Below are 115811 nucleotides of genomic sequence, written 5' to 3' on the forward strand. Positions count from 1 at the left end.
AGAAACTCTTCCTAACATTTGCAACAGGCTCCTTTACTACTTACATGATGCTAGGAGGAGTCTCAAAGGAGTCTGAAGAGCAGAATGGGAACTGAAGACCTTGGTTGCAGAAAGCCAGTCACAGAACAAAGGGTGATACCTACAGAGGAAACCACTTTCCCCTCACTCCTTGTACAGGCACAAAGGCAATATAGAGGAATCATTTACAGGTCAAGGGGATGACCTCAAAATTGGCTGTACAGGTGACTTGTGACAACTGATGGACAGTTACAGCTTCCTCTGGAGATTAAGAAAAGGAGAGGGTGCATTATGGAAGATCTCCACGTTTCCTGGCTTTTGTAGATGGAAAAAGAGACTGCTTTCTGAACATTTAACAGATTTCTTGCCTGGTTTTCCCTTTTGTGACTGAAAAAAAAACTTTTTTTTTTTTTAAAGTGTATCCTCCTGTGGATCTCTGCTTAGGCATTGTGAGGCCAGAATCTGAAACTATACAAACAGCTCTAACCTGGACATATGCATTGTTCAGTAGTTTGGAAGAAGGGTGTCCCTGGAGAGTAAGTAGATTGAAGTTGAGATAAATGTATTGGGATTGGGAGCACAAGAGTTCATTATCTATCTGTGGAAAACAAAGAAATGAATTTTCCCCTGGATTGATCTTGGACCCTGGAGTTCAGAACATTTGCCATTTCAGACTGGAAGCTTCCCTAAAATACCCGTGTGTGCTAAGTCTCTTCAGACTCTTTGCAACCACATGCATTGTAGCCGGCCAGGCTCCTCTGTCTCTGGGCTTCTCCAGGCAAGAATACTGGAGTCGGGTAGCCATGCCTTCCTCCAGAGGATCGGATCAAACCCGTGTCTCTTATGACTCCTGCATTGGCAAGCGTTCTTTACCACTAGTGCCCCCTGGGAAGCCCCTTAGAATACCCAGAAAAGCACTATTTCCCTTTATAGATTTATGCTGAGGTGACTGCCATCTTTTCCTCATTTATCATTTGTTTGTAGTTAAACAACTTTTATGTAAGCTCCAGAGTTTGAGGGTCTCTGATGGAAAAAGTGACCACCAGTGCATCAAGTTGTTAACCACTGGCAGTGAAGTCTAGTGAAATATTTTAGTGAAATCTTCTTCAGCCTCCTGCAACCTGGGTTAGGAAGGAGCTAGAATAAAAGAACAACAAAAGAACTTGAGTGATTAACTTTCTGACAAGGAATCAGGTGGTCTGTCCATTAGGTCAACACGGACCGCCATTTGCTGATACTTTCAGATTCCATACAAGTGGGAATTGGATGGTTGGGAAAACTGCCACTTGCTTTTTATAACATTTTGGTGGTGGCAACTGCTGAGAATGCTTAGAGAGATTCGGTCAATAACAGAGCTAACAATGGGTAACCTTAGTGAACGGGCATGATTCCTTCCTGTGTAAGGTTAAGAAAGAATTGCCATAGCCAAGAAGATTGAGTGTGACAAAGATATTTCAGGCAGCAAGAGGTCTTAGGGTACGTTGGCAAGAAGAATATATGAAAATGTGGGTACTGGGGATGGAACCCAGTGTCTCATGCATGCTAAGCACTGAGCCATACCCTCAGGTCCTCACTGAGTTCTCAGAAGATTTTTCATACCTTTTAGTGACCAGCATTGCATCTAAAGACCAAGTTATCAAACACAAAACAACCTTAAGTTCAATTCCGCTATTTCTAAACTCCTTAGCTTTCTCCTCTGTCAGGCATAGTTGTTCCAGGAGAAAGAAACCTTAATAATAGAAAGAAAGGCACTGTTTCTGATTTGCAGTCAGCTTGTGAGGAACTTGCCTCAAAGTTGGATTCCCATCAGATTAGATTGCCTGAATTGCACTTCCATTCTACCACTTGGGTGAGTCCTGGGACAGAACATTCTCCTGCAATGTTTTGAATATTATTCTCTGTATTCTTTTGACTCTTGGATACATTACATACTTCAAAAAATAAAATAAAATTTACTTAAGTGCATGTGAAAATACTCCAAAATTGAGTATGAATAGAAAAAAATCTAACTGTATTTCAAAAGGATAATATAACCTCATTCAAGAGAAAAATAGAGAACACATTCAAGTAAATGTTTTACACAGTACTTTATCTCAATTGAAAAGACAAGAAAAAAAAGCAAACAAATCATAACCTCTATGTAGAAGGGTTATTGTTTGTAGTGTTAAGGGTATGTCAATTCTGATATTTTGTATGAATTTTACTTTTATTTGCTATGTGTGAATTTACCTTTGCGTGATTGGGGAAATTAATACATATATTGTTGAAATTCAGGGCTTTCACTATGGGGTGAAGGAGGTAACAAGTAACTGTTGGCACTGGATAGAAGGTGTATATGTGTGTGTGCATGCAAGTATGTATGTGCATCTGTCATTTTCCCTCTAGATCTGTCTAATAGGGCTAGGAAAGCTAATATCTCAGTATGAATAAGTAATGCTAGCCCAATATCTTGATTTTTGAATATTGATCCCCACTAAAAGGAAACAGAGCTACCAGTAGGATTCACAGAGAATCTCTAGGACTGGACCAGAGATAGTATAATATGTACCTAAGATGCCTTTCCATACTATAATATGCTGTGGCTGCTGCTAAGTCATTTTAGTAGTGTCCGACTCTGTGTGACCCCAAAGACGGCAGCCCGCCAGGCTCCCCCATCCCTGGGATTCTCCAGGCAAGAACACTGGAGTGGGTTGCCATTTCCTTCTCCAATGCAGGAAAGTGAAAAGTGAAAGTGAAGTCGCTCAGTCGTGTCCGACTGTTCTCGACCCTATGGACTGCAGCCTACCAGGCTCCCCCGTCCATGGGATTTTCCAGGCAAGAGTACTGGAGTGGGGTGCCATTGCCTTCTCCATACTATAATATAAGTGCTCAAAAATCATGAGGATAATTCAAAAGGATCCAGAAACCAACATGAAGGGCCTCTCACTGGTCAGATCGGGGGCACTTTGAGATGAATAATGACAATAAATGATTATAATCTTTGGATACTTAAATGAATAAATATGGAAGGGAGTTTTTTCCTTACAGTGGTATGCCAACTAATAAATGCAGGGGAAATAATGAAGTTTTAAAATCACCATTTACACGGAGAAGGAACCACTCTAGTTATTATTACCTGAGAAATCTCATGAACAGAGGAGACTGCCAGGCTACAGTTCATGGGGTCACAAGAGTTGGACATGACTTAGCAACTAAACAACAAAAACATTTGTGATATGTCTGGCTTTCCTACTGTTATGGATTGTCATATCACTGTGGTTGGAAAAAAAAGTTAGAGTAATTTCAATTATATTAAATTTGTTAAGACTTGTTTTGTGACCTAACACATTATCTATCATGGTGAGCATTCCATGTATGCTTGAGAAGAATGTGTATTTCAGGGGTATTGGATGAAATGTTCTGCATATGTCTATTAGGTTCATCTGATCTGATGTGTAGTTTAAGTCCAATATTTCCTTATTGATCTTAAAATGAGGAGATTACTTTGGATTATACAGCTAGGCCCAATGTACTCACAAGTGTCTTTAAAAGAGAGGGACAGAGGGATTTCACATACAGAGAGGAGAAGGCAGTGTGACCACGGTGGCAGAGACTGAAGTAAGGCTGCCACAAGCTAAGGAATGCCATCAGGCACCAGAAGTTGAAAGAGGCAAGATTGGACACACACACCCCCAGAGCCTTGGGAGGGATCACCACTCTGCCAATACCCTGATGTCTGTCTAGTGATACTAACTTTGGATTTCTGGCCTCCAGAAGGGTAAAAGAACAAATTACTATCGTTTTAAGCCGCCAGGTTTATGCTAACTTGTTATGGCCTCTGTAGGTTACTAATAGACTTGTACTCTGCCAGCTACCTTGAGAGGTTTTGAGGGTCATGAAGTTTAAAGAGTGCACCACTGAAACGAATGTCTTAGGTTCTTGTGAGCAGGCAATGAATAAAGGAAGAAAATACAACTCAAGCCACAGCTGGAGGTGCCGGGGATTGAACCCGGGGCCTCGTACATGCGAAGCACGCGCTCTACCACTGAGCTACACCCCCTCACTGAGTCACTGTCTGTGAGGGTTCTTCAGGAAATAGCTCACCACATTCTGTGGGCCTCTCCCCAGCTGGTGTTTGTTGTTTTAGCAGTATTATGCATTGCAGCAGGATTTATGACTTCTTTAAGACAAAGGAAATAAGGGAGTTGTGAAGGATACTGATTCTTTCTTTAGCAAATAAAACTTGAAGTGGAACAAAAAATACTGAAAATGTGTCAGAAAATTGACCGAGTTTTCCTTAGATAAAACACTTCTTGCTATTTGATGTTTGCTTTACAGGAATGTTAAGGACAAGATTTTAATGGGAAAACCCCAGGTGAAAATAAAGATCACCATCAATTCTTTCAGCGATTCTTTCCCAACACTCTATTCATTTTTATTACATCCCGAAGGCAACTAAGAAGGTTCATAAAATGGTCTTGGAGAATAGTGCTCAAGGTATGAATTAAACGGGCAGATTCAAGGATGGAAAGAAGTGTGGAATTTTAAAAGCAAGTTAGTAGGTGGTAGTAAGACACAGGTTGGAGAGAACTACTGGGTTTACAGAGCAAGAAACAAAGTAGGAGGCACATAAAAAAGAGCCCCATCATTCAAGAAATAGGAAGAAAGGCAAAAAAAAAGTTAGTTGTTCTTTTGCGTCTTTGGCAGTGAAAGTGAGGAGTCCTAAAAACTGGCGATTCGTTTCATATATGATATTATACATGTTTCAATGCCATTCTCCCAAATCATCCCACCCTCTCCCTTTCCCACAGAGTCCAAAAGACTGTTCTATACATCTGTGTCTCTTTTGCTGTCTCGCTACAGGGTTATCGTTACCATCTTTATAAATTCCATATATATGCATTAGTATACTGTATTGGTGTTTTTCTTTCTGGCTTACTTCACTCTGTATAACAGGCTCAAGATCATGATGATGTGATCACTAATCTAGAGCCAGACATCTAGGAATGTGAAGTCAAGTGGGCCTTAGAAAGCATCACTACGAACAAAGCTAGTGGAGGTGATGGAATTCCAGTGGAGCTATTTCAAATCCTGAAAGATGATCTGTGAAAGTGCTGCACTCAATATGCCAGCAAATTTGGAAAACTCAGCAGTGGCCACAGGACTGGAAAAGGTCAGTTTTCATTCCAATTCCAAAGAAAGGCAATGCCAAAGAATGCTCAAACTACTGCACAATTGCACTCATCTCACATGCTAGTAAAGTAATGCTCAAAATTCTCCAAGCCAGGCTTCAGCAATACATGAACCGTGAACTCCCTGATGTTCAAGCTGGTTTTAGAAAAGGCAGAGGAACCAGAGATCAAACTGCCAACATCTGCTGGATCATCAAAAAAGCTAGAGAGTTCCAGAAAAACCTCTATTTCTGCTTTATTGACTATGCCAAAGCCTTTGACTGTGTGGATCACAATAAACTGTGGAAAATTCTGAAAGAGATGGAAATACCAGACCAGCTAACCTGCCTCTTCAGAAACCTATATGTAGGTCAGGAAGCAACAGTTAGGACTGGACATGGAACAACAGACTCGTTCCAAATAGGAAAAGGAGTATGTCAAGGCTGTATATTGTCACCCTGCTTATTTAACTTATATGCAGAGTACATCATGAGAAACGCTGGACTGGAAGAAACACAAGCTGGAATCAAGATTGCCAGGAGAAATATCAATAACTTCAGATATGCAGATGACACCACCCTCATAGCAGAAAGTGAAGAGGAACTAAAAAGCCTCTTGATGAAAGTGAAAGAGGAGAGCGAAAAAGTTGGCTTAAAGCTCAACATTCAGAAAATGAAGATCATGGCATCTGGTCCCATGACTTCATGGGAAATAGATGGGGAAACAGTGGAAACAGTGTCAGACTTTATTTTTTGGGGCTCCAAAATCACTGCAGATGGTGATTGCAGCCATGAAATTAAAAGACGCTTACTCCTTGGAAGAAAAGTTATGACCAACCCAGACAGTATATTCAAAAGCAGAGACATTACTTTGCTGACTAAGGTCCATCTAGTCAAGTCTATGGTTTTTCCTGTGGTCATGTATGGATGTGAGAGTTGGACTGTGAAGAAGGCTGAGTGCTGAAGAATTGATGCTTTTAAAGTGTGGTGTTGGAGAAGACTCTTGAGAGTCCCTTGGACTGCAAGGAGATCCAAGCAGTCCATTCTGAAGGAGATCAACCCTGGGATTTCTTTGGAAGGAATGATGCTAAAGCTGAAGTTCCAGTACTTTGGCCACTTCATGCAAAGAGTTGACTCATTGGAAAAGACTCTGATGCTGGGAGGGATTGGGAGCAGGAGGAGAAGGGGACGACCGAGGATGAGTTGGCTGAATGGCATCATGGACTCGATGGACGTGAGTCTGAGTGAACTCCGGGAGCTGGTGATGGACAGGGAGGCCTGGCGTGCTGCGATTCATGGGGTCGCAAAGAGTCAGACACGACTGAGCGACTGAACTGAACTGAACTTCATCCACCTCATTAGAACTGATTCAAATGTATTCTTTTTAATGTCTGAGTAATACTCCAACTGGACCAGGCTGTGCACCCTGCATTAACCACATGTTACTTTTATTGTATTGGCATATAATCTTTAAAATTTCTACCCTATATTTCCTATGGTTTTCTCATACTAAGTTCCTGACTTTTCCACTCAATCCTCTTCTCCCTTGGAGAAGTTTACGATTGGAAAGGGGGAAAAATTCCATTTGGACCTAAGCCCTAATATAATAAATAAAACCAATGGTGAAAATTCATGATATTCTTTTACATGTTTAGTCTATTTGCCTTTTGCAACTTGATGAATTCCTGTGCTTCAGTTCAGTTCAGATGCTCAGTCGTATCTGACTCTTTGTGACCCCATGGACTGCAGCACGCCAAGCTTCCCTGTCTATCACCAACTCCTGGAGCTTGCTCAAACTCATGACCATCAAGTTTGTGATGCCATTCAACCATCTCATCCTCTGTCATCCCCTTCTCTTCCTGCCTTCAATCTTTTCCAGCATCAGGGCCTTTCCCAATGAGTCAGTTCTTTGCATCGGGTAGTCAAGTATTGGAGTTTCAGCTTCAGCATCAGTCCTTCCAATGAATATTCAGGACTGATTTCCTTTAGGAGTGGCTGGTTGGATCTCCTTGCAGTCCAAGGGAACTCTCAAGAGTCTTCTCCAACGACACGGTTCAAAAGCATCAATTCTTCAGCGCTCAGTTTTCTTTATAGTCCAACTCTGACATCCATCCATGACTATCGGAAAAACCATAGCTTTGACTAGATGGACCTTTGTTGGCAAAATAATGTTTTTGCTTTTTAATAAGCTGTTTAGGTTGGTCATAACTTTTCTTCCAAGGAGCAAGTGTCTTTTAATTTCATGGCTGCAGTCACCATCTACAGTGATTTTGGAGCCCCCCAAAATAAAGTCTGTCATTGGTTCCACCGTTTCCCCGTCTATTTGCCATTAAGTGATGGGACCAGATGCCATGATCTTAGTGTTCTGAATGTTGAGCTTTGAGCCAACTTTTTCACTTTCCTCTTTCACTTTCAAGAGGCTCTTTAGTTCTTTGATTTCTTTCATAAGGGTGGCATCATCTGCATATCTGAGGTTACTGACATTTCTCCCAGCAATCTTGATTCCAGCTTGTGTTTCATCCAGTCCAGCATTTCTCATAATGTACTCTGCATATAAGTTAAATATGCAGGGTGACAATATACAGCCTTGACGTACTCCTTTTCCTATTTGGAACTGTCTGTTGTTCCACGTCCAGTTCCAACTGTTGCTTCTTGACCTGCATACAGATTTCTCAGGAAGCAGGAAAGGTGGTCTGGTATTCCTATCTCTTGAAGAACTCTCCACAGTTTTTTGTGATTCACACAGTCCTATGTTTGGAGCATGTGAATACATTTCTCTTAACGCAGTAGATACAAGTGGCCAAAAGACATCATAAAATTGTACTTTGAAAACAAAAAGATAGAAAATATGTCAACAAGATAGAAAATGACCTATTACTCCTATTAAACAAAGTCTGGCTCCTGAGTGCTAGCTCTTACTCTTTCTTTGAAGAGGTAAATCCTAAAATGAAGACATTTAACTTGGAAAATATTTTATCCTACTTAAAATGTTGATAAAATCAAAACTACAATGAGATATCACTTCACACCAACCAGAATGGCTATCCTAAAAGAATCCAGAAGCAATATATACTGGAGAGGGTGTGGAAAGAAGGGAATCCGCCTACACTGTTGATGGGAATGTTAACTGGTACAGCAGCCATTATGAAGCAAAATATGGAGATTCCTTAAAAAACTAAAAATAGAGTTATCATATGACCCTGCAATCTCACTCTTGGGTCTATATCCAGATAAAAACATGATCTAAAAGAATACATGCACCTCAGTGTTCATTGCAGCACTGTTTACAGTAACAGAAGCAACCTAAATGTCTATCAATAGAGAAATGGATAAAAAAGATGTGGTACATATATTCAGTGGACATATATACATATATACAATTCAGCCATTAAAAATGAAATAATACCACTTGCAGCAACATGGATGGACCTAGAGATTGTCAAACGGAGTGAAGTAAGTCAAACAGAGAAGGAGAAATATCGTATGACATCCCCTACATGTGGAATCTAAAAAACAACGGATACAAATGAACTTACAAAACAGAAAGAGACTCACAGACTTAGAGAACAAATTTATGGTTGCCAGCGGGTCAGGATGAGGAAAAGGGATACTTAGGGACTTTTGATGGAGATGTATACACTGTTATATTTAAAATGTATAAGCTACAAGGACCAATTGAATAGCATATGGAACTCTGCTCAATGTTATGTGCAGCCTGGACAGGAGGGGAGTTTGGGGGAGAATGGATACATGTATATGTATGACTGAATTCCTTCAATGTCCACCTGAAACTATCACAACATTGTAAATAGGCTACAACCCAATACAAAATAAAAAGTTTTGTTTTAAAGTTGCTGAGCAGCAAGAAAGATATGAGCTTCCTAGTTCTTATTGGAAGTTAGCACCATCTTGACTGCAAAACCTGCAAAACATTTTATTTAAAAGAAACTTGACATCTCATTCACTTACGTATACTGATTTAAAAAATACTGGTAAATATCATATTACCACGAGAGGGGAAACAGTGTCAATTATAAGAATACAAAACTGGTTCAACAATAGAAATACATTTTTGCAATTGTTTTTACTACATTAGAATAGGAAGTTGGAAAATTATTAATAAAATAAGCCATATATTTATAATATATAATAATTTTAACCCACACTGGAGCACTCAAACCAGTGACTCTCAAATTTTAACGTGCAGAGGAAACACTTAGGGATCCTGTCGAAATGTTGGTTCTAATTCAGTAAGTCTGAGGGGGAACTGACATCTTGCATTCTAACAAGCTACCACCAGCTGCTTTAGTCCAAGGACCCAGAGTCTGGAAAATTTCTTTCCGATAGAGGGCGCAACAGTCTCAGATAAAATTACTTCTGTAACAACTAAATTATCTAGTTAAGTCGTATTCTCCGGTAAGAGTAAAAACAGACCAAAACTGGAAATTAATCTCTGACGTTTGAGATCTTCAGCCCAAGGTACTTCCCAATGGGGTTATTGATGCCTAAGTGTGACTTCTTCACATCCACTGATGAAAATAAATTTCTCAATTTCCAAGTTAGGAACGCTGTCTCTTGCTCAATCTGCAGAATAATCATGGCCAACACGGCTCAGAGAACAAAACAGACTAAAAAAAAAAAAATTGGCTTGAGATCGTGTGTTTTTCTTCTGTTAAATTCTGCCATCTTTGTCTCTTCTTTCCTGCTATTTAAATATTAATAAAACGGCAAAGTGAAACCAAAGGCAAAAAGGCTCGTCAATTTGGTGACAGGCTTTCTGTTCGGAATCTCGAGCTGCTGAATGAGCCCAGGCTTTGTCTTTTCGTTTCATCTTTTCCTTCTTACGCAGCCACCCTGACTATTGCCAAACCGGAGGAGTAGAAAAAGAACACTAACACTAGCAGCAAATAGGTTTACTTTCTTTTTGAGCAAGAGAAAGAGTTCAAAAGTGGAGGTGCCGGGGATTGAACCCGGGGCCTCGTGCATGCTAAGCACGCGCTCTACCACTGAGCTACACCCCCTACGCGATGCCAAACCCTCGGGAATATATTCAAGACAGAGCACAGTTTTGGGTCAGTTTTACAACAATTAACATTAAGCTAAAGTCTAGTGTGTCAAATTTCACTTATTTCCCAAAACCTTAAAACTAGAACTTAAATACAGGTCCTGTATTATGCTTTGCTAAAAGAAGAGTAGATTGCATTCTAGACGGAGAGCCCCCGTTGGTGGTCCTGGGAACTTTTTGCTTCTTTCTGTCTGGAATCACTTCTCTGCCGCAGTTAGAAGAGCTTGATGAAATATTTTTTCTCCTTTCTTCACTTACTCTTTCCTAGGTGGAAAGCAACCAAATTAGCTCCAGAAGAGAGAAGATGGAAGGACAAATGGAGTGCCGTTTGTTTCGGCCGCCGAGAGAGGGGGTTCCTTGGCTACGATCGCACCCCTCTGGGGGTAGAATACAAGGCCATTTAAGGTTAATGTGACGCGCCGACTGAACTGAACTGAACTGAATGTGATGCGCGTTAACCCTCGGTTAAAAACTCTTCGCACTGCTGAACTAGTTCACTCACCACAGCCTTCGCACAGGCTCTGAGCCTCTCGCGTCCAGCCCCATAAACCAACAGAGCCTCAGTTAACCTTGGGAAAGTTGCTTAAAAGGGCAAAAGACACAATAAGGTACTGAGGTAAATACTTCTCCAGTCAGAGATGAAAAGGATGTTGATAACAATAGCAAATAATGAACTCAGTTCATTATGAGCTTTATTCATGTTAGAAATGAACAAAATAAGCCAAAAAGAAGGAAGGGTTGATAAAGACGAACGAGAAAATGAGGGTTTTTTTTTTTAAGTAGAACTAGTTAAAGAAAAAAAACTGGATATTTGAAAAGTCGACAAAGCTCTAACCATCATAATCAAGAAAAGGAAAAAAAAAGTGCAGACACACAAAATTAGAACTGATGGGAGGAAATATCTATCAAATAACTATCAAACAGAAAAACTTTTTAAAAATCATAAAGACACAACTCAGCAAATGACTTGAAAACTTTAGATGAAGTGGATTTTATAAAAGCACTGTAACTTAGCATATTAAAAAGCAGAGACATTACTTTGCCAACAAAGGTCCGTCTAGTCAAGACTATGGTTTTTCCGGTGGTCATGTATGGATGTGAGAGTTGGACTGTGAAGAAAGCTGAGTGCCGAAGAATTGATGCTTTTGAACTGTGGTGTTGGAGAGGACTCTTGAGAGTCCCTTGGCCTGCAAGGAGATCCAACCAGTCCATTCTAAAGGAGATCAGTCCTGGGTGTTCATTGGTAGGAATGATGCTAAAGCTGAAACTCCAATACTTTGGCCACCTCATACGAAGAGTTGACTCATTGGAAAAGACTGATGCTGGGAGGGATTGGGGGCAGGAGGAGAAGGGGATGACAGAGGATGAGATGGCTGGATGGCATCACCGACTCGATGGACATGAGTTTGAGTAAACTCCAGGAGATGGTGATGGACAGGGTGGCCTGGCATGCTGTGATTCATGGGGTCGCAAAGAGCCGGACATGACTGAGCGACTAAACTGAACTGATACCCAAATTACGTCTTGTAGAGACAGAAAGTCTAAACATGTCATTACTATAGAAAAACAGTTGAACAGGCAACTCCCCAAAAAGGGAACCAAGCACAAATACTTTCACAAAGAAAGTTTACCAATATCAGAAAATCATGATGCTACTTAAAATTTTCAAAGCATGGAGAAAGAAGGAGCTCTTCCAGTTCATTTTATAACATGAGTACAATGTTCATCGCAAACTTTTTCAGTTTGCACAGAAAATGAAAAAAATAGTCTAATTTCACATAATACAGAATGTCCTGCTAAGTCACTTCAGTCGTGTTCGACTCTGTGCGACCCCATCGGGCTCCCCAGTCCCTGGGATTCTCCAGGCAAGAACACTGGAGTGGGTTGCCACTGCCTTCTCCAATGCATGAAAGTGAAAAGTGAAAGTGAAGTCGCTCAGTCGTGTCCAACCCTCAGCGACCCCATGGACTACAGCCTACCAGGCTCCTCCGTCCATGGGATTTTCCAGGCAGGAGTACTGGAGTGGGGTGCCGTTGCCTTCTCCCTACAGAATGTCCAAGTGGGGTTAATTCCAGAAATGCAAAGATCACTCATTTTCAAGGAAGACATTAACAAAGATTCTCTCCTCTACCAATCTCTACTAAGGATTCCCTGAACTCTTTTCCAAATAGAACTTGAATTTTGGATTTCTGTTTTCTTCTCTGTGTTGTTTGTTCACTTTTAGCAAGAATCCTGTTAGGCTGGTTTGGCTAGAATCTTCTATTTGCCTATCTGGTTACCCTTTATATCTAATTGTGTTCCTCATCCTCTACCATCCCCTAGGTAATGTCTGATCATCTTGGACTGCTTTCAGCAGGAATCTTGTTTGGTTGGTTTAGCCAGAATTCTGCCTTACCTCAGATGTTTCCTCTTAGTAATTTTCTATCCACTGACCCTCAACCCACCCTCCCCTTCTCCTTAGCTATAAATTCCCACTTCCCTACGCTGTATTTGAAATTGATTCTAATTCTGTACTGAGGCCTTTCCCCCTATCACAATATTCCTGAATGAAATCATTTTTACCTCTTATCTACCATCCAGCTCTGGTTTATTTTTGACAATATTAATATAATCCATCAAATTAATAAAAGCAAGGAGAAAAACCATACATGATCATCTCCATAGTTGCACAATAGGCACTGACAAAAGCCAACATATATTCAACACTATAGAGGATTGAATAATGTCTGGCAAAAATTCATGTCCACTCGGAACCTGAAAATGTGACCTTATTTATAAATAGTGTCTTTAAAGATATAATTGGTTTAAAAGACATCATATTGGATTAGGGTGAGTTCCTAAATCCAATGACTGATGTCCTTACAAGAAGAGAACATGCAGAGACCGAGATACAGAGGGATCAAGGACGTATGACGATGGAGGCCGAGATTAGAGTGATGCAGCTACAATCCAAGGATAGCCAGGAGCCACCAGAAACTAAGAGGAGGCATTATTTGAAAAGAGATACAGATGTAAGGCAAATCTGGTTAATTAAAAACTCAGAAATAAATTAAAAAAAAAAAACCCACACAACTCAGAAGCATGGCAGCAGGAAGAACTCCATGAATGTGCTCATCAGAGAATTTTGGAAATTTTATAAATTATCTGGAAATGGTTCTAAGGGCATATGTCATATTGAGAAAGGTTAATTCAAGAAAATGTACTAAAGTTCAGTAATAACAATGAGAATCTTTGTCATTTGAATCACAACCTACTCCCTCCCTCTGTCTTCCCAGCCAGGCTGACAGAAACTCTACTCCAAACTATACAGCCAAGGAAACAAAATTCCCCCTCCCCCAACCCATGGCACCCCACTCCAGTACTCTTGCCTGGAGAATCCCATGGACGGAGGAGCCTGGTGGGCTGCAGTCCATGGGGTCACTAAGAGTCGGACACGACTGAGCGACTTCATTTTCACTTTTCACTTTCATGCATTGGAGAAGGCAATGGCAACCCACTCCAGTGTTCTTGCCTGGAGAATCCCAGGGCCGGGGGAGCCTGGTGGGCTGCCGTGTATGGGGTCGCACAGAGTTGGACACGACTGAAGCGACGCAGCAGCAGCAGCAGCAGTATCTTTCCTCCATTTCTAATCATACCCTCAGCTCCTTCTTGCAAAGACTAAGTTCTGGGAAAGTGCAGCTAAGAGGTGAGGGCTTTCATCTTTCCACTCATGGAAAATGGATTCTATTTTATTGTGGGGCCCCTTCGTCCCCATCATGAGACGGAGGTTCCAGGACAGGAGAGAGCTGCCAAGAAGACCTAAGGCTGTTGCCTCTTGCCCAGCACCCAGCTACTAAAACAGGAATGTTACTCAGAAAGAAGTATGCTACTGTCTGCCCCCAGCTGAAAAGCTAAAGGGAATCCTTCAAGTTGAAGCAAGAAGCTGATCAGCAGCAATACAAAACTGAACAAAAATATACAACGCCTTGGTAAAGGAAAACAGACAGATAAATATAGAATCCTGTAAAATTGTAATGTAGGTGTATAAGTCATCTTTAAATCTGGTATAGAATTTAAAAGGCATAAAACTTAATTATGACTCTAAGTTAATGATTACACCATATAAAAGATATTTTGTGTCATCAATAACAAAGTAAGAGATGGCAAAGATTATTATAACTTTTAGATGTTTTATGTAATTGCATTGATAACCACAAACAGCTATAGAATATACACAAAGGGAAATGAGAAGGAAATTAAAGCATGTCTATCTCAATCAGTTGCAGCAGCTATAACAGAATCCTCATGTATTCTAAAATAAGCCCCCTCATTCTAATAAATATTGAAGCTATTGAAAATCAGGAATTAGAAGTCAAAATAATTTGGTTGAGGAGAGAGAGAAATTATTGATGCCATGTGCTGTTTTCAGCATGAGGTAGCTGTTTTCAACCAAGAAAGAAAAAAGAGAGAGAGACAGAAAATATTCATAGGTGGTAAGAGTTCTGTTGCCTTTTAAATTTTCTGGTTAAAAACTGAAAGGAGATTCTGATTTAAATCCCAAGAGGTCCTCTTGAGGCTTTTGCCCTGAAGCATGATTTAAAGTGGGGAACTGCTTTTCACACACTAGGTCCCTCTCACTACACTGTCGCAGAGACCAAGCAGTCATATTTACTTAGAACCGATGGTTCTTCTCACGTTGGCACAGTTGTTTGTCTCAGCAGTTTTTGTAAGCTCTGAAAAGACATGGATCATGTGAGCAAGAACCTACCAATGTGGAAATTCTAAAAAAGAATCCAAAAAAGATGCAGACCAGAGGAGGCAGTTGTCTAGGCTAACTGCTAAGCTTTTCAGAGGCAGGAGGTCTGGCGAGGTCAGATATGTGTGTATTCAAAAGCTGATGAGGCAGACTGAGATCACCAGAGTTATCTGTTGATATGACTATATTAATGAGTCTCCTAAGATCCCTCTGTCAGGTAGAGAAAGGGGGCTTATATCCCTACTTCCACATGCTGACTAATGTTCCCCCGAGACAACTCTGATTTGTTGATGATCTATATCTTCAAAAATTCAAGGTATACTGTGCTGGAGACATAGCAACTTCTTAACACTCTGTAAAGGAAGGTACCCCTTTGCCAATATCTACTCAGATGACTGCATTAATAGTTCTAAAGTGAGGATCTTTACTAAAGATTTAGGAGGTAACATCTATACTGAGAGTACATATAATCTCGCCTTTTGTGATTTTGGAATGCTATAATATAGAAACATGGAGATTTTTATTTGTCTTGGCAATCTCAATTAAAAATTGGAAAATATTGGGAGTTCCCTGGCTGCCTAGTGGTTAGGATTCTAGACTTTCACTGCCATGGCCTGAATTCAATCCCTGGTCAAGGAACTGAAAGAAGGCATGGCCGTCTCCTCAAGAAACGAAAATGCTAATGATTTTTTAGAGGAAAAACAGTTCAGTTATGAATAGTGACTGGAGAAGAAAATGGCAACCCACTCCAGTACTCTTGGCTGGAAAATCTCGTGGCTGGAGGAGCGTGGTAGGCTATAGTCCATGGGGTTGCAAAGAGTCGGACACGACTGAGGGAATTCATTTCACTTCACTTCACTTCATGAATACTGAATCCTACTCTAAAGGCAGAATTTTGAAGCTAAAGAAAAATGCCAAGAAACATGATTTTAAGAATCTAGAAGGACATATTAAAAAACAACAATCTACCATTACAGGGAAGTTTTGGCCATCTCAGAACGCATACATAGGAACGGATTTTGGTGTTCCCAAGATGACCATTTGGTGGCACCTAAGTCATTCTCCAGAACTTTGATGCTTTACATCATGTACAGGAAAGCATTTACAACGGCAAGGACAAATTCCTCCATTCTCCAAAGTTATTATTAGGAATACCTACCAAGAAGCTCTTTAGGTAGCTGAATCTTTGCTATCTGTATTTATCATACCTCCCCTCCCAAAAAAGAAAAAAAAATAACTGAAGTTATGGCAAGGCTTCAGTCCTTTATCTCAAAGACACTTTGGATATTTACAAATAAATTTCATTCAGTTGTCCAAATGTTTAAAAAATTAAATATGTTTCACATTCTACTTTGTCAGGTAAAAAGGGCAGAACTTATTTAACACAGTAAGAACTCTATCTAGATATGAAGCTTATATTATAATTTAAAAGTTACTCAGGAACAATAAGTTAAAGAAGCGCATATAAAATATAAAAACAGAAGGAGGGAGCGGGGAAAGAAGGGGAGGCTGTAATGGGGAAAGAGTGGTAGGGAAAAACAAAGGAAAGCTTTCCTTCCTCTCCTCAAATCTATTCCTTGACCCAGCAACAGCCAAGAAAACGAAGGGATCTAAAGAAAATTTCCTGTGGACTTCACATTTGCTCTTATTTTTTCTGCTTTCTGTGTTTCTTGCTCTTAGATGATACTGCGAAATGTAACTATTGTAATTGGACTTGTTAATTTGGTACCTCGCTTGTTTTTCGGTTTCCGCAGTCCTGTGCGGCTTGGTACTCCCTCAGCCTCTTTAATCGTGTCTTTGCCAGCTGACTCAGCTACCCAAGGTGGTGTTAAGGCCCTAGGGCAAAAATGGGTCCATATTAAAAATAAAATAGTTCTTGTTTTTTGTGTGACTTAAAAGACCTGAAAGAGAACAAAAGAACCAGAAAACACGACAGGTGGTGGACGTTCTTAAGAAACGAGGATGCGTCTATTGCTGTTAGAACCCAAAACACAAGAAAACTGGAGGTGCCGGGGATTGAACCCGGGGCCTCGTGCATGCTAAGCACGCGCTCTACCACTGAGCTACACCCCCTCCCGCCGCAGTGTTTTCAGAATTATTCCTATGACCCATCGATACATCTTCCGCAAAAGAAACTTTACTTCACGAAATTCAATTTTTGAACTTTCCTTACTGAATACTGTCTTGTAACTAGGCTATAAGAACGAAAACTAAATATTATACCGAAAGTGCCGTCTGGTCCTGAGCTCTCTCACTACGGGTCACCCTCTCGGACACCAGCTCGACGGCCATGCCTGTGGCGAAGGGGGAGCTCCTGACTGGCCGCCCCCAGGGGGAGGTCTGGGATAAGACCTCTGCTTAAATACGTTGCCAGAAAACCGAAAGTATAATGCCGGAGGATAAAAAGAAGCCCTAAGCGGAGCCATAGGGATTTAGGTCCAGGTAGGAGAGAAGACTGGGAAGCAATCGTGACAGACCCGCTTCGGTCGCTTCCCTCATTCAGGTAAGCTCCCGCGTCAAGACTCAGAGTCGGGAACACGCACGGTGGCTGCGTCTCCCGAGCTTTCAACCTCGGGTCTCGAGAACCACCGAGACGTGCGCGTGGAAGAGGAGAGAAAGAAACCGAGCAGCCTTAGAGCGCCCCCTGTCGGAACGGAACGGTACCCAGAAGGAAGGCGTTTTAAGGCGTAGGCTTGATCGCAAAATGATTTAACTGTATAAACCCTTCAGGCTCCTGCAGTAGTTAGACCCCTTGGCCTCCGAGGGGCAACCCTCAGGCGCTTCTCGCCGTTCTCTGACCCTGGGTACCAGGGTCAACCCAGAAATAAGTATTGGGAGCAAATCCTAATTCATTCCAGCTAAGCTTTCTTCTGATTCTCACTCCTGTGGACTCTTGGAGACCTGAAATCACCACCGCCCTTTCGGCTCCTCCCCAACTCCGGATCTGGCCGTCCTGGCGGATCCGACCCGGCCGAGCCCCAGAGGACTTGCGGGGGTCATTGGATTTTGGTGTTCAGTCGCTCAGTCGTGCCCGACACTTTGCGACCCAGTGGACTGCAGCACACCAGGTTTACCCCTGTCCTTCATCTCTCGGAGCTTGCGCAAACGCCTGTCCATTGAGTCTGTGATGCCATCCAATCATCTCTTCCCCTTCTGCCTTTGGATATACAATGCTTGGGCCACAGGCGACTCTCAGAGAGGCTAAAGGGACATACGAATGCTTTTTAGACAACACTGTGGAGGGGGGAGGGGATTGTCGGGGGGATCCATAAAGATGGAAAATCACCTGGAGGAACTGAATAAAACTATGGATTGCTGGGCCCCACTCTCTAGATGCTGAGTGCTCTCAGAATCTTGGGTTCTTAAGTTATTCAACTGAACGGGAACCTCCTACACTGTTGGTGGGAATGTAAGTCGGTGCAGCCACTATGGAAAACAGTATGTTGGTTCCTCAAAAAACTAAAAGAGTTGCCATTTGATCCAGCAATTCCACTTCTGAGCATATACCCAGACAAAACTGCATTTCAAAAAGATACATGCAACCCCTAGGTTCATTGCATCCCTATTTACAATAGCCAAGACATGGAAGCATTCTAAATGCCCATGGACAGATGAATGGATAAAGAAGATATGGTGCATGTATACAACGGAATATATCTCAGCCATAAAAAAGAAGCAAAGAAGGAGGAAAAACAAAAAAACAAAAGCAAACAAAACAAAAACAAACAAACAAAAGAAACAAAGAATGCCATTTGCAGCGGCATGGATGGACCTAGAGGTTATCATGTTAAGTGAAGTAAGACAGTGAAAGACACATATCATATGATATTACCTATATATAGAAACTAAAATATGACAAACAAACTTATCCATGAAACAGAAACAGACTCACAGAAATAGAGAAGAGACTTGTGGGAGAGGGGGGAAGGGATTGAGAGTTTGAGATTTGCACATGCAGATTTGGAGAAGAAAATAGCAACCCACTCCAGTATTCTTGGCTGGAAAATTCCATGGACAGATGAGCCTGACTACAATCCATGGTGTCTCAAGAGTTGGACATGACTTAGCAACTAAACCACCACCACCAGGTGCAGACTGTTCTATAGAGAATGGGTAAACATCAAGGTCCTACTGTACAGCACAGGAAACTATATGTTCTGTAGTAAGCCATAATGGAGAAGAATATAAAAAAGAATGTATATATATATATATATATATATACATATATATGTGTGTGTATATATATGTATGTATAAATGAATCATTTTGCTGTACAGGAGAAATTAGCATTGTAAGTCAACTATATACTTCAATAAACTTTTAAAAATTATAAGTGTCCCTCAATTGAATCTGATAAACAAACTTAAACAAACTAGTTTGGGAACAACTGGACCTGAAACTCTAGGAACAGAAACTGACATGAACTAGGATCCTGAAAAAGTTAATACAGGAGGAGGAGAAAACAAGAAGGGAAAAGAGGGCACCCACGAGCAGGAGACAGAAAGGTGGGAAGAAGACTGCTGAGGAGTGAGTCTTTCAAAGCTATGGTAAACAAAACAGTATGGTAAGGTACTGGCATAAAAAAAGACACACAGGACCTTCCCTGGTGGTTCAGTGGTTAAGACTCCAAGCTTCCTGGGCAGGGAGGGGAGAAGGGAGGGGGAAGGTGGCATAGCTGATCTGGGAACTAAAGATTCCTGGTGGGGTGCACCAAAAAGATAGAATTCAGTTGCTTTTAATATTAAGGGCTTCCCTAGCTCAATGGTGGGAGAAGGCAATGGCACCCCACTCCAGTACTCTTGCCTGGAAAATCTCATGGGCGGAGGAGCCTGGTAGGCTGCAGTCCATGGCTGAGCGACTTCACTTTCACTTTTCACTTTCGTGCATTGGGGAAGGAAATGGCAACCCACTCCAGTGTTCTTGCCTGGGGAATCCCAGGAACAGGGGAGCCTGGTGAGCTGCCATCTATGGGGTTGCACAGAGTCGGACATGACTGAAGTGACTTACCAGCAGTAGCAGCAGTAGCTCAGTGGTAACGATCTGCCTGCAGTACAGGAGACCCAGGTTTGATCCCTGGGCTGGGAAGTTCTCTGTAGAAAGGAACGGAGACCCACTCCAGTATTCTTGCCTGGAGAACTCCATGGAGAGAGGAGCCTGGTAGGCTACTGTCTATGGGGTCTTGAAGAGTTGGACAGGACTGAGTGACTAACGCTATGATAAAATATCTAAATTTTAAAAATGAATTAAAAACTTGAACAATGAAGAGGAGGAAGGAATAAAAAGTACCTCCCAAAAGGTACAAAATTGAGTTCAGTTCAGTTCACTTTAGTCATGCAGTTGTGTCCGACATTTTGAGACCCCATGAATCACAGCACGCCAAGCCTCCCTGTCCATCACCAACTCCCGGAGTTCACTCAAACTCATGTCCATCGAGTTGGTGATGCCATCCAGCCATCTCATCCTCTGTCGTCCCCTTCTTCTCCTGTCCCCAATCCCTCCCAGCATCAGAGTCTTTTCCAGTGAGTCAACCCTTTGCATGAGGTGGCCAAAGTACTGGAGTTTCAGCTTCAGCATCAGTCCTTCCAATGAACACCCAGGACTGGTCTCTTTAAGAATGGACTGGTTGGATCTCCTTGCAGTCCAAGGGACTCTCAAGAGTCCTCTCCAACACCACAGTTCAAAAGCATCAGTTCTTCGGCACTCAGCTTTCTTCACAGTCCAACTCTCACATCCATACATGACCACTGGAAAAACCATAGCCTTGACTAGACAGACCTTTGTTGGCAAAGTAATATGAGTTAGGGGAGATCAGTTTTTGCTTGCAAATGAAATGGATGCCAAGATGAAAATCCAAGAGAATCCACTAAGGAGTTTAGACTTCAAAAGTTTGTTTTCTCCTCTGGGATATAGTCACCTGTTTCCAAAGAGTGCAACTTGTGCAAAACTCATTTCCAGCTAGCACCAATAGTTTGCCTTTAAATTTCTAAATTTGTTTGTTAGAAGGTATTAAGATTCCTTCAGTCTATATTTTCACTCCTGACCAAACGATTATTAATAAGATCATAAACTCTAAAATGTTCTTTTCTTGAAATCATGTGTCAGAATGGTTTCATTTCTGCAGTATCGTCCATAACAGAACTGAAAATGGCAGGTCTGTAGCTTGTTGAGCTTTACATCTGCCTCCATTTCCTTTTTACCTCTCTGAAATGTAAACTCTAAAGTTATAAACTCTAAAGTTCTTTTTATGCAGCGCAAATACTGTGATTCCTATATATGATTGGGGGAAGAAAAATCTGTTAAGCAGTCAAAGTAGTGGAGGCAAAGGAGAGGGACAGAGTTGATTTACAGAGAATGTGTGAAGATGAAATTTGGGGGCAAATAAACCTGACCATTATCTAGATTTCTGAGAAAAGAAGATGCATTCCTTCTTCCCGTTTCAGTTCAGTTCAGTCCAGTCAGTAGAAAAGCCCCCCACCCAGCCCTGTCTACATAAGTTTTGTACTTTACGTGAGAAGGGCCTATTACAGTTGGCCGCGTGGCCTAATGGATAAGGCGTCTGATTCCGGATCAGAAGATTGAGGGTTCGAGTCCCTTCGTGGTCGCTTCTTTTTCTATTTGCTGGTCTGAGTCCCTGCCAGGTTGGAGAGGCTTAAAATCTGATTTGCTTCCTCTCCCCTCTTGATGCTGTTGCCCGGCTGTGAGTGAGTTCAAACAATTAATCGATCAATGCGTTCTTATTTAACAATTATATATTGGAGGCCTGATGTTCGACGAGTGCTTTAGGCATGAAGGAGGAGGGAGTAGCACGTGTCCTCAAGGAGCTTACTTTCTACCGAACCCGACAAATGAAATAAACACAGAAACAAAATAACTAAAACTTGTTTCATGTCCTATGAAATAAATAATTTATAGGCTGAAATAAAAAATTAGGGATGGGGGCTTCTTTAGACAGAATTTTATTATTCCTGGCTTAAGGGATAATACTGCTAACTTGCTGAGAATATGAAGGCACTTGGTCTTTACAAAGCTGAAATACTGAACTTTTGAGGGGGCAGGGATCACTTAAAAAATCAACTAAATGGGGAAATGACCAGCTAAATTTCTGGGAACAAATATCTGACTAGGATTTCTATAATTGTAGCTCTGAATGGTTTGAAATAGATGTTCTCCAGATTTTCATTAGCTACCATAAACATAATTGCCTCTACCTCCTCCCTTTAGAAAAGCATAAAGGCAGAAGCCACCAAAGACTTTCATTCCAGCTGAACTGTCCTCTGGAGCAACTTCTGTGTAGTCATGAGACCTCTAGTTTTTAGCAAGAGCGCAAATGCCAGAAATGGAACTGAACAGCAGGGAGGGTCTTCAAATAATTTGAAAACAGAACTATGGTATGATCCAGCAAACTCCACTTGTGGGTATATATTCAAAAGATTTGAAAATAGAGTCTCAAAGAGATATTTGCACCCATGTTCACAGCAGCATTATTCACAATAGCCAAAAGGTAGAATGAACCTAAATATCCTTAGAAGGATAAATTGATGAATAAAATGTGGTATATACCACGTAATATTATTGTCTTAAATAAAAGAAAGAAATAGACCTTGAGGACATTATTCAAAGTGAAATAAGCCAGTCACAAAAAGACAAATACCGTATGATTCCATTGACACAAGTGTTCAGTTCAATTCAGTCACTCAGTTGTGTCCGACTCTTTGTGACCCCATGTACTGCAGCACACCAGGGTTCCCTGTCCGTCACCAACTCCCTGAGTTCACTCAAACTCATGTTCATCAAGTTGGTGATGCCATCCAACCATCTCATCCTCTGTCATCCCCTTCTCCCGCCTTCAATCTTTCCCAGCATCAGGGTCTTTCCAAATGAGTCAGTTTTTCACATCAGGTGGTCAGAGTATTGGAGTTTCAGCTTCAGCATCAGTCCTTCCAATGAATATTCAGGACTGCTTTGCTTTAGGATAGACTGGTTGGATCTGCTTGCAGTCCAAGGGACTCTCAAGAGTCTTCTCCAACACCATAGTTCAAAAGCATCGATTCTTCAGTGCTCAGCTTTCTTTATAGTCCAACTCTCACATCCATATGTGACTACTGAAAAAACCATAGCTTTGACCAGACGGACCTTTCTTGGCTAAGTAATGTTTCTGCTTTTTAAAAAGCTGTCTAGATTGGTCATAATTGTTTTTTCCAAGGAGCAAGTGTCTTTTAATTTCATGGCTGCAATCACCCATCTGCAGTGATTTTGGAGCCCCCCAAAATAAAAGTCTGCCACTGTTTCCACTGTTTCCCTGTCTATATGCCATGAAGTGACGGGACCAGATGCCATGATCTTAGTTTTCTGAATGTTGAGTTTTAGGCCAACTTTTTCACTCTCCTCTTTCACTGTCATCAAGAAGCTCTTTAGTTCTCCAAAGATATATAGTCCAGATATACGTGTTTGAAGGAAGCAGCAGGTCACCATTACCCCTTACAGAATTAGGAAAACAATATTATCCTTTAAGGAATTACACCGCTGGCATAGTCAAGCAGACATTCCTATCTTTGTACAGGTGCACATTGTACATTAAAGAGGGTCCTGTCAGACAGGGATTATGTTATGTTCAAATTTTCTTGTGCAGCCCTAAAAACTTAAATCCTATTCCATCATAGAGTATATGAAATAATCAAATTCATAGAAACAAATAGAATGGTGATTACCATTTTATGGGAGGGAAGTAAAAATGACAGTTGTTTAACGGGTACAGAATTTCAATTTTGCAAGATAAGCGTTCTAGAGATCTGTTCCACAGCAATATGAATATTCCTAAAACTACTGAACAGTACATTTACAATGGTTAAGACTTTTTTTTACAATAAATAAATATTTGTTAAAAAACCAGTTGGCTATAAATGTATGGGATGATTTCTGGATTCTCAATTGCATTATATGTTCGTCTTTATGCCATTACCATATCATGTTGGTTAGTATAGCTTTATACTAAGTTTTGAATTGAGGAAGTCTGAGTTCACCTTTGTTCTTCTTTTTCAAGATTTTTATACGTTCATATTGCAATTTGGTATGAATTTGAAGATTGGCCTTTTCTTTTCTGTAAAAAAAAGTTTTTGGAATTTTGATAGAAATGAAATTGAATCTGTAGATCACTTTGGATAGTATTAACATCTTAACAGTATTAAGTCTTCCTATTTAGGAACTTGGAATCTCTTTCCACTTATTTGACTCTTCTTTAATTTCTGTCATCAATGTTTTGTAGATTTCAGTGTACAAGTCGCTCATTTCATTGGTTAGATCCATTCGTGGGTATTTTATTCCTTATGTGCTATTATAATTGAAGTTGCTTTCATAATTTTCTTTTTGGTTTGTTTATTGCTGATATAGAAACACAACTGACTTTGTATGTTGATCTTATACTCTGCAACTTTGCTGAAATCATCTATCAGTTGTAGAAGTTTTCTTGTGATCATGTCATGATATTGCCATCTGTAAACAGAAACAGTATTACTTCTATACTTTCCATTTGAATGACTTTGATTATTTTTCTTGTCTAATTGCTTGAGAATGATGTTAGCTGTAGTTTTTTCTATAAATGTTCTTTATCATATTGAAGAAGGGCATGATATTTTAAGTGGTGAAATACAGTTTGCTTCTCACCTCATGTTCCATGAAATGGAGATATCTGTAATAAAAATGTATGAAGTTGGGTTAAAACAGGAATATGGTCATTTCAAGTGCTACCTTTTTATATCATTTATAAGAAATTAAAGGATACTAGAGCTGATGAGTTAACTGACTTCTCTAGTAAATTTCATAGAGAAATCAGACTTGTACTATGGCTTTCCTAGGAACCCTCTGATGGTAGACCACACTCATCTCATTTACAGTCAGATCTCCATATCTGCAGGTTCTGCAGCCATGGATTATAACAACTCCATATCAAAAATGATCAGAAAAAATATTCCAGAAAGCTCCAAACAGAAAAACTTGAATTTACCATGCACCACCAACTATTTACATAGCATTTATGCTGTATTAGGTATTTAATCAAGAGATGATTTAAAAGTATAAAAGAGAATATGTGTAGGCTATAAGCAAATAACTATGCCACTTTATATGAGACTCAAGTATCCATGGATTTTGGCATCTGCTGGAGGCCCTGGAACACCATGGATACAAAGAGACAACTGTATATCCACTCATCAATAGGCTTGTGTTGTAGTGGTTATAGTTTGGTCACATTTGGACCTGCTTTCTATATTGGGTATTCCACATTTTTTTAAAGTATCTTTTTAAATTTCAGCTGGAGTTATCCATAATGTAGTTGAATTTTTAACTTCACTTTAAAAACCTTAGACTTGCTTTATGCTAGTCATTATTGGTTCGGTTGATCATATGAAATCAGTTACTAGGATGAAGTTTATCATTCTAATAGCTTAGTCAAACCTTCACTTATTGATACTTTAACTTTTAATTTCTTGTCAAATTATGGAATGCTTCACAAATTTGCGTGTCATCCTTGAGCAAGAGCCATGCGACTCATTTCCAACTTTAGTATGTGTGCTGCCAAGGCGAGCACTATTCTGCATTATTTATTCACGTTTTAAAAGCCAAACAAGTCAGGCACTCATTCCTGCAAACAATTTTTAGCTAGTATGCAATCATGTGTTTTATAACTTTTTGGACATAATGAGCATCTTTTTCTGAAACAGAAAGCAGGGAATCAGGAGTAATATAAACAACTATTTTTACAAGGGAAGTCTCAGAGTAAGTGAATACTTCCAATATTTCACCTATCTTCTGAGTTTCAAAGTTTTCAAATAGCTACAGGCTTTAATTTTCAAATAAACCAGCTTTCTTTTCACCCACCTAGTCTCTTACATTTTGACTATTTCAGGATAAAAATCAGTGATCAAACAAGTAGAGTCATGTGTAGTCATAATGACAGAAATACATTATCATGCATATATGAATCTTCAATAGCTGGCATTAGTCTTGGGATCTGGGATATGTGTATTCTTCTCCTGAGAGATAAGGAAATCCTGGAATATGGTGTTCCTGAGCAGAATCAGTCATTTGACTGGAATATAAGCAGCATAGGGTATAAATTTATTTTACTCATTAAAAAAAATTAAATTTTAATTTTAATTCTATCCTATTCCATTTTATTTTTATACTTTTACTGCCATGGCTCCAGAACTGCATTCCTTGGTACATAAAAAGCACTCATGATATACTCGTTGGAAGAATGGTGATTAAAAATACCCTAAATGTCTAGGGGGAAAAAAAAGTGGATAAATGTGTACCGCTTTGCAACATTTCATTCTAAGGAAAAAGATTGTGTTTACACGGAAAGAGCCCAAGATACATTAGGTTTAAAAAAAAAGTCAGAGAATGGTATACTTCCTATGACTGCATTTCTGTAAAAACAAAATATTTATATATTATATATACATGAATTCAGAGAAAATAGGAGTGTACAAAATATAATAAAATATTGTTGGTGGTTAGATTTGGAGGAGGAGGAAGGTATAACCTTCATATTTTATTCAGGAGTTAAAACGGCACTCAATTTTGACTAGGAAACAAAACAATAATTATTAGATGCCAGCGAGGGTGTGATTGTGCCTAATTTACAAAGGAAATGTTTGAGAACTAATTCATGACTTTTGAACACGGAGAGACCATGTTCAATATAAAATAAATAGATCTGTATTAAAATCCATAAATTTATATTTATATGATTTATAGATCCATAAAATCCATAAATCTTATTATCCTTCAATTTCTTATAAATAATATAGATCCATAGATCTATATTAAAATCAATAAAAATCCAATAGATCTATATTAAACATCCATATAAAATATCTTTGCAGGCAGGAGTGTGCAGTGGTAAAGAATCCTCCTGCCACTGTAGGAAACTCAAGTGACGCGGATTCCACCCCTGGGTGGGGGAGATCCCCTAGAATAGCAACCTGCTCCAGTATTCTTGCCTGGAAAACACTATGGATACAAGGAGACTGGAGGGCTGCAGTCCATGGGGTCCCAAAGAGCTGGACACGCCTGAAATACTGAGCACACACACGAGCACTAACGTGAGCCACAGCTGAGTGGGCTTGGCAGGGAGTGCCGCAGGAAGTATTCAGGGAAGGGCCTCAGTCTGGGAAGAAGCGGAGGAGCAGCCAAGAGAAGCAGGCGGGGCACCGGACCACGCCCACTTTCCTTCTCCAACACCAAGGGGAAGGGAACTATCTTGAGTCCCAAATCTCGCTATTTTAACATTTCCTCGCGCTGTCTCAGAAAAACCAACCTCTTGTTCTCTCCCGTCGTTATTAATCGTTCGCCCCAAATCTCGTGACTTCCAAAAATATCGCGATGTTTCAGCTTTTACTATTTTCGTTAGCAGCCCCTGTGAGAAATTTAAGTCCGTTTTTAACACTATGTGTTGGTAAATTGTATATGCATATTGCTCTTCTCAACATATTTTATTTTAGAAATTAGAGGATGGGAAAAAAAAGGGTGTGTCAGAAGTGGGATTCGAACCCACGCCTCCATACGGAGACCAGAATCCCCACGGCGGGGAAGCTTTAGCTTGAGTCTGGCGCCTTAGACCACTCGGCCATCCTGACACCTCGGGAAAAACACAAAGATTTTGCACTAAAATAGATACAAAGATCAGCGTCTCTGTGACGTATAGTCTAGGAAGATGTTAACTTCCGGATCGAGACTAAAAGGCCACCCATGGCTTGAAAAGGAAAACAGCTTATGTTTCTGGAGGGAAGGAAAGAAAGAACCGAACGACGTTTAGCCCAAGTCGCTTGGTAGGTTTCCCAGCCTCTCATCTTTACCGAAACCTTGAGCGTGGTTTTTGCCCCAGGCTTATTTTTGAAGACAGTGAGGAACAACAAAAATCCAACAAAAGCCCCAGATATTATGGCATAGACCATTTTATTGTCTCTGATTCCTTTTCGTCCCCAGATCTGCCTTGCCACTGGAGAAGTGTTTGTTTTGGGCTCCGAAAGTGACGGCCGAGGAACAGCCTTGGAAAGTCCTCGTAGGGCGACAACTCCCGCCGATGGAAGACTTGATGAGACAAGTTTCTACGCAAGAGTTTGACCTATTCCAGGTCCAGAGAAACTCAGTGACACGCTTGCTCCCGACCTTCCTGGTCACTGTCAGATATTCCTGATTGAAAGTCTCTGTGGCGTCCATTGCCAGGTAGCAGATAAAATGGCGATTTTTAAAAGGGATGGCTGGGTGAAAATAAGCGGAACGTGCCACACTTCCTGACAGACTTTTGCAGCTCTTTCTCAGCTTTGTGCGAAGTAATATGAGCTTTGAGTCTGGAAGGTCACATATTTTAATGAAACCTTGAAGGGTAAACAGTAAGAAATTATTCTTCCAACTAGGCTGAAAACTAAATATTTTCAGATGTCCATAATTATTACCTTAAATTCTACAAGTGGAATCACTAGATCTTTATCCAGTTTAACTTTATATTGGCGTATAGTTGACTTACAATGTTTTGTTAGTTTCAGGTGTACAACTCAGTGATTCAGTTACATATATACATATATCCATTCTTAAAGTTTATCCAGTTTTAAAAGCTTTTAAAACACATTGCCCACCTACCTCCCCAAAATTCTGAAGCAATTTAGAGTCATGTCCATGGTTTTTCAGGCAAGAATACTGAAAAGTGAAGTCTCTCAGTCGTGTCTGACTCTTTGCGACCCCATGGACTCTAGCCTACCAGGCTTCTCCGTCCATGGGATTTCCCAGGCAAGAGTACTGGAGTGGGTTGCCAGTGGGCTGCAATTTCCTTCTCCAGAGAATCTTCTCGACCCAGGGATCGAACGAACCCTAGTCTTCCACATTGCAGAAGATAACCCAAAGATGACCAACAGAATACTATGATTAAACGGTTAACAACAAAACATTTTGCTGGGTGACACAGTTTTATTAGTGAGGTTCAGTATTCATGTTTCAAGGATTTTTAGATTCTTCTCTAAATTGCTTACCCAACCTTTGAGGTGTTCATCCTTCCTTGATTTGTAAAATTCATTTTATGAAAAATAAACCCATCTGATAATCTTTATTTACAAAGAACCCAAGAAGAAATTTCTTTTACTAACAAGAATCCTATTAAGTCCCTTAAACAGTACTTTCCATGTATAGAAACTATAGATACAAAACTCTAGTTTTATAGTGAGCTGTAAATTTTACAAGGTTCTCATGTCAATCTTTAAAAACCAAGCTGTGGCCCACATTTCATGTCCTTATAATGTTACCATGCTAACATTTACTTTTATTCCTGGTCATTTTTTAGTTCCATCTCTTTCTTCCTTTATGGAATATTAAACTCCTGATATTTTGATTTTATGCGTTAAATGATTTGAAGTACTTTCCAGAATAGGTAAGGTATAATTAAATATGTAAACAATTTTACAATTTATTAACAATATTTATTGTGCAACAGGACTTCCCAGAGGCTAGTGTACATTTTTTTAAAACAACTGAATGATTTTGAAAGGCCTCAAAATTTAAAAGGGTGAGGCTTCCCTAGTGGTCTAGTAGTTAAGACTGTGCTTCTACTGTGTAGGACACAGCTTCCATCCCTGACAGGGTAACTAAGATCCCACATGCCTCGGGGCTCTACAAAAAACAGATTTGAGAGTGGAGGGAACTAAAAAAAGATGACTGTGTTTGTTTATACCAATTTAAATAACAGGATTTAATTTCCAACCTTGAAATTAATCTCTTGACTTTTATGTGGAAATGTACTTGGGGCAATACTGTCATATTTAAGTATTATTTGCACAATGTGAAATCTAAGCTATTAATGCTTTATAAATATTCTAGCAAAGTCAGTTCCGCTAGAATAATCTACACTGGTTTGACTGAACTTTCTCATTATTCTTTACAAAGACCTCACAAAGAAATTACTGGGTTAAAGGAGGCGCAAGAGTGTAGTGATTTAATTGCATAATCAAGTCAAAATTTATTGCAGGACCATGTTAATTTGTAGTAACCTCTCAACCTCAAGAAAAAGTGCACTAAGGAAGAAATGCAGATCTAGGCTTTCAGTTTCTCCTGACCACCATGGTCGGCACTGTGGTCTCCTGAAAGCACACAGTGTTTCACTTACCCACAAATGGTCTTTTGCCTCATCCCACTATTTCATGTTATTTTTTTCTCTTCTTAATTGACTTTATTAATTTTTCCAAGGACAGAGTCAGGTTCTCTTGTATTCTCAACAGTCAAGTTCATCTGGGGCACCTAACACTGTTTAACTTGTGTTTTGAATCAATGAATTGTTGTCATGCATTTGTGAAAAAGCAACCCACAAATCACTGGTACACTAAGGATCTTTCTAGTTTTATTTTGCTGGGAGATGTGCGATTTCCATCCATACTTTGGTCACGATCCCTGATGAAGATGTTAACAAATGGATCTATTTACTATATGCTAGCTCTTGCTCTTACTTTCTTAGTGCTTTTAAGTGTTGCCTTTAAGGCAACTGTCACGTGCATCCTCTCATCTTGTCAGCTGCATATCCTAGATGGCAGTTTCCTTTCATTCTCTGAAACTTCCCTTCTAGGCCTTGTCTACTCTTGGGGAAGATGCTCTTCTGTACCCACCAGATCAGTATCAGAGAAAACAAGAGCAGCTGAAGACAAACACAGTTTTCCTGAGGCAACAACAACAAAAAAAAGAATGAGTGGTTGAAGTATGAATATGTAATTAACAACTTCAGATATTCTGAGGAAAGGACCAGAGAGGAACCAGAAGAACTGGAACCCATGTTTGCCTAAAGGGGTCCATATTGTGACCTGATGAATTCAAATGCTTACCTTCCTGCAGATCGTCTGCAAAGTTCATTTAACTTCATTCAAAATGACAGGTTAAAAAAATTTGTTTTTAATACCTCTAAACCCACCACCTATAAGAATCATAGGATAAACAGTACAAAGCACATCAATGCACACCCTCCTTCTCTACCCTGTCCTCCACATGGCCCACTGGTAACCACAAACCTTTTGTCCATATCATAGAAAGGGTACTGTAAAGTATACAGTCTTTTTGAGACTTTTTTCCATTCAGCATTGTTAGTAAGATTCAGTCTTGTAGTATATCCCAGTTCAAATTGGAAGTAGCTTTGCTGAATCCAAAGAGGTTGCTTACCACTGCTCCAGCTGCTGCTGTTAATAAAAATTCATTAAGATGCTGCTCCTATTAGTACTGAGTCTACTGGAGATAAAGCAGACCCCGTGTGAGACCTTTTGTTAGCCTGGAGACAGCTCCAATCAGTCGAGGAGCAAGGACCAGGGAGTCTTTCCTAGGGGCACATTTTCTTGGGACTGGTACCAAGCAAGGTGCCCTCTTTATGGGCTCTTATTCTTCCTCCTTGTCCCAGTGGACTATATTAAGTAAAACTGAAATGCGATTCTGACTGGGTCTATTCACCCAGTTTTCCAGTTGCGAATTCTTGAATCTAGAGTAGACAGACTTACTGTTAAAGGCTGGTATCCCAGGTCAACAGACTGGCACCCCAAGGCCTCAGTCTCTACCTTTCCATGCAGAAAAGCATAATCCATAGATATTGTGAGGCAGGATATGATGTATGTGGACATGTATTTCACCTTGGTCTGAATCCTGGCCCTGTTGCTTCCAAACTGTACACCTTGGATAAATCACTACCCTCTCTATGCTTCAATTTTCTTGTGTAAAATAAAGGCAACAGTATCTACTTTATCTTGTAGGGTTGTTAAGAGCATTAAATAAGCCATTGTACACAAAGCACTTCATACTATGTGCTGAGCATTGCTCTATATCTGTGTAGTAGTATTTTATATACATAATATATATATGTTCAGTTCAGTTCAGTTCAGTCGTTCAGTCGTGTCTCTTTGTGACCCCATGAATCGCAGCACGCCAGGCCTCTCTGTCTATCGCCAACTCCTGGAGTTCACTCAGACTCACGTCCATCGAGTCAGTGATGCCATCCAGCCATCTCATCCTCTGTCGTGTTAGCACATGTATTTATATCTATTGAGACTTCAGCAAAAGCTAACCTAGCCTCATGGAAGCCCCTCTCTGAAGCTCCTGGTTATTTCTCTTAAAACCTTTTGAATAAATAAATGAATCAGGACACATCACCAATGCATGATCTTCAGCCATGAACCACAATGTTGGGTACAAGACTAAGACCATAAAATCTTGTCGTTTTGAGGTCATGTCCAAAAGCAAAAAAGATCAAAAACCTCCTGGAAAAGAGCTGTCCTCTCAGCGTATTTTTCCTCCTTAGAATGTGGTGCCCTCCATGACCCTAAGGGCTTAGGCTGCTGCTTCTGAGGTGGGAAGCAAGCTCTGGGTGCTCTGATCTATACCAAGCATTGCTGCATACCCCACTGTCAGTTATAATAAGCACTTGAGAGAACACTTTTCCAGAGAAGTGACAGGATTAGCCAATACAAAGCTGTAGGCTATGAAAGTCCAACACTACTTTCCAAGCACCAGTAGAAAGCAGTGACATGGTACTGTTTTTATCATCCAGTTGAAAGTAAAATATTGACCAGAATGAGATTCTCAAACCATAGAGGTTAATGGTGTTGATTTCCTCCAGTATCTATGAACCCAGTCCTACCAAGACCCAGAAAATAACAACAGTGTAAACAACATCCATACTCACTTTATTTTTAAACAGAGGAGCATGTACCCAAAGAAAGAGAAGACTAAGAACCATCATGGGGGCTTGCGCTAAGTGATCTGCCTTGGCTTTCTGACCTCAGAATGCCTTGTGATCCAATGGCCATAGGGATGGAATAGCCCCTTGATGGTACACACATCAGAAAGGTAAACTCCCTCTTCCCTTGAAATAGAAGGGAGAAATGGAGACAAGTCAATGAATCCCCTGGAATATTGCCCCAGAATCCTTGCAGGGATAGGGTATGACTGACCATCAGTCCACAAATGGAAGTGGGAAGGGAGGTAGGAACAATGAGTGGTGCTGAGCAGAAAATAATTCCGGATGATGTGCATCCAGGACCAGGATACACTTCATTAGAATGAAGGGAGCTGACAAAGCCCTCAAAAAGAGAGGCAAAGAGCACATTGATTAGAACATTATCTCCTAACAGAGGTGGGGCTATTTCCCACCATTACTGTAAAATAACTGTAACTAATCAAAACACATACAGGCCTCTTTAATGGAGTTAATAAAACTACAGCAGATTGGGAATCAGGGGTAGAGGTACTAATCCCAAAGGAAAAACTGGGACAAAGGGATCCATGCTGACAGGACTTTATAGTCCAGCTGTGGGTTCTCAGAAAGAAACCCTGGTTCAGAAATGACAGCAAATACCCATGATCACTATATGGGGCTGAGCCCAGGTGTAAGAATCTTGAATGGCTCTCCTAACCCAAGATTATCCATATTCTTTATCCCCTCCAGTAATGTATAAGACCAAGAAGTGTGGAACACTGGAGGTGGACATCTGGTTTTTATTTCTGGGCAATCTCGATAACTTATTACATCTCACAATTTTCATGGGAAGGGGGGGATGGCAGAGAACACAGACATCCTGTCTTGCACTGCAGGGCACGGAAAGTGGTAAGAACATCCAGCTGTGATGGGCAGGAAGTGGCAAGGCAACAAGATGCCTCATGCCTGGGGTGGGAGTACAGCCAGCAGCCCTTCTGGCCTGAGTTCACCTCCTCAAGGGGAGGTCTCCATGGAATGACCATGATTCCCAACATGGCCAGAAAACCCATCGATGCCACTCATGGGGCAGATGATCAGAGGAGCTGCGCTCTTCCCTCCAGAGTAACTCAGACTGAAGTAGGGCCGGACAGGCCCACAGAAGGTAGCATGAGAGAAAGTAAAGGTGTGACACCTCTCTGTCACGTTGTAGAAGGAGACCTCGCCAGCATCATAGTCCAAGAAAATCCCCACCCGTTGGAGAGGGGTCCGCAGGGGGAGGGCAGTCATTGGGGAGGTGAGAGCCCAGTATTCTTTCCCATACCACAAGGACACTGCCCAGAATCCATTCTGGGGGGCTGAGGTTACCCCACCTTTTCTGCAAACTGAGTCTTCACAGACACCTATGGTCCACTTGGCTTTATCTCCCACCTCTACCTCCCAATAGTGTCTCCCAGCGATGAAGCATGGAGAGCCCAAGACACAGGGAAACAGATTGAACCGCTCAGGGTTGTCGGGCAGGTCCTGCTGGAGGTAACTGTACCGCACTTGCCGCAGGTTATCAGAGAGGATCAGGCTGGGGTAGGCTGTGTCTGGGTCCAGAGTCACATCCACTGCAGAGAAATACAGGGGCAGAGGAGGATTAGCCAAGCACCAGAACAGCCCACTCTGAACACTCGGCTTTTCTATCCCTGAGAAGAGAGTAAGAGCTCTCCAGCAAAGACACATTCATTTTATACATTTAAGTCCACCCTGAAGCTGACATTCCCAAAATTACTGTTTGGATTAGGTAGTTATCTCATTTAGCTAGGATATATTGGAAGTACTGAAATTTTTACCTTGCTTTTCCACATTTTAAACCACAATATCCGTTATAAGCTGAATTTAAGGTTTTCTTATGTGTATGTCCAACCCCTTAATCCGAAAGCCACAGGGTCCAGAAATTTACAGTATTTAGACAGAGAGGGTGTGGTGTAGCACTCTACAACCAATACTAACAGATCTGCTGTGAAACATATGGATATTCACATTATGTCAGATAAACACACTAAATAGTGCCACATGCATCTGACAATCGTGGTGGTTTCCAGTTTTAAAATCACTGACATATTCTCTCACTTGTTCTTCTTATCTTGTTCAGAAGGAAGATTCCCTAACATTATCTCTCTGAACCATAGTTCAGGTAGGCTGACTGTCTCCCACCAAAGGCTCATGACAACTGGTGGAGGTGACCAAGAACCTCAGAGGCATGGTTCATGGTTCAACAATGTGTTCACAACAGTTCCCATTTATTCCCTCATGTCATGGGTAGACCTCGTACCTCCAACCAGACATTTAGCTCCAAGGGTAGGTCAGTGCCTTATGCTCTTTGGTTCCCTCTACTGTACCCTGTGCAATATTAGGAAATGTAAGACATAAGCAACATATTCAATCTTGAAAGAATTAAATATGGATCACAACCAGGGGACATTAATGAAAGAAGACCCATTGTTTGTAGAGTCCCTCTGTTCATGATGAAGGAGGAAATGGCAACTTGTTCCAGTATTCTTGCCTGGAGAATCCCATGGATGGAAGAGCCCAGTGAGCCCCAGTCCATGGGGTCACAGAGGTGGACACGACTGAGCAACTAACACACGTGCTGTTTGTCCATGAAGAAGATCCCATGAAATAGAAGGTGGTCATGTGAATACAAACCTCAGATGAGTTTGAGATCATAGATTTACCCAGTCTGTGAACCTCAGGTGAAGGTGATTGTCAAGGGGACGGAGAGTTTCAACTCTAGATCTCAGACAGAGAAGGGATGACTCCAGATTTTTCCTAGACTTTCCCTAGCTCTCAGAATAAGAGGCAAGCTCAATCTTTTCGGAAGGATGCTTTTGTAAACCACACACTGCCCAAGGCTGGGTGGGCACAGCAGTGGACTGGTGTACTAGCAGCGGCAGTGCGCTAATTTTTGGAAACTGTAGTTTCAACTCTATAATCCTTCCTAGCATCTGAATTCAATTTCCTCCTCTTTCAAAGGTCCATGGGTTCAGATTTGAGGCCTTTTAGGAAGCAAATATTACAAACACATAGAAATAACAAATTTTTTGTGATTATTATCATTTTTTAAAAAATAAATGTAACCTAAAGGATTCAAATTAAGGCACTTTCCAAAATCATTCACAATAGTAGTGAATGTTAGTGAATAGTAGTAGTTAGGTTGATAAGGATTTTTACTCCTTTTTCCAAATGGTTTTGTCTCCTATCACCCACCTGAGTATAACTGGGCCTCTCTCAATTCTGAAAAAAAAACAGAAGAGAAAAGAAGTTATGGAAGTTATCTGAATATTTCTAGGAAGTATCCAACAGAAGGAGATTTAGGAGTCATCATAAAGCAATGGTTTCCATTAGAACTCCTGCTGTCAGTCCTGCATTAATTTTTTCATATAGCGTTAAGACTCCATCTTCCAGCCAAGAGGTCAAAGGGAAGAGGGGCTGGGAACTTTGAGCATAAAGATAACACAAGCTCGACACTGGAAGCATATGGGGTCAAACTGAGGCAAGATTCAGGATTCCACTCCTCAGTGGGTCAGCTGGCTCTGCAGGGAGAGACATGGTTCTAAGTCCACATCATACATAACTCTTGGATTCATAAGCTACCTGTTCTAGGGGATGTGTGGTTCAAGTGACACCAAGCTTGCCCCTGCCAAGCTGGGGCAAACTATACCATTTGCAGCAAAATGCATTTACAGTTGACAAAGCATTTTCACAGGTATGTTCTCAATGGACTGCTTAAGTGCAGGAGAAGAGCAGGAAAAATAAAGGAGAGTCAGATCAAGGAATGTCATGTCTGAGCTAACCACTTGTGGTATTAAGTGGAGTTTCTCCTTGTTCTGCTTGTGAGCATTCCCTAAATCCATGTTGCCAGATGTGAAAAACGTATGTATCTGAAAAGATGCCATGCAAATAAAGGTTTAGCACATACAGGAAATTATAAAAATTATGCAGATTTGTAATTTATAGTAAATATGAAGTGATTATGTACATATAAGGGTTTCAGATTCTATCAAGCTGCCTAGGAATTTCAGCATTTTGTACACAGCCATATGGGCTAAGGCTTCCCTGGCAGCTCAGTGGTAAAGAATCCACCTGCAATGCAGGAGCTGCAGGTTCAGTCCCTGGGTCGGGAGGATCCCCTGGAGGAGGGCACAGCAACCCACTCTTGTCCTGAGAACCCCAGGGACAGAGGAGCCTGGCAGGCAACAGTCCATTGGATCACAAAGAGTCAGATATGACTGAAGTGACTTAGCACGCACGCATATGTGTTATATGCTTATAAGTTACTATGAGCAGAAGATGTTATATTTGAAGAGTGCCCCTTAAATACCTAGAACACTTTATTTAACAAATATACATGAAGGTTCCCTTCTAGAACACGTCAGAAATTGTAAGTAAACCTAATCCTTCCAGCCTTGTGAGGTAAGAGCTACCAGAATGATAGCTTATCATTCTGTGTAGAATGTAGAATGCTTATCAGGTGGCAGAGGTGGGCCCAGGACCCAGGCAGCCAGACTCCTGAACCCCTGTTCCTACCCAGGTTCCTGTCCTCGAGGTGCTGCCTCAACCAGCGATGCTCAATTCTTCCTCCTCCCGGTCAGTACCAGTACCCATATGCAGCAGAAACTCGATAAATTATAACTACAAATATTAGCTCAAATGGAATATAGCTAGAATAGTTTCTCTTGATTCTCTTTCTCAATTAAAAATAATTTTAAAATAATCAAATTAATTCTGCATTAATTGTTGGATTGTATATTTTCCTCTTCCATTAATGTAGATTGAAAAATAAGTGTATTTAGTTAAAAGACTTCAAATTGAAACAAGAGGCTATTAATTGAAAAAATTAACAAAGCCAAAAGAAAGATGTGACATATCAGGGAATCCGGCCATTTCCCATTTTCCCATACTCTGGTGCGGATGTTTATCTTTCCAGGAAACTTCAACATCAACAGTCCATTAAGTAGATAAATTTACCTTGGATTTTCTCCATATCTGACTGCATTTTTTCTATGGGGAGAAAAGAAGATATTCAGTTTGCATTCCATTATCTAGCTGGAAAACACTTCCTCTCAGGCAATACAGTTATTCAGAGCATAAACCCTCAGAGATCCCTCTTCTCACATTACCTGTGAACTGCTTCAGACTCTCAGTCAAGAACAGACACTTCTGAGCAAAAATGTGGATTTTCTCTTGCAGATCTGGAGGTGTGATCCAGGGTTCAGGAATCCTGATTCTTTCAGCCCTAAGTTTAAAAAAATCCATGAGTGAATCTCTCACCCCCACCCCCACCCCAAACTTCTTTCAGGGTCTAGGACAAAGCCTGGGCTAAACTGGCCAGTCAGTGGATTGGTGGACAGTCTTTAATAGCAGCCAGTAGAGCCCTTTTCCTATTCTCTTCCTAGACTGTGATCCTCTGGACCAGAATAGGCGAGTCCTCTTACCTTCATATTCTCCCACAGCATTAGCTTCTGGCTTTTCAAATGGCATATGCCCTCAGAAAGATTCACTGAATTAAACTGAATATAAGCGAGACCTTGCCAGAAAGCACTAAGATTCCATGATCAAGTCCTTGGTATTCATGGTGGGCAATGACCCATAACCCTCAGGTTCCCAAATATGGCAAGAATGACATTTTCAGACAGATGGGTACTCTCTGGACAATATCCAGTTACCCATCAACCCCCTCAAAGGGTCTGTGGCAAACACTGACTGCTAATCATATGCCCAATATCCCTTCTCTCACCTTCCAAATTTTACTGGGTTCATGCCTGCCTAGTCTGAATGTGACCATGTGACTAAGCTCTGGCCAATGAGAGCTAAGAAGTATCTTGCACTAATTTGAGAAGTCTGCTTAAAAAGGAATGCAATGTGACTTATCTCTTTCCTGCTGGTTAGCATTCTAGGAAGTTTCTTGGGCTGTAATAATGAGGAGCATAGCTTATGTATGGCAGAAGAGTAAATAGAAACAAACCTGAGAGTCTGATGATAAACACTGGAGCCACCAAACCAGCCCTGGGCTAGCTATCTGCACATTTCTTTAACGGTGGCAAAATGTTTTAGTTATATTTAAGTCAAGTCAAAGATTAAGTCAAAAAATTTTCAGAGTCAAACCCAAACTTAACGTTCACAGATGCTAGAACCTAAAGGATCTATCTCTGTGTTAGTTCAGAACTAGACTGACATCAAAAAGTAAAAGCAGCAAGTGAGGGCAGTATTTGTTAGGGCCACTTGGCAGGGACTAGTGCAAGTTCTAGCTCAATACCATCCCATGTCAGCAGCCCTCAAAAAGCTCAGCTCTATCAATAATTCTATTCACAGGGCCCTTCTAGCCCATCTCCTCTTCAAATGCTCTCACACAATCAAGCTGCACTTCCTCTGAAGGGTTTTCACCCTTCAGGGTTTTACTTAGCTTCAAAGTTCAGTTTCCTCAGTCAGGCTTTACCCCAGAAGGCATTCCTACAACAAACATAATATTCCCCAAGGTCTATCCCATCTGTCCTTGCCATCCAACACTGAAAACACAATTTAACTGTGGCTTCTTGCCCAATCTGGGCTTTTCCTGCTTGGTAATGTTCCAACTCCCAGGGAGCTCTTCCTCACTGTCCATCTGATGATACAGTAGAGAAATAATAAAAACAAGAGCCAGAATCCAGGTAACTCATGACTTATCTCTGAGCTGGTCAAACTTTTCTTAGCCTGTATTTTCCCCATTACAGAAAAAAGAGAGCCAGAAACAAAGACAGAGATAACAAAAGAGAAAGGATTCTGAAACAAAAACTATAAAATACCCTTGCACTTTGCCCGAGGCCCTGTGAGTCTCCACCCTCTCCACAGAAGTGTCCTCATAAACTACCAGCACCCTCCCAAGTGGGCCCCCTACTTCACTCCTCACCCTCTTATTTGTCAATAATTCCTTAGTTTTACTGAGAAGAGCTGCAGTCCATCTAGTTCTTTGCACACTAGTGACTCAGTTCAGGGACAGACAGGATATGTCTCAAATTTGGTAAGATGTCCTCAGGCTCTGGGCTCCTTCCAGAGTTTCTAAGTATGAGGGAAAGTCTACTCAGGCTTGATTTAGCACTGGGGAAAGAGAAAACTGTACCTGCTCAATGTGTCCCCGATGTCCTATAAGAGAAAGGAAAATGAAAACCATGAGAAATCATTTATAATGTCAGTTTTCTCTCATAGATGTTTGTTAGAAACTGAGCTGCAGGCTGGCCCTCCTGGGAGAAACCAGGGAGACAAGGAGCACACACTGTGTAAAACCTGGGCAGAAGAAACTGGGATACACACTATTTGCTATTCCAGCACCTTCCTGCATTCCCTTCCTGCACCCTGGTCAAAGATCTCAAGGTTTCAAATTTACTAACTCAAGCATCTCACTCTTGGACCACAACTGCCTACCTGCCTGCCCAGCTTGCTTTCTTCGACCTATTATTGTGTGTGCACACGCGATAAGTTGCTTCAGTTGTGTCCGACTCTTTGCGACCCTATGGACTGTAGCCTGCCAGGCTCCCCTGTCCATGGAATTCTCCAGGCAAGAGTACTGGAGTGGGTTGCCATTTCCTCCTCCAGGGGATCTTCCCAACCCAGGGATCAAACCCATGTCTCCTGAACAGGCAGGCTGATTCTTTACCGCTGAGCTACCAGGGAAGACCCCGATATTGCCTTAATACAGGCTAATTATTTTAAAAATATCTCTCCACTTGGGTTTCCCAGGTATTGTCCCATGATTAAATTCAAGCTTACATTGTGTCTCCTTCTAAAGACACTTGCTATTTACTTTCCCTTTATAGGTGGTATGTTATAGCTACTATTTTTCCTTTTGTAATTAAAAAGTAATCTCAAAGTGACACTTTGAAATTAACATTCCAGCCCTTATTGAACTCCCCCTCGGATTTAGCCTCTGTAGATAATTATTGTCTAAATTACCTTTCACCATGATAGCTGCCAAATGATCATTTTCTTGCCTCAAAACTCCTTGTACATTACTTAGTCGACAGTCTACTGCAAGGAAGACTTTCCCCTAATTTATTATTAGTGTGGAACCATCAATTCCTACTTTATTCAATGGGTTATAACTCATCACTATTCTTAACTATTTCGGTGCTCAAAATATCTGAGACTTGGTCAGAGAATCTGTCATTTTTTCCTCTCTCTTCTCATCTCATTCTCCCCATTATTATCTGGTTTATCATTCCAGTGTTTACCTTGCAAATACCTACAGATACATGTATTTTCTAATTATCTCTTCTTTCTTACACAAAAAGCATAATCTATATTTTGCACTTTGAATTTTTTCACTTCCCAATACATTATAGAAACTCCTCTATATCAGTTATATCATAGGTATCTTCCTTTTTCTTTTTTTATAGTTGCATAACATTCCTCTGTGTGTGTGTGTACATACGTTAAAATACAGTTAGACAACAGTGGCCATCTTGCCCTGTTCCTGACCTTAGTGGGAATGTTCTCCTTCTCCACGTTAAGATTCAGTTTACTTTTCAAATGACTTCTACCATGACCACTCTCCCCCATGGAGTCCACAACTTGCCCTCTTCTTTCTCTACTTTTCTTTATCATCCAGTTTTGATTTCATGGTCCATGTGTTCAGAAATATTCTCACAAATACCTTAAAAAAATAAGCAAACCCATGGTTGCCACTGGGTAGAAAGGGATGAGGAGTGACTGTTTAATGGGTACGAGGTCTCCTTCTGAGATGATGAATGTGTTCTGGAATTATACAGCTGTGATGGTTGCATAACATTAAGTTTACTAAATGTACCAAGTTGTACACTTTGAAATGGTTAAAACAGTTAATTTATGTTATGTATATTTTATCATAATCAAAAAGCCAGAACAGGGGGAGTTCCCTGACCGGTTCAGTGGTTAGGATTTTGTGCTTTCACTGCCATGGGCCCAGGTTCAATCCCTGGTCAAGGAACTAAGATCCTACAAATAGTGTGGCAAGGCCAAAAACAAACAAAAAAACCCCTCACATCTTGCAAAGTCCTAACCCTGGATGAACCCAACTACCAGCTTTCCCTAGGCCTGGAACCAGAACAGTCACAATCATAGAAAGCAAAGCCGGGACGGGAAAAAGTCACCCACCTGGACGGACAAATTCTGATATAAACTGACGTTCACTGACCAAGTAACTCGACTATGTCTTGCGAACCAATTTGCTTTCCCATACTCTGAAACAGTAATTTCAGAACTTTCCCACAATCCTCAAACTCATTATTTTCTCTAACCCCTGCTCAATGGCAGCCAAAGAGGATAGAAGCCAAGACGTTTTTGCTACCAATCCTCATAACCTGCTGCATCTACCTGTCCCCACCCTCCTTTCTTCTTATACAACAGAGGATATTTCAAAGCTAAGTCCCTCCTACACGCTTCAGTTACCCTTCCTTCTGCCTTCTCAGAAACAGCACATCAGAGATGAGTTCATCCTTAGAGCTTCAGTAAATTTTCTTCACCTGAATCTTTACAACAGATGCTCCTCTCCACATTTTTTTTTAAAGATATGTTTAACTGGTTTCTTTAAGCATCCTCTTCCCATAAAGCCCCACAATTCTACCTCATCTCCAAGTATTTTCTTTTTACCTCTTTCTCAGCCTTATTTATTGAAATAGTCATTTACTCTCGCAGCTTCCATTCACTCGGTCACTACAACTTCTCCTCACGTGGCTCCTGCCCAGACTGCTCCACTCGGGCAGCTCTACAAAAGTTTATCAAGGATGGTCATGTTTTTAAACCAAATGGCTCTCAGCCTTCATATTATTTCACCTCAACTGCATTAGACTCTGTTGTCCACTCCCTCCTTCCAGAAACATTCTTCCTCCCTGATCACATATTGCCTGTCTGGTAAACTATTCCCCCTGCAAGCTCTTCCTTCTCTAACAATTAAATATTGGTGTTCATTAAGCTCAAGATTAAGCCATCTCTTTTTAACGTGAAGTAAGAGTTGGTGAACTTTTTCTAAGAAAAAGGCCATACAGTCTCTGGCACAACTACTCAACTCCGGTGCAACAGAGAATACAAAACAAATAAATGGGCTATGTTCTAATAATAGTGTATGGACAATGAAGCTTGAATTTTATGCAATTTCACATATCACAAAATAACAAACATTCTTCTGATTTTTCTTCCCCAACTATTCAAAACTAAAAAGCACAATGAGCTCGCAGGACACACAAACACAGGTGGTGGCCCATAGTTTCTTGACCCTAAACCCATCAGCCCTTTTTTAATGGCAACACTGATGATACTTGTTTGTTCACTTCTTTATCATATGATCTCGACATCAGAATTTAAATTTCAGGAGAGCTTATTTATCCACTTAATTCCAGTGCTTGACCCAGAACAGAAAATTCATATGCATTGAATGAACAAACAACAGACAATCAGCTCATTTCCTGTGGTCTTGCTGGGCTGGGTCTACTGCAGCTTTATCACTCATACAACCAAGATTAAATCCCAAGACTGCTTGGGCTGACCACTTCTTGTGGTACTTGTTATTTTGTGGCTGTCATAGTGCGCACATACATGTTACAATTATAGGATACTGGGATGAGGAGAATCTTTAAATGACATGTGGGCCAAATTCCTCATTACATGAGTAACTGAGTTCACTGAGGCCCAGAGAGGTCAAGAGCCTTGCCTGTGATCAGACCACTTATCAGTGCAGGACAGGCTTGAGCAGGACAGGTCTTCCTTTTGACCTTTCCACGACACGGTGCAACTGACTGACCCAAGCTGTGCCAACCAGGGCCTCTACTGTACATTTCCCTTCTAACATGCCCTTGCTACAGAGTTTCAACAAGGGAGTAGGGGGCCCTGGATACTGCTTGGCAGAGGACTTTCAGTCTTACCTGCAGGAGCTCCCTGGTGGGTTGCTGCTGCTTCTCTTCCAGCTGGGCAATCAGGTTGCTGAGGTGGGAGATGTTGCAAGAGAACTGAGTGATGGCACCATTGATACTGTTGTAGATGGCCAAGTCTAGCTCCTCGAGACGGGCCAAAAGGCGATACTCATGCTCCTTCAAGGAGTGATATAGCTGCTCAAACTCCCAAACAATCTTCTCCCTCTCCATCTGGGTCAGGCTCTGTGTAGACCACAGGGAAGGGCAGTGAAGAGAGGAAAGGCTGCTTCTAGAGCCCTTCACATTTCTCCCCTGTCTATCTACCCCAAGACCTCATTATTTCATCCCAGTATACAAGCATCTTGTTCACTCACTTATTCTTTTCCAATGTTTATTGACTGGATATACAATGGCAGAGAACTGAATTACCCCAGTGATAACCAAGGCAGTCTGAAAAAACAAACAAAAAAACCCACAGTCTCTGCTCTCAAGGAACTCAGTCAAGTGAGAGTCAGGTTCATGTGATACATGTCATCATGGCTAGTTAAGCACAAGGAGGGTGACAGCATTCAGCAGAAGCTGATACAGTTCTCAGAAGCAGTGTTCACAAAGAGTCTTGAAGGATGACTAGAAGTTCACTTTATGGTCAAAGAACAGGAGAGCTTTCCAGGCAGAAGAAATGCCATGGACCAAAGAGTGGAAAGGCAAATGATGGAGTCTGGCTGGAGCACATGAGTGCTTGTGAAGACGGCAGATAAAGTAAAAGATGAGAAGCCTGGTAGGACTTCACTGCAAGTGGGAGCCATGAAAGACTGTCAGAGAAGTCACATGATCAGATGGGTGCCCTGTGAAGGATGGTTTGGAACATACAAGCAAAACTTCTACAACAACCCTCACATAATAACCTTGATTAGTTTCCTTAAACCTTTCACATGTAATCCATTCTCTCTATCTGGCCTTCTGTCTCACTGGCTTTGAGCATAATTCTCTACTGGCACAGTTTGTTTGCCAAAGGTTATCTGTCCTTCCTTCTCCACCACTTGTCCCACTGACAGACTCCACAAAAGCTTATTTCAGAATAAAGGGTCAGCAAACTCCCGTGTTTACTCCCTTGGAGTAAAAGTTTATTGGGAAACAGATCCATTCATTTAAATGGTGTCTTTAGCTGCTTTTGAGCTATGACAAGGGAGCTGACTGGTTGTGCTAGAGGTATAGGCCACAAAGCCCAAAATATTTACTCTCTAGTCCTTTACAGAAAGGTAAGGGACTATTTTTTCCAGAACAACCACCCTCTCCCCCAAATATCCCTACCACAAAGGCCTTGGGAAACTAGGAGAAGGGAACAAAGAGAAAAGTTCAGAATAGAATCATTGCCAAGAAAAAGAACATTCCAACAAGACGCAACAGTCAAGTTTATGGAAAGCCACTGCCAGCATCTGTCTGCAGAACAATACAAAAGGCTGCTAACCAATGCTCAAGAATTTCACCAGGATCAACCCTGATCTGCACAAAGCTAGCAGATTAAACTTTTGCTAGGTCAGATCTCCAGGGGTTTAAAGTTGACTATTCCATCCTTTTCCCCCCAAATGTGGGAATCCCTTGGTTCTCTAGGTGAATTCCTAACTGCCATGTAAGGTTGTTCCACCCGTACCTGTAAGTTCTGGGTAATCTGACTGCACAAGGTTAAGGAAGTTTACAAGTCTTACAATATAAGAGAGTGACCAGCAGAACCGATATTATCTACGAATTCTCAGGAACCTCACCAAGAGTTCAGCTCGCGCCTGCTCTCCCTGTGCCCTTCGCCTCTTCTTTAAGTCTTTCACTCTTTTTAGGTGGTCCAGCTGGTTCTGGATTTGCTCCTGAAAAAGCAAAAACAGGTGTACAGTTCAAGATAAGGCAGGCCTTAGCAGTGTGACTCTTAATCACCTGTGTAACCCACATTCATGATGCCAAGTTCTTGGTGAGAGCCTGTCCTTGGATCACACTGCCATCACCGTGGCACCACACCTCTCCTTTGGTAGTTTGTATCTTAAATGGTGGGTCACCTACCTGCCTTTGGAAGGATACCGCATGGCTTAGTGGAAAGGTGAATAAACTAGAAGGCTTTAGTTGTCGAGCTTTCAGGGACAGGTACGGAGAGAAAAGGACTTAACTTCTCCTATTTTCCCCTGGTGTGACATGAACCAACACCACCTTCTCAACCTAATAGTGTTCAGTGTGAATAAAATGGTATTTTTGAAAGCACCATAAATGTTCAGTGAATAATTTTGCATGAACATACTCACATTTACACATGTACATAATTATGTGGATGTTCTCTGCAGTCCTCAGACACAGATTATGTGCACACCTTGAATGTTGTCTTACAACTATTTTACATTTAATACTTTATTTCCATGCTATTGTTGAGCTGTACAAATCTGTTGGTGCACAAGGGGATCCACACAGCATTTTATTTCACTCAGTCTTCATTAAGTCTTATCTCCTATGAGTCGCACAGTGGTTAAATGACTTAGGCAGTAAGAAACTTGTTCTTTTCCGGGAGGTTCTAGAAGAGGACGGAGCACAGGGAAGTGCTGGGGGAAAGGAGAGGTGATGGGCATCTATTTGATGTGAATACAGCCGGGCAACGTCCGACTGTGTTTTGTCTGAGATCATCTAGGAGCCAACAGGAATGCGAGCGTCTCTGAAGCTTGTCGCTGCGTACGTGGTTTTACAGATATCTTATATACAGTCAAGAGGGGTCTCCAAGGGCCGTCATGTATAATGTGCCCATGAGAGCACATTAAACACAGAGGCACATACGCAATGAGGGTGGGGAGACTTCTGGCTTCATCACCAGCTACAGGTTTTCCTCCCAAATCTGAGTGCCGAGGCTCTGGAGCGGACGGAGGAAATGACGGCTGTGAACCACACGTCCGGCTCAGCCATTTTCTAGGCGGAAAAAAGGAAGCCCCTTTGGCTCTCTCCTCCCTTTGTCCGACTCGCGCTCCGGCCCCTCCCCGGCCCGCGCGCCCGGCCCTCACCTTGAAGCCCTCCACCGCCTCCTCGAGCGGAAGCACGCTGTGGCCGCGGTGCTCGCGGGAGCGGTCGCACACCACGCAGATGGGCATCTGGTCCTCCTCGCAGTACAGCTTCAGGGGTTCGCGGTGTTTCTCGCACACGCCCATCTCGCCTCCGGGCCCCGACGGCCGCTCGGTGCGCAACTGCTTCACCAGCTGGGTCACGTTGGCCAGGTGCCGGTTGGGCCGCATGTGCCGCTGCGGGAAGGTCTCCCGGCACTGCGGGCACGACACATTGGTCTCCGCCGCGCCCCAGCAGCGGGCGAGGCAGGCGCAACAGATGTTGTGGCCGCAGTCTAGCATCATGGGCTCCACAAAGTACTGCAGGCACACGGGGCAAGTGGTCTCCTGCTGTAAGCACTCGGCCACGCTCCCGGAGGCCATGGCGCGGGCCCGCGGGGGCGAACGGGCATGGGCCCCGGTGCCCAGCCCAGCGCGGAGCCCAACTCGATTGCGCTCCCTCCCGTCCGCTGTTTCTGGGCGGTGCGGAAAGGCCAGCCGGGCTGACGGAGGGCGACGCCTCCCGGGCCGATCCCAGACGCGCCCGCGCACTGGAACCGCGGGGTGGCCGGGCCGCTCCCTGAGCCGCTGCGCCGGGCGGAGGGAGTATGGGGATACCGCGGCCCCACCGAGCCCAGCGACTACGTGAAGGGACAGCAAGATCGCCGCCGATCGGACTCCCGGAGCCGGGCGCTCAAAACGCGCAGGACAACGTGGCCGCGTCGGAGCCGATCCCAGCGGCCGCGCAGACCCCGCCCCTGCGCGAGCGGAAGGGGCGGCCCGGGGGCGGGGCCTGGGCCGGACCTCCTTCGTGAGGCTGGAAATTGCGGCCTCAGGCCTGGACGGGTTCTTTCGCAGGGAACCCGGGAGGCCTCGCCGCCAGGGCGGGGGCGGAACGCGCGGGCGGAAGCTCCTTGGGTACGGGTCCTAGAGGCAGGCGGTGTCCACGGGGGGGGGGGCGGGGTCAGGATAACCCCTGCCTGCACGCTCCGGGCGCCCCCGCCGAGCCTTGGGCCTTGGGCCTGGATCCCGGGTCTTTTGTTGGGTTTCTTCTCTGGTGCTCAGGCCTCTGCCGCGGCGAGAGAAAGCTGGCTTTGTGTTGGTGTGGGAAGAAGAGACATCTGGCTTCCCCGGCAGGCCAGAGGGCTGGGAGTAGCCGACTCAGCCCCACCCAGTCTGTGAGGAACTTTATCAAACAACCCCATTGACGGGCGCTCGCAGTTGTGTTTCGTGAAAGAAAGGCTTAATTATTAGATGAAAACATTTCTGTGACAGAAACAGGCAAGCCCAGTTCTGCTACTTCCTACTGTGCCTAAGCAAAGTGGTCTACCATTCTGAGCTTCAGTTTCCTGTCTGGTGAAACGGGAGTAATTATACCCCAGCTCCGTACAACTTTTTAACCCTAAGGAGGTTTACCATTAAAATAATAAAATACCCACTGCCTAGAACTACTAAATAGAACTTAAACATGCTTGCTCATTAATAAAATACCTAGTGCCTAGAGCTGTACTGAATAGAACTAAACAGGCCTGCTCCTTCCCGAAGTATAGGGGGAATGATAATCCTGTGAGTAACACAGGCTGTTTTCATTATCCAACAAACTTACAAAATTTTTGCGTTGTTCGCCCATCCCTACTTTGGTGTTTCCTGTTTTCCTTTGCTATTTTCTCGATATTGTCCTTCATCCTCTAAATTTAATTGAATTTGGACAGCCTTGCCTGTGTTTATTTTAATTTCCATTATTATATTTTGCACTAAGTGATTTCAACAATGTCAGTTTACAAATCTTTTTTAAATGAGTTAGTAACTGGTTGAATGTGACCTATTCCACCAGTTTCCTTGTTTATACTCTTTTTCTGTAACCTATTTACACAATGTTTCAAAGAAACAGATCAGATACTTCAGTAACTCTGTGAGGACAGAAACGTCTCTCCAGACCTCCTGGATTGCTGTTATGCCTTGTATGTAATTATGTGAAAGGATTTCAATATTTATTGGATTATTAGACTAAAAATTAACTTAATGACTCCAGGGTCACATTCTGTGCATACTTCTTATCTTTATCACAGTTGTTCAGTTGCTAAGTCATGTCTGACTCTTCAATGCCATGGACTTCAGCACACCTAGTTTCCCTTTCCTTCAGTATCTCCTGGAGTTTGCTCAAATTCATGTGCACTGAGTCGGTGATGCCATTCAGCCATCACATCCTCTGTTGCCCCCTTCTCCTGCCCTCAATCTTGCCCAGCATCAGGTCTCTTCCAGTGAGTCAGCTCTTCACATCAAATGGCCGAAACATTGGAGCTTCAGGTTCATCATCAGTCTTTCCAGTGAATATTCAGGATTGATTTCCTTGCTGTCCAAGGGACTCTCAAGAGTCTTCCCCAGCACCACAATTCAAAAGCATCAGTTCTTCCTGTAGTTCAGTTCAGTTGCTCAGTTGTGTCCGACTCTCTGCAACCCCATGGACTGCAGCATGCCAATCCTCCCTGTCCATCACCAACTCCCGGAGTTTAGTCACTCATGTCCATTGAGTTGGGTAAGAGCATTAATAAGTAAACTATTGGGAGGGTATTGGCAAACTGTAAGAGAATCTGATTTGGAATGTTTAGGAGTGAATACGTGGAAGAAAATTTGGACAGACAGTACTGATAAATTTGGTTAGATAAAGTCATGAAAACAAAGCAATGGTGATAACATTGCTTGTGGAGGACAGACCCTGTATCCGGGGGGAGGTTCCACTGATGCTTTGCGAACACAGGAATGACAAATTGATGGTGCAGGTCATAGTAAGGCAATACCAACTAGGAGGACCCATCTAGAGACTAAAGCAATAGTGACACAAGAGGACATTAGTAGAATAAGAGCTGATAAGGAACAGGGGAATGGGCAGGTAGGCTAGAAAAGAATCAGGATACGCAGTGCCATTCTCCTCAGGTATTTCTAAGGAAAATGAAGGTCAAACAGGCAAGGAGGAGAGAGGCATCGTAAGACAGAGCAATAAAGAGGTGTGTAGTAGTGAAGTTTGCAGGAAATAGAGGAGAGTAAGACATTTGATAAAGGAGAGGGATTTGGGGGTAGAGGATGAATTGGAAGATTGGGATTGACATATATACACCATTGATTCTATGTGAAAAATAGATAATTAGTGAGAACCTACTGTATAGCATGGGGAACTCTGCTCAATACTCTGTGGTGACCTAAATGGAAAGAAAATCAAAAAAAGAGGATATATGTACATGTACAGCTGATTCACTTTGGTATACAGTAGAAACTAACAACATTGTAAAGCAACTATACTCCAATAAAAACTTAGAAAAAGAAAGAGGGATTTGCTTGCACTTTGGAAAGCGATAGAAGTTCTCCTTTTCAACAAGTGTGGCTTTGTGGTTTTCTGACCATCTCCCAGCAACCCCACCAAAAGAGAACCCACAGGGCAAACTCTCAGAATGGACTACTATGGAACTAAAGGAGGACTGAGAATAGGGGCGGGGCGGGGGGGGGGGGGGCATTTAAGAAATTTTTAAAGAATAATTGATTTGTACCAATTCTTCCTCTTATTCTTCCAGGTTGATGGGGAAGGAGAGATGACTTTTTCATTTAATACGTACCTATTAAGAAGTTATTATATATTGCACTCTGTTCATTAAAGCACAAAATCTTTCTAACTCCTGCAAGGTGATGCTAGTATCATAATCTTCATTTTATGGCTGGGGAAATTGTTAACTTGTCTAAGGTCACAGAGTCAGTGAATGACAGAACCAGGACTGGAATCTGGGTAGACCAGCTCTAGAGAGTAAGTTCTAACCATAATAGTATGTGTCCTCTCTAGCTGTCCCAGGTATCTGCTAGACAATTAAAAAAAAATCCAATACCAGTATTGCTGTCATTTAGTTCTTTTAACAACATTCCCTGGTGTAGGTTATTGCTTTTAACAACCAGTGTGAAGGGTCCTAGATTAAAGAGCAATCTAAGACAAGATATAGGATAGGAGAATTCAAAGCATACTCAGGCAATGCTGATACTGAAAAATGTGATTCCTTTAGTCATTTTATTTTACTTTTTTTTTTGCCATGCCCTGATGTGCAGCTTGTGGGATCTTGGTTCCCAGACCTGGGATTGAAAACATCAAGTCCTAACCACTGGACCACCATGGAATTCTCTAAATATGACTTCTTTTTGAATTGGCAATTAGCTTCCCCAAATTTAACTGTCTTCCATTTCCTGAGGATAAAATCTTTGGAGACACTGGGGAAGAAAGCTAATCTGACCCACTTTTTCAAACATCAAGACTTTGGGGGATTTCACTGAAAGACTGGTAAATACCCTCTGCTTCCTGCCCTTATTAAGCTCACAGGCCACTGGGGCTAGGTGGGGGCAGGGATGGTTAGCGACCTCCAAGAGGGTCACCATCAGTTTCTTTCCTCTCCATATGGATAGTGACATTGTATCATTGAGAGTTGCAGTTCTATTCTTCTCTTGAATCTGGACTTGCCTAGAATGCTCTGACCCACAGAGTATAGCAGAATGACTCTACATGATGCTGGGCTTGGCCTACAGAGGACTGACATCCTCTGTCTTGGACTCTTAAGAGTCTTCAGCTACCTTGGAAGATGTTTGTATTAGTCTGCTCTGGCTTCTGTAACAAAACATCAGCCTGTGTGGTTCAAACAACAGAAATTAATTTTTTCAGTATATTTTCTGGAGCGTGTAAGTCCAAGGTCAAGATGTGAGCAAGGGCGATTTCTCCTAAGGTCCCTCTCCTTGGCTTGCAAGCAGTCACCTTCTGGTTCTCACACAGCCTTTCCTCTGTTGTCACTTTTCTAATGGTGTGTTTTGTTGTTTTTTGATTGGGTTAAGTGGCTTTATTAGAGAAAGCCAGGATTACAAAGGACTTAAGAGTTAGCCTTGGGGCCTTTCTTCTTGCCAAAGGTGGGCACAATATTGACAAAGCTCTGGTTATACTGCATATACTTCTTGGTCCAGCCCATCTTCTTTTTCTCCTGTTTGACCACTTTGGGATTCTAACCCAGCATCAGCCAGGGACCACGGAGTTCACCTCTAAGCATTTGGCTGGCTACTTGTTGGGTGCTCAGAGCCTCCACCCCACACTGGCCCAGGGTAGCCTCATCCTCTAGGAGCATCCCTGCCAGGGGGCACAGCTTGAGTGATGTCCTTGAGGGAGGTTACACGAACTTAGATGGGTGACCGTCTCCTGGCCTGCCAATGCAGAAGATGCAAATTCTTGCCTGGAAGATCTGGACAGAGGAGGCTGGCTGGCTGGTCCATGCGGCCACAAAGAGTCAGATATGACTTAGAGACTAAACAACCACAACTCCTGGCCTGTCACCTCCAGTGTGTGTAGCTATTGGCCGAGGACAAAGAACTGTGAGTCGGTGACTAAACCGTGGCTACTGCTGCTACCATGAAGATGGAGCCGAGAAAGAGCTTTCTGTACCAAAGTTTTTAGGTTTGATGGATTCCAGTTTATCAACCTATTTTTTTTCTTTTTGGTTACTACTTCCTGTTTTTGGTTACTGTTTTCTGAAACTCACATCCACATCCAGTCTTCATGCTCAAGGTCTGTAAAAGCCACTCACCTTGCCTCTTTCTGATCTATACTAACCCACCAGTTTTCTCCCCATGTCTACACGGGCTCCATCGCTACTTCCCCGTTGAATTCCCGCCAGTTCGGTTGGTTTGCCAGGAACCTTCTCGCGAATAGAGCCTGCACTCTGCATCCTTTCTGGGAATGAGTAAAGGGAGTTCGCTCCTGTCCAGTCGGGGATCGGTCCCGGGTCATTAGGATCTTCGAGTTTAAACATCCTGGGGTTACAGGGAAGGGCAGAGGGAAGGAGAGGGAAGAAACGTCAAACCGTACCCGGGATTCAGAGGTTCAGTCAAAGTTGCTGACTCTACTGAGAAAGAAGGTTTAGTTAACTTACAAGGATTCCCATTTTTTCCGGAGAAACAAACTACAAAAGAATTTAACAGCTCGTGAGGAATGCACGTCCAGCGAATCTGAAGGTTTTATTTGTTTACCGAGAATAGTCAACCTGTCAGGATGGCCGAGTGGTCTAAGGCGCCAGACTCAAGCTCAAACAAGCTTCCTCTGACAGAGGTTTCTGGTCCCCGAATGGGGGCGTGGGTTCGAATCCCACTTCTGACAGACTTTTTTCTCAACACTTTCTCAGCCATTGCATTCGTTCTTCTTTCTACTTTCCCCCCTTTCAGCCCTAACGACTGACCCCTAATGAGGTCCAACCCTTTTCTTTTCCGTTGCTACTTATCATGGATCTCGTTTTTCTCTGTGCTCCGATTTGTCATGAAAGGCGGTTTTCACCGAACGCTCATTAACCTAGAGGCGTCCTGGCAGAAAAAGGAGCCTGACGGAACGGAAAGACATGTACACAGACTCGGTGATTACAGACTGTCCTGAGCTCGCGGGCTATTGGGATCGTAGTCTCACGCCCTTTCTCACTGGCCGAACCTATCAAAAATTAAAAGTGCAGACACTGAAAGTAGCTTGGTTCACTCTGGTAAGGGATTGGAACGTGAAAAATAAAGAAATAAGGAAGGTTCCACCGAGATTTGAACTCGGATCGCTGGATTCAGAGTCCAGAGTGCTAACCATTACACCATGGAACCACTCTTGTTATTAACCTGCTACACTGTCCATCTGATATCTCTTTGTGCTTTTTTTCCCCTCTCCTTTTCCATTGAGGTATAGTTGATTTATAATGTTCGTTTCAGGTACACAGTGTAGTGATCCAAAATCTTTATAGACTGTACTTCATTTAAAATTATTCTATCACTGTGCTTTTTATTTATTTTTACCAACAGAGATGTATAAAAAACGATTTAAAATGAAATGTGCCACTTTAACCGAAAGCTCTGCTCTTCTTCCTAATTGATTTTTTCTTCTTTTTTAATTTATGGAGGCTTTTTTTTTCTATTTTTTTTTTTTAAGAGAGGGATGGAAAATCTGCCACTTTTAAGCCGGAGGGCGATGGAGAAGCCAAACTCAAGAGTGGGAGGTTGTGGGAGGTTGTTTTCCCTGAGCCTTCTTCCCATATTTCTTTCCCTTGATGTCTGGGAAGGGCAGGATCCTGATCTGAGGAAGTGGTTACCTCTGGCGGTTTTGATTTTGCTTTTATTTCCGACACATGCCAAAAGCAAAGTGGATTTCCATCTTGCCCTTCAAAAGGGAAAAAAGAAAAATTAACACATATATTTTTTCTCTACAGCTTCGCTTTTCATTCTAGCATAACTGCAAATGCCTCCAGAGCAACCTCAAAGTTCCTTGGTGCTTCCTGCTTAGGTGTAATTATGTGTTTGCCATTTTAAAATCTGTCCTTTCACTCTGAGATGCCTTAAGTACAGGACAGGTTCTCATTTCTCTTTGACACCCGATGGTTCTGGTCCATAGTATTAATAGAAACTTAATCTATAGCTTGTTGCATGCTGCTGCTGCTACTGCTAAATCGCTTCAGTCGTGTCCGACTCTGTGCGACCCCATAGATGGCAGCCCAGCAGGCTCCTCTGTTCCTGGGATTCTCCAGGCAAGAATACTGGAGTGGGTTGCTGTTTCCTTCTCCAATGCATGCATGCATGCTAAGTCACTTCAGTCATGTCTGACTCTGTGAGACCCTATGGACAGCAGCCCACCAGGCTCCTCCGTCCACAGAATTCTCTAGGCAAGAATACTGGAGTGGGTTGCCATTTCTTTCTCCGCTTGCTGCATGAACACATAGATTAAAGGATGAATCAATGAATGCATGCATGAATTAAAGAAGGAGTGAATAAATAGCCCGAGTCGGAGTGTCTTTTTCCTTCTCTCCATAGGCTAAATCTGACAAGTCTAAAGGACATGATTGTGGCTTTTTGCCAAGTGGAGGGTTCCTTTCCAGGTTCTAGCTACCAGGTACGATATTCCAGTAGCCATAGGGTCCCACAAACGTATCCTGGAGTGTGGATGGCCAAGAGAGGACATCATAGTGCTGGGCATGGTCATTTATTTCTCTAAATTTTCATTTTATTGACATAACATGATTATCTAGTAATTTTTAAGAACAACATATAATAAAGAGATCATACATGTAGCATCACTGGAAAAAATACTCAGTATAAATTACTACTTTCAGTTCAGTTCAGTCGCTCAGTCGTGTCCAACTCTTTGCGACCCCATGAATCGCAGCACGCCAGGCCTCCCTGTCCATCACCAACTCCTGGAGTTCACTCAGACTCACATCCATCGAGTCAGTGATGCCATCCAGCCATCTCATCCTCTGTTGTCCCCTTCTCCTCCTGTCCCCAATCCCTCCCAGCATCAGAGTCTTTTCCAATGAGTCAACTCTTCGCGTGAGGTGGCCTACTTTAGTCAGTCTAAATATTATTTACTGACCCTACATTCTTTATGGACCTCTGGTAATCTCCCAAGAATGAATGGGAATGCTTATGAATTCCTGAGTCATTTTTCTGCCATTCATCCTTTTGCTGGATTTACAATCGAGCAAGTTGCCTGTCACAAAACAGGTGCTCAGTAAATATGGATTGAAGTGAATATATTTTGGGGGAGATGGAGAGGGCAACTGGAGAAGGAAATGGCAATGCACTCCAGTATTCTTGCCTGGAGAATCCCAGAGACAGAGGAGCCTAGTGGGCTGCTGTCTATGGGGTCGCACAAAGTTGGACACAACTGAAGCGACTTGGCAGCAGCAGCAGAGAGGGCAACAGTGAAATTCAAAGACTTTGGCCAGGTCACTTATACAGTTTTCCTAAGTTCTTCCCTCCATGAACATCAACTCTCTATTCTATTGTATCCGTTGGTTTTAAAGTTAAACCAGAACCTCAAAAGCCCGCTCTTTAGTGATAGCCTTTAAATTGTCCTCTGAGGCTAGACAAGGCAAAAAGGGGGCATAAAATCATTGTTTTTTCAACCTTAGCACATTTTTTATCTCAGGGAAGGATAGTTGTTATGGAGCTGGAAGATAGGGCATCTGGCCATGCTGCTGCTGCTAAGTCGCTTCAGTCGTGTTCGACTCTGTGTGACCCCATAGAGGGCAGCCCACCAGGCTCCCCCGTCCCTGGCATTCTCCAGGCAAGAACACTGGAGTGGGTTGCCATTTCCTTCTCCAATGCATGAAAGTGGAAAGTGAAAGTGAAGTCGCTCAGTCATGTACGACTCTTAGCGACCCCATGGACTGCAGCCCACCAGGCTCCTCCGTCCATGGGATTTTCCAGGCAAGAGTACTGGAGCGGGGTGCCATCGCCTTCTCTGATCTGGCCATGGGTTGGTTTATTTATTCATGAGTTTGGAGTTCAGAAGATTGTTATTTTCCTTTGGAATCATCCATGGTTGGTTCACAAGGTGAATGTGAACCTCATATTGCAAGGTGAATGTCAACAAAGACCACTGAGGGGAACGTTTAGGGGAAGAAATGACTGGGTCTGACAATCCAGAAACAATCTGTTCCCTCAAAATCTGAGCAAGAATGGTTTACACTTACCTGGTAGCAGAGCTGAATCCAAAAAGAGCAAGTCAGTGTGGCTAAATCAGTGGTCAAGAACCAAGTTCAGCTGGAGTGTCCTGTAGAAATGGGGCTTTAGAACACATGACCCTACCTCAAACTGAAGATCTCAAGGTCTTCCTGGTGCCTCAGCTCTATATACCTTACTCACTTCACAAATTAGGAAGATAATCTTTCATCTATTTATTTATTCATTACTACTTACCAGAAATATCTGTTTAGTTTTCATGATGTGGAGAAGTGAGAGAAAGATGATTCTATATCTGACAAAGCTTATGATGCATAGAGAAAGGCAGACAATTACACAAAATTTTCCAATTCCAAAAGTTATGGTAAATGCTAAAATAAGTGATAGATAGAGTGATAACAGAGCATGGCCAATGCAAAACAACAGGAATACGCCATTAGTGTCAGGTAGCAATGAGGAAAACCTGCCAGAGGAAGGGATGGCTGAGCTCAGCCCTGCTACAAGCTCCCCAGCTTGTTCTATTTCTCCTTTGCCGTATTTATCAGACTGGGCTTAAAATTTTTTTTAATTTACAGACTTGTGAATTCACCTATTGGACTTATGAAATAAATATCCACTCAGTCTAACAACTCAAACAAATGTCTAAAGTACAATTTATAATCTCCCTGTCCTCTAACACTGTTACCACTGGAAACAATTTGAAGTATGTCCTTCCATACATTGTCTATACATTGTCCTAATGTTCTTTGTTTTGGTAACTATACATTACAATGTAATTCATAGTTCCATTGTTGGATTCTTTATCAGTGGAAATTGTGCCTTCTTATTGCTTGTCTTCTCTCCTAGGCACCAGGGCAGGCACTTCCTTCTTTGTTCCCATCCAGGTGCTCAGTGCCTAATTTTAACTCTGGAGAGAGATCAAGGGAGGCTTCCAGGAGACAGCAACTACCTAGCTGAAGGGTGAGAAACTTTGAAGGCAGAGGGAATTGCTTGGAGCAGAGACTGAGGGCGCCCAACAGAAGACGCAGAGACACCTGCTGAGTGGGGAAAGCGCCTCTATTTAATGTGAGGTGAAGGGAAGCTGAATATAAGAAGAGCTGCCACACCTCAGATCAGCATAAATAGGATTTAAAATGTGAAATGAGAAGGCTGCAGGGATGCTGAGAACTGCGGCCGGGCAGGACCTGTCTCCAGTTACAAATGGATTCAGGGAGACTGACCGTCGTTCATCAGTCCACCATTTATGGAATAATGCATCCATAATAAGCACTACTGCATTTACGGGGCCTAAGTAAGTACTTAGCAGGTGGTACACAGTAGGATCTGATTTTTTTCTTTTCCTTTTTTACATAAAAGTATGAATTACAGAAAGTCTGTTATGTGTTCTATACTCCTGGGTGGTGAAAATACGAGGGAGTAAATACCATGCCCAGTAGATGCTCAGTAACTTTTTGTTCCTTGGAATAATCAGTTGAAGGCTTATCATGAGGTGGACACTGTTTCGGGGGCAGTGCCTATAGGTGTCATCTCTGGTCTCTGGGAAAACGGATGTTGTAGGAGGAGAGGAACCTACCTGAAGTTGGAGCCTGTGAGAACTGTTGTGTGCGTTGGACTTGGAATGCATAGACCCGCTTGAGGTGCAAAAGTACCTTGGCAGCGGTGGGATTCGAACCCACGCCCCCGAAGAGACTGGAGCCTTAATCCAGCGCCTTAGACCGCTCGGCCACGCTACCCCTCACGAGCCCGGCTTTAACGTGCATATCATCTGACCCAAATTGCGACCCGTTTCAGGTCCTTTTCCTCTCTCTCGCCCCGCCAGGCCCTCGCCACTCGGCACTGTCCCCGGGGCCCTTCCTCCAGCGTTCCCCTCCCCACTCCCACCACAGCCCGAGAACCCCCTGACCCCGGACACTTTACTTTCTCATGGCTCCCAGGTTCATCTTGAATGGTGACGCCGCAGGTGGCGCGGGAAGAGGCACCTGCCCCATCTGTCACCAATGTAGGAAAAAAGAGTCACGCAGACTGAGAGTTCCAGTGGATGCTGTGGGCTCCAGATCCACTTGGACTCCGGAGCAAGCCCCCGGACTATAGGAGTGAGCAAGTCCGGGAGTTTGGTTTGAGCCTGGAGAAAGGCTGACAAAAAAAAAACGAGGAAAGAATCTCGAGGGTCCCGCCTCACCCACCCTCCTTCATCATCTCAAGAGACCAAACTCCTCCACGGAACCTCATGAGGGAGGCAGAGAGTGCAGCCCTTGCTACTGAAGTCCTGTTTGCTTTTCAGAAGGTAGCGCATCTCCACAATCTGCAAAGTCCAGATTCAGTTGCCCTGTCTTCGCAGGACAGTTTTCACGGGAAACGAGCTGGGCTGGCAGTCAGGCCCTTACCCTTGTTCTGCGTGGCTCTGGCTTCCAAACTTTGGATATTTTAGACGCGAATTAAACCACAGTTCCATCTTCTTTTGAGGCATTGTGATTCCGATAATTTTTTTTCTTGCAATAAAGTTGGTAGACCTTTTGTTGAAAGGGGCGGTACAGTTGCCTCCTTAGCGCAGTAGGCAGCGCGTCAGTCTCATAATCTGAAGGTCCTGAGTTCGAACCTCAGAGGGGGCAACGTGTAGTTTTAGTTTTTTGTTTGTTTTCTTCTCCTTCCGTAGGTCTTAAAAAACAAAACAAAACAAAACACAAAACAAAAACGAGGAAATTTGCTTTGATGAAACCGAACGGGTAATTTTCTTTTACAGAACCGTGTAATATTCAGACACAAAATAGTAATTTCAGTAAGATTACTCCAAAATTCTTGTTCCAGCTGTAGACCTTGACTGATAACATAGGGGCTAAGGGATACCACACTGTATGCAACAGAAGATGCTCCTGATCTCATGGAGTTTATTTGCTATGTTTGAGTGGGACAGGACAGACAAGACAAATCTGGATTTTTAACAGCAGCCTCAGGAGATCTGATCTGAATGCAATCAGCTGAACACGTTTTTGGAATCCTTCAGCACATATGCAGTTATCTCATGTTGACAATCGTGGAGAAGGTCACTTCCTTTCAATATTCTGATCACTCAGAGCTTGCCTGCTGCTGCTGGTGGCAGAAACCTCAGGTATTCACAAGGCAGATCAAAATCAGAGCAAACACTCCATGCTTTCCAGAGAATTCGCAGAAGATTCCAAGCGCCCTTTCCTATTCTCTTATTTCTGCCTCTCCCAGTAAATTGCTTTTTAGGGCAATGAGTTACAGAGAGAAATGATTTTGACACTGCTTCCTCTCTAGGTCCCAAGGAAGAGTCTGGGCCCAAGTGCTCCCAGTACTGCCATTCCCCAGCACTGCCACACAGTCAGTCAGTAGGCCAAGTCTATCATCTCTTGTCCCATGCCGCCACATTCTTTATGTGAAACCAGCATGCTCTATTTGAAATTATCTCTGACCATGTTGTTCCTCCCTGCTTAAAATCCCCAATGACTTTATATTGTTGCAAGAATGAAATCTGTATGATGCATTCCTAGCCATAACCTCTGAGCCTGTCAGTCTCTGTTCTGTCTCTCTCTTTCTGTTCAACTTGCCCCCACTTTTCTCAATACTGTCCCAAGAAGAGATCTGCACATAAGTACAACAGGCCTTCATTAAGTTCTCAAAGTGTTCTGCTCTTTGCACTTCCTGGAATGTGGGAGCCACATTTTTGTCTAGTTTATTACTATAAACTTTACAGTACAAAGCCTTTGACTCTTAGTTTAAACATCGTGGTCTGGGAAAATTCTTCTCTGACCCCCTGGAAGAGGTCACCTCCCCTTATAATCAACCCACTGTCTTGGAGATCTGGGGACAGGGGGCACTTTATTGTGCAGACTTTTAATTTCCTACCTCTATCCTTTATCCTAACTTAAGTCTAGTAATGTTTTTCTTTTTATCTTATTACAGTGAAATTGTGTAGACCACCTCAAATCTATTTTGAATAGTGGCATGAATAAATACATAATTGGAAATGTACCTCCTATCATCATGTTAAATGCAACCTTTGAGGAAGAAATTTCTGTTGCAGGATTTGAGGGAGGAAAGTGGATGAGAGATTAAGTAATTTGTCTAAGGCAGCATGACCAAACGATTAAATATGATATTCTAATTTATGTAGTTTACAATAAAAATAATAATGATAATAACACTTACATTTCACCTAACCATTAGCAAATCCCAGACACTATTCCAAGAGTTTACTTGTATTGAAAGGAAAATGAAGTCGCTCAGTTGTGTCTGACTCTTTGCAACCCCATGAACTGTAGCCCACCAGGCTCCTCCATCCATGGAATTTTCTAGGCAAGAGTACTGGAGTGGGTTGTTCATTTAATTTGGAAACTCAGGTCATGAGATTATATGTTTGTTTCTCTACACATCTCAGTAACCTGTACTTTTTCTTAAGCACATTTATCACAGTAATCAAACATTTATTATGTAATTCGTCATTTACAAGGCTGACACTTCTAAACAGTAAACTCCACTAGGGCAGAGGTGGTGGCCTTCCACTCTATAAGCCGAGGGCAAAGCTGTTTGCTCAAAATAAGTTCTTAAAGCCTACTTATTGAGGGCTTTTTTTTTGGTGCTAGGCATTCTTAAGGGCTAGGGGGAGACTTGGAGCTCAAATTTTGAAGATGAAGGACAAGATGGTCCAGGTGATATCTCTAGTTTTATACAACATTTAGAAAAAGTTGGTTACTATCTCTCAGGTATGAGAATTATTTTTTTTCTCATGACCTGGGGACAGAAGTAGTTGTGAGCCCTATTCAAGGTTGCAAAGATAGACTTAGGAATAAAGATAAAGGAATATAAACAAAATTAAACTTTGTACTTTAAAGTCCGTGTACTTTACTTTTTCCACGTTAGGATATTTAGGAAACAAGCCACCACTAAGGGAGCCCGGATAGCTCAGTCGGTAGAGCATCAGACTTTTAATCTGAGGGTCCAGGGTTCAAGTCCCTGTTCGGGCGCTTTCCTAGGCTTTTGGTATCCAGCTCTGACTCCACCTCCGAGTGTATTTCTGCGGAGGAAAAGTGTAAGTGACTCAAGCAAACGCTGAGCTGAATATATGGGATGACTACATCAGAACGGTCGCAGCTAACATTTAAGAAGAATCTTAGTACCATGGCCTTGTACCAGAACAAAAAAATTTCCTAAAAGTGAAGTAAGAGTTGGTTGATAATGGATGGTTGAGAAGGCATTTCTGGACTGCAAAGCTCCGTAAGGGTAAAAAGAATATCTACCTGATAATGTGGCCCTATTTAGAAAAATATCATACTAGGATCAGAATTCTATTGTTTTGAGGGGCTTGGCTTAACTATTTCGGTGGTGAGTGCACAGGACCATCCTTGCCTGATATCATAGTCATTAACATTTTTTTTCCAAGTGTGGGTTTATTTCAAAATTATGAAGATTTATATATTATTTTTATTACATACAATAAAGCAGTTTAGCTGACAGTAAAAGCTTTCACATTTAAAGTTTTTATTTTAAAAACGTATTTTAAAAATGTAGACCCTTAAAAACCACCAAAAAAGCTGAATATATCTTGCAGTGTAGGTTTATCCTTAAATATTCACATCTCAAATGCTGTTTAGAAAAAAGATTTAAAAACAGGTTAAAAATCATTTACACTTGGCAATGATTAAAATCTCATCGTCTCTGGCAGAGCATTTTAATGGCACATAATGAATTTACTGTCACAAGCATTTAACAGTTTAATGGGTACGTAGTTTTACCAGTAAACAAAATGGGCTTAGATGGTCGGTGCAGTTGTTCTGGAGTGATCACTGTATCAGGAAAAGGACACCACACCAGAAACAGAACATCAACTTTTAAAAGGTCTTTTCAAATAGTTTCCTTCTTTTCAAACAGCTTTCCACTCAGGAGAGAAGAACAGCACTTAATTACTGCATCCCTTGCGTATGGGATGCATGACAGACTATACCAGGTCATCGGGAGGAACTGCAATATGCAGAATAACACGGCCAGTCCCTTCTTATGCCACCAAAGGGCAGCGCACAGGGTGAGCACGAAACACAGAAGCATAATAATTGTTGCAAGCAATCTCGTTGTTTCAAACATTTTCTTCAGTTGTTTCACGGATCCCATTAAAAAGTATGTACTGGCTAATGCAGCAATATTTCCAAAGGTATAAAACACTGCAAAAAGCTTTATGCCTCCAGGGAGCCACAGCAATCCAGCTCCAAGGATGGAGAAGAAGATGCCACTGACGAAGCATATGGCAAACCACTTCAGCCTGGTGTTGAAACTAAGCGTCGAGGTATCAAGCACCTGTGCGGTCAGGCCCTGCTCCTCATCGTCCTGGCCACTTAGGACCTGCCGCAGCTTCTCCACGGCCGTGGCCGTGGTGCCCGGCCCGCCCCTCTCTCGGCCCCTAGTCATTAATAATTTATACTTCCATTACTCTGATTACAGGTGCATAGAACAATCTTCAAATATTGGTTGCTTTCCACTATAGAGTTTATTTTACATGAGAAAGAATATGCTGATCAAACATCAATATGGCTATAATATGTTTATACTCTGGCTTGGAATTTCTCTAATGTTTGGCTATTGTGATCAGTCCTGCAAGTCTGAAGAAATCAGTGAATTAAAAAATAGCTTCTAATTCTATAAAGGAGAGGAACAGATTCAGAATAGTGGTGGCTCCAGTGAGAATCAAGATTCTCTAAGGAACTGCCTAACAGCCAGACAATCCAGTCTTTTGTCCTCTCTGCAATCCTTAACTGCATTGCTTAAACTGTAGCAGATATAGGCTCCTGGAATCAGAGACTGAGGCTCAAGAGGACATGGTCAAAATGTTCCCCAGGATACAGCTTTTCCATTCTGCACCAGAATGAACTGTTAAGAGAACTACACTGAAATATAGATTGTCTGAGGTCCGGATAGTTAGCAGGAGAAGCCTAAGTATTGTGCTCTCTTTTTCCAGCACAGACTAGGCCAGAGAACTGTAGGATGAATTTCAGTAGGTAGGGCTTCTTGCGGGGATTATTGCAAAAATCCAAATTTGATGTGTTGATTGCCTGGAGTCGCAAAGAGTCAGACACGACTGAGCGACTGAACTGAACTGAATTGAATATAGTGATAGAGAATGTTGGAAATGCTCTCGGGGTCTCAGGAATAAGACACACAGTCAAAAATCGCTCAGCAAGGCAGTTTACTTCTGCAGAAGGGAGTCCTACAGACTAAGGTCTGGAGGCAAACACACTGAGTCCACTCGGTTTTTATCCCAAAGATGTAGTTTCCCTCCTTTTGCTCCTCATAGGTTGAGGAGCAGAGTTAAAATCTTTCCTGGAGGTCACCTAAGTTTTTATTGGACAATTGGTCTCCATGAGGGCCACGAATAGCACTTGTTAAGTTCCTGATTGGAGGATTTATATTAACTCCTTTCCCCATTCTTTTAGTTCTTTGCGCATGTCCAGGATAAAGCCGGTAAAATTAGCCTGCCAAAATGTTCTTATGAGTAAGGAGAATCAAGAAGTGAAAAGAACAGAGGATTGGCAACAAGCCTCCATTTTAGGAATCTTATGCACAAGCTGGCTATATACCTTTGTGTTCAACTATTCTAAGAATGAATCACTTCTTTATTTTTTATAACTTCTCCTTTGACAGAAAAAAACCTTTCTTACAGGGAATGTGGCAAACACACACACACACCTACAAACAAAAACAGCAACATTTAATATGCTAATTAATTCACTGGCTTATTTGACAAGTGTTTATTGCAGAAGGGAAAGGCTACCCACTCCAGTGTTCTGGCCTAGAGAATTCCATGGACTATACAGTCCATGGGGTTGCAAAGAGTTGAGCATGGCTGAGCGACTTTCACTTTTATTGTTTGTCAGATACTGTGCTAGGCACTGGAAATACAAGAGTGGATGAAACACACTTTCTTATAAGGACACCAGCCACTGAATTTAAGGTACTCCCCCCACCCCCAATTCAGTATGACCTCATGTTAGTTTAACTAATTACATGTGCATGCATGTGTGCTAAGTTGCTTCAGTCATGTCCAACTCTGTGCGACCCTATGGACTGTAGGCCACCAGGCTTCTCTGTATTCTCTCCAGTCAAGATTACTGGAGTGGGTTGCTCTGCCCTCCTCCAGGGAATCTTCCTGATCAGGGATCCAGCCCTCCTTTCTTAGGTCTCTGGTGTTGACAGGCGGGTTCTCTACCACTAGCGCCACCTGGCAAGCCCGATTACATCAGGCAAGCCCAATACAACTGCAAAGACTCTAATTGCAATAAGGTCCTTTTCGGGGGTTTTGGGTGGGGATGGTTTTGTGGACCACTATACCATGGGCTTCCTGGTGGCTCAGTGGTAATGAATCCGCCTGCCATTGTAGGAGAGGCAGGTTGGATTCCTGGGTCAGGGAGATCTCCTGGATAAGGAAATGGTAACCCAGTCCAGTATTCTTGCCTGGGAAATTCCATGGACAGAGCCTGGCAGGGTACAGGCCATGAGGTCACAAAAGAGTAAGACATGATTTATCTACTAAAGAACAACAACAATTTACTGTAGTACAGGTGGGAAACCAGTTAGAACCAGATTAGATAGGGAGGCCAGGGCAAGGAGACGGCATATATATTTGAAGAGGAAACAACTTACTGAGAAAACTGAATATCAGATTTTAATATATCTGTACATTGTTTTTTTTTTTTTTCAATAAATTAGAGTGCACCAATAGGATACTGCTTCAAGAAGGACTAGTAATCAGAGGAATTTTGAGGTTGTCCATTGGAAAGAAATGAAGAAAACAAGTCACTACACATAAAGAGGCACATGTCTGCATATTTTTGTACCTACCAATTGGGAGGAAGATAAAGTTTAATCTTAACCTCTTCGAGGGCACTTTCAGCTCAATGGCCAGGAAGCAGACTTTGACGAGAGGCTGTAACTTTTTGACGCCTGAGGGAAAAAAGCTAGCTGCCCCCTCTGAGGTTCGAACTCAGGACCTTCAGATTATGAGACTGACGCGCTGCCTACTGCGCTAAGGAGGCAGGTGGCAACGTTTGCTCATTAAATATCTTTAACACTGGATTTTACTTTGCTTAAACTTTGGTCTTGCTGTACATTTCCCTCACTTAAATTTGGAAATGCAAAGCTGTTCTGCACAAGTGCAATAGCTTCTACAACCTGAGTCAGGTGAGGATTGTCGCTGTTGATCTCGCTTGTTCTGAACTGATGACCTCCACTTCTCACAACCGAAAAAAAATTTCCTTAACGTCTTGCCCAGAAACCTGCACTAAAACTACACTGGCGTCCATCCCTGTGGTCTCTAGAGAAAAGGAAGACTGCCCACTTCCTTTCTCATGATCCTTCTTTCCTTCAGTACTCGATTCTTCTGCATCCGTATTTTGAACACTTTTAAGTGTTCACTGTCTTAAATAACAAAACACTTCCTTTGACTCGGCGCCTCGGTCTCAAGCCGTCGCTTTATTTCGTTTGCTCCTTCGCAGGCAAATTTCCCAGAAAGCGGTTTGTCCTCATTTTTAAACACCTCCCCCAGTCCCATCAGTTTTTCAACGGACTACAATCTTCCCCGACCACTGCTCCGTCCAGAGGAAGCCCGTCCGGACTATGTGGCACTTGATAGTTCAAAGAGTAAGGTGTCCTTGCTGCAAACTCGTGGGAATCTGATGGTATAAGAGTTGTAGTTACAGAAACAAGAATAGGTGAAAAGCCTGGTTTACTTACTGTATTGGAGAAGGAAATGGCAACCCACTCGAGTATTCTTGCCTGGGGACAGAGAAGCCTGACGGGCTACAGGCCATGGGGTCGCACAGAGATGGACACTACCGACGACTAACACTTTCACTTGGTTTGCAGGGAAAGTCTCGGGAAAGCCCCACCTCCCGGGAAATCTCTTCCCCAGTTGAGAAAAGTCAGTGTTTTCGGGGTTCAGAGATGGGCTACGGACGGTTGGGGAAAGGACAAAAAATCCTATTGCAACTTTATAGCGCCGGGGTTCCCCACCCCGGAAGGCTGAAAAGAACATTGATTTACCGTCAAATGGATGCCGCACGTCTTTCTCAGCTTCTGTAGTTGCAGTCGCATTTTCCCCCTGGCCGCTGATAAGGGCAATCGTAATTTCTCGTTCGCAACAATGGGCGGTCCATTGTTGCATCCCTCTGAGTGCTGTGGCTTAAATAGGCAAAATAAGCGATCCGTAGTCGTGGGCGTCAACAGTTTGGCTGTGCCTGTAGATTAACTGTTGTGCTTTTTGTCCAAATAGTGTTAGCTTTGTGTTTAACATTGTGGATATTATGACCATGTTTTCTAAGAGTCTAGATAATGAAAGTGGGAACAAACGAACTCCCGTGGGAATTCTAGCATGACCCAGATCACTGAAAAAGTCTAAATGACGGATTGAAGAACACATATAACTGGATTAGGGAGGTAAGTTACCGAAGCAACTGCACAGTATGCAGAAAAGGATTTGGATTTGGGCATGGTGAAAAAGGAGGTGTGAAAGTACATGGGGAGACTGAATCTCCCAAATCTGGGTTTAGACGGGCAAGAACTTTCCAATCAGGTTTTCTTGTCTCCAAATGACACCAGTGCTCATTCAGAAATAGAGTTGGGTATAACACTTGAAAAGTCTGATTCAGAGGTTGCAATGGTACCCCACTCCAGTACTCTTGCCTGGAGAATCCCAGGGAGGAGGGAGCCTGGTGGGCTGCCGTCTATGGGGTCGCACAGAGTCGGACACGACTGAAGCGACTTAGCAGAGGTTGCAACCAGGAGGCAAACAAAAAGGTAAATTTCGATACCATGTATTGGTCTCTTGCAACATGGAGCTGATTCTGTCTGATGAGCTTGCTGTCTACAATATAACAACCTCAAGTGATGTGTCAAAATACGGTGACCAAAAACTGTTTCCCTAGCTCCTAGGACTTCACGTGAAACATAGTGTCGAATATCGTCTTCTTGATTTGTATGTAGATTTAAGAAAACCGCTACATACTTAAATGATTGTTGATATCTTGTTTAACTACAAACTAGGTCTTGTTCATCTATCTGCACAATTTGCAGAGGTGCAAATGTGAATTTTGGCAAATTCTATTTAGCCTTACCGAAGAATATGAAAAAGGTCTTATCTGCTAAATGTCCTGCACTCCGTGTGCATATAGCATTGCTTTAAAAGACTGTGGCTTGTTTACTCATGATGTTGAGGTTTTCACGGTTTATTGAAGTTTATACTCAGTTTTATTTTCTTCAAAATGTGCAGAAGCACTTACTGAGATTTTTAACCTCATACAAATGCAATGAGATAAAGTCTTTGGGCCTCCAACGTGGCTGTCATTGTTGCTGGCCATAGAAAATATGCTAAAATTTGGCCTGCTATAAAATCTTTATTTTCAAAGAATGGGATAAGAAGAATGTACTTCTCTAATTTGGAAATGCTTTAAGGATGGGAATGGAAAAAAGTACTACAGTAAAACAGAAATGTATATGCTCTTTCTCCAGTATTGTTTGATGTTATGTTGATCGTGACAAAACTCATACACTGAAAAAATGATTCATTTTGTGGGAAATACGACTACTTAAGAATGAAATAATAATAATACCAGAAAGGGGCAGCCAAATAGCAAGAAAAACAGAATTTTCTTATTTGCTAAAAGTACTGCTACTGCTGCTAAGTCACTTCAGTCGTGTCCGACTCTGTGCGACCCCACAGATGGCAGCCCACCAGGCTCCCCCGTCCCTGGGATTCTCCAGGCAAGAACACTGGAGTGGGTCGCCATTTCCTTCTCCAATGCATGAAAGTGAAAAGTGAAAGTGAAGTTGCTCAGTTGTGTCTGACTCTTAGCAACCCCATGGACTGCAGCCTACCAGGCTCCTCCATCCATGGGATTTTCCAGGCAAGAGTACTGGAGTGGGGTGCCATCACCTTCTCCTACAATATAACTTATTAGAATCCAAGTTTTATTTCACACATTTTAAGTACTGCTATGATTATTTATTAAGATTAAAAGAACTGGAGAAGCAGCAGGTGTGGGGATGGGTAGGAAATCAAGAGACCTTTGAACATACCAAGTTTGTGATGCCTTTTGAACATCCAGTGGAAATGTCAGTCATGTAAAAGGATCTGCTTAATGGAGAGACGGGGTTGAAAATTGAAGTTTGGGAATCATCAGGGTGTAGGTGGTGTTTAAAGTCAGGTGATCAGGTGAGCTCATGAAGGGAGAAGATAAAGGCGGGGAATACATGAGGACTCAGTAGGGACTTTAGAGAACTCCATAATTTAGAGACTGGGAAGAGGAGGAAATAGAGAAGGACCTTTGAGGTAAAGTTCAAGTCTGTGGTATTGAAAATAAGGCTCACACTGTGTCCTCATTATCTACTAAAATGTAACAAAGAGTTCCAAAACACAGTGGCTTGTGGTATGCAGAATAATGGCCATTCTAAAGGCATTCTCTAATCCCTACAACCTGTACATGTTATCTTCCATGGTAAGAGGTACTTTTCAGATGTGATTCAGGACCATGAGATGGGGAGATGATCCCAATCACGAGTCCTTAGAAGTGGGGTGGGGGAAAAGAAGAGTAGGTAAAGAGATATGATTTTGAGAAGGACTTCGACCCATCATTCATGGCTTTGAAGAGCCAAGGAAGGCAGCAGCCCTTAGAAGCTGGGCGTGTCCATTAGCTTACAGGCAGCAGACAACAGAGACTTCAGTCCTACCACTGCAAAAAACAAACTCTGTGAAACAGGAATCAGATTCTCCCCTTGAGCCTCCAGAAGGGAATGCAGGCTGCCAATACCTTACGCTCACTTCTTCTTCTTTTTTAATTGTTTTATTTTATTATTGGAGACACAGTATGTGGGATCTTAGTTCCCCAATCAGGTGTTGAATCCATGCTCCCTTCATTGGGAGCTCAGAGTCTTAGCCACTGGACCACAGCGAAGTCCCCAAATGTATCACTTCTGACCTGCAAAATTCTAAGACAATAAATTTGTGTTGTTTCAAGCCACTACATTTGCTGTGATAGCAGTAGAAAACCACTTTATTATCTCTCTTGATTCTGTTGGTTGACTGGGTTCATCTGGGCAACTCTGTTCCATGTGATGTCAGCAGGAACTTCGATCCTCTGAAGACTTGATTGGGCTGAGTTGTTCAAGATGGACAGCTCATGTGATGGGTGTTGGCAGTTGGTGTTTACGATCTGCTAGGAGTTTCGTTGAGACTGTTGCCCAGAGTGCCTGACTGTGGCCTTTCCATGTGGCTGGGTTCTGAAAAGGAGCTTCTCAGGTTGAGCATTTCAAGAAACCTCATCAGAAGCTGCTGGGGTTCTTATGACTCAGATGGGCCTAGAATGGGCAAAATGTCATTTCAGTGAAATTCTACTAGGTCAGCCAAGATTCATTGTGAAAATGTGCTACACAAAGGTGTGATTACTGAGAGACCTGCTACATTGGGGTCAGTTTTGGGAGACTAACTACCACATAAGCTAATTTTTTTTTTCATCTGCAACATCATCTTAGTCTTACTCTCTGGCCTGTACATTGTTGATGCTCTGCTCAGGTCTACTTGAACTTGGAACTAGGGATTTTGACACCTTTTCAGCTTTGTACCTGTCCGACTCTTTGTGAGCCCATGGACTATACAGTCCATGGGATTTTCCAGGCCAGAACACTGACCTTGCAGAAAGGCAATGGCACCCCACTCCAGTACTCCTGCCTGGAAAATCCCATGGACAGAGGAGCCTGTAAGGCTGCAGCCATGGGGTTGCTAAGAGTCAGACACAACTGAGCAACTTCACTTTCACTTTTCACTTTCATGCATTGGAGAAGGAAATGGCAACCCACTCCAGGGTTCTTGCCTGGAGAATCCCAGGGACAGGGGAGCCTGGTGGGCTGCCGTCTATGGGGTTGCACAGAGTCAGACACGACTGAAGTGACTTAGCAGCAGCAGCAGAACACTGACCTGTATAGTCCATGGGGTCGCAAAGAGTGGGACACGACTGAGCAACTTTCATCATTTCATCATCAGCTCTGTACCTGTTGATGCTTCATGAAAAGAATCCTTCCATGCCCTATGGATCTGACATAATTCCAACATGTGTGATTTTCCACCACATCACCAAGCAGTTCTTTACACCAGCTGGGTGTCCTACAATTCAACTCAGTTCTAACACTATCTACCCAGAGATAATGTCAGATTTTATCAATTAGGAGCTGGGTTCCACAAGACTGCCCTCCACTTCAGATGCCAATCATGAGTCCAGGTTGTCAGCTGTGCATATGATCAACTGATTATAGATGAGAGTTTTTAAAAACTCCTCTTTGAGTTTGATTAATTTGCTAGGTAAAAGAACTCAGAGAAACATTTTATGTATGAGTTTCAGTTCAGTTGCTAACTCATGTCCGACTCTTTGCGACCTCATGGACTGCAGAACCCCAGGCCTCCCTGTCCATCACCAACTCCAAGGCAAACCATTCCAGTGTTCTTGCCTGGAGAATCCCATGGACAGAGGAGCCTGGTAGGCTACAGTCCACGGGGTTGCAAAAAGTCAGACACGACTAAGCGACTTCACTTTCACTTTTCATGTCCATCAAGTCGGTGATGCCATCCAGCCATCTCATCCTCTGTCGTCCCTTTCTCCTCCCACCTTCAATCTTTCCTAGCATCAGGGTCTTTTCAAATGAGTCAATTCTTCACATCAGTTAGCCAAAGTATTGGAGTTTCAGCTTCAGCATCAGTCCTTCCAATGAATATTCAGAACTGATTTCCTTTAGGATGGACTGGTTGGATCTCCTTGCAGTCCAAGGGACTCTCAAGAGTCTTTTCCAACACCACAGTTCAAAAGCATCAGTTCTTCAGAGCTCAGCTTTCTTTGTAGCCCAACTCTCACATCCATCCATGACTACTGAAAAACCATAGCTTTGACTAGATGGACCTTTGTTGGCAAAATAATGTCTCTGCTTTTTAATATGCTGTCTAGGTCGGTCTAACTTTTCTTTCTTTTAATTTCATGACTGCAGTCACCATCTGCAGTGATTTTGGAGCCCCCCAAAATAAAGTCTATCACTGTTTCCACTGCATCTGTCTGCCAAGAAGTGATGGGACCAGATGCCATGATCTTAGTTTTCTGAATGTTGAGCTTGTATGAGTTTACTGACTTATTATAAGGGGCTATCACTCTGGAATAATTAGAAGGGAGAGTTGCAAAGGGCAAGGTATGGGTAAAGGGAACATGGAACTTCCATTCCTTCTCTGAGCTGGTCACAGTCCTCACATTTCCAGCCCCAAACTCTTCAAACCCTGTCCTTTTTTCTTTTTTTTTTAATTTTTAAAAATGATGCTTCATTATATAGGCTCTGTTATTAAATCATAGGCCACCAGTAATTTAACTCACTCAATGGACATGAGTTTTAGCAAGCTCCAGGAGCTGGTGATGGACAGGAAAGCCTGGCATGCTGCAGTCCATGCACAAAGAGTCAGACACGACTGAGCAACTGAACTGAACTGAACTAGCCCCTCTCCTCTCCCTGGAGGTGAAGGTGGGACAGAGAGTTTCAACCCTTCAATCAGATTAGTTTCTTTAGCCATCTGACCCCTCCAAGTTAGTTGTTCCAAAATTCCCTCATTAATATAACAAAAGGCACCTTTATGGCTCTCATCAATTAGGAAAGTCCTAGGGTTTCAGAAACTGTGTGTTCTGTGAGGAAGACCCAATAATATTTATTATAAATCTTAAAAAAATTTTTTTTTATTTTTACTTTATTTTACTTTACAATACTGTTATTATAAATCTTGATCTCACCTTCCCTACCTGCCTAATCGTAGCTCATCTTTAAGACACATTTCAGCTATCATCTCCTCCAGTAAATCCTCCCCATCTTTAGGTTAGGTGCCTGGATTGATGATGTCCTCTACACAAAATCCTGCCCTTACATCTATGGAAGAATACAATTTTTAATTCTCGCTGATTTTTTTTTTTTTTTTAATCAGGCCACAAGCTCCTCAGAAGAGTGCATTTTGTGCTCTCTGATTCCCCAGATGGACAGCACAAAGAGGGGTCTCAGTAAATGTTGGCTGACAGAGCAGTAATTGAACAGTTCTCTACATTTATTATTATTTCTGTAAAAAATCTGCCTGCAATCCAGGAGGTCTGGGTTCGATCACTGGGTCAGGAAGATCCCCTGGGGAAGGAAATGGCAACCCCCTCCAGTATTCTTGCCTGGAGAAATCCGTGGACAGAGGAGCCTGGCGGGCTACAGTCCATGGGGTCTCAGAGTCAGACACGATTAAGCAACTAACACATACTGCATTTATTTATTACTTACCGCAAAGCAGCAAACAAATGCATCCAAGATGCTACTGTACATATGTCAAGGTTTCAACCAGGCAAAAAATTATGCATGCAGGAGGGCGGGAACTAAAAAGGGTGCGGGGTGGGGTGTAGTGGGATGGATGCCTACGATCGTTTGGGAGGGCACAACAGTGGGTATCTTTTATTTTTCTCTATAATGTTCTAATATAACGTTGTCACTGTTAAATAAGTGTAGAACCATCCGGTTCCAAAGCGTCAACAACTTTGTCATTTGCCGCACGGGCCGCTGATTGGCCACACCTGGGAGTTTCTTAGAAATGAAGAATCTCAGGGCTCACCCCCAGATCCACAGCATTACAACCTGCATTTTGGCGAGATCCCTCTGTGAGTTTGTACGCGCATTGAAATTTGCGAAGAAAGCTGAACGCTCATCCTCTGATAAATTTACGGCCGTTTATGCGAAGATTCCCCGGACAACACAATAATAAGAAGCGTATTCACATCTCTGCCCTTGCTTTCTGCGTCTCTTGAGCCCTTTCTAGCAATCTTGAGGAGGTAGCGGGCTGGGAACAGGGGAGTCGCCCCTCAGGTCCCGCCGCGCATCACTGCAGGGTAGCCGGCCGCAGCCTCCAGGCCCGCGGCGCCTCGTTTCCCCGCGCCGGGCTCGGTGGCGCGCGCCTGTAATCCCAGCTTCTTGGGAGGCTGAGGCCGGCGGATCGTGGGTGCCCGGGGGTTCGGGACTCCGGCGCTGTGTAGAGCGGGCGTCCGCACTGGGCCCGGCACCAACATGGGGCTCCCGGGGGAGCCCGGGGGTACCAGGTTGTCTAAGGAGGGGGGGACCCGGCCCAGGCCGGACACGGAGCAGGTCAAACTCCCCGTGCTGGGCGGCGGTGGGACCGCGCCTGCGAGCCGTGCCTGGAGTTCTGCCCGGACATCCAACGAGACCCGGTCTCTTTTGTTCACCTTCCCTTTACAGGATTCTGTCTTAAAAAAAAAAGAATCATTTTTTCCTCAGCATTATTCTCGCACAGGGCCAACCACCTGACTTCAGGGCGGTGCGCATACTGCTGTTAAAAGATAAACTGAGGCATTTTAAATTAAGAAAAAAGATTTTATTTGAGCAAAAATCGATGCCAATGGAGCAGCATCCAACCTAGCGGATAGGAAGGAGCTCCGAGGAGCTGTATAAAATGGAAGGCTCTAGTAGACAGAAGTGAGCAGGAACAAGGAAGTTATATTAGGGAAAGAAGATGATTAGTAATTGCTGAATTTCTTTCCTTTAGGGGATGGCAGGAGCTAGATTATCTAATACTGATCAGGTAATTCCTGATTGACTGGTTTTACATTACATTTCCAGGTGGGCAAAAATGCTAATTAAGTCTGGGCTTGGTGACAACGAGGCTTAGCATAAATGACTCCATTTTGGGCCTGCCTTTTTTTTTTTTTTTAACACTACCTGTTTGCTTTATCTTTAGATGTTGCACGCAGGGGTAGGGTGGTACAGTCAGGCATACTGGAAGAAACTCTTCTTAATGACTTATTATCCTGGGGATTTCTCCACTCTGCAATCGGCCTTCCCCAAAACAGTAAGGCTATATTGCATTTTGTAAATACTACTTCATTATATTGCATTACGTGACAAGTGTATAATCCAAGACAGATGTGCAACAGGTCTGAACTTAAGGAACTTCTCACTCAAAAACCTGTACACAAAAGTTCTTCCTCGACTGGACAGAAGACCTGAAGAGACATTTCACCAAAGCAGATATATAGATGGCAAATACACACACGAAAAAGTTTTCAACATCATTAGCCACTAGGGAAGTGCAAATTACAACCACAATGAGTTGTTACTAGATACCTATCAGAAGAGCTACAATAAAACTAGTAACAACGCCAAAGGTTGATGAGGCTATATATGTTGCTGATAGGAATGTAAAATGGTGCAGCCACTCTGGGAAACACTTTGTCAGTTTCTTTAAAAACTAAATATGCAAGTACCATGCTACCCAACAGTTGCACTGCTGAACATACATCCCAGAGAAATGATGACTGATGTTTACATAAAAACTATCCACAAGTGTTTACAGTATATTTATTCATACTGGTAGAAACCTGGAAACAACCCAAATGTCCTTCAGTGGAGAATGTTCAAACTGGTGAATAATATACAGAATACTATTCAGTAATAAGAAGGAATGAACCATGAAAGATTCAACAACTTGGATGAATCTTCAGAAAATTACAGTGAGTGCAAAAGCCAGTCCCAATAGATTATATTGTATATATGGTTCTATTTATATAACATTCTTGAAATTGCAAAGTTGTAGAAATGGAAAGCAGAGTAGTGGTTGCCAGATGTTGGGGTGGGGGAAATAAGAGGTCAGCAGCTATAAAAGGGCAACCTGAGTACCCTAGTGGTGATGGAAATGTTCTGTATCTTGACTTTATCAATATCAATACCCTGCTCCTGATATTGCATTATAATTTTCCAATGTGTCACCATTGGGGGCAACTCAGTAAAGCATACATGAGATCTTTCTTCATTATTTCTTATAACTGAATGTGAACTTACAATCATCTAAAAGTTAAAAATGAATTTTAAAAAGACAGAGGTCAGGCCACTGAGAAGTAGCCATTTCTAAAAAGAGTCCTTAGAAGTTTGGGAGAGGGAAGATGGAAACAGAGCAGCCAGAGAGTACAGAGGAGAAAATGTCCAAGGAAGTCTGTGTCATGAAGGAAGAGTTGTCAATAGTTTGCATTCTGCACAAAATTAAGTTTAGGGGGAAAAAAGCCAAAGCATTAGAAATTTGAGTGGCTGATGGTAATGCTTTCTTAGGATTGGAAGGCAGACATAAGCTGATGAGCAATTAAGGCAAGGAAGCTGAGACAAATACTGTTCCTGACACAAGTTTGGTGGTGAGTGGAAGGAAAGCCTCTGGGGAAGAAGCCTGAGGGCAAGACAGGAGGGCATGTGCTCTCTTCCTCTTGTCTAAGATGAGGATTAGGCATTTTGTAGTCTGAAGAGAGGCAGGTAAGAGGGAGAGAGATCAAAGACCCAAGGGTAGAATGGAATTTAGGAGAAGGTTGTCAAAAGCTCAGCTGGAGTATTAATTAACCTTGTAAATGAGGGAAAAATTTTCCTCTGAGTAGGAAGAGGTTGGAATATGTGAAGAACCAGAAAATTAGGAGATAGGGGAAGAGGAAACCACAGGAGTATCATGACTCTTCTTTCTTTCAAGGCTCTGGCTCAGTTTACCACATACCCTGCCCCGCACTCTCTTCCAGCCAGGAGCCGCCTCTTCAATTCAACTCAGATGACTTCATTTTCTAGGAAACTTTCTTCAGTTCTCCTGCCTTGCCTCTCTCTCTCTTCAGAATTGCATAGGAGTCCACTTATTCAATAAATTTTTACTGAGGGAAAATGACGTCGAGAAAAACGTAATTGATATTCCTCATATTAAACTTCCCTTTTTCATGTCTACCTGGGATATGGTCTCCTTTGCACTAGAACCTGGCAAAGAATAAGATTAGGAGGAAAGGGGGAATCATTAAGTAGAAATGAACGGGAGAAAGTGGAGTCCCCCTGACTTTGGCTTACGGTTGCTGGAGTAATTCCGTGGGGATGAAGAAGGTGTAGGTTTGAAGAAAGAGGAGCATAGCATAAATGGAACAGAATCCGAAACAAGAAAGAAGATATACACTAAATATTACAAAAAAGAAGTGGTTTTCCTTTAGCACATTTGGAACTACTTCCATTTAGAGAAATGTAGAAGTCCATCCTTGGAGAAGGAAATGGCAACCCACTCCAGTGTTCTTGCCTGGAGAATCCCAGGGACGGAGGAGCCTGATGGCCTGCCGTCTATGGGATCGCACGGAGTCGGACACGACTGAAGCGACTTAGCAGCAGCAGCAGCAGCAGCAGAAGTCCATCCTTAGGTTTCTCCGACTGAAATAATCGTCTTTTTGCACAATCCCCTTGTGTCTTCCTTTACGAATTTGAGAAAAAAAAAAAAAGTCGCCTATTTTTTTGGTTCTGTGTGTATTTTGTTTACGTTAGTACATTCAGTATTTTAATAAACATTAAAATGATTCGTTTGCCTGCCGAAACCCGGGATCGAACCAGGGACCTTTAGATCTTCAGTTTAACGCTCTCCCAACTGAGCTATTTCGGCTCCGCCCACACAGCTTTAAAATAATGTGTAATGACTTTATTCCCTGCCCTTTTAGTCACTACTTATTAAGAATTTGATAAGCATTACGATAAGCACTTTGAGGAAGCCAAAGATAAAATTTAAAAGGACTTTCATCTTCTAATGGCTCACCAATTTATAAAGAGAAAGAGAAGACAATTACAAATTAATGTTTTAAGAACTGCTGTAATGACTTCGTTAAATCTACAATTTATTTCTGAGTAAATCCACAGGTCTGGCGCAGGGAAAGAGACTCTATGAAGCTACATGCCCCGATTTCTTCTTCTTCGGCGTTGCCACATCTTCCTCTTTTCCATATTTTATTGGTTGGTGCGGACGGGAAGTGAAGTCGCTCGGTCGTGTCCGACTCTGCGACCCCATGGACTGTAGCCTATTAGGCTTCTCTGTCCATGGGATTTTCCAGGCAAGAGTGCTGGAGTGGACTGCCATTGGACGGGAGGTCCTGGTAAAAACGAAAGTGATCCTGTTACAGTGCCACTTCGTACCTACGAAGCATTAGCCTCGTAGGTTTTTCTTAACAGCTTTCTACCACCTTCCCTGGTGGTCTAGTGGTTAGGATTCGGCGCTCTCACCGCCGCGGCCCGGGTTCGATTCCCGGTCAGGGAATGGGTAGTCTGCTTTTGTTTTTATGCTACCAGTGTTCCCGCATAGGGAAAATTTTAGAAGTGTATGCAAGCTAACTTTTAATTTTCATATGAAACATTTTCGGTTTAGAAGCCCTGCAATGGTTTTGATATTCCAAGCTCAAAATGACAAATGATGTAAATTTCAATGGTTTACAAAAAATGAGTAAATGAGTTAGTTACTTGTCATTGATCAAAAAGCTGTCCACTACTCCTAAATGCCTCCAAATTTTAATTTATTCGATTGGATGATCCAGTGAGAGGGAAATTTTGGAGGCAATTGATTAGCTTTAGGAGTTGATCGAGATTAGCACAACATAATGAAAAAACAGTTACGAATGAAGATGAAAGAAATCGAGAAGCTATTTTCTGGACGTTTGTCTTCACTGGTTGTGGGAGAGTTTCTGAATCCGGGAGAGCAGCTGGAATTTTGAAAAGCACTCTCTCTAGTGGATTTTCTAGTTTCACTGCTTTGGGAGGAGGGAGATCGCCCGAGAATTACTGGCAGGGTAATTGAATCTTAGGCCTAGGCGAGCTCCAGACTGCCTGATCTCCCCAGCGTCTCCACCTCTCTTTAGCTACGAATTTGCAAACTGTCTGGGGTTTGCTAAGAAAGAAAGTAGGGGAAGGCTAGATCATTAAAGGAAAACTATCAAAAACTAAGAAACAGGCAAAGTATTGAGCATGTCTGAATGCGCACCTGAGAAATTTATTGATAACTACTTGAGGGAAAGCAGATCCTGTTAATTTCCTGACTTCTGACAGTTTCATGCCTTTGTGATAACTAGCTTTTGTCTGACAGTACTGGGGCACGAATATTTGTTACTTGGTTTGTCTAAATAACAGGCACAGGTGTATTGCTTATTATTTCCTTCTCATTTCTTATAAAAGTTCAGTGCGCATTTGAACTTTTCACAAGTTTCCAGATACAAATCATGGTGTCCTTGATCTTAAAAAATTCCCAGATTTCAAAACCTCTTTGAGCTGGGACGCTCCTTTGTTATTTTGCCAACAGTCTTCTATGTTAATACATTTTAACGCCTATGTAATATCAATTTATGTAAGAAATTTTATTTTTCTCCAAGCATAAAAGTAGTAGTTTGTCGAATTTCTGTATATTGAAGCTGTTGTGTTTTTTTGATGTTTCACAGGGAATCAACCTATAGGCCTGATGGCAAACACCTCTTGAACAATATCTTCTTTTAATGATGTCATATTTTGTCTCCTTTCTACGTAGCAAGAATCTTTCGCTTCATTTCTTTTTAATATCTGTTTTTTAGAGAGGAACTGTGTAGAACCCTTAAATGTGTTTAATGATTTTCTAAATATTAATTTTTCCACATAAACTTAATTGGATTAGAGACAAAGGACTCTTCTTTGAAAGCTACCTGAATTTTCTTCTTCTGCGTGGAGATCATTTCTCCTTCACTTCTTTCTCTCTGCTTCCATATCTCACTCCTTCATAAATCTCTGTCTTCCCTTCAGGAGAGGGCCTGTTGGAGAAAGGGGTTGCAGGTTCAGTTTTGACCCTGGCCCCCCTCCACCCAAACTTTCCCTATTACACTTCTCACCAGGTCTGTTTCACTCCAACATACATTCCTCAGTGCATTCATAAATTCTTCCAACTATGCTAAGTTAGCTCTTCCAACTAAATGTGAAAGCAGCCCTCCTGCATTTACAACCCTGAGTTATAATTACCTGATGAATGTTTGCCTTCCCTGGTAGTTCTGAGGGTGAGGATAGCACTGGCCAAATGTTTCTACTGAATACTCAGTGTACAGCTTAGTGCCCAGGTGCCCAGGAACAATACTTGTTGAATGAATGAGTGGGCTCTTGATGCCCAATCTTTGATATAGTCAGTTTATCTCAATTTATTTCTTCAATTTTCTTTTTTCCCCTTGTTAGTTTACCATGTAGGAATGCAAACCTCAGAAAGAGAAAACTGGTCTCTGAATTGATGCCTTTGATGGATCAAGATGATGCTGATGAAGTATTAAACTAGTTAGTACCTAGCAGGAGGATATCATTGCTCTTTGTCTTTGAGGGTTAAACGTCACAAAGTGGTCAGTTCAGTTCAGTTCAGTTCAGTCGCTCAGTCGTGTCTGACTCTTTGCGACCCCATGAATCGCGCAGCATGCCAGGCCTCCCTGTCCATCACCAACTCCCGGAGTTCACTCAGATTCACGTCCATTGAGTCAGTGATGCCATCCAGCCATCTCATCCTCTGTCGTCCCCTCCTCCTCCTGTCCCCAATTCCCCCCAGCATCAGAGTCTTTTCCAATGAGTCAGTTTCCATCAAATTATGTCCATACTGCCATTCAGAACTGATGGGAGTACATATTAATAGTACTGATAGTGGAGGGGAGTCTACTGGTGTTGTGAGGGACCGACAGGGAGAACCAGGGAGAGGGCTCGAAATGACACAGCAGATGAAAAAAGAGGCTCCTAACTTGGGATATATGGAGAAACAAGGGAAAGAAGCTTTAGGAAGAGTAGGGGGTGACTATGTTGCTTTTGCTCTATTGAGAATCCTTTTTCTTAGTGATTTTCCTAATGTAATCTCCGTAGAAAATAACACCTGGTAATTGCTAAAGTATTGCAGCTAAGGATAATGCATGCATGCATCCTAAGTCACTTCAGTCGTGTCTGACTCTTTGCGACACCAAGGACTGTAGCCCACCAGGCTACTCCTCTGTCTATGGGATTCTCCAGGCATGAATACTGGAGTGGGTTGCCATGACCTTCTCTAGGGGATCTTCCCGTTTCAGGGATGGAACCCGCGTCTCTTTATAGTTTTTATTCAAACCTTGGCGTTTCAAAATGAACCGCCCAATGCCTTTGGTCCTGGGGGCATTTCTGCAGAGACCGCGTTAGTCCTGAGAACTGGGCTCTCTGCTCCTTTCGTCGGGTTGTCTTTTCCCCCTAGCGTTCCCTCATCCAAAACCATTCCTGGACTGGCAGCTGTGTCGCGGCTGCGCGGAACATCACCGTCCACCGCGGACCTGCAACCCACACGACCACCTGCAGCTCTTTCCTCCAGGGTTGGTTACAAACGGGAGGGCGGCTCAGATCCCCTGGTTTCCTTTCCCGCTACTCTCAACTGTGGGGAAATAAGGTATCAGGGATCAGGCTGGGTGGTGGTTGAACGCCAGGCAGAAATTCTATGGCAATATTGGTGAGGAGAACGCCAGATAAGTGTCCTAGGAGGGGAACGTGACGGAACCGAAAAGGGAAGACTGTCACTCAGTGAAAATGAGGGAAGGCCACCACCCGGAAGAGGTAGCGTGGCCGAGCGGTCTAAGGCGCTGGATTAAGGCTCCAGTCTCTTCGGGGGCGTGGGTTCGAATCCCACCGCTGCCAGGGCTGTTTTCTTTATTGTGAGATGTTAGAGGACTTTTCTTCATGCCCGAAGTGGGCAGTTCTAATATCCTACAAAGCCAGTGCTTATCTCCCCCCGTTTTACCCAAGGGCCAGAACAATGCTCAAGGGAAAACATGCGCTCAAATAATCTATTAGTCTATACATTGTTGTTCAGTCTATCTATTTGAGCTGCCAGTATATTTTCTGCATCATTCTAGGCCCCGAGGATACAACAATAACACAAACAAAAAGTGCTTTTATGCATACAATCCTTATTACAAACAAATGACTGGATGTTAGATTCCTGGGAATGCCCTGCAATTCAATATAGATCCTTTCAGTGCTTCCGAGGAAATAATTTATACTCAAAATAGTCACTATCCTTTCTCCACTTCTCTCAGCTCACTTACTTCGTGTCCTCTAATTTGGAAATACTTATAGGATGGGAATGGAGAAAAGTATCAAAATCGTCTTTTTTTGGCTCCTTGTTTGAAAAATCTTTTCTTGACCTGAGGGCATACAAACATTTTCTGAAATTTACAACTATATAGCAGAGTTGTCTATCCTAATTTCCCTGGAAGAGGAAATGACAACCCACTCTACAATTTTTGTTTGGCAAATCCCATGGACAGAGGAGCCTGGTGGGCTACAGTCCCTGGGGTCTAAAAAGAGTCAGACACAACTGAGTGACTGAGCATTCACCCCACTTTGCTGCTGCTGCTGCTAAGCCGCTTCAGTCGTGTCCGACTCTGTGCGACCCCATAGACCGCAGCCCACCAGGCTCCCCCATCCCTGGGATTCTCCAGGCAAGAACACTGGAGTGGGTTGCCATTTCCTTCTCCAATGCATGAAAGTGAAAAGTGAAAGTGAAGCCGCTCAGTCGAGTCCGACTCTTAGCAACCCCATGGACTGCAGCCTACCAGGCTCCTCCATCCATGGGATTTTCCAGGCAAGAGTACTGGAGTGGGGTGCCATCACCTTCTCTGTCACCCCACTTTAGGATTCTTTGAAAATGTGCTGACTTTTCCACAGGTAAAATATCCGAAACTTCTTCTGCGTTTTTTCATGATGTTCATTTTCAGTGTTAAAGAAATATCAAAAGATTCCTGGAGTTTGAGCTAGTAATTTGGGGATTTTTACTGCAGGACTGAGAGTCAATTGGGAATTTTAAAGGCAATTGTACACCTGAAGTGAACAAAATATTGTAAATCAACTATATACTTCAATGAAAACAAATAAAGCCAGGTGTCACGATCATAGGACTATTTTAGGGAGATAATGGTCACGTTGAAGATGGACTCATGAGGATGAAGTCTACTCTATTTGGGCTCAATACAAAGGTTGCTCAACTTTCACAATGGGATGTCAGGCTTGCCACCTCCTTCAGTTAACCGGTATTTGAAAGATATGACTCTGCAGTCAATAACACAAAACAGCAACACTCTAGGATTGTCCAGAATTTAAACTGGAATGGAAACTTTGCCAGATTTTGTTAGAAGATGGATTAAAGAAGCGACATGAAAGGATGCACTTGAGGGTTCTCATGATGGGCTAAGGACTTTTGAGTCCAAAATCTAAATGCACATCATAATTTGGAGGTAAAATAAACATCCTGAACATGTATATACATTTTACAAAAGCATATATGCTGTTGTAATTAATGAAACCTCAGATTTCTGGAGAACATGACAACATTTTGCCATCAAGCATTAAAGTACAACTACTTGTAGTATGTGTATGCATGAGGGACAGGGTGTTGGTGAAAAGTTTTCATCATCAAATAAGGGGTCTTCATACTCAAAAAAGACTGGAAAAGCACTATGAATCCTCCAGACACATCCTGAACTCTGTTCTTAAGTCACATGTTTCATCCGAAAGCCACAAATACAGAATTTCATCTTCCATAGAAACAATTTTAGAGTTAGAGCCTAAATGTTTTCATCTCAGTTTTCTTCAACAAACTATATAAGAAGTGCCTATATAAGGAACATGCTCTAATATACTGTAGACACTGAACCTAAAGACCAATGTTTAATCTGTCTATTGTGTAATAAGCCATGTAATTCCCTTTGCAATTTGCTACTAGAAAATTGTATATCTTGGACTCTTTGTCCAATTAGATAAGGTGTAACCATTTCCCAAAATGTTTTCTGTGAAACAAGAGGGCATGAAGGTGTTCCTCCAAACAGGATTCTTTTCGTCCTTCCCTTTGGGAAAGTAATGCTTCTTACAGTTCCTTTAAGATTTAGAAACGACATCAGTATATTATAAACCCTGAGAAGTCTTTAAGGGAAGAAAAATCCCCACCTAGCCAGCATTTCTTAAACTTGTTAGTTTTAAAAAAACATTAGCTTGTAAAACACCTTTGACAAATACTGGTAACCCACTGCTCATCTCTTTCTTGACCAGTCAGGGAACTCAGAACAAAATTTAATTCTGAATTATGGTCATTATGTTAACTGACACACACTTGCATCCTCTTCTAGGATTTTCAATTTCTATCTTAGTAGCCTTATTGAATGTGGTGGTTTAGTTGCTCAGTCATGTCTGACACTTGCAATCCCACAGACTGTAGCCCACCAGGCTCCTCTGTCCATGGGATTTTCCAGGCAAGAATGCTGGAGTGGGTTGCCATTTCCTTAGCCTTATTGCATGTGTGTATTTAATTCTGTCTGCAGTAATAACCTGTAACATTTGAAAGAGAAAGGATAGATGTTAAGAGACACTGAAAGACTTGAAAAGATACATTTATTAATCCTTGTGAAAGACTATTTCATATGTCATGCAGATAGATAAAACAAGTATTTAAGAAATCAACACCTTGAAGACCTTTTAGTACATTTATAACAAAGTGGGACAGGCTTCATGCTCCTTCCATACGTAAACTTCCACTTGAGCTGTGTACACTTGATTTCTCTGTGTGTACTCAGTCACATCCAACTCTTTGCAACCCCATGGACTGTAGTCTACCAGGCTCCTCTGTCAATGGAATTTTCCAAGCAAGAATACTGGAGTGGGTTGCCATGTTGTGCTCCAGGGGATCTCCCTGACCCAGGAACTGAACCTGCATCTCTTGCATCTCCTGCATTGGCAGGTGGATTATTTACCACTGTGACACCTAGGAAGCTCACACTTGACTTCTACTTATTTGTAATTAAAAAAATCTGCCATTGCCTTGTCTTCCTTCTCTGCTGAATCTCAGAAATTCTGAATCTATATAGAAGAGTACCATTTAAGTTTTAAGTTAAAATTTGCTGGCACTTCCCTAGTGATCCAGTCGTTAAGGCTCCTTACTTCCACTTAGGGGAACGGGGTTGGTTCTTGGTCAGGGAACTGAGAACTGTGGCCAAAAAATATAAAAAAACTTACTAAAAGTGATCAATGTTTATTAATCAAAAAAATGTTCTGTGCTAAACTGAGGTATAGCCTCACATTCAAGAAATGTGGTACAGGATTACAGAAATTGCTCAGAGAAGTCTGAGCATTCAGCAGGCATTTGTTTAGAATTTACCAGTTACAGGATCTGTGACAGGTTTCTTAATTTTTTTATGCCTCAATTTCCTCATCCCACAGGGACATTGTATGATTAAATGATTTAAAACGGCAAAGGATAGTGCCTGGCATGTGTAGGGCACTAGTATGTAGTATTACAGTACTATTATTGATAGACAAAACCTTGGAAGTGAATGTGCTCACCGAAGAAACACTAAACGGGAAGGTCAAGGACAAAGGCTTGGGAGATCTCACAATTAGAGGGGTCAGAGAACCAGGAAGAACCAACACAGGAGACAAGAGGGATCAGTATAAGAAGTAGAAGGAGAAATGAGAAAAGTGTAAACACCAGAATCACTACTCTCAGGTGTTGGTGGTCAAAATATTGATGAATGAAAAGGTCTGAGAACCAGTTACTGGAGAGGGAGATTTCCCACTCTCCCCAAGTTTGTGGATTTCCCACACTCTGTGTTTCCTTTTCTTATGTCTAGTAAGATTTGAACTCACTCTGAAAGCTTTTCCACACTCCTCACATACATAAGGTTTCTCTCCAGTATGAACTCGCTTGTGTCCAATCAGGGCTGAGCTCTGACGGAAAGACGTGCCACACTCATGGCAGGTAAATGGCTTCTCACCCGTGTGGATTCTTTCATGCTGTCTCAGGACTGAGCTCTGATGAAAGACCTTTCCACACACCTCACACCTGTAAGGTTTCTCTCCAGTGTGGATTCTTTGATGATTGGTCAAGTTTGATTTCCCACTGAAAGCTCGGCCACACTCTGAACATTTATAAGGTTTCTCTCCAGTGTGGATTCTTTGATGGATGGTAAGGCAGTGTTGATCTTGGAAAGTTTTTCCACAATCCCCACATCGATGGGGCTTATCCCCGGTGTGTCCTCGTTCATGAGCCCGGCATTGACAGTTATGATGAAAGGCTTTCCCACACTCCTTACACTTGTAAGGCTTCTCTTTGGTGTGGATTCTTCTATGTTTGGTGAGCTCTGCTTCGTTGCTGAAGGCTTTTCCACACCGAGGGCACCCACAATGTTTCTCCTGAGTGTGGAGTCTTCTGTGTTTGCTTAGGTCTGAGCTCCAGCTGAAGGCCCTCCCACACTCGTCGCACTCATAAGGTCGCTCCCCAGTGTGGACTCTTGTGTGTTTGATGAGGTCTGAGCGCCCGCTGAAAGCCTTCCCGCACTCTTCACATGCATAGGGTTTCTCCCCAGTGTGGCTCCTGCTGTGGATGATGAGGGAATGCTTAAACTGAAAGGCCTTCCCACAGTCACTACATTCGTAAGGCTTCTCTCCTGTGTGGATGATCTGATGCATCCTGAGACAGTACCTGGTCTTGAAGGCCTTCCCACAGTCACTGCATGGGTGTGGCTTCTCCCCACTGTGGGTTTTTTTATGTCGGCAAAGAGCAGATCTACTACTGAAGGCCTTCCCACACTGGGTACAGTTAAAGGGTTTCTCCCCTGTGTGGATTATCTGGTGCATGAAAAGTTGATTTTTGGTCTTGAATGCTTTCCCACACTCATTACACACATAGGGTTTCTCGCCAGAGTGAATTCGCTCATGGAGAATTAAGTCAGAATGCCAATTGAAATTTTTGCCACATCGGGTACATTCATGCTGTTTCTTTTCTGTAAGAACTCCATACAGAATACATTCTGAGTTTGGACTGAAGTGTTTTATAAGTCCCTTCTGGTTCTTTCCTTTCCTGAAAGTCACTTTCTCACAGCTTTCTTTCTCTTCTCTCCGTTTCTCCCTCACAGGCATTTCCCATTGATTCTCTAATTTGACATCTTGTACACAAACTTCTCCAGCCTCTGGATCCTGGGAAACAACTTTTAGGAGACTTTTAAATTTCACCCAGCATACTTCTCCATTTTTAAAAACCTCCTGTTCTGATCTTGCCTTCTCACTCTCAGGCCATGTCTTGGCAGCTGATACTTAAACAAGAAAATAAAAATGTCAGATGTCCAGAGGAAAGGAGATAAGTGAGTTGGAACAGGGGAAGCAATGGTAAGTTGTTGGAAGAGTAAATGACTTTCTCACGCTAGAAGAATTGCTAACATTATGGCAAAGGTCAAAGGAGGCTGAAACACTGAAAAGTATGAAGATATTCAAAACTGAGTAAACCTGACATAAATCCTTCCAAAGTCTACTCATGTTCTAGAATCTCCTAGTTTCGCAAATGATAACTTCATACACCTAAGCCCCTAAACAGGAAACTGGAAATCATTTTCAACTCATTCTAATACTCACTAACATTTTACAAATGTTACCAGTGAAGTGAGCTGCAGAGGTGGTGCTCAAGTGCCAGTGTAGCCCCCTTTGTAAGGATGTGTCTGCTTTGTTCCTGACAGCGTACCTTGGAGAGGCATATTTCTGTGGTGTACCTCTGCCCACTTGGGTAGGACAGGTTAGATCTGGGGAAGACCTGATCCAAACCAGGCCAGATTCTCTCCTCATGAACTGTGGAATCATGATATGAAAGCAGGTAAGGCCCGGCTCTGAAGATGGCTAGATCTTTAGCACTTAAATTTGAGTGGTGTTGGGATATGGGTGTTGTATAGGGGATGGAAAGCTCTGTCACTGGGACTGACAAGCAGAGATTGATCTGCCAAGAAAGAAGAATGGAGCAGACCCACAGAATAGCAGAGAAGACAGCTGGAGAGCAGGGCCTGATGGCATTCCAGCCCTTCTTAAGTCTCCTGTATACTTGCTCTTAAGTTCCATGACACCCTGAATAATAAGTATATTTGTTTTCTTTTGCTTAAGCTAGCTTGAGTTAATTTTTACTATTGGCAACCAGAGTCCAAATCTATCTCTTTTTATCTCCTAACTCTATCCCTTCTTCATTGCTATTTCTAGTGCATTCTCACTAGCTAACTTCAATACCCCTCAAAAGTCCTTTAGTCTGCTTCCTCTCTAATCCATCTTGTACACTGCCTCTAGATTATTCCTTCTAAAAATCAAATCTAATCACATCACTTTTTAGCCTAAAACACTTCAATGGTGCTCCATAGTTAACCAGACAGGAAGTAAAATGTACAGTCAAGAGCCCCAGCTCACTGTCCTAGTTCTGACACCCAACAACTGTGCCAACTTGGGAGGATGATGTAACTTCTTTCTGTGACCCATTGTTTTTATCAATAAAATGGGATCTAGGTTACCCATGATAATGAAATGAGTCAATGTGTGTAAAGCACCTGCAACACTGAACTAAGTACTTAATCATCTTACCTGTTAGTATAAGAATAAAGTTCAAGATCTGTAGTTTACCAAAAACTCATTCAGTCATGATGTTGCCCCTGTCCACTGCTCCTGTAGTGTCTCCACTGGCTACTGTAAGTCCTTTGCTCTGGTCATACTGAACTATTCACAGTTCACATTCTTATTCCCCTCTGCCTAGAAGGACTCTCCCCTCCTTCAATGAGGTGACCTCACTTATTCCACATAACTTAGTTCAGTTATCATTCCTCCTGCAGTCTTTTGGTCCCCAGGTCAGATTTAGGTGTTTTTCCTCTCTGTTTATGTATACCAGGTGCTTATCCTTATCTATATATCTCAGTAACTCCCATCATACTGGACTGTATAATTACTTCTTTACCCATCTGCCTTCCCCAGTAGAAAACAAGCTTCTTGAAGTCAGGTCCCATATCTTATCTGACTGTCTATCTGTAGAATGTTATGTAATATCTGGCACATAACAGTTGCCCAATTATGCTTTTTAGATGGAAGGTAGGATGGAAGAGTAGGTATTTGGATAGGGAAAGCTGGAGTTGCCCTGTAAGCAAAGGACAATTTTTTTTGAATGATAAATGTAGAAAATAGTTTAAATGAAGAGCTGGTAATATTTAATGACTCACTACATAAGAGGTTCAGGGAATGGAAAGAGAAGTAAGAAAGAGGTAGAACCAGATATAGAAATAGGGAGAGCTTAATGAAGAGACAGCCTTGGAGGGAGAGATGAGTTTGACTTTAGATATGTTGCTTCCTAGATGACAATGCAATATTCAAATAAAAATCAGGAGTTAGAAACATGAGACTGCTGCCCAGGAAAGAGGTAAAAGTTAGCACTGTCAGTGTGGCAGTCATCCTACTTCACAATAAGAGAGAATAGAAAAAGACAAGGGTCAAAGGCTCAGGACTCCGAAAGAGGGAAGGTCCTGAAAAAACAAACAAACAAACAAAACCCCCTAAAATCCAGAGGCAGAAAAGCAATGTTCCCTGAGCATTGCAGTAAATGATACACAGAGGGCAGATAAACTGTCAGAGCCTTTTTGTAAGAACTCGCAAAAATTCTATTAGATATGTTGCAAAGAGCCAATTAGATAATGACAGAATAGTTACCCAAATAATATGTTTTCTCTGCCTTTAAGATTTCCTAAATGGATTTCCTCTGGGCCCTTGAGGATGGATGGCCCACCACTAAGAAGATTCTATAACCATTTTGTCACATGGAACACACAAGGGGACAAACAGCTTCTCTAGCACTCACCTGGATAGGAGCAGCTCAGGAACTCCCAGTCCTGTTGATCCTGAACATAGGACTCTGCACCTTGCTCCAGACAGGAGATCAAAGGAGGTTTAGCAAATGAAAATCCTGGTTGTACAGAAGGAAGAAGGAATAAGTGTGTATAGCAACAAAGAACTGTCCTAACATTTATCTTGATCCCTCTGTTTGCATGTGAAAATAGGAAAGAAATGTTTATTTGGGCAGAGAAAAGGGTTTATTCAGGGGTCTGGTAACCTGTAAATGAAACAGGTTGAAGGACTTTCTCAGAAGTCAATACTCAGAAAGGCAAAGAAAGTTTCTGGAAAACTGCCGGTTGGTTATATTTTCCCTGTTCTTTTTAGTAGAACGGGAGTTTGTAGGGGAAGGCTAATCTGCTTTCAGTCACTAGGAAGGAGTTCATGACTAGGCGATGGATACAGAGCATTTAATGGAAAATGAGAGGCTTGAGGAGGCAAGAATCTAGGGAGAACAGAAGCTAAGGATTTTTGTTCTATTCAGAGAGAGTTTCACTTCAGAGAATCAGAAAACAGCAAGTAAGTTAGCCAGGAAATTATCTTGCCATGTAAACAGGGATAACTCAAAACTAATTTGGGAGGAAGATGCTGATGATAAAGAACAAGGGCTCTGATTTTCAATATGAGACCCCATACACATCAACAAAGCAATGAAAAGAAAAAAGAAGGGAGAAAGTACTAACCCAAGTACAGGGAAGGTTCTTACCGAGTGACACCATGTTCCCATAATTTTCCAACATCACATCTTTATAGAGGTGCCTTTGAGAGTGGGTCAGACACTGCCACTCCTCATGACTGAAGTTCACAGCTACATCCTCAAATGTCACTGACTCCTGAAATAACATGCGCCTGCTGTTGTGGGAGGAAGTTTCATAGTTCCCTCAGGAAACAGAGGCAGAAGAAAAGAATTTGTAGGGAGAAGTGAAAGGCTGTTACTGTTTGGTGTGTATCTGGGGACGAGGTGAAAAGGAACGTAGGCTTTCAGCAGCCAAAAATAACGAAAGAACAAACAATCCACAAATGGTCTGTCATCCGAAAAAGCATCCCTTATGAGAGGGAGCACCTGGGAGTGAGGACAAGGCCACATTTAAGAGACAGTGATATATTTTCAGGAAGGAAGGAAGGGGCCTTAGCTCACCTGAGGCTGGCTCATCACTGTATGTTTTGCTCCTGGCAGGTTTCCTTGGCTTCCATCTCTGGCTAAGGCAGGGCACTGAGGAAATGGTAGAGCTGAGAGAAGGGATATAAGTCTAGAGTCAATTCAGCACAGTGTTCATGAAGCCTACTTTCATCCTCTCCTCCCCCAGCCTAGAAGCTTATGAAGCTCTGATCTAGGGGGTAAGTTGACTGAGTTACAGTATCCTCTTTCTCCGATATTCCTCTAGTCTCAGTTTCCAGTGTGAGGTATCATGACCTGGCTAGCAGCCAAGCCAACTGTAAGTGCACTCTTCTTTCCTCTCACCTATTAAATCCTTTACTCTGTCTCCCTTAATCCTAGAAGACCTAAAAGGCCCAAATCACTGACTACCAGCTTAATATGATAGCTTGGCTTCCTGTATTTGAATGTTGCAGTAATTTTGTCCAGAAAGACTTGGGGTGGAGGTGGAGGGGAAAAAAGGAGAGGTATGGATCAGAAATATCCACGGAGGGACTTCCTTGGTGGTCCAGACACAAATTTGATCCTTGGTCAGGGGTCTAAGATCCCACTTGCCACAGAGTAACTAACCCTGGGCACTGCAACTATCAGGTGAAAGACCCTGCATCCGCAATTAAGACCCAATGCAGCCAAATAAATATTTTTTTTAAAGGAAATATAGGTAAATATATATAAAAAGGGATAGGTCCAAAGCTTAGTTCTTTATGTAACTTACTAGTTGGTCTACTTCCACTTAGTTCACTAGAAAAATTTTTTCTCTCGTTCTTATTAGAGAAAATCACTTTCCCCCTTTGATTCTGAGTCCTGTTAATTCCCTAGTATTAAGCAATTCAGCTCCCCGCCCTCAACTGCCCTCCCAGTATAGTATAACACACACCACTTTTTAAAATGCAAAAGAAACTTTTTCAGAGTGTACAAATGACCAGGTATGATCCATATGGTTTGGGAAAAAAGTACAGTTTCACATGACAGGTTAATGGGGCCCTGTTTTATTCCTTGCAGGCCAACCTGGCCTTTCTGTAGCTTCAGTGTTTATGATGGTTTATCTTTCTTGATAGTTATCAACATACTCCCTAGTCTAAGACCATTCCTTTCTGGTTTGAAGTCACCTATTGGTAAGACTCTAGGGTTATCCCTTGGCCTCAGGACCCCAAAACTCTCACTTCAATTTCACCAAAACCTCAATTTAGGAAAAAACTGGCTTCTTTCTTCAGAAATATGTCAAGAAGATTCTTCTTTGGTCTATGTCACCCTTAGCTTTTGATCAAAACAGGTCTGTGTTCAATCATTGTGGATTCCACACAGTTTCCCCACTATCTCCTCTGAAAGTCTGTTACTTTATAACTCTTTGTCTCAAAAAGTTGGTTGGTTGGGAAACCAACCACCTGGCAGGCACAGAGCTCACAGCAGATACACGCTTTGTTCCGAAATGTTCCATAACAGTTCTTTTCCTTATAATATCAATAAACTTTAACCTCCCAATTTTTTTTTCAATCACCATTTTATAATGAAGATTTTCAAATATACAGAAAACTTGAAAGAACTGTATAGGAAACATCCATATACTCACCACTGACATTCTACTATTAACATTTTGCAATTTTTGCTTTATCATATATCTGTCCATCTAACTATCTATGAGTTCATTTTATTTTTTGTTGCATTTCAAAGTAAGTTGAAGACATCAGCATACATCACCCCTAACATTATGACACATATCATTAACTAAAGTTGAATATTTGTTTACATTCTTATTTTTAAAGTAAAATTTATATACAGTAAGATGTATAAATCTTAAATTTTTGACAAAGCATACCCTTATTTAACTCAAACTCTCCTCCATATGCATCCCAGTTGGATTTTTACCATATCTTCTTCATAAATTACAAAAGTTTTGTTACTTTGTAGTGCCTTTTTTCCCTAAGTGTTCCTTACATTAAAAACTATTTTAAAGTGTGGTAAAAAATATAAAAGGAAATTTACCATTTTAACTATTTCTAAGTATTTCAATAGTGTTAAAATATTCACAATGAGGGGTGGAGGATGAATATGTGGAACAGAATTTTTAGGGCATCAAAATAGTCTGCATGCTACTTTAATAGCAGATATACAGTATTATTCATTTGTAGAAACCCATATAACTGTATAGCACAAAGCATGAATCCTAATATAAACTGTTGCTGCTGCTGCTAAGTCACTTCAGTCATGTCCAATTCTGTGCGACCCCACAGACGGCAGCCTCTGTCCCTGGGATTCTCCAGGCAAGAATACTGGAGTGGGTTGCCAAAGGGAGTTTAGAGTTTAGTTAATAATTATGTGTCAATATTGGCTCAACGCTTATAACAAATGTACCACACTAAAATCATAAGAATGCGCAAACTACCGCACAATTGCACTCATCTCACATGCTAGTAAAGTAATGCTCAAAATTCTCCAAGCCAGGCTTCAGCAATACATGAACCGTGAACTCCCGGATGTTCAAGCTGGTTTTAGAATAGGCAGAGGAACCAGAGATCAAATTGCCAACATCCAATGGATCATGGAAAAAGCAAGAGAGTTCCAGAAAAACATCTATTTGTGCTTTATTGACTATGCCAAAGCCTTTGACTGTGTGGATCACTATAAACTGTGGAAAATTCTGAAAGAGATGGGAATACCAGACCACCTGACCTGCCTCTTGAGAAACCTATATGCAGGTCAGGAAGCAACAGTTAGAACTGGACATGGGACAACAGACTGGTTCCAAATAGGAAAAGGAGGACGTCAAGGCTGTATATTGTCACCCTGCTTATTTAACTTCTATGCAGAGTACATCATGAGAAACACTGGGCTGGAAGAAACACAAGCTGGAATCAAGATTGCCGGGAGAGGTATCAATAACCTCAGATACGCAAATGACACCACCCTTATGGCAGAAAGTGAAGAAGAACTAAAGAGCCTCTTGATGAAAGTGAAAATGGAGTATGAAAAAGTTGACTTAAAGCTCAAAATTCAGAAAACTACAGATATTATCCAGGATGAGATTAACTTATTTACATATTATGCTAAATAATTGTAAACTTTATGGCCCTAAAAATCACTTATAGGAAGATAATTCAATATCTTTTGAGAAAAAAAGGACTGGAATACTTAGGTCCGATGTGAACCATAAAATTATATATATTTTTAAACTTTAAAAAAATGAAATAAAATTGACAACCAAGTTAAGCAATATCCATTATTTTCTACCTCTTAAAGTTGTGATAAATATGTTCTACAGTATTAATTTTTCCTTTATGATTACTTTACAGTAGAAGTTTCAAGATTTCTCTTCTGGAAGTTCCAATAATATGCTTAGAAATTCATTTTGCCTTTTTTTTTTTCTTTGCATGTAATATGTATCATCCTAAAAGCCTATTTTAGGAGTGTCCAGGTGCCTAGTCCTCTGTCTAATAGCCTCTAACAGCCTCTGTCTATACAAACCACTAGTGCCACCTGGCACTAGTGGTAAAGAACCCGCCTGCCAATGCTGGTTAGGTGTAAGAGATGCTGGTTCCATCCCTGGGTAGGGAAGATCCCCTGGAGAAGGGACTGGCAATCCACTCCAGTATTCTTGCCTGGAGAATCCCCTGGACAGAGGAGCCTGGCGGGCTACAGTTCATAGGGTCACACAGAATCAGACACAACTGAAGAGACTTAGCACAGCATATGAATCTTATCCACTTTTCTCTTCATATATGCCACCGAAGAGCATTTCTAAAGCCCAGTCCCACATTTCCCCTTCTTTATTTTTCCCAAAGTTTCACAACAAAACCTTTGCTCCTTCTTTTGCCATGGCTTTTTCTTCTATTTCTCAGTTATACCTATACTATAATGTAAAAATCTCAGGGTTAACAGATCTACAGAAATAAAATGACATACAATCAAAATTTACATGTTAGTAAAACTGTGGTTGGGGAGGCATTACCAAATTATACAAGTTTAACATGTGCAAATATACATATACACATATGTAAGCTACTTGTCAAATATATATCTAGTTGAACATATAATAAGTGGATGAATACATTCACTATCTTCCATAAACTGCTTTGAAGAATCTTTTCTTATGAATTTTTATTTTTTTCCAAATTTGATTTAAGATGAGGGCAGAAACAGAATACTTTAGTTCCTGTCAATACCAGGCCAAGCCTAGCATAGAAATACTAGATTTTTCTATAAATACTCAATAATGAGCATATTTCCAGGCCCCAGGAGCATCTCTCACCTAGTCTGTGTTCCTGCCCCATTTTTAGCTGCCATAACTCCTGCCACAATACCCTGTGTACATTACCTCTTTCCTGTAGGAACATGCTATCAGGGATGCAAAGCTGATTTGGTGATCCTGGACTTTCATCTGATACCACGATCTATTGCAAGGAATAGAAAACATTTGGAGAAGTTATGGAGGGACAGAAAATTTATGGGAAGCTGCATATTGGTTGGTTATGCAACCAATTATAAAGTTCTATTCATGGAAGTCAACTCTCCAAACTACCAAAAGGGGTGAGAAAAACATGGGCTCAGTCTCTGATATACCTTATGAAAAACAGAAATGGCATCCAATTATTCTATAACTTAAAAACATCACCATGTAATCCAGAAAAAGTATTTTGAAGGAGAAAACTTCCTCACAGTCAATCCAAGCCCACCACACTTCCAACGCTTTCCTCCTTTCCTGGACTCACTTCTTCCTCCTTGTGATATACTGCAGATTCTCCTCTTTTTACCTGCTGCATGTCTTTTTTCCAGTCTTCTTTCTTTCTTTTCTTTTCCAGTCTTCTAACACTGTCCCAGTTTCTTCTCTGCTGGTTGGATCCAGCTTCTAAAGTCAATCCTGGCTTTGCCCAGATAACCAGTTTTGAAGTGGCTCCAGTGGATACCAGCCTCCTTTCAGGGATACAAGCCTTGGTGAGATCAGTCAAAAGACTGCTCCTGACCCATAGGACAGCTGCTTTTTGGTTTGATGTATCAATACTGCCCTAGATGTGGGGTTCATCAGCAGTAACAAGCTAGTGGTGATCCCATACCTTGTTTTCCTGTATATTTGATGAAGGGAAGAGAGAATAGAGGGATGTGACCAAAGTGAAAAGAAGGAATCACTGAGAATCTGGATTATCTATGAGAGATTAGGGAGACGAGGAACAAACTGAAGACGATAATATATCCAGAGTACAACTTCTCCTGCCACCATCTTGGCCCAAGCCACCATTGCCTGCCTTGACCTGTATTGTGTTAGCCATCAAACTGGTCTCCTGCTTCTGTCCTTGTCTTTTGTCTTCTACTTGTCTTTTCTCAATACAATAAAGTGGGCCATTTAAAACTTAAGTTGGATTATTTCACCTCTCTGCTCAAAAGCCCTCAATGCGTCTATCTTACTCAAAATAAGGAGTAGCATATAAGGCCCTAAAGAATCTCATTGCATCGTCTCTGTTCATTCAAAATAAAAGCTAAAGTCCTTACAGTGGCATATACGTCTACAGGGTTGCTATTACCTCTCCTACTATTCTTCCCCCCCTCCCCCCCCCGCCCCCAACCCCATTCAACCCCCTTCAGTCCCACAGATCTTTCTCTTCCTTTTTAGGCACGGTTCCATTTTACGGACTTTGCGCTGGCTGTTCCCGCTACCTCAAGCTATCCTCAAGATGAATAATCTTGCCTCCTTCAACCGTTTGCTTGCATGTAATCCTCCCTAGGAAACCTACTCCAGGTGCCCTATTTAAAATTACAGCCTAGCCCCTCCTTTCCAATCACGACATGCCTTGCTTTCCTATACAGCACTTTCCAACAGGTGCATAAATTAATTATATACTTTCCATTGTTTATTGTAGGTGTTCCTTTCACTATAATGTAAGCTCGTAGGCTTTTGAGAGCACGGACTTTTTGTCTATTTTGTTCACTGATATATTCCCAACGTTTAAAACAGTGCCTGCACCAGCAATCGCTCAGCTAGAAACTGGCCAAATGAAAGAACGCACGAATGGATGCTGGGGAGGAAAATAAATGCGAAAAAAAAAAAAGAAAAAAAGTAAGGGGCCGCTGAGAGCAAGAAGAGCGCGAGGGAGGCGGAGGAAAAAGCCCTGGTGGGGCAGGAATCCGCGGCGGACTCCAGATCCCGGGGAACCTGGCCCCAAAGCCCCGCCCCACCCCTGCCCGCCGTTCCGGGCCCCTGGGAGGAGGTGTATTAAGATTTAAGTGAAGTAGGTGGCGGTGTCGGCCTCCTCCAGCCGCCCCTCGGCGGTTTCGGAGACCCCAGTGGCAGCTTGGAAGCCCGTCAGCTACTGTCCCATCCCACGTTGGCTGGAGACACAGACCTTCCTGCCGATATTCTCCTCTAGAAATGACAGAATAAAGGAATCTATTCTAGCTCCACTTCCTAGTCCTGCAATAATCATTTCCGGTGACTTTCTAGGAAATCATCAACTCGCTGGTAGAGGAGTTCCCTAGAAACCCTCCGCAACCGCAGCCCCAAACGTGTTATTTCTTTTTTTACGTTCTTCAGAATGCATCTGTTAAAATAGAACCACAATGTCATTATCCCACCTATCAAAATTAAAATAACTCCCGGGTACCATCTAATACTGAGTCCATTTTGAATTTCCCAAATAGATAAAATATGCTGCTTTTTTTGAATCAAGATCTAAAGTCTATGTAATTTATTTGGTTATTTGTCTTAACTCTTTTAAAATTTAGATCTAGAATAGTTCCTCCATCTTTCACTTTCTCCCCCATCGTACACATTTGGTCATTTGTCCTGAATATTCCGCATGCTGGCTTGGTCTAAGTCCATCCCCATTTTATCTGTTTCTCTAGCCTTGTATTTGTTAACTAGATGTTAGCTCTAAAGGTTTAGAGTTTGGTTTACCTTTATGGGTAAGCATTATTTTTACGTGGTGCTACCTACTTCCTTTTACTTTACATCAGGAGGCATATAAAGTCAGATAATTTCACTCTCTGTGATGCTGAGATTGATCAGTGAATCAGCACTTGCTAGTTGGATCCTTTCAGGTGAAGTTCATCAACCTTTCATCTGGTGGTTTCATCCACTGATGATCTTTGCCTGAATCAAGTATTTTATTGCAAAACCGGGATTTTCTAATTCAGTATTTTTTTCCCGCACATTTATGATTTGGAATTCCTTTTGAAAGAAGGATTCTGTCTCCTTAACCTATCAATTCAGGGTTGTTTGGTTATTCTGAAATGTGAGTTCTAACAGAAAAGACAGAATAAATGTTTACCTTTTCTATTTAATTGCCAGTTTTCAGGGTAAACAGCCGTGCCCTAGGTGCCATGGCCGCTGTTATTATACATTAACCATTCTTCAAAATAACCATCAATGAGCACTGCCTTCCAGTATTCATACTTTTGTGTAGCTTCTTCCCATATTATACCAGGGTTGGTTTGTGTGACTGATTGAGTATGGCAGAAATGATGCTATGTTACTTCTAATATTAGGTAATAAAAGAAACTGTGGTGTCCATCTTGGTGTCTCTTTTTCTCCCATAGTCTCAGATCACACACTGGGGAAAGCCAGCTGCCATACATTAAGGAGAGACCCAGGTGGTGAGGAACTAAAGCTTTCCAACAGCCACATGAGTGAGTTTAGAAGTGGAACTGTCAGCTCTCTGCCAAGCCTTCAGATGACTGCAGCCTGTGTCAACAAGTCGGCTGCAACCTTAAGACAGAACCAGAACCAATCTTTATGCTGCTCTCAAGTTCCTGACCTGTAGAAACTGTGTGAGATAGTATTTGCTGTTTGACTCTAAATTTGGGGGTAGTTTATTATGCAGTAATTGGTAACTAATATTTCTTATTGTTTTCTCTTTTTGAGCATCATTAACTCACAGATTAAAAAAAAACATTCAAGGAGGTTTTTTTTTTTTTCTTTTTCTTCAAAGGAGTCATTTAAAAAAATTATTTATTGGAGGCTAATTACTTTACAATATTGTGTTGGTTTTGCCATACATTAACATGGATCTGCTCTGGGTGTACATGTGTTCCCCATCCTGAACTCTCCTCCCACTTCCCTCCCCATCCCATCCCTCTGGGTCATCCCAGCGCATCAGCCCTGAGCACCCTGTATCATGCATTGAACCTGGACTGGTGATCTGTTTCACATATGATAATATACATGTTTCAAAGCCATTCTCACAAACCACCCCACCCTCGCCCTCTCCCAGAGTCCAAAAGACTGTTCTATACATTGGTGTCTCTTTTGTTGTCCTGCATACAGGGTTATCGTTACCATCTTTCTAAATTCCATATATATGTGTTAGTATACTGCATTGGTGTTTTTCTTTCTGGCTTACTTCACTCTGTATAATAGGCTCCAGTTTCATCCACCTCATTAGAACTGATTCAAATGTATTCTTTTTGATGGCTGAGTAATACTCCATTGTGTATGTGTACCACAGCTTTCTTATCCATTCATCTGCTGATGGACATCTAGGTTGTTTCCGTGTCCTGGCTATTATAAACAGTGCTGTGATGAACATTGGGGAACACGTGTCTCTTTCACTTCTGGTTTCCTCAGTGTGTATGCCCAGCTGTGGGATTGATGGGTCATATGGCAGTTCTATTTCCAGTTTTTAAAGGAATCTTCATACTGTTCTCCATAGTGGCTGTACTAGTTTGCATTCCCACCGACAGTGTAAGAGGGTTCCCTTTTCTCTACACCCTCTCCAGCATTTATTGCTTGTAAACTTTTGGATCGCAGCCATTCTGATTGGGTGAAATTTGCATTTCTCTGATAATGAGTGATTTTGAGCATCTTTTCATGTGTTTGTTAGCCATCTGTATGTCTCTTTGGAGAAATATCTGTTTAGTTCTTTGGCCCATTTTTTGATTGGGTCGTTTATTTTTCTGGAATTGAGCTGCAGGAGTTGCTTGTATATTTTTGAGATTAGTTGTTTGTCAGTTGCTTCATTTGCTATTATTTTCCCCCATTCAGAAGGCTGTCTTTTCACCTTGCTTATAGTTTCCTTTGTTGTGCAGAAGCTTTTAATTAGGTCCCATTTGTTTATTTTTGCTTTTATTTCCAATATTCTGGGAGGTGGGTCATAGAGGATCCTGCTGTGATTTATGTCGGAGAGTGTTTTGCCTATGTCTTCCTCTAGGAGTTTTATAGTTTCAGGTCTTACGTTTAGATCTTTAATCCATTTTGAGTTTCTTTTTGTCAAATGAGTCTTAATTGCAGTCATTATTATTTTTTCTTTTTGATGTTTAAGTGATTCCATCTTTTGCCAGTGGGAGTACCTTTATTTTATTTCATCTAACTCTGAATCTTTGATAGTTTTTTTTTTTTTTTTAAGTTCTGGCAGGACAAGATATTTCAGGATCATTTTCTATATCTCCTTCTCCAGACCTGGAATTAGCCATTTCTCCAAGGAGTCTTGGTTCCTTTCAGTGGGATGAGTGATTGCATAGCTTTGTGAATGGTTATAACTTCTTTTACAGCTTATCAAAATCAAATAAAATTAACTTCATTATGAGATTGAATTCAGGCTAAATTACTTGGTAACCGGATACATGAGAACCTAAGCAAGGTCCATGTTTCCCAAATGAGACAATATACGAAAATCACTTAACACGTTACCTGGCATCAAATTTCATGATTCAAATAATAGAACTGCAAGTCTGAAAGAGACCCTAGTTTTGACCAAGTACAATTCATTCATTCACTCTTGAGAAACTTGAGGCCCAAGAGATTAAAATTCTGCCTAAAATTATAAAGAGGATAAAATTAGAAAAGAAACTAATGACTCCAGAGTCCTGGATCTCATGCTGGGGCTATTTTGATAAAAAAACAGTCTTCCAGACCTATTGGGGCTTCTATCTATTCAAAAATAAAGGAGATTTGAAAGCACTTGGCACATTAGTTATAAAACAATGTTATGGAAAGTTCATCAGTCTTATGTTTTGAAGACCTGATTCCTGGCTCTGCCACTGACTAGCTTGATATTTTGGGAAAGTCATTTAACTGCTTCGCATCTCAGTTGCTGCATGTGTAAAACTATAATAAATTCTTTAATCTCAGCTCATTGTAAGGATAGGGTTTCCCTGGTGGCTCAGTGGTAAAGAATCCACCTACCAGTGCAGGAGATGCTGGTTCATACATGGAGAAGGAAATGGCAACCAATTCCAGTATTCTTGCCTGGAAAATCCCATGGACAGAGGAGCCTGGTGTTGAATAACTAAACAACAACAACACTGTGAGAATGAAAATACAATATATTATATATGAAAGTGCATAGCTCATAATTGCTAAATAATGATCATCATATTAAAAATTTTATTCAATTCTCCAATTTAATACAAATGTATCCTTCCCCTCTAAAGGAAATTTGGCTTTGATTAGACTGATCCCTAAGTACCTAATTCTGAAATTGAGTTCAGGGAATACTGCACAAAGGCATTGAGCAAGAGTCTGAAGGAAAGATGCAATACATAGTCACTCACTGTCAGGGGACATTCAGCATTAAGGAATCCACACGTTGTTTTCTTCTTCTGTGTGCTCTTTCTCAAGGGCCCTCTGTTTCTTATCAGTTCCTGGAAAACAGGAACAGGCAGAGTTGCATGCAGTTCTCAGGACTGAGGTCATGAGACAGAGCACATGCGTGGATTCCCTTCAATGCCCTTTTACTTTAATGTAATCTATTCAGTCACCTCCCTATTACTCAGGATATGGATTGTCTTCTGGCCCTGTGATGATTGTTCTTCGCCTAGTTTTGTTTTTACTCAACTTTATTTTTGCTGCCTAAAGCTTGCTTGTATGGATATATATAAAGCACACGCTGCTACAAATAAAATACCCTTGTTTCACTTGAGACTCGGGTCCCTTGCGTCCTTCTTTTTGTCAACTCCAGTCCCTGGGTCCTGGTCTATGAAGACCGTGACAAGTGGCCCCCAAACAGGGACCTGGTGAACGCCCTTGGCAGGCGGACGGAGTGACTGTTAGGACCTACAGAGGTCAATAAGTGCAGGGTTATGGGACAAATGGCTGGAAAGCCCCACCACTTTTCTACTTGACTTCACCATTTATTTAAGGTTCATGTCAACGAATAGAGGCTTGTCTCCAAACGGTGGTTGAACGTATTCCCTGGTTCCCCGATGAAGGCAATTTCGATTTCAATGGACAATGTCGTTTCATGATGTGGCCCGAGATCGTGCCAATTCTAGTGCTCGAGCTGGCACTCCCTAAAACCAAATTACTTTTGAAATGTTAACCGGTACAGGGCAATTTGATGTGGTGAAAGCTCAAATACAATGCCCTTCTTTGTTGCATGAGAAATTGAAAGAAGTTGCCCTTGAAGCTTGGGATCGAATTACTCCTCAAGGGGAACCTAAAGGTAGCTACACTAAGATATTACAAGGGCCTAATGAAGCCTATGCTGATTTTTTAGCTAGACTGGAAGTTGCTATTTCCCGTAGTGTAGTCAGACAGAAATGAGGAGCCTATCTGGACAGAGCAATGGCCCCATACAAAAGCCCCTTAGAGGCTACTAAGGAACTTATAGATACGTAATTGAAATTAAAACACATTGAGGAATCTTATTCCCCTTGGAATTCTCCCATTTTTGGAATGAAAAAGAAATCTGGCAAATGGTGTCTCTTAACAGACCTTAGAAAAGTTAATGCTTCTATGAAACCTATGGGTGCATTGCAACCAGGAATTCCATCACCTACCACTATTCCTCAAAACTGGCATATTATTATTACAGATTTACAAGATTGCTTTTTTACTATACCCTTACACCCTCTAGACTGAGAGAGATTTGCTTTCTCTCTTCCTTATCCTAATCATATCGGGCCTCATAAATGGTATCAATGGACGGTGTTGCTTCAAGGAATGATGAATTCTCCCACCATGTGTCAATATTATGTAGCCAAAGCCCTTGAACCTGTGAGAAGACAATTTCCTAACTTTCTTGTTATTCATTATATGGATGATATATTGTTTTCAGCTCCATCTGTTTTAGAAACTCAACAGATGTTTGACATAGCTCAATGATGCTTAAAAGACTCTGGATTAATCATTGCCCCTGAAAAGATTCAAACCTCTACACCTTACCATTACCTAGGATCTATTGTTAATAGACAACATATTACTCCCCAACTAACATAGATTCATGTTGATAAATTATCAACCTTGAATGATTTTCAAAAACTTTTAGGCGATATAAACTGGATTAGACCCTCTTTAAACATTGCAAGTTATCAACTGACTAATCTATTTAATGCTTTGAAAGGAGATCCCAATTTAAATAGCCCTTGTTCACTTTCACAAGAGGCATGAAAGAAAATCTGTTTAGTACAAAATAAATTGCAAAAGCAGTTTCTTACTCATATTAGACTTCAATTACCTCTAGAGTTGTTTATACTCCCCTTTCTCCATTCTCCCACAGGACTTCTTGCCCAAGAAGAATATCCAATAGAATGGATATATACTCACTTTAGAGGGACAAGGTCACTTACACCCTATCTTGATTTGATCGCTCTAATCATTATCAATGGAAGAAATAGAGCTAAGACTTTAATTGGCTCCAATCCTCATAAAATTGTAATACCTATTAATAAATCGCAATTTGAGAACATATTACAAACTTCCACCAATTTCCAAATAGCCTTCTAGGAATATTCTGGAGAAATTTCATTTCATTATCCCTCTAACAAACTCTGGAATTTCTTCAAAAATACTGAATTTATAATCTCTCACATTGTTACATCACAACCTATACCTCAAGCTGATGTTTTCTATATAGATGGGACTAAAAATGCCAAAGCCTCATTCTGGTCTCTCAAAGAATATAAAGTCTTTTATACTAAATTTCATTCTGCTCAACAAAATGAATTATATGCTCTTATTCAGGTTATTCACCTATATCCTTACCCTATTAATATAGTTTCTGACTCCTTATATTCAGTTTTTATATTAAGAAATATAAAAACCTCTACTATAAATTCCAATCAACCTATTATTCAACAACTTTTTATTGAACTACAGTCTCTTATTAGGAGCCACACTTCCCCCATTTATATTACCCAGATTGGAACACATTTCTGCCTTCCTAGCCCCTGACTCATGGTAATGAACAAGCTGGTAAACTTGTCTCTTTTGCTACTCCTGTCATGCTCTATTGCACAATAATGCTGGCTCCTTACACCAAATTTGAAAAATTCCATACCGTCATGCCAAGAAAATCAATAATTGCTTTACTTGTAGACTCCTACATCTTCGACCCATTGCACAAGGTATCAATCCTTGAGGATTACAACCCAATGAACTATGACAAATGGATGTAACTCATTGCCCTGAACTTTCTCCATTTTCTTTCTTACATGTCTGTATCGACACAAATTCTTCTTTTATCTGGGCCACACCTCTTCGAGGTGAGGCTACACAGCACGTTATAACTCACCTATTAGCTTGTTTTGAAGTAAAGGGAACTCCTAGTTCTATAAAAACAGACAATGGCCCTGCCTATGTTTCTAGGCAATTCAAACATTTTTTACAATCATTTTCTATTAAACATATTACAGGTATTCCTTATAATTCATAAATACAGGACATAGTTGAACGAGCACATCACACACTGAAACTACAAATAAAAAAATTAAAAAGGGGGAATACACAGGAACACTTCTATCTTTCTTATCCAGAGCAGATTTTACTAGATTCCAATGCAATATATTCTTTAATCCTATAACTACTGTTAACACAGCTTTATTTGTTTAAAATTTTTTAAACTTATCGCAGGGAGATATCTTGAGAAGAGCAGAAAAACATTTCGAGGAATTTAAGGACACCTCTCTTCCTCTGCCCATTTGGTATCAAGACGGGCTAACTAAACAATGGAAATCTGGAAAATTAATCTTACAGGGAAAGGGGTATGCTTGCATTTCTGTAGATGGATCCAACAAAATCAATTGGCTCCCTCTTCGGAAGATTCTCCCAGGGGAGCCTCCAGCATGCAAAATAGAAACAAAAACAAAAACAAAAACAAAAAACAACAAACCGACAAAATCCCCAGGAAGAAGAAATTTCAATACAGGCAATGGAGGCTCTAAAAATCTCCAAGAAGCATGCCCTCGATGTCATCAACCTCATGATCTCCCTACTTGGGGACAGATAAAAACCCTTACATAGCATCCCACTCCAGTACTCTTGCCTGGAAAATCCCATGGATGGAGGAGCCTGGTGGGCTACAGTCCATGGGGTCGCACAGAGTCAGATACGACTGAGCGACTTCACTTTTCACTTTCATGTACTGGAGAAGGAAATGGCAACTCACTCCAGTGTTCTTGCCTGGAGAATCCCAGGGATGGGGGAGCCTGGTGGGCTGCTGTCTATGGGGTGGACATGACTGAAATGACTTAGCAGCAGTAGCAGCAGCAAATCAAGCTGAAAATCTGGTTTCTCAACAGGGAATGCCTCAGAATCCAGAAAATATTTTTGTTACTATGCTTGCTTTTGCTTCCTCTGCTCAAGCTGATTTGATTAATCATACATATTGGGCCTATATACCTAACCCCCCTTCATTGCAGGTTGTAGAATGGACAGATAAAGGACCGGTCGTATCCACCACTGACTGAGAACATATGCCTCCTCCTTGGAGCTTGGAGGGGCCCTCTCATCCTGAGGAAGAAGGAAGACTAATTAATATTTCTCTAGGTTATGAAATCCTTCCTTTATGCATGGGTCCAACAGAATTATGTATTAATGTTAGTTGACAAATGTGGGCTTTTGTCCTGCCTCCAAAAGAGAAATTTCATACATTGCTTGGACTGTTTACTGCCCTATCTCTCTATGAGAACCGTGTCAACACTACTAAAACTCTAGGAAAAGGACAAAAGTCATTATGCAAGGGGTTTACTTATAAGAACTTTAAATATACTGCTATTTACTAGGATAGATGTCAAGCTAAATCAGGGAAATTAATGTTTGTGGCCGATTACACCATTGTCGATTGGGGACCCCATGATATGTGGTTATCTAACTGCTCAGATGATATTAACAGCACTATATGTGATTATGCTACTCAAGCAGCATGCAAGGTTACCAAAACTATGATGGAACATTTCCATGACAAAGGACTTCTTGGCTGGCTTGATGGTGGAATGGCACCTCCTCACCCTCAAATCATCCTCAATAAATGGATTGGGCCTGAACAATGGGACATCTAGAAACTTGCTGCGGGCACCAAAGAACTTGGAACTTGGACTGGATACTTCACAGGGACCAGTCGTAGTCATAGTGACTATTCCTTTCATTATAATCTTTCATATTTCACACAGGCTTATGTTCCCCTTCCTTTTGTTGTAGCCATATGGAACTTAAAGTTCAATAAGTTCTGTAACTTCTATAGATTGAAAACTATATACTTGTCTTAACTTCTCTATTTCTATAGAAAATGAATCCCTTTTGATTCTTTGATCTCGACGTAATCTGTGGTTGCCACTAGATCTCCAACGACCCTGGGAGGAGGGTCCCATGGCAGGACTTGCCTCCCAGTTACTCACTAAATTACTCCAGTGATCTAAACGATTCATTGGGTGGCTAATTCTTGGCATTTTGGGATTAATAGCCATTGGCACTACTGCCACTGTAGCAGGCATCACTTTATGAACTTCAATTTAAGCACAAAACTTTATTCAAAATTGGACCAAAGATGCTCATACTATGTGGGCCACACAGGCTCAGATAGGTGAAAAAGTTCAAGATAAAATACAGGAACTGAGAACAGCCATCCAATGGGTCAGAGATCAATTAGTAGATTTGCAAAAACAAGTATTACTAAAATGTGATTGGAATTCTACTTAATTTTGTATCACTCCTTTTCGGTTCAACTATAGTGCTTACAGTTGGGAACAAATCAGATTTCACTTGCAAGACAAACATGATAATGCTTCCTTAAATGTACAATTATTACAAAAAAAAATCTTTAGAGTCTTCTCTAAGAGTCTGCCCTCTTCCAACAATTTGGAAACTTTAGCTGAACAACTAGCTGATCAATTATCTGGGCTAGACCCTCGAGGATGGTTCCAAAGCATTACTCATAGTACTGGGTCTGGAACTGTAACATTGATAATTGTCCTGGTAATTATATTTGTAATATACCAATGCCTTTTAACTAAAATTGTTCAAACTATATAAACTCAGTTGGTCAAGGCCTTTTTCACAAAAATAATAAAAAAGGGGGAATTGTCAGGGGACATTCAACTTTAAGGAATCCACATGTTCCAGAGTCCAGCTCCAGTAGACAGGGGATCAGCCTGAAGGGATGAGAGGTGTCACTGGGAAATGATGTAGCCTCTGACTCAAGGTATGGGACTACATGTTTATTTTAAGCATCAGGTTCTCTTTTATACTTTTTCAAAAGCATTAGGTTAGAGGTTTGACATTTTCAGTTCCCCCTCACCCAGATTATTGTCTCATTGTTGCCCTTCAAACAGAGTTCCTGCTTCAGCGATTCTCTCAGAATCGTATTTACTTGTGATTACATTATAACTCATGCTAATGTCTGGGCTGCATACCACATTCCTCAGTTTATTTCTTATCTTTCTAAATCCTGCTTGCCCCTAGTATCCTAAGCTCACTATCTCCTAAAAAGTCTTCTAAATATTCTTAATTATTCCTAAACCCTAAACTCAGCAAACTTCCTTTGCCATAAACATTTCCCTCACAAACAAGTCTCAGATAACAATCCTTCCCATGGCCACAAGCTGTGGCCTATGTGCTCATCCTGGGACATTATTTGTAAAAATCCTTGAACAAATGTCAATGGTTACCTTATAGATTATTTTCTGGGCCCACAACTGCAGAAGGCTTTGTGCTTTCTCATGCTTCTCTCAAGAACAATAAGCACCCTAATATTCTTTCTAGGCAACTCAACCGAAGGAAGGAAGAAACAAGTCAGAATCACAAAAGCTAACTCCTTCATCCTGGGTCTGTGCCTGCAGAATGAAGAGAGGGGGCTGGGGCCGTGCCTCCGTTTTGTCAGTAATGCCTAACGTGGCTCCTGACACACGTGTTGTTTTCTTCTTTTGCATGCTGTTTCTCAAGGGCCCTCTGTTTCTTATCAGTTCCTGGAAAACAGGAATGAGCAGAGCTGCATGCAGTTCTCAGGACTGAGGTCATGAGACAGAGTGCATGCATGGATTCCCTTCAATGACCTTTTACTTTAATGTAATCTATTCAGTCACGTCCCTATTACTCAGGATATGGATTGTCTTCTGGCCCCTGTGACAATTGTTATTCACCTAGTGTCACGGTCTTTGTAGGCTGGGACCTGGGGACTGGAGCTGACGAGAAGAAGGATGTAGGGGAACCAAGTCTTGAGTGACACAAGGGTGCTTTATTTGCAGAAAAGCATCTTTATATATCTTCATACAAGGCAGCTTTAGGCAGTAAAAAAATTGAGCAAAAACATAGCCAAGCAAATAACAACCTTCAAAGGGCCAGAAAGCATTCCATATCCTGAGTAAGAGGGGCATAACTGAGTAGACTTCCTTGGTGGCTCAGACGGTAAAATGTCTGCCTATGATGTGGGAGATGCAGGTTTGATCCCTGGGTGGCGAAGATACCCTGGAGAAGGAAATGGCAACCCACTCCAGTACTCTTGCCTGGAAAATCCCATGGATGGAGGATCCTGGTAGGTTATGGTTCATGGGGTCACAAAGAGTCGGACACGACTGAGCCACTTCACTTTCACTTTCAAGGTCACTGAAGGGAGTCACTGAAAGGAATCCAAGCAGGTGCCCTTTCTCATGATCTCAGTCCTAAGAACTGCATGCAGCTCTGCTCATTCCTGTTTTCCAGGAACTGATAAGGAATAGAGAGTCCTTGAGAGACGGCACACAAAAGAAAAGAATAACATATCAGATCCCTTAAAGCTGAATATTTCCTGACAGCCTAGTTTTGTTTCTGCTCAACTTTATTTTTGCTGCTAAAGCTTTCTTGTATGGAGATATATAAAGCACACGCTGCTACAAATAAAGCATCCTTGTTTCTTTTGAGACTTGGGTCCCCTGTGTCTTTCTTTTTGTAGACTCCAGTCCCCAGGTGCTGGTCTATAAAGACTGTGACAACTCACTTTCCAGGCTGAGTTGATACAGTCTTTCTTCCTGATATCAATCTTCTTAACAGTATTAACATCCAGTATACATACCACAGGGTACATTTATGAAAGACTTTGCTATAACCTTTGCGGACATGAAGATACCTTCCTTACATAGCAGATCCTCAGTCTACCACTTAAATAATGTAGCCCAATTGAGATATAATTCATTTACATTATTCTTGGTTAATGCTAATCTCATAAAGTCTCCTAAAATAATTAATGCTGGAATTTTGCCAGGGATTCATGTCAAGCTTTTCAGCCTAATTCCACAGTTCATCTCTCTTTCTCTTTTTTTTAGTTCTTGAAAATTTGGATATTTGCCAATCTCAGCCAAGAGTCACACTTCTTAAAAATGGCCTTCAGGGGCCCTGTGGTCAATCTACCTGCAATTGGTATTTTGAATCCTTGTAGCCATTTTATTTGGGTATGAAGACTTGCACTCATTTAAGGCAAGTAGTTATTCTTTCATTATCTCCTTGTATGTCCCAAAATTTACTTTCCTCATATTAATGTTTGTCCTACTATTCCCAATTTGAAGATCACTATCCTTGATGGAGAAACAGAAGCCTGATTGGTGTTAAGTAATTCTATAGCCCCTCTTCTGTCTGTTGAAATTACTAAATTCATTTCCAGGGTCTTTTTAAAAAAGTCAGCAAATATTTCAGTCTTACAAAACAATGATACAAGAAACACTTAACATCTATCTTAAGACATAAATATTACAGATATAATTATATCCCCTTGTCTACTCTTCTCCAATTCCTCTTCTCTTCAGGTTAGCTACTACCTTGATATTGATGTTGCTATTTCAAAGCACGTTTAAATATTGTTAGTACATATGTGGGTAGCCATAAACATTTTATAGTATAATTTATCTGTTTTGTTAATTTTATACATATAGTTTCACTCTGTACATATTTAAGTTTGAAAGGCTTGATTTGATTTAGGTTCAGTACTTTTGGAGCTTACATTCATGTAATTCTGATTAACTCGGTGCTCCATTTTCTTTCGTTGTTTTCCCTTTTCACACGCTGAAGAAAATCAGTTTCATATTTAAGCTCATCCGTTCTCCACGTGGCATCAGTTACAATCTAGTAAGCAGGGACTGGGACCATCCAGCTTCTTAGGGTTTGCAGCCGTGGACCAAAGAGAAGAATCCTCCGGAGGTCCTAGCAGGGCGAGCCGCGCATTACCATAGAGACCGCGGACTGGAAATACGCTATCTGCACTTCCGAGCTCAGCCCCTAGACTCTGAGGTAAGGATGGATTTTTTTCTAGCCTCTTCTGAGGAGGTCCCTCGGCTTCTTCGGCCCCACCGCGGCGAAGACATGACCGGCAAGACCCGGGAAGATGCGGAGGTCGCGGGGCCTGGTCTGTTAGGCCCTTTCTAGCGGGAGCCTCTTTCTGGCCTCCTGGGGCTGGGTCTGCGATCTGAGGTGGGATGGGATGTAGGAGGTCCTGCCTGCTGAAGCCTATTTTCTCTTTACCTCTTCTAGTCATGTTTCCACCCCTCACCCCCAACCCCCTTGCTCGCCCTTCTTTAGGCTTTCTTTACTATTACAATTAAAAATTTTTTATTTGGCAAACCGGTTAATAGAGTATTTATTTTGAGTCAGGCCTTGGTTCTAAGTGCAGTATATGCATTAACTCCTTTAATTATCAAACAATCCAATGAGGTAAGTATTATCACTCCCCCAGTTTTTAGATAAGCAACTTGAAGCCTAGGTATACTAAAAACTTACCTACAGTCGCATAGCTGCTAAGGCGAGGAAAAAAAAACCTAAACGATATGGTGCTATTAACCTCAACACTAGTTTCCTCACGAATTCTGAATCTCTGATTAGAGCTTTAACTTCCTCTTTGTCACTTTCTTTCCTGTCAGGCTGCTCGGTTCTTTTGTGAGTTTTGTTGATGTGGTATGGCTCCTATTCATGACGTTCCCTCTCTCTTTTTTTCCCTGCCCTTTTCTTTCAGGCCAGTAACCTAAAATGCAGAGTGGAGCTTCTAAACTTCACTGGTCTCTAAAGCCATACTGCCAGTGAACAAAAAATGCAGAGAGGCTCCTGCCCCTTGGCTCAAAATATCAGTTACTGGGAGAAGGCAGTTATTTTGAAGGGGTTCACAGGGATTTTGCTCCCTTGAGGAGGCCTATCCTGAGCAGCACGCCTTGGATGTCCTACCTGGAGAGAGATGGTACTGGATATGGTTACATGATTCACTTAGTAGAGAGATGGTCACAGGAGTGATGGGAGATGGAGAGCCAGGTCTGGATGGAGAAGAATGGGTAAGGGGAGGCCAGGGGAGAGAAACAATGAATGATGTGATTTTCTTAATGGTTAAAGAAAACACTGACAAAATGCTTCATTTGAGATTCTCCCTTAACTGCTTTGTAATTGACTGTATTGATAGTCTTTAAAGTTGCATGCTTTTGTAGGAAAGACTGTGTGTATTGTTTGTCTTTTCCTAAAATGGAATGAAACTTGGATTTTCCTTTTCACTGTAATCCAGAGAGATTGCTCTTTTATATCTTTACTGGGATTTTAATTTTAACATGTAAATAATCCTTTTAAAAAATTTTATTTATTTGGCTACACCAATTCTTAGTTGTGGCATGTAGGATCTTTGCTGCAGCATGGGAACTTTTAGCTGTGGCATGTGGAATCTTGTTCCTTGACCAGGGATTGAACCTGGACCCCTGCATTAGGGGCACAGTGTCTTAGCCACTGGACCCTGGCTTTTGATTCACTGTTTATTCAACACTGGCCCATAGTCATCCAGCCTGAAAATATCATTCCTTTTTCTTGAATCCTGCAAAAGAGAGGTGGGGAGCTAGCAGTCATCTTTCTCCTTATGAGGTGAATTTTGGTGGAAAAGGAGCATACCTTAAAAATGATGGTACCAAGAGCTGATTTTTAGTTGTCACACATATGACTATTACCAAAAAAAAAAAACCAAAAAACAAACCCAAGTGAACACTGGGCTGTACTATACCTGATATATCTATGGGAGGAGAGGCCAACCTTCAGTTTAATAACACCAGCTTTCCCTGTCAGCACCTTGTACACCTGGAGCAGATGCTAAACAGTTCATTTGTTTATTCATTTAATTCATGCATTCATTCACACATTTGTTGAGTGTATTTGAAGTGCCAGGTAATGATTCTGGTACCAAGTATGGTACCTCAAGGTACTTCAGTCTGGTTGGTGAAACAGACTAGAAAATCTGTGATAACAATCCAGTGTGATAAACACTGTGATAGAAGCAGGTACAGGGTGTTGTGGGAGTAGGATCAGAGGTAAAATGGGAATAAAACATGTGGCTTAAAAATTTTTGGCTTTATGTTTGAGTATATGATAGGGTATATCAGAGAAAAGGATTTGAGAAGCATTGTGCTAGACTGAGATTTTTGAGGCAAGAGACTGGAGTTATCCCTAGAATATCATGAGATATGATTTGTGTTTAGTAAGTATTTGTTGTATGAGTCCATCCCTGGGTTGGAAAGATCCCCTGGAGGAGGGCATGGCAGCCCACTCCAGTATTCTTGCCTGGAGAATCCCATGGACAGAGGAGCCTGGAAGGCTATGGTCTGTTGGGTTGCAAAGAGTTGGAAACAAGTGAAATGCCTTAGTACGCATGTGCTTATACTGGGGATATGGTAAGTCCCCTACAAATGAACAAGTTCCATGAACAAGTTCTGTTCTGAGAGTGTGTTTGTAAGTCCAGTTGTTCATAAGTCCAACAAAGTTAGCCTGGGTACCCAACTAACTATATACTCAATCAACTGTTTAGTACTGTACAATAATAGGTTTATAATACTTTTCACACAAATAATATATAACAAACAAAAAATAAAACATTTTAAATCTTATAGTACAGTACCTTGAAAAGTACAGTAGTAAATTACAATAGCTGGCTTACAGGGGCTGGCATCTGTCGAGTCCAGCTTGACAGCACAGGTTCCTGAAAGTGCCGTGCAATGAAAGAATGAGAAACACTCAAGAAAGTTACAGCGGGAATCAGGGGACCAATACCACCCTGAGGTGAAGGTGCCCAAACTGATCTCAAGTCTGCTTTACTATACTTTTTGAGACTTGCTTGTACGTGTTTATATGAGCATAGCAGGCCACGTGGCCTTCAGTGATAATACTATGCGGTTAACATTTAGCATTTTTGTATCCCTGTTTTTCTGCCTCAAGGACAAAGACCCAGTTAATCTTTATGTGCCTCCCAGCTGTCAAAGATAGGAACAATCTGTTGATGGCTTTCCATCCCCAGGCGTACATCCTGCTTGCAAGATGTTTTTTGTTCCTTCTTGGATTCCTTCAGGAGTCACATACTGAGTCATGTCCTCTCAGCAAGATTGTTTAATTCTTTTGCCAGGCCTTTTAGCAAGAACTACTGACTGGAGATGGGAGAGGATGTGGAAAATGGTAGAGCTGAAGGATTGTCAGCAATAGGAGATAGAGCAGGTTGCAGTTTCACTCACACCTGACATTGATGGCACAGGTTCTGGTTCTGGTTCGTTGCTTTATTCAATTCTGTCTACTTTCTTGAAAAATGATTCCATGATGTCTGTGTCATAGCTTTTTTTCTTGTCATAGATGACATAGTGGCACTGGATTGCATTCTGAATGACTGCTGCAACCTTTGTAAACCATTCTACATTTGAGTCCTATGCCTCAAAAACTAACAATGCCTCCTTAGAATCCCCTTGTCATTTCCTGTTTTGAATGTCTTCAGTTTTTGAGTTATTTCTTCCTCTTGTCTTTGTCCTTTCTCTGGGCACATTCACATATTTGAAGATTCACAACTTGAAGGTTTGTATGTAGGGGACTTCCTGTAACTTTATTTTGAATTTTGATGAAGAAATTATTCCTAGAATAGGTAGAATCTATGGCAGAGAGTCTGCATATTCTTTACATTCTTGTTTGGGAGACAAAACAAATATATGACCTAATTAGCTAAGATTTAACAAAATAGTGTATACAGCAACTCACATACTAGTACACAATGAACAGTAATTTTTAAGAGAACTCAGAGACAAACTCAGTCCTTGTATGACAAAGGTTGGATTGAGTTAATTGGGAGGTTTCCTATTGGAGGGCTGTTTAGTGACATATAGAGAAGAGGAGTTCAGAGATATAGTTGGAAAGAAAATACTGAAAATAACCTAGCATTCAAAAGACAATGTACTCAAAGTGAGATGTGTGACATTCAGTTCAGTTCAGTTCAGTCGCTCAGTTGTGTCCGACTCTGCGACCCCATGAATTGCAGCACGCCAGGCCTCCCTGTCCATCACCAACTCCCGGAGTTCACTCAGACTCATGTCCATCGAGTCCGTGATGCCATCCAGCCATCTCATCCTCAGTCATCCCCTTCTCCTCCTGCCCCCAATCCCTCCCAGCATCAGAGTCTTTTCCAATGAGTCAACTCTTCACATGAGGTGGCCAAAGTACTGGAGTTTCAGCTTTAGCATCATTCCTTCCAAAGAACACCCAGGGTTGATCTCCTTTAGAATGGACTGGTTGGATCTCCTTGCAGTCCAAGGGACTCTCGAGAATCTTCTCCAACACCACAGTTCAAAAGCATCAATTCTTCGGCACTCAGCTTTCTTCACAGTCCAACTCTCACATCCATACACGACCACAGGAAAAACCATAGCCTTGACTAGATGGACCTTAGTCGGCAAAGTAATGTCTTTGCTTTTGAATATACTGTCTAGGTTGGTCATAACTTTTCTTCCAAGGAGTAAGCGTCTTTTAATTTCATGGCTGCAATCACCATCTGCAGTGATTTTGGAGTCCCCAAAAATAAAGTTTGACACTGTTTCCACTGTTTCCCCATCTATTTCCCATGAAGTGATGGGACCAGATGCCTTGATCTTCATTTTCTGAATGTTGAGCTTTAAGCCAACTTTTTCACTCTCCTCTTTCACTTTCATCAAGAGGCTTTTTAGTTCCTCTTCACTTTCTGCCATAAGGGTGGTGTCATCTGCATATCTGAGGTTATTGATATTTCTCCCGGCAATCTTGATTGCAGCTTGTGCTTCTTCCAGCCCAGTGTTTCTCATGATGTACTCTGCATGTAAGTTAAATAGGTCTGGGCTAAACAGATTGCTTGAGTTGCTCTTGTTCTTGAGCCTCCTTGGTGTGATCACTGCAAATGTAACCTGTCTTTTAGTCTCATTTTGTTTAGTTTGGAGGGTATGTTGAGGTTATGAAAAAATCCCTCTTTATGTGCCTAAGATTTTCCATTTTATTTTACCGTGTATTTTATTTCCTTTTGTTTTCTTCTTCAACTCATTTTCGTTTTCCTTTATCTTTCTTGGATAGCTCTCTCCTGGTGTTTCTTAATTTTGTTTGTTGGCATGTTCCTAATATTTAAACAATGTTTAGGCTTAGAAAATGCCTCACCATAGCTCATTTTTCTTCTGCCATATAATCACCATCCATTTTCCCCCCACATGAGTGCAATAAACAAGTGACATTTTCTTTTTTTCCTCCCTCCTTTCTTCTTTTCCTCTTTTCTCCTTTTTTTTTTCTTCTTCTTCTCTCTTTCTCTCTCTCTCTCTCTATTTTAGTGTCCAGTGATAAGACCAGGATTGGAGGTAGGGAATCAACTGAAAAACTATCTTTTGAAAATGAGAAGTGACAAAGGGTCATTCTTGACAAATACTCACAAAAATCAAAGTGGTAAATCTACAGGAACACTGAAGGATAAGAATAGAAATTCTAGGAAGCTGAAAGACAAAGGTAAGAAAATCCTCATTTCAGAACAGAAAGATAAGGATTTAGAGGAAGGCTTGCATATAAGCTCAGAATATGCCAGGTATGAGAAAATTTCAAATGAGAACAGTTTCTTTGAGTGTAGTACAGGTTGCAAAGGGCTTCCCTGGTGGCTCAGAGGGTAAAGCGTCTGTCTGCAATGCAGGAGACTCCGGTTTGATTCCTGAGTTGGGAAGATCCCCTGGAGAAGGAAATGGTAACCCACTGCAGTACCCTTGCCTGGAAAATCCCATGGATGGAGAAGCCTGGTAGGCTACATACAGTCCATGGGGTCACAAAGAATCAGACACGACAGAGCGATTTCGCTTCACTTTACAGGTTGTAAAAACATTTGTCTGTAGTCAGATCTTATTCTCCATGAGAAAATGTATGCCAAAGAGAAACTGAATGTGTTGAATATGGAAAAGTTTCAGGGTGATTCACCTCTGCCGGGGTCCAGCCCCGGTGGATCCGGGGTAATTTGAAGGGGAGACGGAGTAGGCATCCTAGAAAAAACTTATTTAATTACAGATATATAGAGAGATTAGAAACAGATAGTGTAGTAGGAAAATTAGTGGAGAAAAAGAGGCTGAATAACTTGGTTTACGTGGAATACCAATCACCACCTACATAGGCCACAGGCGTCTTTCCATTCTCCTGAAGGAGAGGAGGCACTGAGGCCTCCCCGGTCCGATCTCAGAAGCCCAGGCAGAATTAGCAGGCTTGGTGAGTACCCACATTTCAGATGGGAATTCAGCCAGGAAATCGGGGAGCAAGAAAGAAACAACACGGGGGAATCAGTCTTTCCAGAAACTGATCCCATTTATTTATTTTTCAGGTTTGTTTATATACCTTTTGTTATACATAGGGATGAATACAGAGTCACACGGGGGTCAGCAGACCTGACCCTCATCACAATCAGGTGCTTCATATAAAATTATACAAAGGTCTTATGGGTTTTACATCATCTTTTGGCCATGAGGCCTGCTAACATTTTATGATCCTTTCTTTCTGATAACCAAAACCTTATTTTTTCCAGGGGTGTTTTTTCTTAAACCAGGCGCCACCCTCCTAA

At 41.8% G+C, this 115811-nt stretch overlaps 3 protein-coding genes, 1 long non-coding RNA gene, 14 other non-coding genes and 1 pseudogene across 18 annotated transcripts; 7 read left to right on the forward strand and 12 right to left on the reverse strand.

The window, feature by feature from the left end:
* Nucleotides 1-3985: 3985 nt before the first annotated feature.
* TRNAA-CGC (transfer RNA alanine (anticodon CGC)) lies at nucleotides 3986-4057 on the reverse strand. The gene has a single exon. It is a non-coding gene; the product is annotated as a tRNA-Ala (tRNA).
* Nucleotides 4058-10116: 6059 nt separating this feature from the next.
* TRNAA-AGC (transfer RNA alanine (anticodon AGC)) lies at nucleotides 10117-10188 on the reverse strand. Its single transcript has one exon. It is a non-coding gene; the product is annotated as a tRNA-Ala (tRNA).
* Nucleotides 10189-16968: 6780 nt separating this feature from the next.
* TRNAA-AGC (transfer RNA alanine (anticodon AGC)) lies at nucleotides 16969-17040 on the reverse strand. Its single transcript has one exon. It is a non-coding gene; the product is annotated as a tRNA-Ala (tRNA).
* Nucleotides 17041-21496: 4456 nt separating this feature from the next.
* Nucleotides 21497-21569, forward strand: TRNAR-CCG (transfer RNA arginine (anticodon CCG)). The gene has a single exon. It is a non-coding gene; the product is annotated as a tRNA-Arg (tRNA).
* Nucleotides 21570-25452: 3883 nt separating this feature from the next.
* Nucleotides 25453-25549, reverse strand: LOC128057058 (uncharacterized; annotated as a pseudogene).
* Nucleotides 25550-27495: 1946 nt separating this feature from the next.
* Nucleotides 27496-27602, reverse strand: TRNAL-CAA (transfer RNA leucine (anticodon CAA)). Its single transcript has 2 exons — nucleotides 27565-27602; nucleotides 27496-27541 (listed from the first exon to the last, which is right to left on the reverse strand). It is a non-coding gene; the product is annotated as a tRNA-Leu (tRNA).
* Nucleotides 27603-27702: 100 nt separating this feature from the next.
* On the forward strand, nucleotides 27703-31768 carry LOC128055472 (uncharacterized). Its single transcript, XR_008200114.1, has 3 exons — nucleotides 27703-27794; nucleotides 27952-28191; nucleotides 30572-31768. It is a non-coding gene; the product is annotated as an uncharacterized LOC128055472 (long non-coding RNA).
* A 1676-nt stretch (nucleotides 31769-33444) lies between these two features.
* Nucleotides 33445-47382, reverse strand: TRIM27 (tripartite motif containing 27). The gene is made up of 8 exons (XM_052648024.1): nucleotides 46602-47382; nucleotides 45339-45434; nucleotides 43588-43818; nucleotides 39816-39838; nucleotides 37840-37955; nucleotides 37688-37720; nucleotides 35927-35953; nucleotides 33445-34284 (listed from the first exon to the last, which is right to left on the reverse strand). Exons 1-8 carry the CDS (start codon nucleotides 47019-47021, stop codon nucleotides 33689-33691), a joined length of 1542 nt encoding a protein of 513 aa, XP_052503984.1. The 5' UTR covers nucleotides 47022-47382; the 3' UTR covers nucleotides 33445-33688.
* A 5310-nt stretch (nucleotides 47383-52692) lies between these two features.
* On the forward strand, nucleotides 52693-52803 carry TRNAL-CAA (transfer RNA leucine (anticodon CAA)). Its single transcript has 2 exons — nucleotides 52693-52730; nucleotides 52758-52803. It is a non-coding gene; the product is annotated as a tRNA-Leu (tRNA).
* Nucleotides 52804-53210: 407 nt separating this feature from the next.
* TRNAQ-CUG (transfer RNA glutamine (anticodon CUG)) lies at nucleotides 53211-53282 on the reverse strand. The gene has a single exon. It is a non-coding gene; the product is annotated as a tRNA-Gln (tRNA).
* Nucleotides 53283-57783: 4501 nt separating this feature from the next.
* On the reverse strand, nucleotides 57784-57865 carry TRNAL-AAG (transfer RNA leucine (anticodon AAG)). Its single transcript has one exon. It is a non-coding gene; the product is annotated as a tRNA-Leu (tRNA).
* Nucleotides 57866-58668: 803 nt separating this feature from the next.
* On the forward strand, nucleotides 58669-58741 carry TRNAM-CAU (transfer RNA methionine (anticodon CAU)). Its single transcript has one exon. It is a non-coding gene; the product is annotated as a tRNA-Met (tRNA).
* Nucleotides 58742-61041: 2300 nt separating this feature from the next.
* Nucleotides 61042-61114, forward strand: TRNAK-UUU (transfer RNA lysine (anticodon UUU)). The gene has a single exon. It is a non-coding gene; the product is annotated as a tRNA-Lys (tRNA).
* Nucleotides 61115-61991: 877 nt separating this feature from the next.
* On the reverse strand, nucleotides 61992-62549 carry LOC128055560 (vesicle transport protein SFT2A-like). The gene has a single exon (XM_052648171.1). The coding sequence runs from the start codon at nucleotides 62547-62549 to the stop codon at nucleotides 61992-61994; it is 558 nt and encodes a 185-aa protein (XP_052504131.1).
* Nucleotides 62550-65097: 2548 nt separating this feature from the next.
* TRNAM-CAU (transfer RNA methionine (anticodon CAU)) lies at nucleotides 65098-65170 on the reverse strand. Its single transcript has one exon. It is a non-coding gene; the product is annotated as a tRNA-Met (tRNA).
* Nucleotides 65171-76553: 11383 nt separating this feature from the next.
* TRNAF-GAA (transfer RNA phenylalanine (anticodon GAA)) lies at nucleotides 76554-76626 on the reverse strand. Its single transcript has one exon. It is a non-coding gene; the product is annotated as a tRNA-Phe (tRNA).
* Nucleotides 76627-77199: 573 nt separating this feature from the next.
* TRNAE-CUC (transfer RNA glutamic acid (anticodon CUC)) lies at nucleotides 77200-77271 on the forward strand. The gene has a single exon. It is a non-coding gene; the product is annotated as a tRNA-Glu (tRNA).
* A 3295-nt stretch (nucleotides 77272-80566) lies between these two features.
* TRNAL-AAG (transfer RNA leucine (anticodon AAG)) lies at nucleotides 80567-80648 on the forward strand. The gene has a single exon. It is a non-coding gene; the product is annotated as a tRNA-Leu (tRNA).
* A 3855-nt stretch (nucleotides 80649-84503) lies between these two features.
* ZNF311 (zinc finger protein 311) lies at nucleotides 84504-103043 on the reverse strand. The gene is made up of 6 exons (XM_052648172.1): nucleotides 103015-103043; nucleotides 96001-96187; nucleotides 94148-94223; nucleotides 89386-89559; nucleotides 88648-88752; nucleotides 84504-86092 (listed from the first exon to the last, which is right to left on the reverse strand). The coding sequence occupies exons 1-6, from the start codon at nucleotides 103041-103043 to the stop codon at nucleotides 84504-84506; spliced, it is 2160 nt and encodes a 719-aa protein (XP_052504132.1).
* Between the last annotated feature and the right edge of the window lie 12768 nt (nucleotides 103044-115811).

Source organism: Budorcas taxicolor, chromosome 11 (genome assembly GCF_023091745.1).
Source record: "Budorcas taxicolor isolate Tak-1 chromosome 11, Takin1.1, whole genome shotgun sequence".
In the NCBI taxonomy this organism is placed as follows: Eukaryota; Metazoa; Chordata; class Mammalia; order Artiodactyla; family Bovidae; genus Budorcas; species Budorcas taxicolor.

Coding starts and splice junctions, on each gene's coding strand:
- TRIM27 (XM_052648024.1), bottom strand. CDS start 47,021: ATGGCCTCCGGGAGCGTGGCCGAGTGCTTACAGCAGGAGACCACTTGC. Junction 45,435..46,601: donor AGGCGGTGGAGGGCTTCAAG/GTGAGGGCCGGG, acceptor TTGCTTTTTCAG/GAGCAAATCCAGAACCAGCT. Junction 35,954..37,687: donor AGATATGGAGAAAATCCAAG/GTAAATTTATCT, acceptor TTTTTTTTTCAG/AATTGAGAGAGGCCCAGTTA.
- LOC128055560 (XM_052648171.1), bottom strand. CDS start 62,549: ATGACTAGGGGCCGAGAGAGGGGCGGGCCGGGCACCACGGCCACGGCC.
- ZNF311 (XM_052648172.1), bottom strand. CDS start 103,043: ATGACGGTATGGAATTTTTCAAATTTGGT. Junction 89,560..94,147: donor CATGTTCCTACAGGAAAGAG/GTAATGTACACA, acceptor CTGTTTCCTGAG/GGAACTATGAAACTTCCTCC. Junction 88,753..89,385: donor TGGGAACATGGTGTCACTCG/GTAAGAACCTTC, acceptor CTGTACAACCAG/GATTTTCATTTGCTAAACCT.